General features: G+C 42.3%; 2 protein-coding genes across 2 annotated transcripts; both read right to left on the bottom strand.

Annotated features, from left to right (window-relative positions):
- Window positions 1-50595: 50595 nt before the first annotated feature.
- LOC308586440 (uncharacterized protein) lies at window positions 50596-116493 on the bottom strand. The gene is made up of 5 exons (XM_081193115.1): window positions 116251-116493; window positions 116008-116063; window positions 106531-106598; window positions 85244-85305; window positions 50596-51595 (listed from the first exon to the last, which is right to left on the bottom strand). The coding sequence occupies exons 1-5, from the start codon at window positions 116300-116302 to the stop codon at window positions 51486-51488; spliced, it is 348 nt and encodes a 115-aa protein (XP_081049241.1). The 5' UTR covers window positions 116303-116493; the 3' UTR covers window positions 50596-51485.
- ADRB1 (adrenoceptor beta 1) lies at window positions 68360-72295 on the bottom strand. The gene has a single exon (XM_081192916.1). It carries the CDS (start codon window positions 72193-72195, stop codon window positions 70060-70062), a length of 2136 nt encoding a protein of 711 aa, XP_081049042.1. The 5' UTR covers window positions 72196-72295; the 3' UTR covers window positions 68360-70059.
- Window positions 116494-144179: the final 27686 nt, after the last annotated feature.

The raw sequence follows: 144179 nt of genomic DNA, 5'->3' as shown, positions 1-144179 counted from the left end.
AACAGTAGCGCAGTTTCCACTTTCCACTTGACAGTGTGAAACCTAAAAAACTTGCCTTAAAAAAGGGGGTTCTATGATCCTAGCTGAAAGCTATAATTTACACTTCCCAGCATACCTTTTTAATAGTGTCCTGTTTATTGCCTCATTCTTCCCAAACACAAATTGGCCTGTATGTGAAAACATGTCCTGGATTGTCTGAGTAATCTCAACCTATTTCTCTGAAGAAAGGCTGGAGTACACCAGTTGTGCCTAAACCAAATTCTTAAGCCGGACACAAGGAGTTTCAACAGGATGAATCGTACGCTTGTATTGCCAGAGACACACAGACAGACAGAAAGCGCACAAACAAATACAGTGCCGAACTTGGCTAGCTGAAGCAGACTGGGCAGCCCTGCTGGGGCCGGAATATCAGATTTCTGGGGATTTGTCATAATGGTATCTTCAAGTCCCTTGGTGCATGTGCTGTGTGAAAGAAATGATAAATCGTGTCCTCCCTAAAAGAGGGCACATGTTGGGGTGAGATCTGGAGACTGACCTCCTGTGTTGTGGGTAGGCTGGATCAGTAGGTCCTGATTAGTAGGTCCCTCAATGTTGGGTTCAACCTGGCCAATGGGGCGCAGTCTGAATGGATCGAGGGACCTATTTATATCCATGCGCATGACCCAGAGCTTCTCCTTTTGGCTCGTCCATTCGGCATACTTGCCTACCTCTGCTTAATTTTAGGGCTTTGTGTGATTGACCTTGCTATGCCGTCGTCTGTCGTTGGGACAGGGGCACGGCAGGAATTTCCCCACTTGACTGATTGACTGTTGCCATTTGGGTTTCACCTGCAGTGTAGCAAATCGTCACAACTTGTAAGGTTGCAGATAGGCACTGGTTCAGGTGATAGGGATGGGAGAGTGGTCTCACCATCCCTGTGTGAAGGGTATTCCGTTTAAGGAATCCAGGGACTCAACTGGTTTGGTCAACCCCCGGGAGGGGGTTGTGCCCGTGCCTGAGTCCAGGCGGGCATCTGGGTGGTGAACATGGCCTGTTCCCGGCTTTTCACCTACCCAGGTGTTCACCCTTGGTTGACCTATGCTGGTGTCCTGGGGTCAGCGTTGTCTGCAAGGGTGCAGGGAGCTAGTCGAACCAAAGCCTATGCAACCACTCACCTACTGTAATCAATAAAGTTGTGGCCTAAATTCTGCCAGAAACCAAACTAAAATTTGAGTCAAGTGTGAATTTATTTAGGGGGGAGGTCTCTGGGTCTGAACATGTAACTATTTTGTCTTCTGCCTCCTGTCTAGAGTTCACAGTTGCAAGCTCTCAACTTCTTATAGAACCAGCTTGATCTCGGAGGCAGGTGAGAATGGGACACTCCATTTATATTTCTTTTTGAAATGTTGTATGCAATGCCCTAAAGCAGAAAAACAGGTAATATTAAATTAACCTTGTCAATGTTGAATTAACCTAAGGCAACTGCCAATTGTAGAAAGCTTGGAGCTCAGCTTAAGTCTTAATTCGCTATACAGGCAACAACGGAGATGATGTTTTCAGAGGGGGCGGGGAGGTGCTGGCAGTAAACGACCTCTGGGTTTTTTATCCTTGTAGTTTCTTCTGTAAATTGCATTAACATTTTATTTGCATTTTTAAAAACCTTTCCTTCTTCCAAAGCTCAATACGAAGAATGTGGTCCCTCCTCCATCTTCCTAACAGACTTATCAAGTATCTTAGATTAGCCTATAATCTCTTCAGTGCTGCTAACACAGTGGTTTGACTTCACCCCCAGAGGGACAATCCAGTGTTTCTAGAAACAGATGGATGCCAAGCACATTGCATAACCTTGGTGGCTACAAGTACGTGTTCAAACATTGGTCCCTAAACCTAGGGCACCCCTCTAAGCACTGCACCACAGTGAGGAATAAGGGAGAAATTAATTCAGTTCACATGCTAATCCCAAAACAACTGAATTTGTAGTTTCAGAACTGAAATGCAGATATCACCTTGAAATCCTCACATCTCTGAATTTTGTGTTGCAGTTCTACAACCCAAGAAAATGTACAGTGGTACCTCAGGTTACATACGCTTCAGGTTACAGACTCTGCTAACCCAGAAATAGTACCTTGGGTTAAGAACTTTGCTTCAGGATGAGAACAGAAATTGTGCAGCGCAGCGGCAGCAGGAGGCCTCATTAGCTAAAGTGGTGCTTCAGGTTAAGGACAATTTCAGGTTAAGAACAGACCTCCAGAACGAATTAAGTTCTTAACCTAAGGTACCACTGTATTTAGAAATGTATGTTTTAGAGAAATGTGTAATAGTAAAATAATGTCCATGACACATTTAAGCACAGTTGCTTGTAAAAGTGTGTATATTAGGAGGCATGTGCACAAAACTTCATACCAACTTTAAAAAACCAAAAAACTGATGCGGAAATGGGGCAAAGTAAACAAGACTGGAAAAAAGAGAAACTGAAACTGGCAGATCTGTGCATCCCAACAGCACATCACCTTTATCTTGCCTTTCTCTCGACTACTTAAGTTATTCAAAAATATTTTATTTGCTTAATCTGCTAGGTATTGGAAGGGTGGGCTCTAAATAGCATCTCATTTTAGCACTACTTTGATTAAAAGCCTCTGCTATGACTGAGCATTGCATTGACCATAGTTTTGAAGAGTGCTTGTTATGGGGAATAACTGAAATGCAAATAATGGACAAAAATAAAATCAAAAACAACCGGGAAGCAATTTCTAAACAGAGTTCATATTCTATTCATAAATAAGATGCCAGGCGCTGTATAAGAATAGAAAAATGACTAGTTGCTTACTGAAAGCACACAATCTGAAAACATGACACAAAAGAAAAGACCATTTGGAGAAAGGGGAAGCTGCACAAGCTACTGATCACAGGAATAGGAAGAAACAGAAGTCAGTCCATCAAGAGTGTAATGCAAACGAGAAACAATTAGTTTTTAATAATTTCTTAGCCTACATGTACGAGTTTCCCACTGCTCACACCAAAAGGGCTCGAGCCTACTTAAAGCTTTTTATTTTCACAACTGGAAATTCTCAGTGTTTGCAAAACTCCTCTTCGGCCAGGAGAAGGCGCCAGTGAGTAATCTCCATGACAAAAAATAATGTGCAAAATTCCCACTGAGGATTCTGGGTGAACGAAGATCTGTCGGGGCCTCGGATTGCCTTCGGCACTCTCAAAGCATATCTCTGAGCTTTGAGACGAAACAGAAAAAGAAGCAAAAGGCAGAGGTGGCTCGCAGGATCACAGCAAACAGCTCCTTGTTTGCTTTGGTCCTGCTCTCAAGCACTGGAGCAATGCAGCAGCACTTGCCTGAATGAACCCCCCAGATTGAATGGTCAGGATGCCACCTGAAAGTGAAACCTACAGAGGCAGCCAGCAAAATATTTTAAGGAGCCGTGAGAGAGGAAGCATAGAGATAAGACAGAGCACATGGTGCTCGTGAGAAGTGGAGGTTTGATAAGCTTAATGTTTGGTGAATGGAAGGACTGAAGAGAACAGAAAAGGAAACACAGATAGGCGGGGTCCTGGATCCCTCCACGACTCCTTTTTCCCTTTAACTGATAGGAGAAATGCAATTGCACATAAGTTGGCTCAAAGACAACACCCAAACTGTTGTTGAGAAGGCTGAAGGGTGATGTTACCAGTAGAAAAAGAAGCCAGAATACAGTGCTGCTTCAGGTTACAGACTCCGCTGACCCAGAAATAGTACCTCCGGTTAAGAACTTTGCTTCAGGATGAGAACAGAAATTGCGTGGTGGCAGCGCAGCAGCAGTGGGAGGCCCTATTATCTAAAGTGGTACCTCAGGTTAAGAACAGTTTCAGGTTAAGAACGGGCCTCCAGAACGAATTAAGTTCTTAACCCAAGGTACCACTATATTGGGGGAAGTGGACACAATGCATTCTGCCTTCTGCATATTTCCTTTGAGATACTTACCTGATACTAGGCTTTCAAATAAGTGTAGTAATTACCTGTAGTAATAAGGACAGAGAGAGGGAACAGAAAGTTGGATACTGTCCCTGTGAGAACAGGATGCTGGGTTACATGAACTTAGGTCTGATCAGGCAGGGCTCTTATGTTTCTATCTGCATTTTTGTGAGATAGGAGCAAAACCAAGAAGGGGCACAATTAATCTTGGCAGATGTGTTTCTCTATATGTTGAAATGGATTTCCTTTTGGGGTGATTTCTGTGCAAAAGTACAATATAAACATTCACTGAAACAGAAATGTTTCTTGTTCTGCTTGTTCTCCAGAAGCAGCTCTGTATCTCCAGAGGTGTGGCCTTCCACATCATTCCCAACAACATCAGGACCACCACAGCTTCCATACCCCTGCTGCATCTTATAAACAAACGTGTCAAATAATGGCAGCTCTCATCAGTGAAGGCAGATTTGGTCTCTCTTCTATCTCTTTAAGAGGCCACACTGGAGAGTTCCTATTGGCTTCATACCTACCCTGTTTCGTTGTGTGTTGACAAGGCATGACAATCGCCACCTTCTGCTTCAGATGACAACAACTGATCACAAAAAACCACCAAAGCTTTCGAGAGGAAATATTCATAAAATCAGGATACACCATCTCCAGCTTGGACATTTACAAATGTCTCGGAGGAAGAGGAACATCTTCCTGCAACAAGGAGAGTCAGATGAAGGCGTGGAGGGCAGGGTTCCCCCTCTTTGCCACACATTCATATTCCTGGAGAGCTAGTGTGAGTAGTGGTTACAGTACTGGATTAAAGCCAAGGAGATCCAGGTTTGAGGCCTCACGCAACTGCAAAGCTCACAGGAGATCTTGGAGCAGTTGCTCTCTCTCTAGCCTAACCTTATAGGGTGGTTGTAATGATAAAATCAAGCGGACAGAAAACCCTAACACTACCCTGAACTTTTTGGAAATGTGATAGAATAAACATTTCAGAAAAATACCCACAAATTATGGGTTGTAGGGTTGCCATATTTCAAGAGTTAAAAATCTGCTGAGCTTTTTTAGGGCAATTGCCCCATAGCCCCTCTGCCACCATCAAGCCCATGAACAAGAGCCCAGGTCGCCAGAGCCCAAGCCTGAATCAGAAATGCATGCAGGCATACACTCTACACACAAACCCCAAATCCAGGACATTTGCTTTAAAATGTAAAATTCCCCCCAAATGAGCATGTAGGACTCCCAAAAGAGGACATGTCCGGGAATTCCCAGATGTATGGCAACCCTATGTAGACAAGGCAAAGCAGGATCAGCAGTGTCCTCTGCTTGCTCAGAGTAGTGAGCAAGCCTAACCCACAATCCTTTATAGGCTGGCAGGGAATGTCAATTTATCAGCTCTGCCCTACTGTATTGTGATTAAAAGGCTTACTTTGGCCAGAAGTGAGTGGTGGCACATAAGGCGAGTCTCCCTCAGCTCACAGGTTCCGAACCTGATTCTTGACACAAGTTGACAGGAAAGCCTTTATTGGTCTGAATGGTCATTCAAGAGAGAAATTTAGATTTTTCTGTGGTTTAATTAAAATATATCATATGCCTTTATTTGATCCGTTTCTCTGTTGTTACTTCCTCCAGATCTGATTATCTCTGCCCATGAGAGTGCTAAGTGGCCTGTAAAACAGTTATTGCTATATTGGTTCCTTCTAAAGGCAGTTTATCAAAACAATGGCAATAGTAGTTTATATATAGTATTAGTATCATCCGCCATCACCCGGCCTGGAATTCCAAGCATGTTCTGACCTTCAAATTGATCTCAAAGCAAAGTATGCTCCTTTCCCATGCATGCCACACTTCTTCTGCACTTCAACAATGAGACTGCTTCACCCAAAGCCACATGGTGCTAGAAATTCAGCATCTTGTGACTGAAGTGCCGGTCTCTTTGATTATATCAAGCGACTTAATTCCCCCAATAGGCCAATATAAAAGTAGAAAGGTTTAAGAGAAGGAGAACAATTATTGGGTGTTAGTTCCTTAGCAGAAGAAGCCATACCAAGCAACAACAACACACACACACACACACACACACACACACACACACTGTGCCCCCTTCCTCCATCTTGCCTTTTCAGATGAGACACTGTGTGTACGTGCCAAAACCTGTTCACTTGCTGTAACCGTTTGTGGGCCAGCAAAAGTGGTTTGATAATAGAACCGTGAAAGGCAGCCTTATCTTTTGCACCACAGTTTGTTTTCGGGGAAGAGAAATTAGCTGCGTCACTGCTGGATTCAGCGTGTTGTTATTAGCCTAGATTGTGGGCTTATTTCTGAAGTTTGTAGTCGTGGGGAGAATTCTGATCTGGTCCTGGGTGACGGAGTATGTCTTTACACCTCTGAAATCTAGCTGCGTTGAGATGGCAGATATTCAAGTTGATTTAGAATTTGAGAGAAAGTGGAAGGAAAAATAACTGAAGAGGCATGTTGAGGTGATGGTGGGTTTTCCACAACAGTTACTTTCTTAGACTCTGCCACTCCAATGATCCAATTGGCTCAGCTGGCTGTTGGCATAGCATTCACCAGCATAGCCTGTCTAGCAGGTATGGTGGCACCCAAAGCAAGTCCTCTGGCTCTCTCAGGAAGTGGCCTAATAAGGATCTATCTGGCTGCTGACACACCATACTCACCCACCCGCAGATGATCATGGGAACTGTAATTTGTCAAGGGTGCTGGAAATTGTAGCTGTGTAAAGTAAACTACAGTCTGGTGGGGGTGCTTTAACTACTTTGTGTGTACGCAGCACCAGTGCTTTTTTTCCTGGGGGGAAGCAAGGGTATGCATACCCCTAAACATTTCGTGAATCTAAGTTTGGCCTCATTGAGAGGCAGTATTTCAATATGAGTAGGAAAATGAGAGTAACCCTAAACATATTTTTTTTAAGATAAAAAGCACTGCACAGCCCTATGATTTTGGTTTAACTGCTGAGGCTTTCTCTCAAAGTTATTGGAGATTGTAGTTTGATGAGGGCCATAATTCTCCTCCATTATAGATTCCAGTCCCTCCCTTCAAACTGCAGCTCTTATGAGGTTTATTGGCTGCTAAGACCATTGGTAAGATTTGTATGTATTCTGTGTCGTTTTGTGTCATTTCATTATCAGTTTTAACAGGGAGAGCACCTTACCTAATCTCTATGCTTTTATAAATGTGGCATGCATTCTTCTTATTTGCCTTCCTATCAACCAAAGATATGCTTTTACCATTGTTAAGGAGACAAAGCAACAGTCAGCAAAGGGCAAAAAAGAAATCCCACACGCTCAGAAATAATTCTCTTTTGTGTGAACTAAGCAGAATTACTTCAAATCCATGTTTTACATCAATACAAACATTGCTAAAATACTAAAACGTCTCACAAGCAAAAATTTCCCAATAAATTAAACTATCACTCCTTCTGAGAGCTAACTCAAATGGTGCATGTTGCCAGGATTGTAGCCAAGATGGGGCTACTGAGAAATAAGAAGTTTCAGGATACTTGGGGGAGAATCCCAAGGTTTGCAGAAGTACAAAAAGTATTTTTAAAACCCCTAAACAGTCCAAATAGGATTAAGTGTGCTTTGTAGTAGTCATGGAATGCAGAAGGACAGTATGAAAAGAAATACAGAGGGTTATGCCAATGAAGTGGAATGCCCCATTTGGATGGAATGACTGAACAGGGGCACTCCTTTAAAGAAAGAAGATGCATTGCAACATTGTGTTGTGGATTCTGTTTGTAGGGTTACAGTTTTCACGCTTAGAACTATGGCCAAAGCCGAGTTCAAAGCTCAAATGCAAATTCCTCCTGTAGAAAACTTCCTGAAGAACATCCCTTCTTATTTGCTTTCCTGACTCTAACAGTAAAGGTAAAGTGACCCCTGACCATTAGGTCCAGTAGTGACCGACTCTGGGGTTGCGGCGCTCATCTTGCTTTATTGGCTGAGGGAGCCGGCGTACAGCTTCCGGGTCATGTGGCCAGCATGACTAAGCCACTTCTGGCGAACCAGAGCAGCGCGCGGAAACGCCGTTTACCTTCCCGCCGGAGCGGTATCTATTTATCTACTTGCACTTTGGTGTGCTTTTGAACTGCTAGGTTGGCAGGAGCTGGGACTGAGCAATGGGAGCTCACCCCGTCATGGATATTCAAACCGCCGACCTTCTGATCGGCAAGCCCTAGGCTCAGTACAAAGGTGCTATTACTGTCAGTCTTTTCTATAAGTTTTTGGTGGTAGAAACCAGTGCTGCATTATGTACTTTTTCTGCATATACTTTCCTTCTGACTTCACTGTTTCCTCACCCCGTATGGTGTGTGTGTGTGTGTGTGTGTGTGTGTGTGTGTGTGTGTGTGTGTTCCCCTGCCCCCACCTGCAACTCAGGATAGCACTTCATACATAATCTAATGAAATGAATTTCAGTCCTCAAAAGCTTATTTCTTAATTGTTAAGGTGCCAGATAATGTTTTCCTTGCATTTGTGCATAATATTCTCCACAGCAAGACCAGGACGGCTATTCTCCTGGCTTCAGAAGGTAGGACCCAAACCAATGGATTCAAATTGCAGGAAATGAGATTCCAATCCTGCATTGCAGTGGGTTTGACTAGATGACCCTTGGGTCCCTTTCCAACCCTACAATTCTTTTATTCTGTTCTAAACACTCATATTCTGCCAATTAACCCATCTGCTTTTGCTCATCAAACACTTCATGTTACAGCTTTCTAACAAACAGTTTATCCTACCTTGGGATGGTTATAATAATAATAATAATAATAATAATAATAATAATAATAATAATAATAATAATAATAATAATAATTTATTATTTATACCCCGCCCATCTGGCTGAGTTTCCCCAGCCACTCTGGGTGGCTCCCAATCAATGTTAAAAACAGTACAGCGTTACATATTAAAAACTTCCCTGAACAGGGCTGCCTTAAGATGTCTTCTGAATGTCAGGTAATTATTTATGTCTTTGACATCTGATTTGATGGCAGGTATTGTACTGCCAAGATACAATCAACTCACTCTCTCTCTCTCTCTCTCTCTCTCTCTCTCTCTCTCTCTCTCTCTCTGTGTGTGTGTGTGTGTGTATTTTACTGGAAGTGCTGAATTATGTGTAAACATGCCAGCACATGAGACCACAGCCCATTTTATTGCATGAATCAGATACAAATGAGCTGTCCCAAGGGATGACCTGAAGAACAATATAAAAACGGCAGCAGTGGTATTCACTTCCCCATTAAAAAAGCAACTCGGCAAACATCACAGTGTTGGGATTCCTAATCAAAAGAGATTCCTTGCTCCACTGCCACTGGGGATTTTTATTTTTTATTTTTATGAGATGGGCTGAACTTCCCACCTTCCTGTTCAGGGAAGAAGGGTTCTTCGCACCCACACCTCGCAGGCCACAATCTTGGTAGCTGCTGCACCCAATTTCTTTGGAAACTCTGTCCTCAAAAGTCCCACCCCAGCCTCTCCAACCCTTCTAGAAAGTTCCAGCTGCTTACTGTATCATGTTCACAGAAAAGTATCAGAGGTTCTCAATCTGCTCTTGAAATGTTTAAAAAGCAAGCCAAGGCATGTGATTTACTTAATCATTCATTCATATTTTTTTATCTCACTCTTCCTCCAAAATGAGTTTAGGCAAACACTCCTGTGGCAAAAATAAAATGAAATGAAAAACAAAAGCATTTGAAACAAAAACAATCAGACATCTAAAATAAATTTAAGAACAGGTGTAACCAAATCATATGCCTTGGATAGGCCAGTTGAAACAGAAACGTTTTCAGCAAGTGCCTTAAAAACTACAGTGGTGGTGTGTGTGCCTGATGTCAATCGGCAGGGAGTTCCAAAGAAGAGAGATTTCCATGTTAAAGGAATTTTAAGAACGGCATAATATACTGATGGGAACAGGAATAAACAGCAGAAATTCCTTCTGCCTAGACAAACGCCACTAGCTTTGCCCCACAGGTTGGCTTCCCAGGTAAGTGGCAGCCTTGTTTTAATAGGTTTGTTAAAAATACATGCAAGTTTCCCAAACAGATTGGGAACTGCGAAGTATGGGACACAGATCAGAGAGCCACAATGTTTAGAGCATGGACGGAATCCTCAAATTTGACAGCTTGCCAATACCTGCAAGTAAATTACATAACCATCTACACAACAGGTGCTAGAGAAAAGGGAAGTGTCCTAGGTAAATCCAAGCAATCAGAGGTTAGGGAACTGTAGAACAGAACTTGGAAACAATAGCCTTCCTATCTTCAGTAAGACAATGAGGCTGTTGAGAACATTTGGCTCCCTTTAGCACCCATAAAACCACTTTTTATTTAATTGTTGAATTACGGGTGAAGAAAAAGGAGAAAGGGGATTTTTGAGTGCATCTGCTGCATTATTATATATTTTTTAAATCCAGAAATGGGGCTATCAGACCTGGAGGCCAAATGCAGCCCTCCAGGCCTCTCTATGGGGCCCTCATGAATCTCCTCAGGCAACACCCCCTCCCCAGATGGTCATCAGGAAGAATGACAGGACAATGTGTCTGCCCAAACTGATACAAGAAGGTTTATGCCACTTGAATAAAAGGTAAAGGTAAAGGTACCCCTGCCCGTAAGGGCCAGTCTTGACAGACTCTAGGGTTGTGCACCCATCTCACTTAAGAGGCCGGGGGCCAGCGCTGTCCGCAGACACTTCCGGGTCACGTGGCCAGCGTGACGAAGCTGCTATGGCGAGCCAGTGCCGCACACGGAAACACCGTTTACCTTCCCGCTAGTAAGCGGTCCCTATTTATCTACTTGCACCCGGGGGTGCTTTCGAACTGCTAGGTTGGCAGGCGCTGGGACCGAGCAACGGGAGCACACCCCGCTGCAGGGATTCGAACCGCCGACCATGCGATTGGCAAGTCCTAGGCACTGAGGTTTTACCCACAGCACCACCCGCGTCCCTGCCACTTGAATAAGTAGTGCTAAATAGAAGCTAGAGATAGATAGAAGATAGGAAATTGGGCAGAGGAAGGATTTGGTTTAGTTTACATTTTAAGAACCTACAAAATGCAGCTCCCCTTCAAAATCTGCACACTTCTGAATGCTTATGATGTGTACATTTTAATGTAAATCGGTATGTAAACTGCTTAGGAGCTTTGATGAGTAAGTGGTATACAAACCCCGTGAAATGAATGAAAAAATTAAATTGGGCAAATTAAAGGAAAGTGTTCATAACAATGGCTTTATTACTGAAAATAACATACAAAAATGCATTAGCTTAGAGAAAACTGAATACATGAATGTATGTATTTGGAGAAGTGTGCACTAAAGTGCTGATTAATGTTGAGTACTTTCTTTTTTAAAAAAAATAAGTTTAAGATTGGGAATATGAGAAGTTGGCAGATTTGTTCATCCATAGTGGAGCATTAGAGAAAGCAGTATGGACTGCTTCACCTCAACGTGCACTGTGTAATGGACATTGTCCATAATGTGAAAGCTGCCCAAGTACATGAAGTACAGATAGGAGATCATTTCAACATCTAACCCCCCCACCCCACCCATAAAACTCAGGCAGCTGCTGATCGAGCTAACTCATCTCCAGCAAGCTCCCTGAACACAATGATTTCACCATCTATCAACTCATTTCTGTTTGCACAATAAGAGCAAAAACCTCAAGCTGATGTCAGCAGAACCGAATTACAAGTAACTGTCATGCACGCACAGAAATGTTGTGTTGTTCTTTCCTTAAAATTTTCCTTAAAAGTTTATTGTTCTTTAAGGTCATTGTAGACAAATTCCACTGTTAGGGATAGTGCTCAGGTGTCACTACTTCTGAATAGCAGTAGTTATGATATCACCTCTTTTGACCTTTGAAGCCATCATTTTCAGATGATCCCTTGAAGGGAAGTTTTTAATGTGTGATATTTTAATGTATTTTTAATCTTTGTTGGAAGCCGCCCAGAGTGGCTGGGGAGACCCAGCCAGATGGGCGGGGTACAAATAAATTGTTGTTGTTGTTGTTGTTGTTGTTGTTGTTGTTGTTGTTGTTGTGCTTTCACGTGACACATTTTTACCTTCCGAGTCTCCTGCTCAGCCCAGTGAGGAACTGGAATCTGCCTGAAGCAGCAACTGAAGATACTTCAGGGAGAGCATGCCTGTTTGGTGGAGACTTTCTGTGTGTTTGGATAGATGAGAGAAGAGGGGCGTTTATAAGATAGGGAATTTGCCATGGGCATTGTTTCCTAGATCCTTAATTCATTTACTGATTTGTTTTATAGTGACTAACTTGCACAATTTCATTCGGTTACCTACTTTGCATCAATTTTGAGTTCTTTCATGGATTCGTTTGATTTCAATGTCTGTATCTTGGCTCATTGCATGGGTTTTTAATTCTTTGCCATGGATTCACTGACTGCCTTTCAAAATGCTATTGGCCTCATTGTTCCTCATTTATAAAATGGGTACATGTTTTCTAAGATGTCTCAAATACTTAATTCCTTAATAATATGCTGCAAATACATGTCACTTTGGTTTCACCTGCATGAATTCTTTTCATTCTTCCGTCTTGCTGGTTACACTGTTGGGAGTCTGGATTGTGTAAGAATGACCTCTGTTGGCCTTGCGTCATGTACTGATGTAGGGCTCAGTGGTAAATGCCTAGTAAAGTACAACAGCTGTTGTACTTGGACACCGACTGAAGAAGAAGAAGAAGAAGAAGAAGAAGAAGAAGAAGAAGAAGAAGAAGAGTTTGGATTTGATATCCCGCCTTTCACTCCCTTTAAGGAGTCTCAAAGCGGCTAACATTCTCCTTTCCCTTCCTCCCCCACAACAAACACTCTGTGAGGTGAGTGGGGCTGAGAGACTTCAGAGAAGTGTGACTGGCCCAAGGTCACCCAGCAGCTGCAGGTGGAGGAGCGGAGACGCGAACCCGGTTCCCCAGATTACGAGACTACCGCTCTTAACCACTACACCACACTGGCTCTGAAGATGACTTAAATGCAGAAGACACATATCTGCCATCTACTTCCTCAAAAAAATATCTGGAAGCAGGATCCTACACTAGTTGCATTTCACACAACTGTATCTACCCAGATAAATATAAAATATCATCAGAGCTGCCCTCTAGTCCCTACAGAACTGTAGGATTGCTGAGACGTGTGTACTTTGTACTCAAGTATCTGAACACAGTTCAAAAAAGTATCAGAAGCGGTACCTTTCAGCAGCTTGAGGATTAGACTTCAGTTCAGTGTTGTACATAAGTGATAGATTAAAACTAAATGGAGGACCCTGCACTTCTTGCTTCATTCCTACAAACACGAAAACTCCCCTGAATTACCTTCTATGCCAAATATTTGTGACTGAAAACAAATTTATTTGGAATGTGACACACCCACTAGACATGTCTGAAGAGTAGGCAGAAACCACAGCATTCAGACTTGCCTAAGGGCGGGCCTTCCCTGAAAATGCGATGGGACACAAGTTGACTTCCTTTTATAGCTCTTCTTCCTTGCCCAGACGTCGTGTGAAGCAAGGTGACCAGCAGGTAAACATGGGCAGGATGAGTTGTTTAGAAACAGGAAATGGATCAGGCACAGCTCTGTGTATCTATGCATATAACGGCTGAGATTTCATCACAACTATGGGTAAGCATAGGAACTTTGTATTTATATACAATACATGCAGGGCTGGATTTAGGTTTGATGAGGCCCTAAGCTACCGAAGGTAATGGGGCCCTTTATATGTCCACCTGTCCTTTGTCAATAACAAATTGTCAGTGTTTTTTTGTGTTGAATAAATGCTATATAGTAATTTATGGACCTAATAGGTATCTAAAGCCATTTGCACATAACAAATAGGAGCCTACACAACACAAAACACTGTTGCTGTATGTAGGTTTTATTTTATCTATTTTAGAAATGTACATCCAGGTTTTTTTTCCCTTTGAATTTTTTTGGGGCCCCCAAGAGAGTGGGGCCCTAAGCTATAGCTTGTTTAACTTATATGTAAATCCAGCACTGACATGGTCCCCTTCCTACACTGGAAGCCCATCAGTTTTTTTTTTTTCTCTCTGATGGCCAAACTGGCAGAGGAATACAACCCTCCCTTTGCCCCAGGCTGTGTGTGTTGAATTGGGTGGAGGTTGCCCCTCAGCCCAGCCTCCAACACCCTTGAAGTAACACCAAGAGCGGGAGACTTCCGGTCGGTGCCAGCGCTTAATGGCGGTCCTACCTCCGAGCTCCGGAGAAGGACTGCTTCGCAAGTTCGGGTCTTACCCGCTACGGCAAGCGGGGGACCCCTAAAATCCCAGGCGCTGAAGCCTGAGAACAAGGAGACTCGGTGGGCACCTTCGCGCCCCCCGGTACCGTGAAAGAGCCTTTTTAAAGGCTACGGATCGACATCGGGAGTGAGCGCGGTGCTGAGAGTCGCTACCCAGCCTGCGAAGTGAAGCCGCGTCGCCATAAGCGGAGAGCGCCGATTCCTTCCTGAAAAGAAATTCGGACTGATTCCCCGTGAGTAAGAACTGAAAAATAACTGGGACTTTTCTTTTAATCTTAAAAATTGGGCTAAAAACGGGGGAGATCTAAACAAAGGAAGTCTGCCTCCCCCCGACCGCATGAAAGTGAAAGCAACGGAGCTCTAAACCTGCATCCGTTTAAATTCGTCCTTTGATCAGCTAAACCGGACATTTAAACCTTTGATCTCCCCTCTAGCAAGCAGGGCAGAGGGGAGGCGAATTTGAACATTAACTGCATGACTTATTTGAAGGAAAAAACCTCTGCTATCTTATCTACTTGAAAGTCTGAAACGGTCTGCCTTCTTAGTACACTGAGTTGACTTTTCCCTGTGAAGTGACACCTTGATACAAAGTTTCCACAGTGCCTGATTTTTGTACATTTTAAGAAGAAACAGTATAAACAGTATACTGGGCAACTGTGGCAATTGGAAGCTATAAGACTTTAGTAACATTGATTTTGACTGGATTAATCTCCTTTCTTTCTACATCTTGGATGGTCTCCTTTGTTCATGTATTTTGAAATTTCCTTCTATGGCCATTTTGATTTGCTCCCTCTAGAGGATAAAGTGAAGTCCAGCACGGCCTAAGACAGTGGAATTTTCCAAGGGAGAATAAATCCCGTGGGAATTGACCTTGACATGAGTGGGCCACAAGAAGAGATAACTACAAGAGCCAAGACCAAGCAACAACAACAGCAACAGCTGCAGCTGCAACAAGCAAAGAGAAGAGGTTCGATCTTAGGCGTAACAGCCGGACTAGCTGGAACAACAGGACAGGACAAAGGAGCAGCCGTTTTTATGGATGCTGTGACAGAAGCTTTGCTTAAGATAAACCAGACTCTGGAGTCTTTGACAAAACAGACTTCAGAGAACACACAAAAATTAACAGAAATATCAACAAGATTAAACCAGAATACAGAATCTATAAATAAATTGGTCGAGGAAAATGCCACCACGCGTCAAATTGCCGAAGAGGCCAAAGCCACAGCTGGAGAGACGCAGGAGAAATTAGAGCCACTTGCCAAGAAGGTCTATGAGCATGATGCAACCTTGGCCTTGTGGGAGTTACAGAGGAAAGAGAGAAACTTAAAATTAAGACTGATTCCGGAGAATGAAAATGACAACCTTGTGGAATATTTGACACGGGAGTTTGCGGATTGCTGGGACTTGGAGGAAGACGATTTCAAAATCACAACTGCCTTTAGACTCGGCAAAAAGCAAGATAGAAAGACACCAAGAGATTGTTTGATCACATTCAGATCTAAGGAGGAAAGAGATAAAATTTTAGGACTACACTTTGGAAAAGCCCTCCAAATTGGAAATTCAGCAGTACAGATCTTTAAAGACATACCAAAATATATCTTGGACTTAAGAAACTTCTACAAGGATTTGGTGCTTTTGTTAAAGAAAAATCAGATCCGCTTCAGGTGGGAATTCCCACAAGGACTGTCATTCGACTACAAGGCAAAGAAAGTGAAAATAAAGACAATTCAAGATAAAGACAAATTTCTGGCAAGATATCAGGAGGACCTACAGAAGGGGACTGTGGACGTACTTGCAGAACAGAGGAGAGCACTGGACGTCCTGAGTCTCTCGTTTGGACAAAAACCACCACCGTCAGAAGAAGAGCAACAACTTGGAGCTGTTGGAGGAGCCTTAAGAAAATAACAAGATGGCTCTGCAATTCCTTAGTTGGAATTGTAATGGACTGAATGGGCCTTTGAAGAGAAGACAAGTATTTCATATTTTGAACAGAGAACAATTGGATTTGATTTGTTTACAAGAAACTCACATAACTAGAGCCCACAGGAGATTACTCACAAATAAAAGGTTAGGACAAGAATTTATTTCATCAGACAAAGTTAAGAAGAGAGGAGTGGTAATATATGTGAAGGAGAAATGGGCTCCAAAAATGATATTTAAAGATGAACAAGGGAGATATCTGGCTGTGGAGATACAAGTACAAGGAGAAAAACTTTTAGTTGTTGGAATTTATGCACCAAATGAAGGCAAATCTGACTTCTTTAAGGGACTTCATGAAACTTTGACGGACTATCTGGATTATAATATGATAATCATGGGAGACATGAATGGCGTGGTCTCCACTAATATGGACAAGGCACAAAGACTAACAGTCACTAAAGAAGGGAGACTCCCTAAGACTTTTTTCGAAATGACAGAAAACATGGACTTGATAGACATTTGGAGAACAAGGAACCCTCTGGAGAGAGAGGGAACCTTCTTCTCCCAAGCAATGATGACCTGGACCAGAATTGACCAAATCTGGGTTACTAGTGGATTGGCTCCAAAGATTAAGAAAGTGGAAATCTGCCCAAAAACTTGCTCCGACCATAACGCCGTGAAGATGGAGATGAAACTCACAATAACCGGTCAATTTAGATGGAGAATGAATGACACCCTCTTTCGAGATAAGGAGATTCTCACGAAGGCCCAAAAGACCTTAAAAGATTATTTTGAAATAAATTTGAGGACTGACGTGGAGAAAAGAGTGATCTGGGACGCAAGTAAAGCTGTTATGAGAGGATTTTTGATTCAACAAAATTCAATAAAGAGGAAAAAACAAAATGAGAAAAAAGAGAAGATCTTGGAAATGATAAAGGAAGGAGAGAGGAAACTAAGAACAAAACCAAAGTCTCAGGACATATTAAGAGAGATTAAGTTATATCAAACTCAATATATGGAATTGATGAACCAAGAGATTGAATGGAAGATAAAGCAAATGAAACAAAAGACTTTTGAATCAGCAAATAAATGCGGTAAACTTTTGGCATGGCAATTGAAGAAAAGGCAGAAACTAAATACAGTTACAAGTCTAGAGGTTGATGGAAAGAGCATATCTAAACCTAATGAAATTAGAAATTGCTTTTTAAGTTATTTCAAAAAACTTTACACCCAAGGCCCGCAAAATGAAGAAGATATAGACAAATTCCTTGGAAGATATGGATTACAAAATATCTCTCAGCAAAGTAAGATGGACTTGAACCAGAGAATCTCAGAACAAGAGATAGAGGCTGCCATTCAGAGTATGCAACTGGGCAAATCTCCGGGACCAGATGGACTGACTTCTAGATACTACAAATCGCTGAAGGAATGGTTGATTCAACCACTAAGAGAAGTTTGTAATGAGATCCTTGAGGGAAAAAGGGCACCTGAATCGTGGAAAGAGGCATATATTTCACTCATACCAAAGTCAGAGACTGAAAAGACTCAACTCAAGAACTACCGCCCGATATCACTCCTTAATGTGGATTACAAAATTTTTGCAGACATTTTGGCAAAAAGATTTAAAAGAGTTTTGATGGAGAAGATTCATAAAGACCAAGCAGGCTTTCTCCCTAAAAGACACCTAGCAGACAATGTAAGGAATGTAATAGACATTTTGGAAAAGCTGGAGGTGAATATAAACACTAAAGCAGTATTGATCTTTGTGGACGCGGAGAAAGCCTTTGATAATATCTCTTGGAGTTTTATGAGGAAGAATCTTCATGGGATGGGGGTAGGCCAGGGTTTTGAGAATGGTATGACTGCAATATATTCTGAACAAAAAGCTAAGCTGATTGTAAATAATGTCGTGACTGAGGAACTTAAGATAGAAAAAGGAACTCGGCAGGGGTGCCCAATTTCCCCATTACTTTTTATTTCGGTTCTGGAGGTGTTGTTGAATATGATAAGAAATGACCAGCAGGTCAAAGGTGTGCAGGTCGGAGCTAAACATTACAAGTTAAGAGCGTATGCAGATGACCTAGTATTGACTTTGCAAGAGCCAAACACTAGTACGAAAAGGGTTTTAGAAATAATTCAACAATTTGGCCAGGTGGCTGGATTTAAGTTGAATAAGCAAAAAACTAAAGTCTTAGGGAAAAACCTAACAGATATGGAAAAGGAGAAATTTCAGGAGGAAACAGGTTTGACAGTGGTTAAGAAAGTCAAATACCTAGGGGTTTATTTAACACCTAAGAATGTTAATTTGTATAAGGACAATTATGAAAAATGTTGGTCAGAGATTAAAAAAGATCTAGAAATATGGTCAAATCTGAAACTGTCAATGTTAGGCCGAATTGCAGTAATTAAAATGAATGTATTGCCTAGAATGTTATTTTTGTTTCAGACCTTGCAGATTCTCGACAAGATGGAATGTTTTAAGAGGTGGCACAAAGACATTTCGAAATTTGTCTGGCAGGGCAAAAAGCCCCGAATTAAATTCAAAATACTGACTGACGCTAAAGAAAGAGGGGGTTTCGCCCTGCCGGACCTAAAATTGTACTATGAGGCAGCAGCGTTTTGCTGGCTGAAAGAATGGATGCTCCTCGAGAACACGGACATCTTGGATCTGGAAGGCTTCAATAATGCTTTTGGTTGGCATGCATATCTTTGGTATGATAAGGTTAACAGTATCTTTAAAAATCACATTGTTAGAAAAGCATTATTTAATGTCTGGATAAGATACAAAGACTTATTGGAAAATAAAACCCCTAGATGGGTGTCACCAGTGGAGGCTAAAGCAGTGAAGAAACTCAATATGGAGGTCGGATGGCCGAAATATTGGGAAATTTTAGAACAGGATGGAGACAAGGTTAAACTACAAAGTCAGGAGAAATTGAAGCACAAAGTAGAAAATTGGTTTCAATATCGTCAAATAATGGAAATTTTTAAACAGGATAGGAAAATCGGTTTCCAAGTGGAGAAATCAAAACTAGAGACCGAATTGTTAGAACCCAATACTAAGAATTTATCTAGAATGTATAACTTGCTGTTGAAATGGAACACACAGGATGAAACAGTTAAATCTGCTATGATTAAGTGGGCGCAGGATGTTGGACACAACATTATGTCAGATGACTGGGAATGGTTATGGAACACCGGTATCAAATTTACGGCATGTAATGCCTTAAAGGAAAACATTATGAAAATGGTATACAGGTGGTACATGACCCCAGTCAAGCTGGCAAAAATCTACCATTTGCCCGATAATAAATGTTGGAAATGTAAAGAGACTGAAGGCACTTTTTACCACCTTTGGTGGACATGCCCGAAGATAAAGGTCTTCTGGGAAATGATCTATAATGAAATGAAAAAGGTACTTAAATGTACATTTTCTAAAAAACCAGAGGCCTTTCTCTTGGGCATTGTCGGCCAATTGGTGACAAAGAAAGATAGAAATTTCTTTATGTATGCCACAACAGCAGCAAGAATACTCATCGCAAAGTATTGGAAGACACAAGATTTACCTACTCTGGAAGAATGGCAGATGAAAGTGATGGACTATATGACACTGGCTGAGATGACAGGCAGAATCCGTGACCAACGCAAAGAGATGGTGGAAGAAGAATGGAAAAAATTTAAGAGCTATCTTAAGGACTACTACAAACTTAACGAATGTTAAAATGTTGTGGTTGCTAGAAGTAACAGGGTACAGGGATACAAGGCTAGATAATAAAGGAGGACTAAGATGACAGAGATTAGAAAGTAACAATTGGAAGTTGCTAGTTCAAATATGGACACTGGGATGCAGAGAGGGGGGGTATGGGGAAGTCCAAGAAAAGAGGTTTATGAAAATATCTTTGAAAGTATTTTGTATGTTTGTTTTGTTTTGTGTTTGTTTGTTTGTCTTAAAAATGCTGTAAAACCAATAAAAATTTATTAAAAAAAAAAAAATGAAGTAACACCAAGAGCACCCTGCTGGTGCAGAGCTCCCTCCTCAAATGTGTAGGTGGACACAGGAATCTGCCTGCTCCTCAGCTTCCTCCCTGACCACCATGCCCTCCATGCACCCTTTCTGTAACTTATTTCTTGCATTTATATCCCACCTCCCACCACCACCCAAGGAACTCAAGGCTATGTACATGGTACTCCCCCTCCTTGTCTAATGCCAACAACCTTGTGAGTTAGGCAAGGCTGAGAGGTATTGACTGGCCCAAGATCACCCAGTGAGTTTCATAGCCAAGTGGGGATTCAACACTGGTCTCCCAGGTCCTAGTCTAACACTCTAACCAATACACCACCTCTCTCTACACACAAACACACACCAGCTGTAAGTTCAAGCAGAAGGACAGGGCAGGAAAAAGCTGCTTAACTACTTTTTCTCCTGGATACTCCCCTCCTCCCCGTTACTTTTCCCCAGACCTTGTGGCCAACCAGTTCCCTATGGGATGCCATAAGCAGGACCTGATCACAACAGAACTCTCCCCACTTGCATTTTACAGCGACTGGTATAGCATCCTGCCTCCAGCAGATAATATAGCCATCGTGGTTAGATAAAATGGAGACTATTCTGGCAGCAGAACCCCAACCCGATTTACTGGCCATGGGCTTCTCCAAAGAGCACTGGGAATCAATTTCCTTGGTGGCATTTAGAAATCCCCAGATGAGACGCCTTGAAGTTCTCCTGTAGTCATTGTTGGGAACCAGGGCAATTAAACCAGACTTAAATTAGGGCAGTGGAATATAAAGGAGGACAAAACCACTGGAGGGAGCTTTGTAGAAAATGAATGTTGGCAAGTGCAGCTTGTCATACAGGGGTCAGAAAAGGTGTAACTGTTGAAATGTCCTCTGTCAACTCTCTTTTAATAGCTTGTAGTGAGGACTCTTGCGTTTCTATCTGAATAGCGGGGAAAAGCTTTGCCTGCTAAAGTTCTGCTCCTTAGTTATTTTTATTTGACAAATGTATAAACTGCTTCACAGCCTGGGACCATCAAAGCAGTGTAAGATAATACAATATAGAAGAGTTTGGATTTGATATCCCGCTTTATCACTACCCGAAGGAGTCTCAAAGCGGCTAACATTCTCCTTTCCCTTCCTCCCCCACAACAAACACTCTGTGAGGTGAGTGGGGCTGAGAGACTTCAAAGAAGTGTGACTGGCCCAAGGTCACCCAGCAGCTGCATGTGGAGGAGCGGGGAATCGAACCCGGTTCACCAGATTACGAGTCCACCACTCCTAACCACTACACCACACTGGCTCACTATACAATATACCAAAGAAACCCCACTAAAAACTATTAAAGCCATTTCTACATGGCAGCACCGCCGGGGGGTGGGAGGTAAGCTACCCTGGGAGACTGAGATTCTTCCATCATCATCGTTTACAAAACATTATTTACTCACTCTCATTTTAACACATACATGCATTGAGTGTAGAGCACACTTTGTCTTTATGGAGAAATGTATTCGGATGTATAGAAAATGGCAGCTCATCTTCAGCTATGCCCCAGAATCAGTAGTTCACAACTTATACCTTACCAGTCCATAAAATCGTGGCATTGCAAGGGGCACAAGAAAATTGCAGGCTTTACTCAAACACAATTTCCAAAGGGGGTGGGGGAAATAACTAAAATGATTATAGTGGAAACCATGGATTTCATGGCAGATTGTTTTTAGTTACAAGACCTTGATCAGAATCTCTAGAGCAGGCATAGGCAAACTTGGCCTGCCAGATGTTTTGGGACTACAACTCCGATGATCCCTAGCTAACAGAACCAGTGGGCAGGGATGATGGGAACTGTAGTCCCAACACACCTGGAGGGCTGAGTTTGCCTATGCCTGCTCTAGAGAATATAGAACCCTAGAGATCATCCTGGAGCCTTAATACAAACCAACCAGAAGTTCAGGTAAACAGGAAGGCTAGCATTTGTACTTTGTTTACAATGCCACTGGAGGTGAACTTTGGCCAAATACCAAAGACTATGATGGTTTCATTGTTTTTCAGATTTAATGCTTTCTTATGTTTGAGTCATGCCTACTTGAGGTGCCACATACCGTATTTTTTGCTCTATAAGACTCACTTTTTCCCTCCTAAAAAGTAAGGGGAAATGTGTGTGCGTCTTATGGAGTGAATGCAGGCTGTGCAGCTATCCCAGAAGCCAGAACAGCAAGAGGGATTGCTGCTTTCACTGCACAGCGATCCCTCTTGCTCTTCTGGCTTCTGAGATACAGAATATTTTTTTTCTTGTTTTCCTCCTCCAAAAACTAGGTGCGTCTTGTGGTCTGGTGCGTCTTATAGAGCGAAAAATACGGTACCTTGCCCTGTTGGCAGCACCTGGGTCCCACCTTCACCTTGACGATTCTCTCTTCTCACCGATATCCGTGAGTGAGTGATTCGTCTACTTTAAAACCTCCACAACCGACTAACAGATGAATATCCCCTTAGCAATGTGCCACAAACAGATAGCAGGAAGTATTACAGGCTGGTGCATGATGCGGAAGAGCAAGTTTAATAAAACACACCCAGATGGCTCAGGATTGCCCTGGAGGATGCTCGTGTTATTAGTCAGTGCACCTCTAGGCTAAAGATAGCTGCAGTTCTACAGGTTTATTCTGTAATGGAAAGAAGAAGATTCAGGTACCAGAACGGTCAGAATTTAACCATCAGCACATGGGCTCCATAGGCTGATGGGGAGCTAGAGGACTCACTTGGGTTAATAGCCAAGAGGATGGGGTGTAGGTGGAGAAGGAAAATTACTGGACCAGAATTTTCATCTCTCATGGGGCGTGTGCACAAAAGAAACCAGTATTTTCAGTCCTACTATCATCACACCAGATTTTGGTTTAGCAGTAGTGATATCCAGTGTAAACCAGGATAGGATTCTCATGCCTTTAATAGTTGTGTAGAAGAGCTTTATTAAATGTACCCCCTTTATGACAAACTTCCTTTCCCCACATGCCATTTTTAGCACTCATCTTTAAGGATGGGACACTCATCTGTTTGGTTTTTTTTCTTATTTGTTTAAAAGGCTTAAAAACTGCTTTTCAAAAAAATTGCCTCAAAAAATGGTTTACAGTCACTAAAATACACCAGGGGTATCCTTCTACTACCAGACATTAAAACAAACCTAGACTATATGGAAGTGAGAGCTGGACCCATCAAGAAGGCTGATCGCCGAAGAATAGATGCTTTTGAATTATGGTGCTGGAGGAGACTCTTGAGAGTCCCATGGACTGCAAGAAGATCAAACCTATCCATTCTTAAGGAAATCAGCCCTGAGTGCTCACTGGAAGGACAGATCCTGAAGCTGAGGCTCCAATACTTTGGCCACCTCATGAGAAGAGAAGACTCCCTGGAAAAGACCCTGATGTTGGGAAAGATTGAGGCCACAAGGAGAAGGGGACGACAGAGGACGAGATGGTTGGACAGTGTTCTCAAAGCTACAAACATGAGTCTGACCAAACTGCGGGAGGCAGTGGAAGACAGGAGTGCCTGGCATGCTCTTGTCCATGGGGTCACGAAGAGTCGGACACGACTAAACGACTAAACAACAACAACAACAACAGACTATCATAGCAGTAAACCAGCATCAGACACGGCCCAATCATTCTAATCCAACACCTGACCTCACATTTTAATCCTTTTAAAAAGTAAGTCTTCAAAGCTCATTTAAAAGAGGTTGACAGTGAGGTTTGTCTGATTTTGCCCAGAACTGGGACACCAAAGAAAAGGCCCTGGCACGTATTCCTACTGCCAGTTGAAGAAAATATCCTGGCCCTTTCTCAGAAATCCTGGTGCACAGCAATGTCAGCACCATCTTGCTGAGGCCCATGCGCCTTGGCAAGACCCAATGGAGCTTACACCTTGACTGCCCCACCTCCCGCAATGTTTATTGCCACTTGATCTCCCTGTCAGTGAGACATTGACTTCAGATGATTTTCCCAATACACGGTTACAGATGAAACAAATCAGGTTACAGTATGCAGCAATTTACCAACCAGCCTTTCCGAACACTCTGGGTGAATGTTTCTGTGGAACAGCACTTTTGAAAGAAAGAATCTCCTCAGCAGCTTCTACTTTTAGAACTATGTCAACTAGCATTTTTTATCCCTAAGTAAGGATATTCTTCCCATCACTACTTCATTTTATAGATAGGTAAACCATTCTGAAGGAATTCTCTTGAATGATCCATTCATTCCATATATTGGGGTCGGGGAGAGGCAATTATTCCCAAAAGCTACTAAAGGGGTATCATTTTTACAACCCCTACTGCATTTGCCTGACCTCCTCTAAGGGCTTATCCACCCCCCGATTTTGATCATATTGTTGATGTCAGGGCTGCCACTCAGTCCCAGCTCACATAGGACCACGTTAGCCAGCGTTCAGGTTAAAAGAGTCTTTATTGGATTACAGCTTCCATTTCCAAACTGCAATATGCAGCCCTACTTCTTCTAGGTCAGACCGGCGAAGACCCGTCTGAGTCTCCGCCTCTAGCACACCAGCTTAATACCCTAGCCTTGCTCCACCTCCTGCGCCTTTCCCTCCGTCTCTGGGTCCTTCTGCCCCCCGGGGTCTCCTTTTTCCTACTCTCTTCTGACGCGGACCCCCCTGACCCTTCCGCCTCCTTGCGGCGGGCTTTGGGACCTGGTTCACTCTCTGGGCTGCTTACTGCGCCAGCTTCCGCTACATTTGAACTTGGCGCGCGCGCCCAACTCTCAACCTTCCTCTTGATCGTTTCGTCGCTCCCCGAGGTGGGCGTGACTACTCCTGACTCATGCCCTCCCTCCTTCTGAAAGCCTCCGGAACCCGATATCTGGTCCCCTTTCTCCCCGCTGTTCCCGTCTGGGTACGTGGGTCCCGATCTCCAACTGCTGCTCTCTGATTCCTCTCTGGACCCTTCTTCCTGGGGTGTCCCCCTGCTTTCCCCCCTTGCTCTGACTGCTGGCGCTCCCTTCTGGGAATCCTCGGACTCACTGGATAAGCTCGGCGATCTCGGTTCGTCATCCCCACTCATCTTTCCTTCGTATTCCTCCCCCTCGCTCTCTGTCTCCTCCCTTCTCTGCGTCTCTGCTTCTGAACCCCTGACATCCATCCCCCCCTCGAAGCCCCCCTTCCCCCCTCCCCACTTTCAAGGGTGGTTGCAGGGTGCTCCATCATCACAGGAGTGAATGCCGGATACAGTTCGCTCATCGTTGCTGGCCGCCAACTGAAGACCTCCGAGTCTTCCTCCTCGCGTTCGTCAACGGTGAGCTGCTCCGCCTCCATTTCAGTGCCGCCGTGCTCGAAACCGAGATCCTCCCCGCACACGTCCATGTCAGTCTCTGCGTCGGTCGCTTGACCCGGCATCTCCAGCGCCACTGCTCCTCTGGCCGATCGTCCCACCAATACGAGGTGTCGGACGCCGAACCCTCCGGTGACCCCTCTGGGGAATGTGTGCGCTGTGCGGGCTCCCCGTCCGAGTCGAAGCCATGGAACGTGCTGGAGGAAAGTGTGGGCGTGAACAACCAGTCGTCGAAGAAGCCTGCTGGCATGGGTCTGTGTGGGAAAAGGGCATGAAACTCGTCCTTGAGCAGGGGTTCCTCCAAAGCGTAGTCTGGCACCCAGCTATTAGCACTAGCCCGGGTGCCCTCTCTGGCTAGGAGGTATTCCACTCCGTCTTCCCCCCATCTGGAGTCCAAAATCTCCGTGACTTCGTTGATGGGGTCCTGCTGTGGCAATCTTCCCGCCTCCGACCGCTCCTGAGACGGACTCGGTGCTGTTCCTGGTTCCTGGAACCTGTGAGGTGTCCTGTAGGGAGTGAGCACCGACCTGTGGAACACCGGATGCATCCTGGAACCCTCCGGGAACACCAGCCTGAAAGCTACTGGGTTGATCTGCGCTTCGACTTGGTATGGACCGAGTTGCTTGTGCCCCAACTTCTTTTTGGCTAACGATCTGGTCGGCACTGCGTGGGCTGCCAACCAGACCCAGTCTCCCACTCGGATCTCTTCGCCAACCCGCCTGTGCTTGTCCGCTTGCACCTTGTATGCGTGCTTCGCTAGCTCCAGCTGCCGTCGGAGTTGATCGTGGACCTCCTGCAACTCAGACGCGAAAGCGTCCGCCGTCTGCGGTTCCCCTTCCCCCACTCTGTCCAGTCCCGGGAAGGTTCTGGGATTCCTCCCATTGTTGGCGAAGAACGGTGTCACCCCTGTGGACACGTGCTTCGTGTTGTTGTAGGCGAACTCGGCGAGCGGCAGGTAATCCACCCACGTCGCAGGCTGTTGATTGGCATAGCATCTCAGGTACTGCTGCATGATGGCATTGACCCTCTCCGCTTGCCCGTTGGTCTGCGGGTGTCTCGCTGATGTCAGGTTGATTTTGACGTTCAGGAAGCCCATCAGCTTCTGCCAGAAATTCGAGATGAACTGGCGACCGCGGTCGGACAGTATAGACCGCGGCAGCCCGTGCACTTTGAACACGTGATCTATGAACAGTTTGGCTGTTTGTTCTGCCGTGGCCACCTTCGCACACGGTATGAAGTGTGCCATCTTGGTGAACAAGTCCACCACCACTAGTACAGCCGTCTTGCCTCTCGAGCTGGGTAGATCCGTGACAAAGTCCAGGGCCACCCTCTCCCACGGTTCAAACGGCGTTTGCAGCGGTTCGAGCAGTCCCGCCGGTGGTTTGTGCACCGGCTTGGCCCTCTGGCAGGTGTCGCACCTCGCGACGTAGTCCGCGACTTCCCCTCTCAGTCTGGGCCACCAAAAGTCCCTTGCGACTAATTCCACCGTTTTTTCCGTGCCAAAGTGCCCGGCCGTGGGTGCGTCGTGCAACTGCTGCAGTACCTTGGCGCGAAGTTCATCTCCAGGCACGTAGATGGCCCCTTTACGTAAGAGCAAGCCGTCCCGTATCTGGAACTCGTCGCTCTTTGCCGTGCCCTTGTGCACCTCGGCCATCTTCGCCTGCGCGAATGAGTCGTCCTGCAACGCCCGCCGCACCGCCTCCAGGTCTACTGTGGCTGAAGCGCACGCCCACGCCGTTGGCGCGAAGATGTGCATGGCTGCCGCTGGCGTCGCCTCTTCGAGGTATTGCGGTTTTCGGGACAGTGCATCCGCCATGATGTTGGTGTCGCCTGGGACGTACTCTATTCGGAAATCGAAGTCAGCAAAGAACTCCGCCCAACGTATCTGCCTCTGGTTCAGGAACTTCGCCGTGCGCCAGTGCTCCAGATTCTTGTGGTCCGTGCAGGCCTGCACCGTGTGCTTGGCGCCGATCAGGAAGTGCCTCCATGCTTTGAATGCTGCATGAATGGCAAGCAACTCCCTGTCCCAGATGGTGTAGTTCTGCTCCGACTTGCTGAGCTTTCTGGAGTAGAACGCTCCCGGTCTCCAGACCCCCTGTGGGTCCCTCTGCAGCAGGACAGCTCCCACTGCTCTATCGGACGCGTCTGTCTCTACCCGCATCGGTCTGCTGGGGTCGATATGCAGCAGTTGCTCTTCCGACGCGAAGAGACGCTTGAGTGCCTGAAAGGACTGCTCTGCCTGCTCCGTCCAGATGAATTTCTTTTTCTTGGAGCTTAGCGTGTCCGTAATAGCCGCCGTCTGCATCGCGAACCCTTTGATAAACTTGCGATAGAAGTTGGCGAAGCCGACAAACCGCTGGACCTCCTTCCGGTTGCGCGGGCTCTTCCAATCCAACACCGCTCGCACCTTGGCGCTGTCCATGGCTAGCCCCTTGTCCGACAACTTGTAACCCAAGAAATCCACCTCCGTCGTGTCGAACTGGCACTTCTCCAGTTTGGCGTACAGTCTATGCTGCTGCAACCTGTCCAGCACCTCCCGAACGTCTTGGTCATGCGCTTGCTGCGACTCGGAGAATATCAGGATGTCATCCAGAAAGCAGACGCACTTCTTGTAGAGGAGTCCCGCCAACACATGATGCATGAAAGCTTGAAAACAGTGAGAACCGTTTTGCAATCCAAACGGCATCACTCTGTACTCGTAGGTGCCCAGAGGCGTGAACATGGCTGTCTTCCACTCATCGCCCTCCCTCATGCGGATGAGATTGTACGCCCCTCGCAGGTCCAACTTGGTAAACACGCGTCCCTTGCGCACCGTCGCCAGTAGGTCGTCAATCCTGGGCATGGGGAAATCAGAGGGCTTGGTCATCTTGTTCAAGAGGCGAAAATCCACCACCAGCCTCTTTTGGGGCGTGTCCTTCTTCTTCACAAAGAAAACAGGACTGCCCCCTACTGCCCTGGACTCCCGGATGAAACCGCGCTCCAAATTGTGATCTATGAACTGTTTGAGTTCCTGTAGTTCATCCTCAGACATGGAATACAGCCTCCCCTTCGGTAGCGTCGCCCCTGGTAGGAGGTCAATCTTGCAGTCATATTGCCTGTGCGGTGGTAACTTGTCTGCCTCCTTCTCGCAGAAGACCTCCAGAAAATCTGCGTATTTGTGGGGGACTGCTTGCAACGTTCCCAACTGCAGTTGTGATTCCTCCTCCTCTCCCTCCTGTCCGGGCAGGATGCAGTGTTCTGCGCAGTAAGAGGAGCCGAAGATCAGCTGTCGCTGGTACCAAGCCAGTGTCGGACTGTGCCTGTCCAGCCAACTCATGCCCAACACAATGGGTGTGTCCGACAGTCGTGTGACGTTAAAACTGATGACTTCCCTGTGGTTGCCAAGGCGCATCACCATTGGCGGCGTTTGCTTCACCACCTGCCCCCCCAGCAACTCTCTGCCATCCACTGTGACGACTTGCAGGGGCAGAGTGGCCGGCAATAGCTGTATAGCGTGCTGCTCCACAAAATCCTGTGCTATAAAGTCTGCGTTGCTTCCAGAATCCACAGAAAGCGGGACTTTGATAGTGACGCCATCGGGCAGCTGGAGAGATGCTGTGAGTTGCACTACTGGTTTGGGTGGGAGGGGGTCTGTGGGTTGCAAGATTGCTGGGGACTGCTTCAGTGATGCGTCTGGCTGGGCCCCAGTGCCTCTGTCTCCAGCCAGACATCGTCGTTTCCCTGCTGGTGTTCGCTGTGTTGCGTGGCCGCTTTCACCGTTGCGGAGGCTGCAGTGTGCTTGGAGCTCCTCTGGGGACACTCTTTCGCCAAGTGTTGAGAGCTGTCGCATATATAACACTTCCTGGTCCCTCTAGGAGGTTTAGTCTTGACTGCCGCCGGTGCAGGGGCTCTGGTAGCTGACTGAGCCCTGGCTCCTCCCACCTCCATAGGTTCCACTCCCCCTCCTGGCGGAGGTGTAGATTGCGCATGCGTAGTGTCCCTGGGAACGAAAGAGAAACTTCTCGCTGCTTCGCGCCCTCCACGTCCTTCGTCTCTGCACCACGGACGTTCTTCCAGCCTCACCCCCACAGTCAGCGCCCTTTGGACCACCTCCTGCGTGCTCCGGGGCCTCTCCCCCCTCGCAATTTCGTCTTTAACAGCACTGCTTAAACCCTCCCAGAATAGGTCTCTGACTGGGGGCGAATCCCGGTCCCATTCCAAGGCACTGACCAGCGCAAAAAAGCGGGCGTGATACTGGCGTACGCTCGCCCTCCCTTGTTTCAGTCCATGAATCTCCCGTCGGGCAAGATCCACGTCAATGGTAGATAAAAAGCACGCATCCATCGCTTTGATAAAGACATCTGCATTCTGAAGCGCCGGATCTTTATCCCTCCACAAATTGCGTAGCCACGCTTTAGCATCCCCATGCAAATGGGATAGTATAAACCCCACTTTCTCTTCCTCATCCCTAAAGTCTTTCGCCAGCAGTTGCAGTGCGCACATTACGTCTGCTCGAAAATTGGGGTACTGTTGTAAATTCCCATCGAAGTGAGCCACAAGCCCTCCTGCTCTCCGTGCCAACCCAACCCCCTCCGGTCTGGGTCCTGGCTGCCCATGCTTAGCCAATGCTTCAAACCTGGCGTGGAGATCTCTGTAGGCGGCTGCCGCATCCTCCTCCCTTTTCTTGGATGCCTGTACCTCCGCGTTCAATTGGGTCACTGCCTGTTGCAGCGCTAAAATTTTCTCTGCTTCCGTCATCTCTGCCAACCGTTGTGAGCTCGCTCCCAAACACCAATTTCCTCCTCTCGCTGCTTCTGCCTCCGCTGCGAGGTATCAGGTGTCCGAAGCTTAAAAGAGACGGGTCTTACTGTCAGGGCTGCCACTCAGTCCCAGCTCACATAGGACCACGTTAGCCAGCGTTCAGGTTAAAAGAGTCTTTATTGGATTACAGCTTCCATTTCCAAACTGCAATATGCAGCCCTACTTCTTCTAGGTCAGACCGGCGAAGACCCGTCTGAGTCTCCGCCTCTAGCACACCAGCTTAATACCCTAGCCTTGCTCCACCTCCTGCGCCTTTCCCTCCGTCTCTGGGTCCTTCTGCCCCCCGGGGTCTCCTTTTTCCTACTCTCTTCTGACGCGGACCCCCCTGACCCTTCCGCCTCCTTGCGGCGGGCTTTGGGACCTGGTTCACTCTCTGGGCTGCTTACTGCGCCAGCTTCCGCTACATTTGAACTTGGCGCGCGCGCCCAACTCTCAACCTTCCTCTTGATCGTTTCGTCGCTCCCCGAGGTGGGCGTGACTACTCCTGACTCATGCCCTCCCTCCTTCTGAAAGCCTCCGGAACCCGATATCTGGTCCCCTTTCTCCCCGCTGTTCCCGTCTGGGTACGTGGGTCCCGATCTCCAACTGCTGCTCTCTGATTCCTCTCTGGACCCTTCTTCCTGGGGTGTCCCCCTGCTTTCCCCCCTTGCTCTGACTGCTGGCGCTCCCTTCTGGGAATCCTCGGACTCACTGGATAAGCTCGGCGATCTCGGTTCGTCATCCCCACTCATCTTTCCTTCGTATTCCTCCCCCTCGCTCTCTGTCTCCTCCCTTCTCTGCGTCTCTGCTTCTGAACCCCTGACAGTTGATTTCATTGTTCTGGAGCTGTGCCTTGCAAAAATCCAGTGTTCCTCATTGAGTCAGATCTTATTAGATGTGCGGGAAAATCTGAAGAGAAATTTTGCTAAATGAGCTTCATTTCAGTGGGAAATAATGGAATTTCATAAGGTTCAGAGATGGAAGAATGAGACAAGCTCTGGGCTTGGGAGAATTAATTGGTACACAATACGATAAAAATGCAGATCCAGCAAAAGTGTGAATGAGCCCTAGGCTGCCCATCGCCAGCTTCCTGTAACTGGGAATTATTATCCTAGCAAAGACCCAGGAGAGACATGAAGGTTTATATCCTCTGTGATGGCTCTCCCTTCCTGGCCATTTGTTGGGTCCCAATGCACACCTAGTTCACCTTTGGCATCTCTTTCCTCCCAAAAATTAAATCATCTGGCTACCCCACAGGCACGTCTCTGAACTTCTTGGCAGACCTGACACCACCTCCACTCCTGAGGGGAAAGGAAGTAAAGAGGAAACTATTTTTTTTTACTACCTGTGCATTCTGACGGATGTACAGAAAAGCACATGAATCTGACTTTTGAAGAGTTTGTAAGTAAACCATTTTTAAACTTACCAGACATGTGGTTTTCTCCTATGCTGTGGGAAGAGGGAAACTTCAGAAAAAAATGTTTTAAGGGGCTTTTTGGAACTCACTTTAAAGGGCATATTTTAAAGGTTTTACAGCCTAGATTTCCATGCTTTACGTTGCTGCATATTTTGTGACTTTACATCTTTTCTAAGGTTCTCTCACCAAAGAGTACATGCCCCAAACTTGTATCTTGGCAATATGTTCTTTTCTCCTGAACCAAGAAAGACTTGCTTTGCTTTTTCACTTGTTACATTTCTTAGAAACCTACTCTAAATTCAACAGTAAAAATTGTGTTACAAATCTCAACTCATGCCTCATTCTTTTTAAAAATAGTTCTTTCCCTCATATGGTGTTAGTAAAGTCCCTTACTACACCCCATGCCTAAAAAAAAAGAAAGGAAAAAAGTGAAAAATTAGAGTGAATTTTCACACATCATTACTTTTCCTGGTTTGATCTGGTTAGCTTATTCCAAAACTCTGAGTTCAATAAAGCAGAACTTGGACGGTTGACAGACAACATCTTATTTTAGTTATTTCTCAGCATATGGGTGATGGGGTTTAGTGTGTTGTGCAGAGTCTAGATACAAAAGCAACTTTAGCCACTCAACAATGTTTCTTAAAATGAAGTATTTTTTCCCTATTTACTTTCATTTTTATATATATTTTCCTTTCAAAAGGATTCTGTGTAGTATTTCCCAGCCAGCCCAAGCTGACGTCCAATTTGGACATGAACTGAATTCTTCTAGTTGAGAAACATGCCAAATGCCTACTGAATGCTAATGCCTCCATTATGCCTTGCAGACCTTTTTCTCCCTGGCCAACTGATCTGTTAGCTAGGAAATGGGTGGTCCAAGGTATGGGTAACTGATTTTCAGTACAAACTTTCAGTCGCTAGGTTTTAATCCAGCTTTGGTCAACAATACCCTTCTGCTAAGGTGTGTTGTTGTTGTTGTTGTTGTTGTTGTTGTTGTTGTTGTTGTTGTTGTTGTTGTTGCAATTATATCCCACATTTCCTCCAAGTAGCTCAGGAGGCACACATGGCTCCCCTCCCCCAATTCCTCCTTAAAGGTAAAGGTAAAGGGACCCCTGACCATTAGGACCAGTCGTGGCCGACTCTGGGGTTGCAGCGATCATCTCGCTTTATTGGCCGAGGGAGCCGGCGTACAGCTTCTGGGTCATGTGGCCAGCATGACTAAGCCGCTTCTGGCGAACCAGAGCAGTGCATGGAAACGCTGTTTACCTTCCCGCTGGAGTGGTACCTATTTATCTACTTGCAGTTTGACGTGCTTTCGAACTGCTAGGTCAGCAGGAGCAGGGACTGAGCAACAGGAGCTCACCCCGTCGTAGGGATTCAAACCGCCGACCTTCTGATCAGCAAGTCCTAGACTCTGTGGTTTAACCCACAGTGCCACCTGCGTCCCACAATTCCTCCTTAGGGTGGAATATAAATGGAGTAATTAAATTTATCCTCACATCAGCCCTGTGTGGTAGTCTAGGCCAAAGGTCACCCAGTGAGGTTTGTGGCTGATTGAGGATTTGAAGCTTAGACGCCTTACTCCAACACTGCCCACCACACTACACTGGCACAGGGATAAAGATGTAGCAGAGTAGATGCCTGAGTGTCATTTCAAAATTTCCTTCCTCCGTTCTCAGCTGGCTTTGCTGCAGCTTCCATTCCCCTACTCCCAGTCAATTCTGGTTCAAGATATTTTGCTGCTGGAAGCAGAACCCAAATAGTGCCTCCTCCCAAGACTTCAATGCTGCACCATTCAGATATTAATTTCTGCCTCCATCTATCCCTTGTCATCGTTTTCTCCCTGCTGCATGGGAGGGAATGGCATTCCCAATTATCCATTCATCCTCTCTTAGGTCCCCTGTGTTAAGCTATATAGGCACAAAGCAAGCACTGAGGAGGTAAGGAGGTAGCAACAGTCTGAGAATAGCTCGGACTTCACTCGGGCAGTAAGTTGCACAAATTTAGAAGCGAAGTCACAGGATGAGGCTTTAATGCATGAGGTGGAGCCCATCAAGGCACTGTAGATAGTGACTATTATAACTTTCTTTTTTAAAAAATAAAGGTTTGCTGTCTATGGATGCAAAGTAATCAAGCACGCATTCAGGTTTGCTGAGGTTTTATGCCATTGTGGTTCCCGAGGAGAAGGCTTATATGTTGGCCGCTGCCCCCTCAAACTCCTTTCCAGCTTTATGAAAGAAATGGCATGCTTAGAAACCATAAATTCCAATGGCAAGCAGGTGCCGAGGGGTCCGTGCTAGCGATTCAAATATAGAGATGCGCAAGTGCTTCTTTGCCGCTCCATTGCCAAATCTTTCAACAAAAATTAGAGTCACGTTACAAGTTAATGAACCAACTTATATCCCCTTTGAACGTTACAGGTGGCTGAACACACTTGCCACATAATGCGCGAAGTGATTCTGAGGCAGCAGGGAGAGCTGGCTAGGATTTCAAGTCAAGCTGTTGTCTTTCTGGATTTATCGTTCCGCCATAAATATTTGCTCTGGGTCAAAACTTGGCACTACAAGGGCTCAGCTTCAAAATGAATCTCAACAACAAAAACAAACCAACTTGTTCTGTCATCTTTTAAAGCTGAAGGAATAGAGAAACAAGTTTCCGAGTTTTGGATAGGATGCCTATCGTTTGCATGCCAGAAGCTAAAGAAATAACCTTGTTTATGGGAAAGAGCATTTCTCGAGCCAATAGAATTTTAATAGGAACCAGGCTTTATTGATGGATTTGCTTTTCCTTGCACTTTAAAAAAAAATAATTGCACCAAGTTTTAAAATGCAATGTTTGCACATTAAAAATGTTTTTCCAGAATACCTTTATTGGCCATATACATGATTTGCTTTGCAGCCTCTGTCCATTTCAGGCAATATAAGTTTACACTTGACTAGAGAGAACTGGGCCATTTTCCATTACAGCTGCTTAGATGACATTCTTGGTACAGTATATACATGTGCAGAGGTCAGGGGCGCAGCCAGTGGATGTGATCCTGATCCCTGCATCATATGTTGATTCTATACAGATTTGTTTTATGCGAACAGAGTCACTTGATTTAGTTTAATGTCTGAAGAAGTAGTAAATTTGAAGTGGCAAAGTAAGCGAAAAAAGACCCCCTGGAGATGTATCCAAAATAGTGCTAAGTAACTCATTTCATCAGTGCAAAGATTTATGCTCAAGTCTAACTTGAACTCCCTCCATGCACTCTCTGTTCTGAGCATCTGTTCTGAGGGTTGCCCAGCCTAACCCTCTGGAGGTGATTTGGGGAGGTGTGGGGAGAGGAGAGGAGCGGGGGGCAAGTTCTGTTGTGCAAACATGTGTTTGTGTGGTTGGAATGTGTTTGTTGGATACTGCCCATGCCCCTGGTCTCTCTGAAAAGAGATGCAAAAGGAAATTGGGTGACCACTCACAAATGAGGAAATGCATGACCAGAATAGAGGACAAAAGAGGATACAGCTTTTTATAAAAATTTGCATAAATTTTGCATGCTTCTTAATATCTGTAAATTTAATACTATTTTCATAATAACTTGCAATAATAACTATTGCAATTGCAATAATAATTATTACTATAATTTAAATAGAAATATATATTGACATAGTGGGAATGATTGTGTCCAGGTGGTCTGTTTGTCAGCCCAGTTTGCTCTCCAGATGCTCACTGATAATGGGCAACTTCAAAGCCCCATATGTCCTGTCTTATCATTTTTTATCTTAAAACCGGACTTTGACCAGACAGCCCTTCTAACACAAGACATCTTCAAACAGAAGAATGCCTTCAAGCTGAGGATTGTCCTATGTAAAGTAGGACACACAGACAACCAAAATGGAAACTTAAGTAAACTCTGCAGACTTTAATTTGCAACATTTAGTTTACTGAGATTTGTTGACAGATATGGTTAAAACAACAGTTTGAACTGATGTATGTATGTATGTATATGTATTTTATTATTATTTTTGGGCTACGTATTATTAAATGGATTGAAGTATATAGCTAGTTTTACACCATACACCATACACATTCAATGCATATTCAAGCACATTCAATGCATATAACATCCTCTAAAGAATCATGGGAACTGAAGTTTCTCCCTGACAAAGGTACACTTCTCAGCACCCTTCAGAAACTACACTTCCCAGGATTATTTGCAGGAAGTTGCGTCCTTAAATGCACAGCGTGGAACTGCCCAATGAAGCATAGTTTTAAATGATTCACTGATTACTTAAACTCTGTGTCTGATCTCTCTGTTACAGTGAATCTTTCAAAATTAGCTGTAGGGTAGAACAGCATCTTTTAAAAGGGATTAGCTTGATAATGTTTTATGTTGTGTTAAGGGTTATGCTTATGATTTGCATGTGCTCCTTCATCTTAAAGCAAACAGTTCATAAAGAAACACATTTGGAGTGCTTAATCCTGGCAGAACTTTTGGTCCTTCGTTTGTTTATGTAAAGAGGTGTTACTACGGATCAAATCATTATTGGTGCTTTTCATTCTGTTATAGATCACAATCAGTATGTTGTCAGGAACGCACAAATATTTTTCAATATTAAGTGTTAAAGAAATATTGATGTTACTCAATGTTGGACATCATTTACTCCTCCATGTTCAAGTATTTCTGCCCTCTGTATAACTTGTTTATAATAATGTTGTGCGGCACCCAAGTCTCTGAGCAGTGTTAGATTACAGCAAATTCTGGCCTCCAACTCAGGTTCTCTCCTTCTAACTATCTAAGAACTGGAAGAGAGGCTCCACCCTATTTATTATCTGGCAAGAAGTCCCCTTTCCTTTGTTCTGTTAATGGCCCATCACCCAGGTGATTACCTCATTAGAAAGCCAGCCTGGCTTGATCAGCTTTTAACATTTGCTAGGATTATGGTGGTCTGGCACTCACAAACTCAAAACAAAAACTTCTACAATTCAGTTCTTGTTGCCTGACAATCATAGTCTAAATCTCCATCTCTAAACTGCAGTGATGCAGCTTAGTAACTTTAGGAACAGAGGAAGTTCTCTTATACCGAGTCAGAACATTGGTCCATCTAGCACTACTGAGCTACAGCCCTTCCCTATTAGACCCTGAACTTAATGGAGGTGCGGGGGGAGGCTTTTGATGGCCATATTATCGTCTTCCAAAGCAACTAATCAATTCCCAAATTAAGAATGGAAAGTGAAATACAGGTGGACAACAAAAGAGGTTTAAAGATGCTCTCAAGGCATATATTTAAAAATGTGGTTATAAGCCCCGATAAATGGGAAACACTGGCCTGTGAACACTCCAAATGGAGAACAGCCTTTACCAAGGTGTCATGGACTTTGAAGATGCACAAACTCAGGGTGAAAAGGATAAACAAGCTAAGAGGAAGGCATGTTTGGCAAACCCTCACCGTGATCAACTCCCACCTGGAAACCTATGTCCCCACTGTGGAAGGACGTGTGGATCCAGAATTTGCCTCCACAGTCACTTATGGACTCACTATTAAGACCGTGTTCATGGAAGACAATCTTACACAGCTACGAGTGATCGCTAAAGAAGAGGCTTCAGCTGTGAAGCGCATAATCACCATCTCTTTTCTTTCCATTCCCTCCTCCATCAAATGCTTTTGCAACTGCTTCTGTTTCAATATGTTAGAGCAAAAAACCCCCACAACCAACCAGTTTACCATCTCTGATTAGAAGAACTACTTTGAACATGTGCAGTTTCACATTTAAAACTCACTTAAATCACAGCAGTACCATGACTCCAGGAAAAAATAAGTTTAATTCTGCTGCTCCAATCACCTTTTCCTTTCTGGGTTGTCATTGGACGGCACCTGGAAGTCATGAAGCCTTGGACACCCAGCCCTAGCTGCGCCATTGGCGCTAGGCAATTGCCACTAGGCGTTGGCCCACTTTACTTTCTCCTAGTCTCCCATGGACGGAAAATACCACAGGGTTAGGTTCTCTCTCAACTCACATTCACTTCCCCAGCCTTCTAATGGAACAAGTGGTGGTTGGCCAATGCAGGGGAGAAATCTCAGTTCCAGCCTGACAAATGACCTCAGGAACGAGGCAACAAGCTGCCTTTTCCAGGTGGCCAGAACAGACAAAGGCAGAAAATGTACTACAAAGTGTGTTCCACAATAAAAAAGATTAGGAGTACCTTAAACAACCACAGGAGATGCCTGTAATAATTCAGAACTCTCAATGGGAAAGTTTACTGCAGGATATAGGCAGTTAAAATAAACGTAGGAGCACTTTCCAAGTAAAACCTGCAGTAAATAGCAATATAAACAGATCCATAAACAGCATCATCATATTTATTATTAATACAGAATTATATAGTTATATCCTGCACATAGATAAATTACCCTCACTTTTTTCAATGCAAGGGGTCCCCACAGGTTCAGAATGCAATTGTTCTTCACGAGACTTGACTTTGTTACTCTCTTGCGTATATTACAATATCAGTGAATGATAGCCTGGGAGGCCTTTTAAAGAAGAGTATAAACTTACAGCAGAGGTCCAACAGCTCCCTCCTTGCTCCTGCTCACAGCAGCCCACAGGAAGAAGATGACTTCTCCACACCCAAGTAAAGATAGACACAAGCTTCATAGGCCCAGGCAAGCTATGTCACATGGGAACACAGGTGGTTGGTATTAACCATTGTCTGGGAACACAGGAGACTGGTATTAACCATTAACTCTCCCTCTAGCTATGCATGGGGCCTGTGGATACTTCAAAGTGTGTGAAACACATATGAGTTCAGTGCTACTGCTGCTACCAGTTAGGTGGGGGGCATCTTGACCATCAATATGCTGCAAGTAGGGCTTCCATGCCAGCTCACCTTTTTGGGTCAACACACATGGGTAGTAGCCACTGATAGCTTTCTCCTCCGTGAGGAGGAGTGTTCAAATGTTAGAGACGGATTGTAGCTTAGAGGCAAGCCATGCACTTTGCATACTCCAGGCTCCATATCTCATAAAACAGGTTTTCAGTTAGGAGGGCTGCGTAAGTAAGCTCTCCATTCCTGAGGCCTTTGAGAGTTGCTGTCAGTCAGAATAGACATCGCAGGCCAGAAGGACCAATAGTCTGCTGCAGTGGCATATAGTGTGGGGGGCCCAGGGGGGCCATGGTCCCAGATGCAAAATTCTAAAGGGGCACCTCCATGCAGTTTATCCATAGCTGGGATTTCTAATGGCAGGAAGTGCTGGCAAAGAACTATGTAGGCTCACCACCTGGAAGGCGGAAACTGAGAAAAGCATTGAGAAAAAATTGTTTTATCTAATGTAATCCATTCACTTGTGAGTTAGCTTTTGTTTCCTAATGACACCATCTTGCAGGTGAAAAAGAGTTGATACAACAGACCATGGCAGTGTTTTCACAGTCTCCAAGTCTGCAGTGTCAACAGCTACATTTATTTTTTAAACCTGCTTGCATCCAGTTTTATCAACGAAGTATTGTTTAATTAAGTTCCAAAACATAAGATGCTTACCTCACTGGCCTGCTAATTTATCTTTTCCATTCAACCTGCTTTTGTAACTACCAGTGGTGCAGTGGAATAGGGGTGGGTTTGGACAAAGTTCTGCCCCTTCTTTCAAAGCAGGGATAATGATGTCATCTCCGGGGGCACTATTTGCCAATCTTCTGCATGCCAAATAAATAGATTTTTCTCAGAGAGAAACTCACCAAATACAGCAGACAAGGGAAACTAAAGCTGTTTGCAATTTAGGCAGGCCTCACTTCCTTTGTGAGGATATTACAGTAGTTGGATGCAGGGCAGCCCATGTTGCGAGTTAGCAGGTTCATCAAGGGACCTGGTATTAGACACTTGGTGCTGTTATTACATTTAAAGCTCCATACAGCTTGGGATACAAATAGCCGAAGGAACATATTTTCCTGTATCGTATCAGACTACCCATGTCTCAGGTTCTATGGTTGGGGCCCTTCTCTGGTGGTCTTTCTGAGCAGAGGTATGCTCTATAGGTACAGAGGAAAGGACCTTTTCTGGAATGTTCTCCTCAAAGAGGTGCAACTGGGACTAACATTACCATCTCCTAGTCTGAACCCCTCCCTTTGCTGCCACAGACATTTCTAACCATCTGAGGATGTTCTGCCTTAGATTTATAGGAAAGGCTTCTCCTCCAGACAAAATTATATAAACAGTATATATGTTTACAATCTCCATAATTTTCATTACATAAACAGGGCGCATTTTCCTTTGTTATAGAATGGTCTGCAACAGAGACATGGGTCCATCCATGCACTGGGAAAGGACAAAAAATTCTTCCGATGATAGCCCCTCATGTCTCATGAGGTGCTGCACCTTATGAGTGGAGATAAAGAGGAGGAAGCTGCTGCTTGGATGCTTGAGCTTGCAAAAACCCTCCCTTGTATATAAGCAAACATCTACTTGCACCAGTCTGGATCCTGACCACTGAAAAATTTGCAATAAAAAGTGACTTTTAAACACAGGATTACAATGATTTGGATAATTATAAACTGTGGATGAGAACTATTTGAATTATGGGATGGTTCTTTGCTATCATTAGGCTGAGTTCAGTACAGGTTGTTCCAATGCAGGGAACTATCTAAGAACGAGATCGGCAAGAGGGTAGAGGGCACTTTTTTGTCTTGAGGGTCACAATGCCGGTTTTAAACATAAAAGCAGGCTGTGTCTGTGAATCCATATTCTCTCTTTCCAAAACACACTTTTATGTGCGTAATATATGTACCCGTTGCCTTCCTAGCACCAGTTTGTTTAAAATATGTGCCCAGGAACTACAAATGGAATCCTATTACAGGAATGGGTGTGGGCACTCTTGGGAAACATCTCAGAACATCCTTCACTGGTTGTCATAACTTCATAGCTGGACTATAGCTAAACAAAAGCACACCAGGGTAAACTTGTTAACAGTCTGTTCAAGAGTTGTAAGAGCCCAGTTGTCAAATTCCAGCTATTGATTGATTGAGAATAAATAAATAAAACACTATTTCATCATGAGAAAATCGTTTGCAAAATGTACCTGATTTGCAGATAAAAAAGATAGAAGGGAATTGAATGAAGTAGACATGAAATGCCAAGATCTTTCCTGCAACCAGGTTGCAGATCACTTCAAAATCAGCCTCTGATATGGGCTGCTGTCCTGACTGGGTCAGGGGTGCAGAACCTGTGACCCTCAACAAGTTGTTGTTGGACCACAACGCTCATCATCCCTGTCTATCAGCCATGCTGGCTGGGACTGATGGGAGCAGGAGCCCAATAGCATCCATTGGACCACAGGCAGGAGCAGCCAGTGCCAAGCTACCCTCCTGACACTGGTGTCCCTGCTGCATACCAGGATGGTGCAAGGACAGGGCAGCTACAAAATCAGGGCTGGTAGAGCCAATCCCATGCTCCTGTTGGTGCCCTTTCACATACCTGATCTTGCCACCAACCTGCTCTCACACTGTCCAGATACATAGCAGTGCCTTTGATACCTGGCCACAGGTTGCCCATCCCTGGACTTGTGCTTCACTAGCCTGGAATGGCACTAGTCAAGGAATTCTTGCAGTGCTAATCCTTCTGGGGCTGCCCCAGTATACATAAACAGTAAGCCCTCAACTTATGTGGGGGTTACGTTCCAGGGATTGTGCCTAAAGCCAAAATTGTGTGTGGTCAAAACATATTGGGTTCAATAGCAGGTGGGATTGCCGGTCATTTTCCCCAGAAACCTGCTCCCTTTAAAAAAAAATTGCCGTGTGCATAAAGCTGAATGTGCACAAGTTAAATGTGCGTAAGTTGCCGGCTTACTTTATGTGACCATCAAACTCTGAAAAGTGGTGATGGTGCTCTGGAATGATAATGTGAACCTGTCCAATTGCTGGTCTTTGCTGTGAGTAGGACTGTGCGTGGCTTGAATGCCCACTCTGTTTAGATAGTTTGCCCTGACATGAACTGAGCTAGAAACAAAAGCCCAGCAGTGAAAGGACTCATTGCTATGTATATGAAAGCATTAACATCACCACAAATACTCTCAGGTCACATGGCTGAAAACTCTTAACACAAGTAGTTCTGAGCCACATGAAGGGGAGTGTTCCTCCCAATGCAGGATTAGATTTCATCAGAGTTACAAAATACACTTGAAAAACACAGGTGTGTTTATGTTTGCTTTGCAAAAAGAAAGAAAAATGACTTCTTAGAATCTTAAGTCAGTCTCTGAAATCCTTTGCTTTTCTTATATGAAGCTACTTGCAGTTAGATTCAGGGTTTCAAAACTTTGGGCTTGTCCACATTTGAGCATTGTTTTGAGCTACTTAATATATACTACTTGAATTAGACTTCAGAAATTCTAATACATGCATGGAAGTCTGGAACAAATTGCTGTACTCTCAGTGCCACAAACGGTTGCTGGAAATGGGGGTGTGTTTAATCCAAACACCTTTTACCTATTATTAATTTTAGAGCAAAAGTCTGCTGTGAAATTTGATGAGGATATTAGAATTTTCCAGCAACAATCCCATGAGGTAGGGAGAAGAGATATTGCCCACTGACTTTCCCAAATAATATTCCAGTTGGGAGTTCTCATGTGGTCATTAGAGAAGAATTCTAGAAGCAAATTGCCACATCCTCAAAGAAAGGGGAAAAGAAGTTCCCGTGGGAGTTCAAAATCAAATAAGATTCTGAAACTCACTTTATAAAGAATGTTAGATAAAAGGAACAGGGAGAGAATCCATAAGATGTCCCTTTATTTAATTGTTTCTAACCAGTCTTAGCTCAATAAATGACTAACTTGTCCTATATGATGACTCCCATCAGTATGTTATTCTCCATATACTCTATTGAAATGTTGCAGGATGGAGATGTAAATTGGAGGACCCTGGGTTTTTTTAAGTACCTCCAGCCCTTTGGCATTATTGCCATTCTAGATGGTTATTGGCGGTCAGCTTTGTCTCTGTTCAGGGCTGCAGAACGACAGAAGCACCAGCAACCAAAATCCAGAAATTTGGCTGGGGTAGTTGAGACTGGCTCACATGTAATTTTATATGGGTGGTTCTACTTAGTTATGGGGGAGGCCTTTTTATTTTCATATGCTGTATGAAATTTTAATGTTTTATATTTATTTTTATCTGTTCCCTCCTCGTGGTAATAATAATTCTGTTAATCTACTTTCCCCATGCACATATTTATATTTATATATTAAGAGCAACTGCGGTCTTTCCCATGCATATCAATAGGCATTACTTTCTGTGTTTGCCCCCACTTTCTTATTTGTTTATTCTATTATGCTGATTAAATACTGATAGGACATGTGCACAGATAGCCTGAGTGCACACTTTGCTATTTATTTATTTCACCACCCAGTAAGTTCCCCAAAGCACAAAGACAGTTTTGCAATTTTCTGGTTTTGTGCAAATCTGAAGAATCAAAATATATAATAATATATATAAATATATAAGACTATACTCTGCTTTTCAGGAGCACACCAGCTGGAAAAGAAATGAAAATGAAACTGTAAATTTTCAGCATACACTTTTCAGATTGCTTTGCAGTATTTGGTGAAGACATTTTTAATGTGGCTTCCTTGTGCAATTTTCTGGTTTTGAGGGATCCAGATGACATGATTGGCCAAGAAGAGCTAGGAGGGATGAAAAAGAATATTATCATCACTGTCAGTAATGAAAGCACTGGACATGGAAAGAGGAGTAGCAGGGAAAGACAACTGATCCACCAACCCAAAAACACAGAAGCAAATGGTCTGCAACTCCAAGTGGAGCAATTTGGAGGCCAGTTCCTTCTACCTTGTTGGATTATCCTATATCAAACTAAGTAACAGGGGCAAGGCATCGATATTGTTGTTGCTTGAGGGTATTCTCATGCAGACTACACAAATTAAATGAAAATGCAAACAGCTGCAAACACATAGTAAACTCTGGTGTGGACAAGCACCAAATCTGTGTTTTGGGCAACAGGATAGTGGGTGACAAACCATATATCTGGTGAATGCCCCCCCACAGTAATGAACAGAGCATGTGCTGTTGGGACAATTTAAAGACCAGGCTGTCAATTAAGGTTGTTGACCTCTGAAAAAGGCAATTCTGCTGGCTCAGTATTGGGAAGGTTTCTAGGAAATGCTTTATCAGCTAGTGCACAAGAAGCCTAAAGGGAAGAGAACAAGCTCTCCTGGACAATGCCCTTTCCTTCTCCCCTCCCATTCTAGGCTGCCAATTTTGCAATCATGTGAAAACAAATTAGCCGTGTCCAGGAAGCTTCACTTCTATACCCCACCTCCCTGCTACTTCCCGATTGTCTCCCGCAATTAGGGAGAATTAGCAGCCGTATAATCATTCTGTGCCTAATTTCTCTAGTAAATAATCTGGATTGTGAAACAATACAGAAGCTCTTCACGCAAGTCTGTTACTTCCAGTGTAAGCAGGTGATGTTACTCTCCAACTTTACGCTTCTTCCGTTGTCTCTTGGGACAGACAGGTGCCAACAACTAGTTGGTAAAAAGTCAGGATTGGCTTAAGAAGGCCTCTGTGCAAGTCCTATGTTTCTCATGGGATTATTCTATAGTCTTTGGCAAATTTTTCTGTTGCAAAACGAGAATCAGGACCGACCCAAGACATTTTGCTGCCTGAGGTGGAGGAACACACAGCTCCCCTCCCCCTTCCCAAGCCAAGGCATATAATTTATTTTGGCAGAAAATTCCCCAGCGTTTCCCCCTCTCACTGGCAGTAAAAATACAATGGTTATAAATGAAATATCAATTGTTGCCCTTTCATGAATCCCCAAACCAGCCACCTCACTCTGCCTACTGGAAATAATGGTAACTGAAGTATATTGTGAGGGGAAATATCACAACAACAATCGGAAAACATGTTGTATATTAAAACTAGTATAGAACCGAAGCATTTATTTTATTTTATTTTATTGTTTGTTTGTTTGTTTGTTTGTTTGTTTGTTTGGAGGTTTGTACCCCATTCTTCAGCCAAAACGGCTCAGAGAGTGGCTTACATACAAGCAATTAAAACAACAACAACAACAACAACAATCTTTATTACGGTCCAAAGACCCAACAAATCGTTACAAAGCAATACACAATTCATACAGCCTACCTCCAGGTTAAACAAGAATTTTGTTCAGAATATAAGGATCATTGGTTCTTGCAACCACAGATAAAAACTTTGCCACTGCTAATGTTCTAGCATTTGTCCGGTCTTCCAATAGGAATCTGACATAGTGAGCCTCTGATTTTCCTGGGAAGGGTACCAGCAAGGGTAGTATCAGTTCAGCCCTGGCTTGCTCATATTTTGCACAGTGTAACAAAATATGTTTTATGGAATCGATGTCTTGAGCACACGAGCAAAGTCTGTCCTGGTAGGGAACTCCTCTCAACCTGCCATCCAACACTGCAGAAGGAAAACAAGACAGCCCCTGCCCGCAGGCTTACAATATAAAGAAACATGGCACACAAGGGGAAAGAGACATTGTTGAAATGTATTGTTTGGGAAAATTGCTTGCAAAAGGGGGAAATTATGGCCAAAATAGACAACCAACTCATCTAGTAGAAAGGCTGTATTTCTACCATGAATTTGCTCAGGGGTCTATACTGATGCAAATGTTGTTTGAGGTTTGCCTGCCATAGATTTATCACGTATCCTAAACGTTTTTTGGGGGGAAGGGGCCATGAAGCTCACTGGGTGACCTTGGGCCAGTCACGTACCTCACAGGGTAGTTGTGAGGATAAAATGGGGAGAGCTATGTAAGCCACCTTCAGTTCTATGAAGGAAAGGTGTACATTTGGTATTGTTTTCCAAGGTATCCAAGTTGGGAATGATTTATAAAGTTATTCTGCAGATTACAGTATGGGTAGACTATTTAACCACTTAGACTTCAGCAAATTTTGGAATAAAAGCATTTCTGTTTGGTCTGTGTACTTCATTTTTCTAATCTTGTATGCTTCTGCGGTTAGATCTGGGTAGAATATTGTAATAGCTATAGAATCTAATTTCAGTTTGGGAATGTAACATTACTCCAAACAGCAATGTATGCATGACAAGATTTGAGCAAAAGCAAAAAGGGAGGAACTGCATGTGAATATTTCAAAACATTTGCAGAATTTGATTTTACTAGAGCAGAACATATTTTTGTCATGTCTGCCAATATTTATTAATTTGATTCCATCCAGGCATTTGTATCTCTAAATAATGCAAACAGAAGCAGTCCATTTATAATATAGCTATACCGGTTTTCTTTTTTCTAGTTTACCCCTCACAGATCTACAGATCCCAGCAACTCTTAACAAACCACAGTGCCTAGAATTCTTTGAGGGAAATAATGTGATTTAAAGGTATAGTGCCTACAATTTGCTAGCTTTGTTCACATATGGTCTTCCTTAGCTTCTTCTGTTTATATTTTAAGAGAATCCTTTGGAGGAGTCTTTATTTGAGGACAAGCGCCACTGGTTGAATCTGGCATGGCTGAATCATTTTTCCTCTCTGCTTAGAATGTTATTTATTGATTTTCTTATATATATCGTGCTCCAAATAGGTATTTCGAAGGCAGTGTTCATATAAAATAATAAATACTTAAGAAAACGGCAAAGAATCCTGGAAGCTAGTTCTCCACCGCCAACCTACAATTTCCTGCACTCTTAACAAACTACAGTTCTTGGGATCCTTTGGGGCAAGTCGGGTGCTTTGAATGTAGGGTTGCCATATTCCAAAGAGCAAAAAACAGGGCACATTTGTAGGTGGGCCAGGGAGAGGTGGGGAGGAAGTAATAGTGTGTATGCAGGTGTATTGAAATATTTAATAATGGTAATGAAAAATGAAAATGACATACCCCCTAACTTGTGAGGAAAATTCAGGGCTTCCATCGCTCGCCCCTTCCCTGGCGCTGAGCCCTTCCTCGCCTGCCAGCCTGTCCCCTCCTTCCCTCCCCTCTCTTACCTTTGCTGTCTTCGGCCTCCTGCTCACAAGATACTGAATCTCCAGACGATGCCAGGCTGAGCAGTCCCAGAAATGCCGTGCCAGGCCTGGTGGCTGCTGGAAATAACACAAAGCCTAGAGCGGCCCCAGGAAGGTTGTGCCAGGTCTGACAGCCGCCAGAAATCACACAAAGCCTGGCACAGCCTCCAGAACCAACACAAGGCCTAGAGTGGCCCCCAGAAGGCCACATGAGGCCTCACCACCACGAGTCCTAGAGTGGCCCTAGTAATAATGGTTAATATAATTGCAAAATATTAAACATCTGCCCAGATGGTGATTTTACCTTTGGAAAAGAGGGCATGTTCAGGGAAATCTGGACGTATGTGAGTTGGTTATGCTTTCAATGTATGGGGTGGATTTGCCCTTTAAAAATAGAAAAAAATGCATCCAGTTTGGAGCCTGCTAGATGCAGTGTTCAGTTGCTATCACACCTAAACTACAACCCCCAGTGGCTGTGTTTCTATGCTTAGCTACTCAAGGAGGCCAGCAAGGCTATTGTGCAACTCTAATATCCTAACAGGAGAACCTTTGCGTGCTGTAAATCATGTTGCAAGCCAGACCCTCTGATCGCCTGTACGTTCAGAAGCTGTCACTAAGGTGGCAGGAGACCAAGCAGATGACCTTGAATTAATGAATCTAGACAGAGTGAGATGGATGGAGGAACACAGCTAGTTGCTTAGATGGTCCCAGTTGCACACGTACTATCACATGTGGGATAGATTAAGCCTGCAGTGGCGAAGAGTCTTTTGGTAACTTGCTTGAGATAAGGCGAGTGATGGATGAACTTCAAGAATGTTTGAAGATTATGTGTATGTTATGTGTACACACACACAATCTTCACTAGCTAGGCAAATTTAGAAACGCCACTGAGGTTTATCCCAGTGGTCTGATGCTCTTGGATGTGGAAATGTGAAACATAACTTGTGCAAGAACATGGATTGTTCTGTGTCTGCTGCCCATTGGGACAAAGACAAAACACATGAGTCTTATCCAGGCAATCAGTGACACATTTTATCCTTGCCGGGAAAGTCTACAAGTCCCATTTCAAAGGCAATAGCGCAACATCCGGTGTATGTTAAGGATGCGCAGAATTGCAACATAGTGAAAACAACAAAGCACCTTAATTTATTATAAGCTTTCCTGACATATCATCCACGTCAACAGATACATGGAAATGCCTTGTGCTGAGTCAGATGGTCATTGGTTTATCTAGCTCAGCTTTATCTAAATTCTTTCCTAGCCGTATTGAGAGATGTCATGAATTGAAATCGGGGCCTTCTTTGCATTTACCCTGACTTTGCAGATATATTTCAGCTTGCACACACACACACACACACACACACACACACACACACACGAAAATGTTATAAACAGTGGGATAAAATAGAAAGAGTGCAACAAATACAATCTGAATTAATTAAATTAAAATATGAAAAATAAGCCTTGTGACCATTCACAACATCAGCCATGATACTTCTTGTTAATGATTGGACCACAGACTTTTTTTTAAAAAGGTTGTGGATTATCCTTCCTTGGAGGTTTTAAAGCAGAGGTTGGATGGCCATCTGTCATGAATGTTTAGTTGAGATCCCTGCATTGCAGGGGGCTGGACTAGATGAACCTCAGGGACCCTTCCAATTCTACAATTCTATCATTCTTCCTAGCGCGTAGTATGAGGAGCGTGCAAGCTCCAATGGCAAGAATGACAAGAGATGTGCAACAGGGCCACAACACCAATGGGCAATGAGAGAGTAGTGAGTAGTTGTTTTTATATGCAATGTTTTTATATGCAATGGCAGCAGCAAGAATATTATTGGCACAAAAATGGAAGCAAGAAGAATTACCGACGAAAGAAGAATGGCAAATGAAATTAATGGACTATGCAGAATTAGATAAATTAACAGGAAGGATTCGAAACCTACAGGATCAGAGATTCTTAGAAGACTGGAGTAAATATTTGAACTATTTGAAAAGCAACTGTAATAAACAGATTATGCTAGTAGGATTGCAAGAAGTTCTGTAAGGAGGACTATTTGAAACACTGCAAGAGAGACTGTGATGAGAATTATTAGTTAAGGACAATTAAAAGTAATAGAGAAATTAAGAAATGCAGAACAAGCGATAAAGAACGGGAAATCTTCAGATGTCTAAAATATTGTATAAGATAAGAATTTATCATTTCCAACAATCATTTAACATATGTTAAAAAAACCAATAAAAATGTATTAAAAAGAGAGAGAGTAGTGAGTAGGGTTGAGGTAAATGGGTTGAGAGGCAAAGCTCCTCTCTATGTAAGCTATTTCTGGGGCCCTCGTTTGAGTAGCACAGCACAAGGGAATCAAAATAAGTGGATACTGTTCTCCAGAGCAAAATAGGGCTTCATGTGGAGCAGGTCCAGGCAGAGTGATAGTGGAATGACTCCAGAGTAGTGTAGTAGGACTGAGGATAGGATGGAATAGGATGACAGGTCAAGACAAATCCCTCCTTTTATGTGTTATTCCAATTGGTTTTTCAGCCTGGGGATGGGGGATCAGGCAAAGGAGGTTTTGTTCAGCTGTTACTTCCTTCTGGCAGGAGGGGGTGGCTATCAGTTATTTATTTATTTATTTGTTTGTTTATTCATTCATACACACACACTTACAAATATATATACATTTAAAATACAAAATGCCTTAAAATATGTATTTCAGTTTACTTGGGTGCTTTGTTTCATTTGGGGATAAAGTAGCAAGCCTTCTTTTTACATAAAAAAGTATCTTATTAAGTAACAATTGAATAGAGATCCTGCGTGGTACAAGTTAATCATATTTTGCTACTTTTGTAGAAAATGCTAAAGAAAATACCATCAACACATGACAGCAAAGGTTGTGTGAACTTTTGAAATTTCATTTAGGTTTTGTGAACAGGATCAGGACAGAAGTTAATTACTCATTTAATACACCTTTGTGCGATGTGGAGAAGTTAAATAGACATTTGTGTGCGGGTAAACAAACCACCATTTATTTTCTGTCCTTTGCAGAACAAAGGCAGCTGATTTGTGCCAAGTCAGACCTTTGGTCCATGTTACTTTGTGCTCTGCAGAAAGGCGGGTCTCAGCTCTACAGAGTGTTAGACAGGGACCTTTCTCCGTCATACCTGGAGATGGCAGGACCTGAGCCTAGGAGGAGACCTTCTGTATGCAAAACATGGGTTCTCCTACTGAACTATTGCCCTGCTATGCCACATGTTGTTGTGATCTTGTGTGTTCCCACCACAAAAGCAGAAACAGAGATATAGGTGCAGAAGCAAGAACTAAGGCAGCAGCAGAAACAGTGTCCCTGGAAACTCGATTGCTACCTTCCAATCCTGACAATACCCTCACATTGCATGAAAGGCACCAGAAGGAGATCAGCTCATGGGGACCGCAACACCCACAGTCACCTTCCTGCCTCATTCTGTCATGCAGCCCCGAAAATGTACAATTGTTCTGCTCTCCATACATCTACAAATTTTGAATCTTAAACTGGTTCAGAAAAAGTCGCTGGTTATTTTTTCCTCTACTTTTTAAATCAGAGTTATATAATTAGCAATGAGCAGCATGTTAGTTGCTCCTTGGTCTTGAGCGTGCAATGTCACTTTCCCTTTTTGCAATGAGGTGGTAGTGGTGAGAGATTCCTTTACTTAAATTTCCTTCTACAGTGGTACCTCGGGTTAAGTACTTAATTCGTTCCGGAGGGCCGTACTTAACCTGAAACTGTTCTTAACCTGAAGCACCACTTTAGCTAATGGGGCCTCCTGCTGCTGCCACGCTGCCGGAGCACAATTTCTGTTCTCATCCTGAAGCAAAGTTCTTAACCTGAAGCACTATTTCTGGGTTAGCGGAGTCTGTAACCTGAAGCGTATGTAACCTGAAGCGTATGTAACCCAAGGTACCACTGTCTTATATTCTGTTTTCAGTTTTGAATAGCAAAATGACACTTTTTTATTAGGAAAAGAAATGAATGGAAAATCAGTAACTTAAATCCTTACAGTAATAGGGACACTGGAGACATTAAAAGTGGCTATTCAAGTGGCATTCATCACACATCACCTTAGCCAAGACCAACAGGAAGAAATAAAATGAGCTGAAATGTGTATATTAGGAAATATGTTCTCTAACATTGAGGTGAATTTTCATAAGGCTTTTTTTTATTGCACTTCACTGCAAAAATGTGGAGAACTGAATTTAAGATTGGAAAAAGGAGAAACACAGAGAAACCTAAACTGTCAGTTTCCTCCCTAGGTTAGGGTAAGATTCCCCCCCCCCAAAGCTGCCCCTGGAGTGCCACACTTCATTATCACAACCACCACATGCCAATGGGCCATCTTCACTGGTGGTTCTTTCGTCAGGCATACTGGGAGGTAGGCCACAGTGGCGTACATGTAGCAGAGTGGCATTGTAGCACAATTTTCTATGGCTCCTCAGCCAACCTTCTGCTGACTGTAGTACTGCGCCCTAATAAAGTATTGAATTTTGCTGTCTGATCAAATTGCTTCTTTTGCTGGAGAGAGAGAAAAACATGCCTTTCTTTCCTCAGAGAGTCTTTTCAAAGCCTTGTTTTATGTGAATAAAAATGGCAAAAGTCTGAAATTTAGGAAGAAAAATGGCATCTCAAAATGAGCCAGTACATTAAGAGATAATGGTTGCCTTCCTCCTTCCACATAAAACCTCAAAACTGAAGGAAAGAGGTCATAATAAGTTCAGAGTATCATTGTTCTCCTTCCAGAGGTTTTATCTAAGGAGCCAGGCATTCTGCAGAAGTCACCCGAAAGATTATCGACGATGAGTGTTAATGACATGAATGTGACAGTATCAAACCTTTAATTTATGAGGCGCCTCCTAACATGAAGACAAAGGAATAGCCCGACCTATGACAGTCTGTGCTTTGAAAATGAATCGTGTATTCAGATTTTCAGATATCATAGCTTGCAGAGGAAATTCAGTTTGCACTGTAGCATAAGCGAAAACAAGGGGGGGGGAGTAAATTAATTTCCTTTTCATTACTGTTAAACTTCCACAATATTACACAGAACACAACAGAAAAATCCACAATTATTTTCAAGTTTGTTTTTTAAAAAATCATGGTCTGATCTAGCAAACAGGTTTATGCACGGACATCCCTAGATAAATGGGGAACTGCCTAAACAAAGGGCAGCTGCTTGTACAGTTCCATTGCCTGGTCCATGATTGCAACATACTTGACAGACTCTGGTTGCTTCTGACAGTAGGCATACGTGACTGGGGCCACCAAAATACAACCAGTTGTATTCAAACTTAACTGTGCTTAGAGCAGATCCTTGACCACTTCAAGTCCCATTGAACAGGATCTGTGCTAAGCATAACTAAATAAAATGTGGATCAAACACAACATTTTAATTTGCATCTGATCCAAGCGCAGAAGTGAATTCTGTCAACTTATTTATACCTGGATGCTTTCATAAGCAGAGGAATGCCTCCCCACCCTGATCCAATTTACACTGAAGCCAGGAGTGGCAGCACATTGCTTTTGTCAATGTTTGGAAGCTGCTACAGGCTGGAAAAGGGTAGACATATGGGGTGGAGGGTATTACCTGCTCTTGATTGGGTTACACTCTCTCTGAAGGAGTGGGTATATAGCTTGGGGGTCCTTCTGGTTCCCTTGCTGTCGCTTGAGGTTCAGATGGCCTGAGTTCCCTGAAGTGCCTTTAATCAGCTTCAGTTGGTGACCCAGCTGTGCCCCCTGTCTGATAACCTCTAACTTAGATTACTGCAACACGTTATACATGGAGCTGCCTCTGAAGATGGTTTGGAAACTTCAGTTGATGCAGAATTTGGTGCTCAGGTTTCCTGTGGGCTTTCGTTTTGTTTGCTGGTTTTCACTGTATGCTTTTGATTCTCATATTAGCTGCCTTAGACTGTGCAAAGAAAGGTGGGACAGGAATATTTTATATAAGTAAATAAATAAGTCCTGGTGGCTAGTAGCCCTTCCAATTTTGAGTTGGAATGCTTAGATTACTTGTTTTATATGGGCTCATGCCTCTTTCTCTAAAAGAACAGGAAGACAGTTTAGGAGCTTATCCTTCACATGATGACAAGGAGTGCCATTGCCACTTTCAGCTGCAACGCCATGGCGAGAAAAGTCAACCTGTCAACCATTTAACATAGCTGTTGCTGGCAAATGAAGGCATCAGAGGCCCTTTCCAAGGTATTGGCAATTCTCTGCTGAATTCTGATATGCTACACCTCTTGCTTATTCTTCTCTGCTTTGTACACTTCAAGCATTCTTTCACATTGCCAATTTGCCCTCTTACACACTCATTGTTTTGAATAGTAGGTTCATACCTGGCTGTTGCTATAACATAATTGGTTGGTTTATAGGCATAGCCATGTGCATATTCATGAAGCTAGTTGTGATATTAACCTTCAGCCTATGGACTCTATCTTTCACTCTGTGCATTGATTTTTGCACTGGCTTGCAATGGCTGAGTTTCCCCATTCTTCTTTGAGTTTCTGCATTGCTGCTTCCTTAGAGAATCTGGCTGTGGGCTGGGGATCTTTCATAATGCATGTCCCAAACAGATTATCACTAAAATGCCTTCCCATTCCAACTTTCTCCATCCAATCCCATCTCTAAGAATTGCTTACTAAAGACTGTTTACTAACTCTCTGCTGCATTAGTTCCCAGTTCCCTGGCTGATTGTAATGACTCTTTTAGATTGTGGTAGAAACTGTCTGCTTGCTTGTCTGTCTGTCTGTCTCTGTTTATTGCATAATATACTTACTGTACTTAAACACACTCCCCAACTCTAGACATCCTTTCTCTGTGTGTCCCTAGCTGACACAACTCTGTGACACTGAAATTGCTCAAGCTTATTATCTTCACATTCCTCAGTTGTGAGTGTTAATAGCAGGCAGGGCTTTGTTCTACTATGCAGAAATACACAAATCTTGCAATAACACCTGCCTGTTTTTCAGTTGATTTGACCTCTCCTATTTCATTTTTTTTAAAAAAAAGCTTAGCTCCTTTGCCATACAATTAGCAATTTAAAAAATGCATGAATTAACATGATCAAATACTCAACACCCAAATCTGAATGACTTTTGATTAGATTAGAATCTTGGTCATGTATTCTAGTCTAAAGGAAATATTCAGTGGAAAATAAAATGACAGGAGACAACTCTTCAAACCTATATAGCATTCAGGCTATGAGTGGTAGGATATGGCCAACTAGAAATGCAATTATGAAATGAAAACTGAAAGGCAAAGTGATTATATTATATGAACAAAAGGATGCCTGAAGTGCTCTGAGTTAACTAATCTGTGTTGACTGATCTCAGTGACAGAGCCTAATGTCTGAAGTAGTGGTTCTTATCCGTATTAGAGATTGTAACAAAGGAATGAGAGTACATTTATTAGAGATTAATTAATCTGGAATCACAGAACGTGTCTTTTTGAATGCCTTTGAGCAATTCGCCCAAATTCCCAGAAGAATTGAAGTGAACCTACTCTTCAAGGCATAGCTACACAGTGATTTGGAAAGGGGGTATGAAGTGGCTTTTATCTGAAGAGAGATACTAAGTGGATGTAACTGATTTGGCCACAGCGGCACACACCTCAGTTACATCACATTTGGATCATTGTAACATGCTCTATGGTGGACTGCCTTTGAAAAGTACTCAGAAACTTCAACTGGCTCAAAAAGCTGCAACCTGATTGCTGACCAGGGCTGGTTATAGGGATCAAATGACTCTTTTACTAGAACAGCTCCACGGACTGCTGGTCTGTTTGTGGGCACAATTCAAAATGCTGGTTATGACCTATAAAGCCCCATGTGGCTTCGGTCTAGGCTATCTCAATGACCATATATTTTCTTATGAATCTGCCCAGGTTTTAAGATGTTTTGGGGAGGTCCTTATCTCTGTCCTGCCACCGTCACAGGCACACTTGGTAGGGATGAAGGACAGGGCCTTCTCAATGGCTGCTCCTAGATTTTGGAACTCCCTCTGTAGAGAAGTTAGACCGGCTCCCACCTTGTTATCCTTCTGCTGGCAGGTTTGATCCAACAGGCTTTCGGAAGCTGACTGCTTTTATTGAGGAGGCTGGTGCTGTGCTGTTTTTGTTGTGATTGTCTATGTGTTTTATAGATAGATATAGTTTTAATTCTATAAATGTTTAATTGTTTTTTAATTATTGGGATTTTTTTTCTAGGTTTTTAGTTGTTCTTATTCATGTGACCCAGATCATATTGTTAAAGCTAAGCAACATACTTTTTATGATTTTGGTTAGCCTGGTTGAATAATCATAGTGGGAGAAGGATTGACACGTAAAGATGTTCAAAAGCAAAGGGAGAATTGGGAGGCGGGGTGGACAATGTGATGGTTCTGATTGTTAGGCAGATGCTCTGCAGCCACTCAATTCTGAAATGACTTCCAGATATTGTAGCAGCTGTCAAACTGATCACAGGATCCATTAATCCTGTAATCCTGGTGAATCCTGGAATTTGGCTGCATCAGAAGCAGAAAGCAGAAGAACTGGGATTAAAACGCAGGAGGGGGCTCAATGGCAGAAGATATGCTTTGCATGCAGAAGGTCTCAGATCCAATCCCAAAAATCTTCAGTAGGGCTAGGAGAGACCCATGTCTGAAACCCTGAAGAGCTTGTGTCAGTCAATATAGACAAAACCATGCTAGACAGTCCATGCCAGAAGTCCATCTAACCCTCTCCTTTAGACTTGGGTACCCAAAGATGCAACTGGGATATCTTGTTATGCCTAACACACAACTGCAGCTACATGTTTATTCATGTGGGAAAAATAATGCATTTTTCTTGTGTCCAGGAAAATGACCCCCACCTATTCTGCTGTTGGATGCTCTGGGAAGATCATTTGGGGTTCATGGGGATGATGACTTCTAGCCTGCTCTGGGAATTCAAGTCCTTATTTATAGCTCACTTTTAACAGTAGATTGCATATTCTGTGCTACACACTACATATCAGAGCTAGTGTGGGTGAAGTGTTGAGGTTGTGAGGCCTGTGTGAGCTCATTTAAAGACTGAAATAAGTTGTTAAAGGAAGCTGCATTTTCAGATTCAGCAGAGATGCGCATTAACAAGAAGTAATGGTCATTTCCACATGCTGCTGAGGTTCTTAGCCCAGAGAGCACTATGAGAGAACTTGTAGGGTAGCTTCACATACAACTGTTGAAGTTTGTGTGGGTAAAAACATGACGATCGTCTCCATGGAGGGAGAAAAGTAGCAGGACCCTGACATTTGTGAAGTGGGATGCAAATGTTTATTTTGCAAGAAGTACCTAGGTCAGGAAACTGATTTGCACAATCCAAGTCCTCGTGCTAAAATAAACAGTTGCAGCACACTTTGCAAATGATGGGGTGTGTATTTTTCATGGAGTTATAGCTATGTTGGGGGGGGGATGTGTGTGAAGTAGTCCTTAGGTAAACTGGTTTCTAGAGAATCAAATCAAGAGTGAGAATAGTAAACTTGTTGACTAGCCTTGATCATTTCACAATAAAGATATGGTTCTTTATAAGATTCGTAAAGTACTACACTCTTTTGGTTTTGCTAAATCAGTTGGTGGTCACCTGAACTTTTTCATGGAATAATAAGTCTTGAAAGAAGCCATTTCCATTTACCTTACCGCTGCAGCAGTACCTGTTTATCTACTTGCACTGGTATGCTTTCAAACTGCTGGGTTGGCAGGAGCTGGGACAAAGCAACAGGAGCTTATCCCATCATGTGGACTTGCCAACCTTTTTATTGGCAAGCCCAAGAGGATCCAGTGCTTTATGCCACAGCACCACCCATGTTCCTCCTCTGGAATGAACATCATTGGTTCAGGGGTTTGTGATTATGGAGAATCCAGATGACTGTGCTGACAAACTGTGCATTCCAGTGTTTCCCCGATGTTCTTTTTAGAGATGCAGCATGCCACGAGCTATTTCACTTCAAATGCAATTGTAATACTAGTGTGTCCAGTGTAGACAGGCACAGTACTGATGGGAGACATACCTTTTCAAAAGCAGATCCAGTTTATTCACCCCTCCTCCCAACACACACTGATGTGCTTCCTAAATACTCTCTTCTTTGATCTGTTTATAGAATTTTATTGTAGAAATTTATTTACTTTCAGTATTTATCTATCACCCAGTAACAGAACATTTTCTGGGCATTTATGGGTGATAAAGTTTGCCAAAACAGACGTGACAGAGCTGATTCTATGACTGAATCTCTCTTAGAAGCCTAACAACAACAATAACAACAATAACAACCACCACACCACCTTAAATGCTCTTAAATACAACCAGGGAAAATGGAGGGGGGTGATTAGAGCAGTGACACTCGGGAAGGTGGGGAAAATCCACTCCCCTCTTTGCTGTTTTCTAGAATCCCCACCATTGTGGGGGCGCAGGAGGGGGGAATGCAGGTAACCTGTATTGGCTCTGCATTTTAGCAGCTTCAGGGGGTCTAATAGATTTAGAAGCAGAAAATTGTAAAATGGGGAAAGGTTAGCACCTTTTCGCCAGCACCACTGTTCCAATCACAAACAGAGGCTTGCAGGACTGCCTCTTCTATGAACAGAAACAGACACACACACAAAGAGTGAGAAAGATCCCACATAACATCTGTTTCAGCCCTTAGTGACATTTCATAGATTGGAAGACCAGTTAGGCGGAGGGCAGTCTCATCTCCAGGCTGATAAACAGGTCATTTGTAGTTCTTCTGATGTTGCTCTTTGTTCGCTTGGAGGGATATCCTCCAGCTTTGGCAGTTGCTGTGATCAAAGTCGTGCTCTTTCTCTTTCTCCTTTTCAGTTCAATCTCTGTGGCTTTGTTGGGCACCAAGGGGTTATTGAATTAGGTAACCGACTCTGCTGCTGTTACTGTGGCTGTTTCTTTTGGAGGGATAGGCAGAGGTCATCTGTTTTAACAAAACCATATTGATTTCTTGTGTAAGGCAATCATAACAATCCTGCCGTTAGGTCTTAAAAGAGCCACATGATTATTTACACAAAGGCAAGTGTGCTTACTTCCTCCTTAGCCCTTTAAGATTTGGCAGCTTCTGAATGCAAAGCAGTGAGGCATGCTAACAGTCATTCTATTGGGAGAAAGTGCTTAACACCATTTGGGCAGATCACATTACTATATTTTTTTGACACACTCAAAGAGAGGCATTCACTAACCTATGGCTTTTTCAGAGTGAAACTGAAATAATTCTGTGTGTGTGTGTGTGTGTGTGTGTGTGGTGGGACTGCGTGAATGAATTTCATATCATTTCACTTGCTGATGTGGCTATGGCAGAACTATTTTTAGCTGCCTAATCCTTCCAGCAGAACATGTCTTCTCCTTTCTGATTAGTACAAAGCTGGCTGCTAGTCAAACGACAATTACATCCCAACCCATCACCTACCACAGGCCAACAAACAAGACGCCAAGTTATTTTAACAGTTTCATCCCAGTTCACCTTTTTAATGATTTTGAACTGAACCACAGCAGTGCCCTGAACCTCTTAGAGATGACCAAGAGATGACCAAGTCATCTACAGTCATTCAGGCACTGATCTGGCAAAGGTAGCACCTTCTCCATGAGAAGACAATGGTGGGATGTCTTTTAACCTGCTTAAATGTAAAGATTTTTACACATGAACAATGAGTGGTAAAGGGTGGGTGAGTCTTTGAGATTCAAGAAACAAATAAGAGGGTAATTGTTGAAATTAGAAACAAATTCCTTTCACATTGTATTTGCAAATCTGTGCTGATAAAAGTGTGCTTATTTAGTGCCATTTGGAGGATCTGGTGAAATATTAGAGCCAAATTAAGCCTCCATCAAGATTGTGCAATAAAAACTCAGCAAAGGATTTGTTTGTGTCTGTGTAGCTAGATCAGGGCTCCTATCCATGCAATTTGATATATTACTAGAGAGAGAGAGGAAGTCAACACGTTCAACCAGATAGGAAATTACAATAAATTAGGAAAGGGTGCAGAACAAAGCCACATTGCACACTAGCTCCTTAGAAGTTATTAATAAAAACTGAGCTTCTAATTAGGCAGAGAGAGAGAGAATATAAAGAATTTGGCCTTTGAATCTTAAAACACTGCTGTTCCCGATGAAAGAGAGAGCTAGCAACAAAAATAGCACATGCTGCTGGAAACGAACGGTTGACTGGATTGCATGTCCTGGACAACACAAAGACCAGGTTGGCAGCATTTTCAGATCTATGTGTGTGGCTTGGCTAGTTGAAGTTACCACTCACTGATGACTTTTGCAGGTACTGCCCCCGCACAGTTTATGAATGGCGGCCCACATAGGGGTGCATTTTCCATTCATCTCAGAGGTCTCTGGTCCTGGCATGCTCTGGAAACAAGCCTCTCTGTGCTTCCATCTGGAGCAAAGCGATTCGATATTTTCAAAGCTTCTTATCTAAACAGAAGTGAATTAGCGTGTCTAAAACTCCAGAAATTATCATTCTGAATGGTATAGTTGACATGTGAGAATTATATTTCATTCCTTAGAATGCTTTATATTTCTCATGTGGCTTTGAGTAAGTTAATTAACTTAACCCATGACTTGGTTTTGTCCTTCTGTAAAATGGAAATAGTCAATAGCTACCTCTGTTATGACAATCCATTCCACTGTTATGAAAATCCATTCCACTAATAACTAATGAATGCTTCTATAAATAAGCTCTATGGAAGTACCTAACTAGATCACGTCACTGGAGAACAACTGCATGACTTCTAGTGGCTACTGAAATTCAATCCAATATTATGACATCAAAATCCTAACTTTAGATACCTTAATTTATTGTGTGCATGGATTATCTGTGAGAAGAATATTTTCCTGTGATAAATCTTGCATCAATGCAGTGATTTGGACTAGAACAGTAACTGTCATAAGTTTAAGGCCTTAAAAAACAAGCCCTAATCCAGGAGTAAGTAATGTTGGTATCCTCCACGTGTTATTGGATTACTGAACAACTCTCATAATCCTTGAATGCTAGCTGTGCTGGGTGGGGGGCACTGCATCTCCCCCCCCCCATGCACCAAACATATGAAACAAGAGAAAAGGGTGGTGGGGCAACTAGGTCAGATGGCAACCTTTTTATGAGTCTCTGTCCACCAGTTAAATCAATGCATTAGATGATATCCTTCCAGTATGCAACAGTTCATAAGCTTCAAGCAGGGCATGTCTCATAAATGTAAATAGATTTTAAATCAGGGGTAGGAAACCTAAGGCCCAGGGGCCAGATACGGCCCAATTGCCTTCTTAATCCGGCCCGCGGGCATGTTTTTAAATGAGAAGAATGTGTCCTTTTATTTGAAATGCATCTCTTGGTTATTTGTGGGGCCTGCCTGGTGTTTTTACATAAGTAGAATGTGTGCTTTTATTTAAAATGCATCTCTGGGTTATTTGTGGGGCATAGGTATTCGTTCATTCCCCCCCCCCAAATATAGTCCGGCCCACCACATGGTCTGAGGGACGGTGGACCGGCCCATGGTTAAAAAAGGTTGCTGACCCATTTTAAATGTTTGAAATATAGGATCTTGTGAGGAAGGTTTGAAGGAACTGGACATTGTTCTCACCCAAAAGGGAGAGCACATAATAACAGTGCTTGAATAGATCCCAAGACTGCTATAAATAGGACAACCAATGAGAGTAAGCCAAGAGATAATGAATTTAAACTGGAGGACGGGGGAATAGTCTGAGCATCGGGAGGTGATTTCTAACACTAAACATAGCTGAATAGTAGAATAAACTCATAGTACACAGTGAATCTTGAATATCTGACATTTTTTTCAAAAAAGATTTGATAAATATCTATTAAAGATCCTTTGGGTATTACTTTGGAGGAGAATGGACGGGATGACCTATTAAGGTCAACATGTCTGTGCTGCTGCGATCATAGGCTGTGATTTATTTCTTTGTTCCTTTGCTCCTTTGGTTACCCAAACTGCTCAGCACAAGTGTGTGTGATATTTGTGATCTTTTGACTACAGCTCCCATTCTTAATCCACGTCTGGTTTGCTTCAAATAAATATCCATCATGGATGTTTGGACTCGCTGCCTTGCAATATTTCAGTTGCCCTGTAACTCTTCCCTTTGCATGCTCTTTCGATCCTTAAGAACACACTGTACTGGGAGAATAATCCAGAATAAAGCGCTCGCCAGTACTCTTCCCATTGTTTTCCTGTGCACATGGAGACCACATGTCTGTTGGAATCTATATGTTTGCTTTTTCTAATACTATGTTAAATGAAAACTGTATCAGCAGCACACATCGCACAGTGTATGACTTCTATTAAATAACTGTTGTTAAAAACGTCACCCCCTCTTCTGACTTACCCAAGCATTTATCAGAACAGGAGCAAGGGGCTAATACTATGTATTAGTATCTATTACTATGTAATACTAGTAATACATATTAGTATGTATTATTCTGAGTATACCTGCATAGGGAAGGGCTGCAAACCATCTTAAGTCCAAAAGTGCCAGTTTAAGCAGTTTGTGGATTGCATGGTAGAGGCAACATAGCTGGGTCCAAGTGCAGTACTAGAGCTTTGACTTTAGTAGTGTTGTTGTCCTATAGTAAACTATCCTTGCACCATTTGCCTTGAAGTACCATCATCAAGGGACACGGGTGGCGCTGTGGTCTACACCACAGAGCCTAGGGCTTGCTGATTAGAAGGTCGGCAGTTTGAATCCCCGCGACGGGGTGAGCTCCCGTTGTTTGGTCCCTGCTCCTGCTCCAGCAGTTCGAAAGCACGTCAAAGTACAAGTAGACAAATAGGTACCGCTCCAGTGGGAAGGTAAACGGCGTTTCCGTGCACTGCTCTGGTTCGCCAGAAGCGGCTTAGTCATGCTGGCCACATGACCTGGAAGCTGTACGCCGGCTCCCTCGGCCAATAAAGCGAGATGAGCACCGCAACCCCAGAGTCGTCTGCGACTGGACCTAATGGTCAGGGGTCCCTTTACCTTTACCTTACCATCATCAAAACAAAGATATTAGGGGTGGCTTTCAACTAAATAAATGCACAACTGGAATGACATCTGCTTGTGCAACAGGACTGCTTGCCCTCCTCCTGCCATCCCCAAATCTGCTGTGTGGAGAAGTCAAGAGGGCAAAAAAGTCCCATTGTGCTGTCGGAACTTTTCAGGACCGATCCTAGTAAGAATTTAGCATCTTATGCTAGCACCTTCCATGTGAACTGCACAAGAATCATTCAAAGCCTTCCCGTCAATAAATGCTTTGTCCTTTCTACATCCCTAGTTAGCATATGGTATGCCTTGCACTGATGTGGCTATAGATATGTTTCGGGTTCAAGGTGACATTGTAGGGTGTTCGCCCATTCTCAATCGCAGAATAGTGCTGTACTTCATCTGGCAATGGTTACATCATGATGATGAGTATTTATATAGGCTTGAATCCTGAGTTGTCATTTTATGACTAGAATAGCTCCTTCTGTTCACAGAGGGGGCTCCAATTGGGAGGGGGTCCACTGACATAGGTAGAAGAAGGTGACCTTTGCCAACTCTTTCTTCCCCCTGCAGCCTTCTGTGTCACCTTCTACATTGTTCTGGAGGTCTCCCAACCAGGAAGGAGGGGAATGTTGTTTAAAATAAGTTTATACATTGAAATAGGCAATTCTGACCTGCCCTGTCTGCATTGGACTGCCTCTTACATTGTGTGCTTATCTCCAGACTGCTTGTGTGTTCCTTTTTCTTTTTGTAAAAAAGCCCAACCATATGCAAAAATATGTGTATTAAGCATATAGAAGGGTCAAGCCCTATGTGGGACTATATTTAAGAATTTAAAGAGAGTCCTGCTGGATCAGGCCCATGACCCACATAGCTGAGCATCCTGTTTTCACAGTGGCCAACCAGATGCCTATGGGAAGCCAAAAGTAGGACACATAATTTTATAAATATTCATACCTATGTAAGCATGTTTATATGCTTTGTTGTATGTCTGTGCTTTTGCACTGGTTACTTTAGGGTACCTGGAATGTACCGTAAATGCATGTAATATTTGCACATGCAATATGCATGCAATATGTGAGAATTCCTCATATTTTTAGTAGATCAAGAAAAGAAAAATATGCTTCTTTTTGAGATGAAGGAAAGAGATGGGAATTTGAAAAAATAAATAAAAGTCCATGTGTATGAACTTGCCATTGAGATTTTCAGAAAATTCCATCCTTACCCCCAACCCTCCAGACCAGGATTTCAGGATAAAAGGTGATCAGATACAGGACTTTCCAATGATGCTGGAAAACTGATATCAATGTGGTAAACAAACATTTGGTATTTATTATATAAAGCAATTTGAAGCCAGGCTGGGGCCATATGTTTATAGAAGCAGATTTCCATGCGGGTATTCCTTGCTGGACCGGAAGCTGTGCACACAAACAGGTGCCATGGGTACAATTCTCCAGTCTGATAATCAGAGAAGCACCAATTGGCTGCTCAGTGGGTAGAAGCTTGCCAAACAGCTGCTCAGTGAAACTGCTACTTCGCAAACAGTTCTATGCAGGCACCTAAGTAGACCAGTGGCATTATATTCTTCATCTTTTATTTGATCAGTGGGTTATTCAAGTTTTGTTTGGCTAAAAAAAATGGTCCCCTCAATTAATAGGGTAGCATTTTTCATTTAAAACCGAAATGTAAGTAGGTACAAATCTATGGGTGGCAGCCACCTTCTTAGAGGAAACATTTCCTCCCTTTATTTTATGTGATGGAGGCCACTTGCATGATGCAGCTTCCTGTGGTACGTGAGCATCACCCAGAAAGAAAGAAAGAATGCCTTTCCCCTACTTCTGGACTCTTGTTTTCATAGTTTTTGCAAACTCTGAGTGTAATTGTATACACACGAACCTGAAATCAGCGAGGTTTACTTTTGAGTAGGCACCCATAAGTTGATGCTGTTAACTGATTAGTCAAAACAATTAACAGCCTAAATTGTTTGACTGACAGCCATAACGTTTCTTTGCTTAGTAATCTGAGTGCTAAATTCTACCTCCTTGAAATCTAGATCTACTTGGAGAATTGTAAACACCCCAGTATTTAAACAATTCTCCATCACACTGTAAGACAGCAAGACACATATTTTTATTTCAGTGACAACTGACCTGGCTTCACCTTGGAGGCTGTTTCCTACGGGGATCTTGATCTGCTACTGGTAGGAGGAGAAATATTAACTGCAGACAAATAAATCAGGAGGAGGATGCAAACTGTCACCCTAATTTCAAAGAAATGTTGCAAGACCTTCATACTTTCTGATGCAATTTATAACATGGTCCTGCATGGAAATTAGTTTTCTATTGTTTTATGCTCTACACCCCCACCCAGATAATGTTTGATATCAGAGCTATGAAATCAGGGTTGGAGCTGTAATGCTAGATGGATATTGAAAACTTGTTCCTTGTCAAGACTATTGTTCTGATTAAGCATCCCATCTAGGGTGCTTTAAAAAAGAGAAGACCACAAAGAGATTCACAAAGAATTTGGGCCAATTGGAGAGAACATGAGGCTCAACTATTTCAAGCCTCAATAGGAATCCCCAACCCCTGCTCAATATGCAGCATTTCCATTAACAAGCTGAGAAAGCTCATACCAAGAACTAACTCAGTTGGTCTTTAAGGTGCTACTGGAAGGAATTTTTTTATTCATGTATAAAAGGTCACTATTAGAATGGAGATGGGAAGTTGCTTATTTGAAAAGACTCCCATACCCCACTCAGCCCTTCATGCAGAAAGCTCTTTCATCAAGTAGAAGATTAGGCTATAAACCATCTCCCTGACTTGGATGAAGGTCTGTAACATAATTTTCATGCAGAAATCCTCAGGTTCAATCCCTGGTATCTTTAGGTAGGGCTCATTAAAAACTTTGCCTGAAAGACTGGAGAGTTGCCGCTAGTCCGAGTAGACAACAAGAAGTTAGATGGCATAAGGCAATTCTCTATGTTCCTATTCTCTATACAGAGAAGTTTTGGTGTGCATGTGTGCTTTCCAAGAGACTACATGCGCATCCTGTGTTGGTACCAGAGGGATGTACCTTGCTCCCTCCCCACACATCTGAATTTGCTCTTAAGGAAGGTGCGATTATACAGTGTGGAGCAGTGACATAAAAGAAGAAAAATAAGCAAGGAACCCTATACCAGGTGGAATGACTGTAGGAGAAAAACCATTTTGGTATAAGTAATTGAGTCGGCACGGGAAAGAGAGCAAGCTTGTGTGCAAGGTGAAACACTTCTCACTGTTGCTCATGTGCAGATACATTATCTCAGGAAATTAATTTACCCTGCCCACAAAACTGTTTGTGGATCTTTCTGCGACAGAAAAAGTACAAAAGGTTTTGATTTAGAGAAGTGTAAAGTTACTTTCATTTAAAATCCTAGAATTGTAGAGTTGGTCGGGACCGCAAGTGTCATCGAGTCCAACCCCCTGCAAGGCAGGAATATTTTGTCCAACATGAGGTTCAAACCCACAATCAGCTTCCTGCTTCTGGTGATCTCTCCCCCTTGCATCCACTGAAAAGCCACATCCCATGTGACGTGTGATGCTGCCATGGGATCACAAACCAGATGAGCACATGTGCAGCCACATCAGCATCTTTGAATCAATGCTTCAGCAGAAGATGCGGCCATCAAGAGATGAATCCTTTTCACTGATCAGTGTAATATGAAAAGTTCTGTTATGGTAAGTTCTACCTCATAAACTGCCTACACCTCTCTCAGCATCTCAGCAGCTTTGCTGACTATCTATATACCAATCTACCTACCTATACTGTTGTCAAGCATTTAGTCTGATTAATACTCTTACTCAGTACGAGTATTAGACATACTCAGAAATGAGACAAAAGCACTCTTTGCAACTCAAACACTCTACTTTTTTATTCTATCACATATTCTGTAGGCAGTTATATTTTTAATTTATGCATCAAAGTCTGTTTTATATGCACAGTGCTTCTTGCCATGAATAAAAGCATGTGTGGCAACAGGGTAATTTCACTTATCTCAGATTACGATCTACAGATATCATGGCAGCCAAAAGCACCCTCACATCTGCTTTTAGCTGATGCAGTATCCATAGATACCAAGGTCAATCTGTAAGAGTAGCGGGGAGCATCACAGATTCAAAAAAAAAACCACTTTGGTGCATATCATGAACATGTGATTCCAACCTGACAAGACAAACTCCGGGACAAAACTTTGGTACACATGAAGCTCTGTTCATGGCATTGTGTCAGGAGGGCCAGCTCACACTGAACACTGAAGCACACTATCCGAAGCAACTAACGATCATGGTATTATAACACCGGACCGTGTGGATCGGTGTGCCATCCCTAAATCTGTCAAAATGAATCTTAATGACTTCACTTAAAGATATATTGCTGCATCACCACCGACAAATATTTTGGGGCTTTACTGCTATCAGTAAAATCCACTCAGCTCCCAAAGCCTACTTTTCCTGTATGGTAACATTCCATTATTAAATGGGGGTGGTGGTGGGAAGCGGGAGGGATACACTGCTATAACTGAAAAGAAGCCATACCCATGCCAAAAAGCAGGGCCCATAATATATTGTTGGCCCACATATCCAATGCTACTTAATGCTAAGTACAGTATGTTCCTATTAAAAAGGAATAACTGATGCAGGTAGGGCTCCTAAGAGCAAGAGCAGGACAATGCAATAAATAGAAAACAGAATCTATTGTAAGAGATGGGCAGCACACTTTATGTCCCTCATGGCAATTAGACTAACAACACAATACTGTGTGCGTTGACTCAGAACTAAGAACCATTAACTTCAGTGGGACTTGTGCCTTGGGAAGCAAGCTTTGATTAGCTGTACTTAGTTCCCACTGAAATCAATTGGTCAAGTCATGACTAAGTTACCCTACTGATTTCAATGGGATCTAAGGGACACGGGTGGTGCTGTGGGTTAAACCACAGAGCCTAGGACTTGCCGATCAGAAGGTCGGCGGCTCGAATCCCCGCGATGGGGTGAGCTCCCATTGCTCGGTCCCTGCTCCTGCCAACCTAGCAGTTTGAAAGCACACCAGTGCAAGTAGATAAATAGGTACCACTCCGGCGGGAAGGTAAACAGCATTTCCGTGCGCTGCTCTGGTTCACCAGAAGCGGCTTAGTCATGCTGGCCACATGACCCGGTTCCCTCGGCCAGTAAAGCGAGATGAGCGCCGCAACCCCAGAGTCGGCCACGGCTGGACCTAATAGTCAGGGGTCCCTTTACCTTTAAGCTAGCTTAGTCCAGACCTAAGCCAACATTTTCCTCTAATAAAAGCAGGTTCTCTCTTTAGTAATCTTTTGAATGAAATACACTGCACAAAATGCTTTTTTTAAAAATCTGCAGCTTTGTATCCATAAGGTTTATGATCTCTATCCCAACCTGCACTTTGACACAGAATTCCATCCAAAACCAAATGCAGAGAGCAATTAGTTAAAAGGAGCAACCATTTCCTTTATTTCAACAGGATTGCTTCATCGCCTTGCACTCCGTATTGATCATCAATATCCCAAACCTAATTAGTTCAGATCATGGATATAAGATTGCCTCAAGTAGGGTTGATCAACAGGGTTAATACTGGATTTTGTCTGGTGGGGGTTTTTCTGTGCCCTTAACGGCAGTGTGGCTAGCACATATTGAGTTTGCAGGAAAGCCCCCACTTTTGATTTTCTGCCTGTTGTGCTGTTAACGGCACAGGAGCCCAACTATAAAAAGGTAGCAACTCTAGCTGCTAACATCCCACAAGCTGGGAACTGAACTGACCAAGACTGTTGAATTTCCCAAGAGCAAATCATATAAAACAATTCAAAATGATCATCAAACACAGCAACAACAATCCCGTTAACGACTTCAGCATTCACTGCATGGATGAATGTAGTTTGAAGTTCTGATAAATTTCCTTTTCCTGATTGCTTTGTATCATCAAGAGATCACAGTAAGCAACACTATCTAATTATCACCAGCTTCTCCATTTAAGAAATGACAATGCTGACAAGGTTCCCACAGGAACACATTAAGAATCTACCTACCAGCTAGCGTGGAGTGGTCCATGTAAGCAATCAGAGCGTAGTAAACGGCCTGAAGATTAACACTCGTGTGTTTTTTTAATGGTGTTCTCCCATACATGACTTAAACATCGCTAAAGATAATTGAAGTTAAGTGGATAGAGGAGACTAGCCTTTAATTCTCAGAATCTCTCATCTCAGTAGCCTGAGTAACCTGGTAACTTCAATGAAATTAATCATGTGTAAGAGATTTATGGCTTCTGCATCCCAGCGAACAGTTGGTTTTTCCTTCCTAATTTTCAGTTCTCAAATGAGCCCAGACACAGCCCTGTCACTTTCAATATTAGGTCTCCAGCCACCTGGCCTGGCATTCTTATTATCAGAGCAGATTCAAACAGATGATAAGATCCATCTATCAAAGGAAAGTAGCCAATGTATTTATAGCCAGCCAGGAAACAACTTGCCTTTGGCTCTGGAATTTCAGGGCAAGTCAGCAGCCTTCAGTCTAGCAGGAACGCTACCTTATTTGGTACAGCAAGCACATTTTTTTTTAAAAAAAAATGATTGTTGTGTCAGGAAAAGCCATTAAGTTGAGCAGTATTGGTAATGCAATCCATATTTTCAGCAAAACAGACTCTGCTTTTTTCATCAGAACTGGGTATAGTTTCTGTACCTACAGAGACACACCGTAAATAGGTTTGCTTGTGCTGCAGTGGCATTTATTGCACATAGACCGATGACTTATACAGTAGTAAACTGCACCAGAGTATATAAATACATTATAAAATGCATACACACTCACACATGCACGAGCACACACACACACACACAAAAAAAGGGAAATGACAATGAAGTGTTGAAATCTCAACAGGTTCACATGGGCTCTTGGGAATAAAAAATATAACTTATAAAATCTCTTAGAACAGATTCTTTTATACTATGAATACACTTACAGTACCTCCATTAAATAATATAAAACACTTTTTTTTTAATAAAATGACAACGTATCAGACAACAACAAATATCAAGATGGAATTTGATGCTTTTTAAAAACAACAACACCCTTCTTTGTTTTCCAGGGGGTCTCTCTCTCTCTCTCTCTGTGTGTGTGTGTGTGCACGTGTGTATGAGTGTGTAAGAGACAGAGAGCATGCATCAAACTACAATTGCTAACACTGTGCAAAAGAAAAACCTCTCTCATTCTTTTCAAATGTGCAGTAACATTTCTGGTTCCCCCAGCCAATCCCCCCCCTTAAATTTTCAATGTGAACAAATTGTCTACAGAGGATCAATGCTCCTGCCTCTCTCTCTCTCTATATATATAAAACAAAGACAAAACCCTAACTAATGATACATAAATAAGCTGTTTAATATAAACACATTTGTTTTCTGTACAATATGCACAGCTTGAGGTAGACGTTTTATAGCCTGATTGCTGTTGTCTCATAGGACAAGAAAATTGCACACACACACCCCAGAAAGTCAATGGGATGAAAAAAATAAAAAACAGGAGAGATTTGTTCAGAACACAAACATGACAATGAACAATATTACTGATGTATCTTTACCTTCTAGATGTTAAAGAAGAGTGTGGCCACTAAGTTATTAAGGCTACAAGCTAACACACACTTACTTGCAAGTAAGTTCCATCAAACTCATAGGATCAGACTGCATGGTAAAACTCGCAGGAATAGTTTTTCAATGGCTTATTAAAGAGACTTTTAGCACGGTTTGCAAAGGTGCTGAGTGCCTGAAATTTGCACTGGGTGACCAGCACTTCTTTTTTTAAAAAAATAAATAAATAACCAGGCTACTTTTTCTGCTACTGAATGCCTGGGATTAGTACAAACAACGAAAAAAACGCTCTATGTAGCTCTGCAGTCAAGCCAACAAGGGCTTGATCCTGTTTCCCTCAATACCAGGAGAAGAATCCCCCACCCTTTTCAACGCCTGTCAGGCTAAGTGCCTGCCACGACTTCAGCTCTTCCTGAAACACTTCTTGTGCAAAGTCCTTCCAACTTATTTCTGCCCTCTTCCTGGCTCACCAACAGCCCCTCCATGCAAATATTATTATCCTTAATAATAATAATCCAAATAGCTTGGGGAAATGGGTCGTTTATCTCTTTTGTTCAATGGTCAGTTGCTCTCTGTTTGCTTCGGTTTCTGATGAGTCAGAAGTGGTCCGATGCATACACGTTCACCTGCTTTTCACCTTAAGTAAATAAAATCTCTCCCCCCCCCCCCAACAAGTGAGACAGCTCAGTCTGGTGTTTGTATATTAGCCAGTCCCCTGGTGGGGGTGTTTTCTTCCCTTGCCTGTTTCTTTGGTTCCCCTTCTTGAACTGCAGTGTGCCCACCTAATCCATGGCTTTGATGCTCCCCACCATCTGCCCTTATACCTTGGATTCTGAATAGGAGGTTTTACTGTTCCTGTCCTCTAAGCTGGAGTCACTTCCATCCTGCATCCCACCATTGTAAGCAGACCATGTCCCTCCCAGAGTGCATGGAGGGCTGTTACCCAGAGTACTGATGAAGCCCCCAGGGTAACGAGAGAGCTCCGTAGTGGTAGCATGCAGCCTTCGGTCGGCTTTCCTAGGGCAGCACAGCAGCCTCTTGAAGGCTTTGCGGAAATCAGGGCTCCTGCAATAGATGATGGGATTAAAGGCAGAGTTGGCATAGCCCAGCCAGTTGAAGAAGACAAAGAGCTGGTCGGGTACGAGGCCTCTGTTGAAAACTTTGACCACGTTGACCAAGAAGAAGGGTAACCAGCAGAGAGTAAAGACTCCCATGATGATGCCCAAAGTCTTGAGGGCCTTCTGTTCCCTTACAGCCAAAATGCGGGAGGTTTTCCTTCTATTGGCTTGACCATTGCCCAAAATCGGCAGGTCCTGGTGGACTGGCTGATGTTGCTGCTGGTGATTGTTGTAGAACCTGCCCTCGCACTTGTCGATTTTCTTCATCTGCTCTTTCGCTTCTCTGTAGACCCTCAGGTAGACAAAAATCATAACGAAGAGGGGGATGTAGAAGGAGATGACGGAGGAGGCGATGGCATAGGCCCTGTTGGTGACAAAGTCGCAGCAGCTGGGGTTTTCATAGCACTCCATAGCATCATGGCCCGTGTCTCTCCACCAATGCATCATAATGGGCAAGAAGGACACCAGCGCGGAAATTGCCCAAACGATGCAGACAATGATTTTGGCCCGTCTCTTCGTCATGAGGCTCTGGTAGTGGAAGGGCGAGATAATGGCCAGGTAGCGGTCAATGGCAATGACGCACAGGGTCTCGATGCTGGCCGTCACACACAGGACGTCCACCGACGTCCAGCACTCACACAAGAAGGAGCCCCACAGCCACGAGTCGCGCACCACCAGCGTGGCCCCAAAGGGCACCACCACGGAGCCCATGACCAAGTCGGCGCAAGCCAGGGAGGTGATGAAGACATTGGTGAGGGTCTGCAGCCTCTGCGTCCGCCCGATGGCCGCGATCACCAGCCCGTTGCCCACCACGATGAACGCCACCATCAAGGACATCAGCAGGCTCATGCCCACCACCCACTGCTGGGACAACTCCTGGGGGGCCAGCTGTCTGCTGTCGCCGGAGGCGTCACTCCCGTTGCTATCGCTGGAGGCGTTGGACCTGTTGTGAGCGCTGTTCTCCAGGAAGCCCCATCCATCGCCCATGGCTGTCCAAGTGAGGCTCACGTCAGGGCAGCCCGGCCGGAGGCATGAAGGCGAAAAGAGGATCTGCCCTCTCGCAAGCGCCCGAGGAGCTGCGGCGGCGGCGACGACGATCGACTTCCCGCAGCTGCTGCAAGCGCCGCCACTTGCTCGGGGGCTTTCAGCATGTTTGGGAGCGATCCTCCGGCGGCCCGCGCCCGCGACGCCTCCCCACAGACTCGACGTCAGGCGCCGGGCAGCCAATGGCGAGCCGAGGCGCCTGCGGCCGCTCCTCCGGAGATCAGAAGAGGAGCTCGACAGAGCGCGAGAGGGCAAGAGCCGCCCCGGGTCCCGGCGGAGGGGAAGCCGCGGGCTGGGCTGGGGGTCAGGCGCCGCGCCCCCAGCCGCACCCCCTGCCGAGCTGGTGGGGATTCCCCTCGCCAGGGAAGGCGCCGGAGCCCGCAGAGAACACTTTGCTTCCCCCTTGCGAAGGCGCCCTCCGAAGCTGCGGCTCGAAGGGACGAGCGAGGTCTCGGGGCTGCGGGAGGCGCTTCTCCAGCCGCTGCCGGCCAAGTGTCCTTGCGGCGCCCTTTCCTCCTCCTCGCCGCTCCTCCACCGCGGGGCGGACGACCCTCCTTGGCCAGAACGAGCAAGGGAGGCTGAGGGAAGCCTCGGCACAGCCGCCGCCGGAGCAGAGCGCCGGCGCCGCAAAGAGCAGCTCGGGCCCGTTGCCACCGTCCCGGCTGCGTCTCTCCTAGGAAAAACACCCCCAGAACCGGCCGCGGGGGTCCCTCCTGAGCGCGGCCAGCGGCTGCTCCCGCTCCGTGCAAGGGGCTTGGCGCCCCCTCTCGCCCGGCTGTGGGGCGGCGGCATGAGGGGAAGTGGGCTCAAGCCTGCGCTCGAATTGAGGGCGAGGCCACCTTGCACTTCCTTCACAGAGTGGGCCAACCTGCTATTTCCTCGGGTTCTCAGTATTTAACCTGTTATTTGTATTAAGTTATCAACTCCCCCCCACTTCGATTTACAGAAATATTTGGAAAGTTAACTCACTTTAAAAAAAATATAGACAAACAGACATATACAGAAACACTCACCTAAAATAAAACACACCAGGCTCTGGAACCCCTCAGTTTTTTGGTTTGTGGCTTGGCCTGGTTGCTTCACACTGAATAACAGGCTGTGAGAACCCACAGTTTTGTGCAGTGTGTTGGTTGCCTCATACAGTGTTCTTTTTTCTAAATAAAAATAAAAATGTTTAGGGGCACTCTCATTTTGACTCAAGAAATTTGGGAAAAATAAATACAGTAAATTGACAAAAGATTCACAAAATGTTTAGGAGTATGGTTACCCCTGTGTCCCCCCAGAAAAAAGCACTGGCCTCATATATCTGCCTTGCCTACCTGCAAGAGCAGTCTTCGCCAACCTGGTGCTCTCCAGTTTGTGTTAAGTCTACAAGTCCCATCATCTCAAGTCGTTCTGGCCAGGGCAGATGGGAGTTGTAGTGCAACAACACAGAGAGCGCCGGCAGTGAGTGGTGGAAGCAGTTAATGCTTCCCATCTTTCCTCCCTCTCTGCTACCTAACGACCAGTTCTCTAATGCAGAAGGAGCAGAAAACCCCAGCTGCTTCTTGCAGCCTCTGCTGCTTGCTTTCCCGTCCGAGCATCCCTTCCACTGCAGCTCCATCTGCAAGGAGCACTGTCATCCAGATGGAGATGGTGAACGATCATATGGAAGCAGCAGCTGCTCCTCATCACCATCACTTGCTCGCTGACCCACTAAAGGGCCAATATTCCCTGCCACCCGGTGTGGGAGGGCAGGCTAGTATATACAGAGGTGACTGCTCTTTTGAACCTCCACTTGGTTTTCACGGGAATGAGTGTTGCTGTGTCAGCACAAGAAGTGGGGCCAACCTCTCAAAGGCTCCTGCCTCTGGTAGTTCTGACTGTTGCTCTAACCAGGGATGGCCAGACTTGGCCCTCCAGCAGTTTGGGGACTACAATTCCCATCATCCCTGACCACTGGTCCTGTTAGCTAGGGATGATGGTAGTTGTAGTCCCAAAACAGCTGGAGGGCCAAGTTTGGCCATGCCTGTGTCTAAGCAGTGACTTGTCAGAAGCCCATTCCTTCCTATGGCACTGCATTCTCTAGGGATGCTCGGTGATGCCATCTTCCTGCCATAGGGGGCAGCTGTGTGTTGGGGGCATGAGCAGAGGGAGGTTTGTGGGCTCACCCCTAATTTACTGGGGAGTAACTCCTATGGGACGCGGGTGGCGCTGTGGGTTAAACCACAGAGCCTAGGGCTTGCCGATCGGAAGGTCGGAGGTTCAAATCCCCGCGATGGGGTGAGCACCCGTTGCTCGGTCCCAGGTCCTGCCCACCTAGCAGTTTGAAAGCCCGTCAAAGTGCAAGTAGATAAATAGGTACCGCTCTGGCGGGAAGGTAAACAGCGTTTGCGTGCACTGCTCTGGTTTGCCAGAAGCGGCTTAGTCATGCTGGTCACATGACCCGGAAGCTGTACGCCGGCTCCCTCGGCCAATAAAGCGAGATGAGCGCTGCAACCCCAGAGTCGTCCACGACTGGACTTAATGGTCAGCGGTCCCTTTACCTTTACTAACTCCTATTAATATAAGAAGAGCCCTGAGGGATCCGACCAAAGGCCATCATAACCATGAGCCATAGAACCATAGAATTGTAGAGTTGGAAGGGACCCCGTGAGTTACTCTCCGCAATGCAGGAATCGCAGCTAAAGAAGTCCTGGCAGATGGCTATCCAAACTCTTTAAAAAACTCCAATGAAGGAGAGGTAGCCCATTCTGAGGTAGTCCTTTTCGCTGTTCAACAGCTCTTACCATCAGAAAGTTCTTCCTAATGTTTAGTTGGAGTCTCCTTTCTTGTAAATTAATCCACTGGTTCAGTTCCTACCCTCTGAAACAGCAGGGGGAAAAAGCTTGTGACAGCCCTTCAGATGTTTGAAGATGACTCTTGTATCACCTCTTTGTCTTCTCTATGCTAAACATTTTTTGTTACCCATTCCTCACCTTATTTTTGAATAAACATGCATATGATCAAGCTACCCGATGTATATGAGAAAATCAGTTGTGGGAGTAACTGTAGTGTGCATGTGTGCTTTGAGAGAAAGATGTTTCTGTATGTTTTTGTGTCTCTGCAGTTTTGTTTGCTTGCAAGTTTCTTGCGATGATGTGTTGCAAGGAAGTGGAAGGTTAGTCTTTCTGAGCTTCTTGAATTCTGTGCCAGCCATTGTTACTTCTTATGTCAGTCCAGTGGTTACATAAATGGGTGAATGACATAACTTGCAGATAGTGTTACTCTATGTAAATATGGCAAGCGAAAGAGTGAATCTGTATAGGAAGAATTATGAGCTAATGGTATGTTTAATCAGATCAGGGGGGCTGCAAAGCAAGGGATGGCATTAAGAAAGAAAAAGAGAGAGAGAGAGAGAAAGAAAGAAAGAAAGAAAGAAAGAAAGAAAGAAAGAAGAAATTACATTTAATTGCTGCTTTTATTTACTTCAAATTCAACTGTGTCAATTGCATGAATCAGAGGAATAATATCCGTGTTGTATTTCCCCCTTCTTTGCATGCAACCAAACTAACAGAAATATGGTGGTACTCTTTTCTATATGCTTAACTTAAAGAGGGCAGTTTGTGCTATTGTTTTAATTTTTTTACAGCAATGCGGCTATTCAAAAGTTTACAGGTGCCATATAAAGATTGCTTTCCAAGCTTCAAGAGCTTTCATGTCCTTTTTTATCTTCCAACCCTAGACATGGTCAAGGCAAATAGAACTGGGTGGATGCTGTAATACTGTAATAGATTTCATGCACTAGCAGGAAACTGGATTAGCCAACACTGATCCTGTAACCTCGTGCCTGCAGTTTTACTTCCTAGCCTCATAAAGTGAACCCATACTGGTATTACATATGGACAGGGACGTGTGTGGCACTGTGGTCTAAACCACTGAACCTCTTGGGCTCGAGTCTGTGGGGAGGCGTCGCGGGCGCGGGCCGCCGGAGGATCACTCCCAAACATGCTGAAAGCCCCCGAGCAAGTGGCGGCGCTTGCAGCAGCTGCGGGAAGTCGATCGCCGCCGCCGCCGCCGCTGCTCCTCGGGCGCTTGCGAGAGGGCAGATCCTCTTTTCGCCTTCATGCCTCCGGCCGGGCTGCCCTGACGTGAGCCTCACTTGGACAGCCATGGGCTCCTGCCTCTGGTAGTTCTGACTGTTGCTCTAACCAGGCATGGCCAGACTTGGCCCTCCAGCTGTTTTGGGACTACAACTACCACCATCCCTAGCTAACCTTGCCAACCTAGCTGTTCGAAAGCAAGCACACCAGTGGAAGTAGATAAATAGGTACTGTGGCAGGAAGTTAAATGGCATTTACGTGTGCTCTGGCTTCCGTCACAGTGTTCCGTTGCACCAGTAGCAGTTTAGCCATGCTGACCACATGACCTGGAAAGCTGTCTGTGGACAACTGCCGGCTCCCTCAGCCTGAAATCGAGATGAGCGCCGCAACTCCATAGTCGCCTTTGGCTGGACTTAACTGTCCACGGGTCCTTTACTGTGCATATGAATAAAAAGTGATGGCACCAGGTGAATGCAGATGACTGTGAAGGATAATGGCAGTAGCTCCATCATTCCAGTTCCTGGTGGCCCAGTCCCATACTGTGCACACAATGGTGGTGGTAGTGGGAGAGGAATCTGAAAGGAGAAAATGTGCTGAATGCACATGGTCCTGTCTCCTTTGAGGTGCAACCCTGATGATGCAGTGCTGCAGCTCACAGTGACATCTTACGTGTGTTCACCAGAATAGCTTAATTTAAAATTGTATTTGTTTGAAAAGCAGTATATAAGTAGGTATATTGCATTAAAAATAATACACTTCATGGCTGATAAGGCACTTGGGTTTCCTTAATTCATAACACTAGCTCTCAGTTAGATCACCGTAATGACAAATTAGGCAATTAATATGATACAGCACATATTTGTCGTACGCACATCATACAATATTTGGGTAACAGCTTAGACAGGACTCTGATCTTCTTCCAAGTTAACTCCCAGAAGCTTCTAAAAACTGCAATGCTAGCAGTCATGGAGTATAAGACCCCTGGAGTATAAAAGATCCTCAATGCGTACTACACTGTTTTTGCGGGACATTAATTCAACATTCAGCAAAAGCATCAAAAGAAAGAATTGGTGACTATTTCATCTCTATGGTAGAAAATGGTCTCGTTGCCCAGGAGTGGTATTGAATGTTGCAAATTAGTAGTGAATTATTTCTCTATTTATACTCGCTGTTTGTTTAACCCTGGCTAAAGGCCAGCGACCTCTTGCTGCTTGGCAGTCTTTGTCTCCCAGAAAGCCCATGAACTTTGGCTCCCTGTTCCATCTACCCGCTTGAGATTCTCAGCGGCAAACCTCACAGTGTACAGAAGGGAGCGAAGGAGAATGACGTACTCTGCACCTTTACGGAAGCAGTTGGCATTTATGTTAGGCTCTCTCAAATATAAAGCCGGCACTGACCGATTTGTTCGGGAACAGCTTTCCATATCACTCTTTCTCAATCACCAATATTCTAAATGAACTGTAAAAGTGGTATGCAACTAAACAGTTACATGAGCGCAATAACTTTTAGCTGCCCAATGTAACTTCCTTGCGCTCTCCTCTCTGTGTGCGCCCCCCGCCCCCGATCGGCTGCAGAGGGTTGGGGGAACCCTTGGAGCAGATTTAGAGAGTGCTCAAGCTGTAGAAAGGCGAGCAAACTACATTGCACAACTACAAGTCACTGTTTTGTTGGATCCTGCTAGTCACTGCTAGTCTGTTTTGTTGGATCCCATCCTACGACTCCAGTGTTTTGTTCTCCAAAGGAAAATGACTCTGTTGAAGCCATCTTGGATACAAAACGATAATGCTATCCAGCAGCTAATCAGGAGGCAGCAGGAACTGAGAAATTGTTGTTCCCACATGCAGAAAGAAGACTCAAGACATGTCAATTAGTCAAATAATTAACTGTGGGCAGGAGAATCAATGATTGCAAATGAGGGTAGCCACATCTCGCCCACTGGGCATGTCAGCCAGTGCATTATTTGCTCCCCAGGCAAGGAGTGGGAGACGTATATCCTGCCTTGCTAAGTGGGCCTTGCAGAAGAAAAGCCCATCCTGTATACCTGAGCCCAGTTAGGGTGGCATCAAAATGCATTTTGCTATTTAAAATAAACCACTGCATTTATTTGTTTTTTAAAAGCTAAGCCAACTTGGCTAGGGAAACACCCTGTGCTCTAGTGGGGAGGGGGATTGAGGAGTGGGGGCAAAACTGATACTTTGTTTTGATGGATTTTTAATCACAGTGAATTTGGGTATTGCAATCATAGTGATTCCGGAGAGGGATGTTGAAGTAAATAAAAGTACTTGTTTTTCCCATGGCTATTGTGAGTTTTGCCTAGGAAAGCACAGTGGTTTTCAGAAAAACCCTGGACTTTTGGTATCCTTGCCAATTGTCTTCTCTTTCTTTCTTTCTGTCTGTCTGTCTGTCTGACTGACATAATTTGGGGCTGTGACTTCAGAGACAAAGGTGATCAAGGACTCTGCCTTCAGGGGCTCTTTGCAATATATTTCAATGGAGACATTTTACATAATCATCCATTGCTTAAAGACCAAGTGATGAACATTAGTATGTGAAGTGACCCTTTGAAAACCATCTTAGACCTGGCTCATTTCTGCTAGGAGAAGTTGGCACTATATCCTTCCATCTGACTCCAACACAAAATATACCTACTACAGGAAGGACAATATTTGTGCCTTTGTGAGTAAAGCAGAACTTCCTCTTGAGAACATTAAAATGTTCTCTTAAGAAGTTCTAATTGCTGATTAAAACAGAGTCCTGTGGCGCCTTCAGGACTAACAAATTCATTGCGGCATCGGGTTTCATGAGTTCATTTCATCAGATAACTCCAGTCTACAAAAGGTTATGCCATAATAAATGTAGGGTGTCTCAAGACTCTTTGTTTTTGCTGCAACAGATTAAGACAGCTAACCCTATGGAAATTATGTATAGGAAGTTCATAATGTTTGTCTTTTATGTAGTGCACAGGTTTTGGGGGCCATAAGTTACTCCATGTGTCATAATCTCCAGATAAGTAGCCATGTTAGTCTTTTGCAGAAAAACAAAACAAAAACAAACAAAACAAAAACAGCAAAAGGACTTGCAGCATCTTAAAGACTAAAACAAATTAATCAAGTTATAAACTTTAATAGATGCACCTAGTGAAGTGAACTGTAGTCCACAAAAGCTTACACCATAATAAATGTGTCAGTCGTTAAGGTGCTACAAGACTTTTTGTTCCATATGTAACCTTTAAATAAACAACTTATAGACTCTCTACTTTGGGGCGAATAAGGCAAACAAACATTGCTAATTTCATCAACCATAATTACTTGCTTGTTAGATCCATCTGGAAACCTTTTGTCATCTCAGCTAGACATCAAATGTGCAACATTAACCTGTCACATTGCATAATAAAGAGAAAAACAGATACCACCTTTCGCAAGTGAGGAAGAAAATCATAGTGCTTTGAAGTCATGTCATGAGAGATGTTTCCTTCTGTTAAGGGTGTGAGAAGGAACACAGAGAATTAATCCATCTAGTGTGAATTATAGTAGGCAAAAAAAAAAAAAAAGCAGTAGGAGCATGAGCATTAAAATAAAGGACCACTTTGTTCTCACAGTGGCATTGATATTAATTGATCTAAAATGAAGTTGTTGGGCAGTTCAAACAAGGAGTTTTCTCACCATGAGAATACATGATTAGGCTTGTCACTCAATGGTTTATTTCACTGAAACTTCTGTCTGTGGAAATTGTCTTTGTGCAAAGTACTTTGTGCAAAGTACATTGTTTACAAAGTGGGGAGGTGGGTAGGAATATGTAGTGGCAGAGCAAATTCAGGAAGTGGTGGCATGTGAAAGGGGTTTATATAACCATTTGGTGAAACTACAGGCAAGGGGGTCATGAGAAAAGGGGTCCCTGTGCCAGGCATGCTCAGATGCCATGTTGAGGGTGGACCACACCCCTGCTGGCAATGTGTTTGGTGGCTGTTGTGATTGGCCCAATGTAAATGCCAAGGTGGAGGTCCTCCATGCAAAGAGGAACCAAGATAAATCATGAGAAAGGTTGTTTTTCTGCTGCTCCAGAGAAGCGGACACAGAGCAATGGATCCAAACTACAAGAAAGAAGATTCCACCTAAACATTAGGAAGAACTTCCTGACAATAAGAGCTGTTCGACAGTGGAATTTGCTGCCAAGGAGTGTGGTGGAGTCTCCTTCTTTGGAGGTCTTTAAGCAGAGGCTTGACAAGCATATGTCAGGAGTGCTCTGATGGTGTTTCCTGCTTGGCAGGGGGATGGACTCGATGGCCCTTGTGGTCTCTTCCAACTCTAGGATTCTATGATTCTATGATTCCCACTGCCAAATGTATGGCAGGCGAGACTAGCCAATACAACAATGGTTGCCTCACACCTGCTTTCTATGTGTGAGGGGGTTGTGTGAAACCCCATTTGAGTCCAGTACTAGTCCTACTCAGAGTTAGTCCCACTGAAGTTAATATACATAACTAATGTTGGTTCATTCATTTCACCCGGTCTCCTCTTAGCAGAACTTGGTTTGATACAACCCATTCTTCTTACTAAGAGCTCATTGATTGTGTATATATGCCCAGGTGTCTAAAAATGAGACTTAACTGGGCCTGTTTCAAGTATCAGATGGAGCATTAATGTATAAAATGGGAGATGATGGGGCATAAAGCTCTTAAAGTCATACCTTCTGACTTGGAATAACTTAATCCCTGGTGTGTATGGTGGGCTTGTTGTGGTTAGTCAGTGGTGAGAAAAAAGCACTCTGCTCATGCTCAGAGGTGTTGTGTTAAAATTCCTCAAGGCTCAGAACTGGCACTGAAAATAAACCCTGATGATGATGATGATGATGATGATTAAGTGAATTTATATACCGCCCTATACCCGGAGGTTTCAGGGTGGTTCACAGAACTTGTTCAAATTAAGCCTTGAGACAAATGCTGAATTCTGTAATTGGAGTAGCAGAAGCAAAAGAAAGTAACTCTGAAGATACTTTCCGTTTACTAGTGAGTAACCAGACACCAGAGGTGGAGAACTTGAGAGCTCTCCAGATGCTGAACCTACATTGTTATCAGTCCCAGTCAGCATTGTCAGGGATGAGGAAGTTGGAGTCCAGCAACATCTGGGGGTCTGCTAAACTGGCCATGTGTCCCATAGCCAGGAGGGGACACTCTCCTCATTTTGAGGAGTCCTTTCTATAACAGGCTGTCTAGTCTTTGGTCTGACATGCTGCTCTTGGACTAGGTAGGTCTCGGTTCAGTCCCTTTCCTCCTCCTCCTCAGTTAAGCCACTAGCTCTCAATCTAACCTCCTCACAGAGTTGATGTAAGGGAAGCCTTGTGCATCCCAATCTAAGCTTCTTCAAGGAAAGGTTGGATTAAAATGTGATAAACAAATCAAAAGTTGGTTTAAGAATTCAGAGATAGTTCTGAATGAGAAGACAGTGTGTTACTGACAGGCCCCCTTTGTAACTCACCCATTTTAGAACCACTAGTCTGTTCCTTATAAGCCTGCTTTGAATCTCCTCAAAATGATGACAATCTACAAGTAGATGCTGAAATTCCAAAGAGGAGAGAGAGAGAGAGAGAGAGAGAGAGAGAGAGAGAGAGAGAGAGAACAAGAACACAGGAGGAAACTGAGAGATTTATCACAATTGACTAACAAACTCCCAAACTTAGGAAAAGTGAAATACTCTAGCTTGAGAGAAAAAAGTCCTCTACAGTGACTGATTAACTTATCAAAATTTCACTTGTTTGTCCAAAGCTGAAACCACCTCAGTAACAGAAAGAAAGCTTGAAGAATAGGAGAGGAATAATTGTTACTCAAATTAAGGCAGCTGCTCCGATAAGCCTTTGTTTTTCCGGAGCTTTAAAAAGTCTCCTTTTCCATGTCCATGTTTTGTGTCTTTTCATAGTATTATGACCTTCAGCCACAATCTGTCATGAGGCCACTTGGCATAAACCAATCAGAAATGGCATCAATCCTGCTCAGTCTGTTTATGTATTTATAACCATAATAGTGTCATTCGGAGTATTGCAAAGTTCATGTTGGCAATGCGAATGACAACAATAGTGATCCGATCCCTCGCTTTGCATATTAGATCCATGATCATTCAAGGATCACACACCATTCAAGGTATGGAAGCATCCATTTTCTTTGATGGGACACATTTTCTTTTTAAGAGTTCCTTTACTAGAACCACAGTTTAGAAAAAGAAAAGGAAAAAATAGGTGGGTGGTAGTGCTCAGTGGTAAGGCATATGAAAAAGGTTCTGGGTTCCATCCCTGGTGCAGGAAGGATTAGAAAAGACTTCTGTCTGAAAACCTGGTGAGCCAAGGGCTTGAGTTAGATGGGTAAGTGGTCTAACTGGGAATAACAGCTTACTCTTTAAGCTGCTGCTATTTGTTATAATTAAAATAGAGAGCTGAGGTCTATTTCAGCAACACTGTTTCAGTTAACATTTAACTGGACCTCAGCCTTCCAAAAGACTGAAGCAAAAGTGAGAACAAAATGCAAAGAAACCCCCAAGAGTGTTTAAATGACAGTAGATTGTGAAAGGTGAAGAATAATGATGCAAACTGAATACAGTACAGTGGAACCTCGGGTTGTGAACATGATCCGTGTGGGAGGCACGTTTGCAACCCGCAGTGTTCGCAACCTGCAGCGCCACGCCTGCACACGAGCGGGTCGCGATTCGGCACTTCTGCACATGTGCAATGTGATTTAGCGCTTCTGCGCATGCGTGAGTGCCGAAACCCGGAAGTAACCCGTTCTGGTACTTCCGGGTTTGGCGCGGTGCGCAACCCAAAAATGCATAACCTGAAGTGTCTGTAACCCGAGGTACCACTGTACCAGACAGGACTGGAACACAGAAAAGGCATGCAGTAGAATTGATTCATCTACTGTGCTTTAATTGAAAGCTTAACAAGTGGATTCTCCTTTCAAATCACTCCACTCATAAGCCGCACTTTATGAGGACTAGATACAGTATAGAAATATATATGTACAGTGTGACCCCAGACAGTTTACTCTGGATTGTATTTCCCTTTGTTCAATGGAACTTCTTTCCAGCCCATGCAGTGCTTGTCTGAGGTCCAGGATGGGAGTTTTGCTAGAATAAAGTTATAAACTCAATCAAGACTTAGCCCTCCAAGGCCCAGGTCATCATTCAAAATGCATCCTTCAGATTTTGCAATGTAGTTCTTAAGTAATGCATGCAAAAAATTTATATACAGTGATACCTCTGGTTAAGTACTTAATTCGTTCTGGAGGTCTGTTCTTAACCTGAAACTGTTCTTAACCTGAAGCACCACTTTAGCTAATGGGGCCTCCTGCTGCTGCCGCACCGCCGGAGCACATTTTCTGTTCTCATCCTGAAGCAAAGTTCTTAACTTGAAGCACTATTTCTGGGTTAGCGGAGTCTGTAACCTGAAGCATATGTAACCTGTACTGTGGTGAGGTACCCAAAAATGCATATATTGCTGACAATAACATGCAGAAATATATTATTTTAGGGTGATTCATATTGCAAAAATGTGTATTTTTAAATACATTTTTTTTCTAGTTGTAGAAGGGAAGGGACCTTTTTTTTAAAAAAAAGAAAGAAAGAAAGGCGTTAGTGACTTCTAATATAACACCCTCATTATTTAGGATGCAAAAGATCTCTAAGTGGTTCCTTAAAGGCAATCTAAAATATTCATTAAAAATAATAAAATAAACCTGAAAATAAATATTAAAATAAAACCAGTAACTTTAAAACAATTAAATTTAGTAAAATGGCATGGGAGGTAAGAGAGCAGGAGTGAATCTCTACACTGGAGACTTCAAATAAATATAATTGTTGTTTCTGAATTCGTCCCCAGGTGTTTTACAAAAAGTAATTGACACAGAAATAAAATTCACCTTTGTAATTGGCAAACATCAGAGGACAAGGCAATCGTGATCAGGTTTTTGTTTCATACACACAGATTTCAGCAGTTCATGGCATGAATCTCATATTCCAGAGATTACTATGGCTCACTCTAGAAATTTCACTTACGTTTATTGGGAGTGAACACACAGGCTGAACTGATCAGCTTGTCTCCAAATATGGCAACCATGACAGTCAGCTTGCAGTGTGTGTTGCTTTTAGGCCAGACTTTGGAATGGACAAAGCATCTGTAAACAATACTCACCCAGTGGATAGATTAAGAGCAGGAATAAGAATTTAAGGTTTGGATGTGCACCATGACTGGTCTAGTATAGGATGTCTTCCCCAAAAGCTAATGACTAGACCAATCAAAAGAACATTGATGTAGGGTTGCCATACGTTCAGAATTTCCCAGACATAGCTGGGAGCTGGCGGTCGGGAACAGTGTCTGGGTGGAAATCGCTGAAACATCCAGGAAAATACGGATGTATGGCAACCCATGTCGGCTGTGTCATTTTGGCGATTTCCCCTAAAAATAGCTCCGAAAGCTCAACAGCTTTATCCAAAAAACCCTTTTGTGTCCAGATTTCCCCTTTTTGAAATATGGCAAGCCTAGTTATGACTGATTCAGTTCTGGAGGGCAACAATATCAGTTTGCATCTCTAAAATGGAAACATGAAAATTAGACATTAATACTATGTTTTTAAATACTATTAAAATGAGTTATATTATTCACAAACGCATTGTCAAAAACCACATAAACACCACCACACAGTTCTCTAACGTGGTAGGATGTTTTAAATAGAAAAAGCACTGACCAAAGTTTTTACGGTTACCATTTTGGAGGCTATTCATTCTCCAAGATGGCTCCTTATGAGAAATTTACTGCAAAACTGAAATTTATATTTTGAGTAAAACCCAAGTATGAAAATGCATACATGTAGAAAAATCTATTTTTTGTGATATATTATATGGAAAAGACATTAGCTCAGGTCCAGAGCAAATGTTTTTTCACTGCTGTAGGACATAGGCTTCATTCTCTGGTGTTTTCAGGTCATAGGGTTGGGAATGGTCTCTTCCAGCAGTGTTGGAGAATGATTGAAAAAGTAGTAATTAGTGGGCTCAATGGCTCTGTTTTCTGTATCAGTGCAAAGCAGTATCATATGTTCATGTTTCTAACTGAAAGGGACTCACAGTGGCTTATTCTATTGTAACAAATTGTAAAATGGCACCAGAATCTTTTCCTACAAATGGAGTGTGTAACGGAATGGTAGCTAACATAAATTAACCAGAGGTTCTATGGAAACATAGACAGTAAGACACATTGGGAATTGAGAGCCTCATGTGGGAAGCAGTAGCATCCCAAGAATCTATTTGTACCAGTTTCACAACAATATATTTTATTTTAAAAAGTGATAGTGGTGAGAAAATATCAGAGAAGAAATGACACCTTCATGTTTCATGTTCTTCACCACAATTTCCTCTGTACCCATGGCTTTGTGTACTGTTCAGAACAAGCATGTTTTTCTTTCCCAGTTGTTTCCTCCACCTAGTATCTGAAAAGCCAGCTATGTATTTTCTGCTTCGTAAACCCTTCATTACAGTAAATCTTCCAGAATCACTGAGAGGAGAGCTTTGTGAAGTGATTGTTGCCACAGCAAGAGAAATGCCTGGACTTCATCAGAGCACAACTTGCTATTAAAGCCAAACCTAGTGGTCTTAGTTTGTATTGGCAAAGTGATAAAACCAGATTCAAGGTCTTATCCAAAGTTGGCTTAGATACAATAGAGAGAGCAGATTTAACTCTGTTTGGTGATATTCTGTCATCTAATTACAATGTAAGTAAAGCAGTTGAAATTGTTAAACACTCACATAATGATGAGTAGAATTTCAGTGGAGAGCAGTGGTTTATTATGTCACAAAGAGTCAGGAATCTGAAAGAGAAATTTACATTCCATTTCTAATGGACACTGTATTTTTCTGTTGTGAACTGCCCTAGGACCTCCAGATGAAGGGTGGTATAGAAATGTAATAAATATATATTAGTGAAATTCATGATCACTGTATGGCCAAAGTTAAGCATTTTTATGTGCTTAAAAGCAAAATTCCTATACATACGGGTCCCACTATCCAAACACTCATTATACGAAAATTCACTTATCCAAACTTGGGTAATTAATACCCAAAGTTCCCTGTACTCACCGCAGATTCAGATATCCAAACAGCTGGACCTGTGTGTGGTGCTGTAAACAAATAAGCTGACTTAAACAAGCCTTACTTTTTGTGTTTTGCTAGTCCATGGCAGCTGTTTTGCCAGAATCCATGGTGGGAGGGTCGGAGAAGTAAGGAGGCAGAGATTGGGCAAATAAAATAGCATTTTCCCCTCCCTTGTTTGTCTTTTGCAAGATTTCAGTGGTCAGAAACACATTAAAAAATTCCCCATAGGAATCCATGGAAATTTTCAACTCATTATGCAAACACTCACCTAAGAAACGATTTCCTGAGAAAGCATTGTGTTGGGATAGCAGGAACTGGGTGTACATATCTCAGAGGTAAATTCTATTATGTTAAAAGAGGCTTACTCCCAAGTAAGTGGGTACAGCATTGCAACATATCCTGCTGAAATCAGTTGGACTAAAATGTGCAAGGCTCTCAAGGCTACAGGGAAAAAATTGTCAAGAGTAATGCCTCCATGAGAAGGACTCACAGCTATGCATGCTAGCCTGCCCTCAGTGTTATCAGGTGCACTGGCGCAGCTTAGAACTTTTCCATGTTGAGAGGGAATATCAAGAAGGATTCTAAACAGGTTTGGGTGAACACATTTAGGATTCTTTTTGTGATTGGGAACCCTAAAAATGGCAGGCTTCCTGATCAGAGGGAAGATTTAAGCACATTCTGTTGAATACCCTCAGAATCTCCCTTCAGACCTTCCGTCTCAGTGTGGGAAGGTCTGCAGAGGACAAGCAGGTGTGGGAGGGGGCATGGCCCACAAATGCATCCCTGCCTGCTCCCCACTTTTAGCCCCTTTGCCCTTAGATGAAAGTCCGAATGAGAGTTCGAGCCATTTAGGCAAATGGTACTGTGCTACACTTTATCTCTTCCCAATTCTATTTCAGAGGCTTAGGAAAACAGATTTATTGTATATGAATTCATTTTATCTTAAAAACAACTCTGTAAATTAAGTTGGAGAGAGAGGCTGTGGCATTGTTCCCATTACTCCCCCAGGCAGACTGTAATGACTTGCCATTTTTGTATTTTTGATTTTAATTCTTGAGGAGCCTTATTGGGTCATCTGGAATGAACATTTGTGTGAGGAAACTCTGCGAGGTAGTTAGGATTGATTTTTTTTAAAATCTCATCTCAGTGTAGGGTGGACCAAGCAGATTCTTGAAACCCATTCCTGTTCAGCACATTTATGTATTTGTGCCTGTATTTATATTTTTAGGTCTTGATGGAGGCCTCCCAATTTTCTAAGGCCTAACTCCCACTGTTCTGAAACATCGGTCTTTTAGTATGAAGAGCTAAACTGCTTGCTGTTAACACAGTGGTCTAGCACCATGACAAAACATTGGTATTTTAGTACTAAGAGGCAAGTGGTCTAGTACCATGATAAAACCATTTCCTTTGTATACACTTCTCTGAGTGCTGAAACATTTCCAAGCCTGTGCTACCTCAGTTTCCTTTGAATGCAATAAAGTGCTGGAAACTGAAGGTATAATAACTTTACAAATAAACAAGCAGACCATAAAAGCAGACAAGGAAGCACTCCTACAAGGCAGCAGATTCACTACTCTGCCTCAGAACCCTCTAGACTGGTGGTTCCCAACCTTTTTTTGGCCATGCCCCACCTAAGCATCTCTAAAATCCTGACCCCCCCCCAACGTGGAGGAAGCCTAAAATACCATTCACTGTTAATAAGTCATTCCTGAATTGCCCCTGTTAAAAATCAAATTGCCCCCCTGTGGGGTGTGTACCCCAAGTTGGGAACCACGACCCTAGACAGACAATCAAAGGTGCTTCACTTTCAGCAGTCATTTCCTCTTTGTCCTTCTCTATTTCTCTTTGACTAAAGATACGAAACTGTTGTTTCTCAGATGGTTTCGCAATCTGTCGAACACTCATCACAGACACTACTTCTTCAGGTGAACTGCCCACTCACCATCCACATTAAGAAGTGGGTTGTAAGACTGCAAACCCTGTAGTCCCTGCTGGACTACTTTAACTCATTTCATCCCTATTGACCACGAAGACCAGAGCTGATAGGACCTAAAGTCCAACAACATCTGGAAAGCCACAGGTCCCCCAGTGCTGCATTAAATGAACTACAATCCTTTTTTTAAATCCCAAACTCTAATCAGTTGACACATTAGGACAAACCAAAAGTGACTGATCAAGTCACACACGTGAGAAAGCAAACTCATAGCACTATTTATTTATGGCATTTCCTCCATTCAAAGTTACAGGTGAACCTTTTGTTTCCATTACAAGACATTTTATCTAGATCCGCCAGCCTGACATAGTTTACATCTGCAGGGGTAACACTGATTTGCTATTGTGGTTTACGTCACCTTTCTGTTTTCATGTCCACTTGGATTTTATGCCCTCACTCATTTTCTAGAGCATTAAACATGACCCCATTCTCTGATGCTGACCCTTGCTGTCATGACAACAGAGTCAGGTTTTGTTGCATGCCCACTTTACTAAGCCCTTGAAACGGAGGCAGCTGAACTGTAATTCATGTTATTTCAAATATTATGTGAATGGGAGCATGGTGCTCCTCTGACCTGAGGTATTTGCTGCGATTCAAATGGCTAATTGTCCCATTTCAGTCCATTTCCCAGTTGCTACATTGTGGGAAAGAGGTGAAGTGGCCACATAGTCAAAACACACAACGCTAAGAAAGGCCAAAGAGGGCCCAGAACAAAACAGGAAATAGCAAAGAAGGGACAAAGGTTGGGGTTGCCCTCAGAAACAGGGCAAATCTACCTAACCTTTTTTATTTATCTCAGCTCTCCTCTGCCCTCAATTTCGTGGTATGTTTTGTTGACTCTGCCTTTTAACAATTTTCTTCCAGAGTATTCTGCATATCAATGGTGCCTATTCAAGCAGAGGGTACTAAGAATCCCAGAATCCTTTTCTTTTTATCTTTCATAGATGTAAGGAAAAACTATACAGATTATACAGGTCATGTCCATTTGGAAATCAGAGAAAGAGTGGCTAGTTCTTTCACTGCATTCTACACTGCTCCAGGTGCATTCCCACCAGAGCCCTCAAATCCCATATTTTTTCCATATGCTTTTCTTGGACTGTGGGAGAAATCAGTTCACGAAGTACAAATAGAGGGCTCATCCACACTTCACTTGCCCTGCACCCAGAAAGCATGGGTCCAGTGCAGGCTTCCTCAGACTCGGCCCTCCAGAGGTTTCGAGACTACAATTCCCATCATCTCTGACTACTGGTCCTGCTAGCTAGGGATCATGGGAGTTGTAGGCCAAAAACATCTGGAGGGCCGAGTTTGAGGAAGCCTGGTCCAGTGAATTTCCCCTTGCCCCATTCCATTCCCAGGGAAAACCTACTCATTAGCTTTAAACTGAAACAAATGGCAATATGTGGGAAACCTGATTGCTGTTTGCTTCAATTGAGCACTAAAGAGCAGTTTTCCCCAGGGGAAAGGAGCAGGACAAGAGGAAGTGTGGATAAGGCCGCTATTTGCACTTCTCGGACCAATATGTGAACCAAGACACAATTCTCCAGCTAAACAAAGTGTGTATGAAATGCACATATTAATGAAAATTGCAAAAAGAAACCTGCATTATTCTGGGCGAACTTGCAAAAATGTGTATACTTGGAGAAATTAGCAGTACAATGCTGACATATTTTAATGAGGATTTTTTAAAAAACAAACAGCACATAACAACAACACTAGTTATGAGCAAATGTAGAAAAATGAATTCAAGATTGGAAAAATAAGTAATGGAGAGAGACTGAAATTGACAAAGTTGCTACATTTAATGTATGCTACTTGGTACCACAGAGCCTAGGACTTGCCGATCAGAAGGTCGGTGGTTCAAATCCCAGCAACGGCGTGAGCTCCCGTTGGTCGGTCCCTGCTCCTGCCACCTAGTAGTTCGAAAGCACGTCAAAGTGCAAGTAGATAAATAGGTACTGTTCCGGCGGGAAGGTAAACGGCGTTTCCGTGCGCTGCTCTGGTTCGCCAGAAGCGGCTTAGTCATGCTGGCCGCATGACCCGGAAGTTGTACGCCGGCTCCCTCGTCCAGTAAAGCGAGATGAGCGCCACAACCCCAGAGTCGGTCACGACTGGACCTAATGGTCAGGGGTTCCTTTACCTTTACTTGATATCACAACACTTGATGACTATGGGTGGTAGTCAGCAGAGGTTTACTCAGAGTAGACACTATGAAATTAATAAACATGACTAACGGTGATTAATTTCTTTGGGTCTACTCTCAACATAACTTCGTTGACTATTACCCTTACAGCTGGACTTGTGAACTGTTTCCATGTATTGTGTTCATTGTTATGTTTTGTGTGCTGACTGCTTTGTAGATGGAAGCTGAAGTCATTGAGTGATGGGCATGAATGAGTGAGCTCACCCTGAGCCACATAATCTTCACTGCAGATTAATGGAGTCACTGGTGTGATTGTGGTGTCAGGATCTTCTGTTCTGGGACATACCATGCAATAATGTTCCTGATTTAAGAGTCATAAATCTGGACCTTTTTGCTTCTCCCAAGTATGCCAACATTCTTTTGAGGATATTGCTGTCACATATTTAAGCAGATATACGAAATAGGTATACTCCAGAGAAATAACCATTTTATCTTGCAGTAACACAAAGATTAAATGTGCTACAGCCTATTTAGAGGGTGTTGTGCACAGCTGATATGTCTTGCATAATGTTCTTTTTCTTCTTCTACTAGACAACCTGTTTTTGATTTACAAATCAAGAAAGCTTATTTAGGATAATGTAATAGTTAAGGCAGAACTAATCTCTTTTAAGTGATCCACAGTATACAGTCTTCCTTACAAATAAAAGAAGTGTCTTTCAGGATTATAGAATCATAGAATTGGAGAATTGGAAGGGACCACAAGGGTCATCTAGTCCAACCCCCTTTTCACCCAATGTGGGACTCGAACCTGAGATTGAGAGTCTCATGCTTTACTGAGCTATCCCAGCTCTTGCAAACTAGAATTATTTGAAAAATTCCAAGTAGCCCTCAGGAACTAGTTGGTCCACCTGAAATTGGCCAATAACTCACTCAAATTTGTGTCCACCCCAATTTATGGTCCACAGATATTTTTAAAAATAATAATAATCATTGCTGATATAGCATGAGCAGTGTTGACGCCAGTCAAGAGTGTAAACATGACTATGGCACTGATCATTTTGCCTAGCCATTACATCACTAAAGTTGTAAAAACTAGTCTAACTGGCACTTTTTGTTGTGGAACTTTTCCTAGAGGTATTTGCATGTAGAAACACTTCACACTGATTTCCATGGAACTTCCTCCCACGGAAGTGTGATTAGAGAGAAGCAACAGACTGTTTACATATAATAAACAGGATAAGATGGGATTTGATAGACCAGTGAATTAATAGATTACCGTAACTTCCCTCAGCTATTGTTCCATATTTCCCTGGAGGGCTGAGATTACTAGTTATTAATTTATCAATTGTAAGTGTTTACAGACTTCAAGAAATCAGCCCAAAACAAAACAAAACAAAGTTGAATGCTTAGTATGTCTGAAAATGGCTGGTACTCCCCAACAACTAATGCATTTCACATGTTGGATAATGAGCAGAAAATAGAAAGGCAGATAACACCACAAAGTTCAGATGCAAAAAGCCTGTAACATTGCAAATAGAAAAACAAATTATTCTATGTCTTTAGACTGTCCAAGTAGCAATACATTGTGACCTATGGCCAGTAACAAAAGTAGCAACCCCACCTGCAAAATATTTTTTTAAAGTCACATTTCCTTGGCTTTTGACTCCCACAAGCCCATTATCAGTTTTTTCAACCTAAAACATACTGCACTACTAAGTAAACAGATGCATTTAATTTCACTTAATTAAAATTAATCCTATATTTCTTTTATAATGAGAGTGAAAACTGTCCAGATTTAATTTGAACCCCATTAAGGTCAAACTATGCTTTCCAGTCTGTGATTGGCTGTTTTCCATCAGTTTTGACATGTTTTATTCAGTGTTCCTTCTCTGTCAGATCAGACATATTTGCAATATAACCTTTGTCCGCAGAATGACCAGCTTCACAACCATCCGTGATGGTGGTGGGGAGAGAATGAAACAGATCACATATAATAGCTTATGTTTTTTTTCCTTCCAACTAAACATAACTGTATAATTCTCAGGTATTTTAAAGAGGAACACCACTAAGGACTGTAGAGCACTAAAGTACACATTTTGTATCCATTCTTCTACAAAAATACATGTTTTGCATGCATTTTCACCTGAAATATGCATTGTTCTGCATATTTTGTGAACTGAAATTTGGAGGCTTGCCTAATCCAGTTGCATTCTGGTCCATATATAGATACAGGTGAAAGTGCATGCTAAAATATGTATTTTAGTGGAATAGATACAAAATGTGTACTTTAGGGGAAAGTGCATACCATTTAAAAACAAAGTTTTCACAGAAAATGTGATAGAACAAACCTATGATTTAGCACAGGTGTGTGGAACCTTTGGACCTCCAGATGTTGCTGAACTATAGCATCCACCATCTCTGGCCATTGGCCATGCTGGCTGGAGCTCATGGGAGTTGTAGTTCAGCAACATCTGGAGGGCCAAACTTTGCAAAACTGACATACAATAAAAACAGATTGATCCATCCATGTATCCCTCCTTCATACATGACTCTGACTTTCTTCCATTCCAAACCGAGTGATGTGAACATCACACTACACTGGCTGTCAGTATGCATGCTCCAAAAATTCAACTGATAGCTTTGTAGTATTGCATATATGTAGCAAAAATTAAAACAAGGTCCTATTTGAGATAAGAATACAGTGGTACCTCGGTTTAAGTACTTAATTCGTTCCGGAGGTCCGTACTTAACCTGAAACTGTTCTTAACCTGAATTACCACTTTAGCTAATGGGGCCTCCTGCTGCTGCTGCGCTGCCAGAGCATAATTTCCTTTCTCATCCTGAAGCAAAGTTCTTAACCTGAAGCACTATTTCTGGGTTAGTGGAGTCTGTAACCTGAAGCATATGTAACCTGGAGCGTATGTAACCCGAGGTACTGTATGGAGAGAATGGTCTCCAAAGTCTGGAAACTATTAAATTTTCACCTTTGAGGCATTACCTTTGATCCCCCATTGTAGGAAATTCACAACACAAATTTCTGCATGTTGCTCATGAATAAGTCTCCCATATAAGTGGGTCTGGAACTGCAGTTACAGTTCTACTTGCTCCACTGAAATCAGTGAGCTAGTTTACTTCCAAGCAGCTCAAGTCCTACTGATCTTAATGGATTAAGAATGATGAAATACGAATCTATGCATTGGGCTCATGAAGTCTAAGACTTTACTAAATTAATCCTTGAACAATTCAGGACCCATCTCAGTGCAAAACATCAGAATCCCTCAATCAAGGTACTGAAATTTCTGTCTTAGGCAAAAGCCTCTGATACTGGCAAATATTTTCCTTTCCTTCATAACCAGAACAACCAGGTAAGCTTGCTATCTGGTGCATGGTGAGTCAAGCCTCACAGAGCAGGAATCCAATCATCAGTTTTGAATGCCAAGGCTGGGAAATATAAATTAAGAAGGGTGTGCCTATAATAATACACAAAAAGTATTTATTTCACAACAGTAATCTATAAACCTATCAATATGCTTGTTTGGAGATCTTCTTTGAAGAAACTGCTTTCTACCAGCTAGCTTGTTGTATAACCTTTGGCAGTAAGAGCAAAGACACGGAATAATTAGTGAAGCAATGTGCAGATTAATTTCCACATCACTGCTGAAATGTAAGACATTACTCAGTGTTAGACCATATGTGTTGTATACAGAAAGTACTTAACAATGCACCTTGGAAAGCTGGGTTAGAAAGACCTCTGACTTAATCTTGGAAAAGCAGCTGCCACACACCTTTTGACTTTGTAATACAAGGAAACATCTGTGGAGACCCTTACACAAGTGCCTCCTCTGAACAGGTTTGGCAGATGACTTTAGGAGAGAGGGCTTTTTCAGTGATGGCACCCTGGATATGGAAAACCTCCCCCAGTGAGGCTTGCCTGGTGCATTCCTTGATGTCAGTTCAGCACCAGGCAAATATATGTTTTATTTCCCCAAGGCTTTTGATTGGCTATAGGCAGGACTGGCTTTAGATGAAGAGAGGCCCTAGGCTACTCCACTTGTGAGGCCCCTCTCCATCACCCACCCTCACAACTAGAAGAAAATGGAAGAGTGTTATAAACAAAATTGAGTGAAGCCAAAGATGAGATGGGTATTTAAAATTCTACAATTCACAATTTCTGCTCTAAAGGACACAAGATATTATTGTTAAAGGCCAGGGCGAAGGCATCTTGTATACCTTTCCTCTGGAACTATTATAATGCAGTATTTATACTTTTATTGTTATTGTTTTATTGATAAATTGTCTTCTGTCTTAATGACAACTGCCTTGAGAACTCTGGTACAGGGTGGCCTATAAAATACTGCAAACATAAGCAGACAAACCAATGCTCTGACTTTAGAATACAGCACATTCCTAACTCCCTACAATAGCAGCTAGTGTGATTGGGCAGAGCCACAGAGATGCTTTCCCAACACTGGCATCATTACAGCTCACCTGGATGGAGTCAGGGCCTCAGTACCGCCAGCCTGGCGCTTGTGCTGGTGTCAGTCGCAGAGCTTATCTGTAGCATCTGGAGGGCAGCTCTGTGACTGGCCCAACACATTGTCCAATACTGACTGTCAGTTCTGCTTCACATACCATGAAACACCATTTGCTTTTATGTTCTTATCATGCAATTCAAAAAAGTTCCTCCTTGCCATTTTTTTGTTTGCAGGGAACTGTATTTCTTTCCAAAGTGCAAGTATTTCATGGATGTTTTGATTAAGCCAGGGTACATGAGTGTCAGAAATTTATGGCCCGAACAGATGGGATGTTAAATTGGTGAATGTGTCACCTCCCCGTGCACTTTTAACAATAGCAGGGTTGGAGGAGGAAATGATTCCATCAGGCTTCTACAAAATGTTCCCTGGAATTAAGTGCCACTGAAATCAGTGCAACTTCTCAGTCAACATGCATAAGGCTCTTAATCAATATTATGGTGATAAATTCCTCCGGAAAAGGAAGCTTAATCCTAGGTTTCACTTTTTCCAAAGAATCTGTGATCCTGTAATGGGGTCACTGGTGTGCTGCTACATTGCAGGATATGATCTCTGAGGTGGAAAAGTGGAGATGGAAGTGTAGAATGGAATAGACAGTCTTCAAAATCAGAAGTGTGAAATTGAACCTGAAGAGAGATAACAAGGGCACTAGAAAAGAAGGAATTCTAGTATTTATGGTGTTGGAAGTAGAAGGTTAGGATAACAAGCCCATGTTATTTTGTTCAGTGCCCTGATATTCAGGTAATGTGAAACAGTCCCCATAATAAAGCACTCAAGATTGTGGACATTCAAGAAAGTGAAATTGACGTTTTGAAACTTCATACTCTGAAATTCTAGGTATGACGCTTGGGTCTGTCTTCTCTGCTTTTTCAAGGCACAATTATGACATCAATGGACCACATTGTCCAGAGCTTGTGGAATCTAAAGGGGGTGGACTAGCTTCATCAACATTCAGGACTGACATCAATAAATATAGACAATAGTGGTGTGTCATAAGTCAAGCAGACATGAACCTTGCACTTTTCCAATCTGTTTGAAAAGATTCTCCAAGCCAGTAACAGACTCAGCTGGGAGTAGTCAATGTGGTGCCCTCCAGATTATGTTGGACTCTTAGCACATCTCAGATCTAGTCAGGAAGGCCAATGGTCAGAACTACGACAATGATGATAGAACTATGACAACAATCTAGATGGTGACACCGGCAACCCTGTAAGCAACAGAACTCAATGGCCAAGGAATACTGCTCCCACAGCCTCACATGCCATAACGTTTTGGGTACTATGGTAGTAAATAGTTTCTCAAATACGTTATAAATAACAACAGGAATAATTATAATAATTGATAATAAAAGTCACATCTTTATAGGAATTTACATGAAGCCCCTGCATGGATTATGAGATGAACACATGTAGGATTTATATATAGATATAGATATATTTCCAGCATATATAGCATGTTCCAGATATTAAAATCAACAAACACATTTCATGTTTATTCCTACATAGAAGTACTATCAATGGGGGGATTTTATAGCATGTGAAGTGGCCAGGTGGATTTGCTCATCTTCTTGTAACACCTATTCCAGAACTTCAGCTATGTGGCTCACTCAATTAGGCCTGAGAGGCCATTAACCTCAAAATCTGCCCACATTTCAACTGGATCTGTCAATTATTTAATCTCTGTGGTTATACTTTCATGTTTCCTTTGGAGCTGTGGCGTCTGAGTCCTTGCCCTGACTAAGCTCCCATGAACCTTCTGAGAAGCACTTTTAATTTGGGCATCTATTTCTCTGCCCTGCTGCTTTTAGTGGGAATTGGAGGCATTCGTAGCTGTTACCATGGTGGTTGCTACCGGTGCTCTGCTGGATTCCTTGGTTACCAGGCACCCTGGAAACATCCTAACTTGTGCATCCTATGTAGCACCACCCACCTTCCACTTTCGGAGGAAGTGGGTCGTCATGGTGTCACATTGTATGTATTATATTTTAATCACGATAGTTACCTGTTTTGTTCACCTGATTCTCCCACCCACCCCTGCCCCATTTGACACTAAAGGCAGAGTGCTTCTGAGATTGGGCAGAGTCCAGTCTGCAGTAAAACCTGCTGTGAGGTGGTCAGGCATCCTTTTCCACATTCCAACCATTAAGCCATTGGTGGGGGACCTGTAGTGTACTATGCTGAAGGGAAACTTATTTTTACTTTAATTTAAATTTTTCCTTTGTGTTTTGAACTACCCACTTTTTCTGTGCCCGGGTAAAGAAGCAATGCTGGCATCTGTAAGGACTAGGGCCTTTTTAGTGGTGATGCCCTTTTTTGCAGAATGCTGTTGGCCTTGTGCTGAGACCCTCATTCATTGATGGATCCCTTCTGGCCTTTAGGAAGCCTATAAAGACTGTTTTCCTTCTTCAGCCTCAGATTCAGGTTTTAATTCTTCTGTTATGCTGGCTGGTTTCAAATTATGCATGCTGGGGAGGACCTAGAATTGGATGGAAAGGCAGGAAAGAAATGTTGATGCTGTGCTGGACTGATTCACAAGCAGCTCCCTCTCCAATGCCCTGTACACTCCAAAACATCAAAGGCATTGTCAATACCTCATAGTCACAGTGCAGATTTATGGAGGAGGAAGGATCAAATTTAAATAATCCCCCTGGGAATCTTCCAGTTTTGTGGATGACTTCACAGACTGTGAACTCATGGAGTCTAAAATCGAGTGCACAGGTTGGCTGAGGAGCTGTGAGAAATTAGATCTCTTGTGTAACCAACATGTTACCTTTGGAAACCACTTAATGCTCATTTAACTAAACATTTTCTTTGGAGGTTTTTAAACAGACGGTTGCAAATTGGTGTGGTTTGACAGCTACTTAAATGACACCAGGCCATTTCCTCATACAGACCATAGCTGGGGGTGGGGGGAGGGAATCTTAATGCTATAAACAACATTGTGTAAGACAGGCACTGCCTGGAGACAGAATCCAACTTTCCTGGGAGTTGCTTTTGTATCCAGGCAGTCCACTTTTTAAACCCAGTGGCAAGAGACAGTGTTTATAGGTAGGGGCTGCACACAAATGTCACTAAGCTCTGCATGCTTAATAGCTCTGAATGGGAACATTTTGCCAGATGTTCATTATTTACAGGAAGACGTAATCATCCTTTGCTGAGTTATTCATTCTGGGTCAAATTAGCTGCCGGTGTCACAGTAAAGAAATTGCTTGAGAGCGATGGGGCCACGTGTCCTTTACACCCATGCAGGATTTGACCCTCCATGTTTGTTTCCTTGCAGCTTGGTAAACATCGCAAAGGTAGGAGCTAATGAAGCCGAATGACTTGGAACAACCACCAGGAAGCGTAACTGCAGCATATAAAATTTGCACCGTCTTGGAATGATACTTGAGAGGAGACGCCGATGAACGTTCCAAATGCTTTTGTCTAGTGGAATGACAGCATTGTGTATATCTAGGCTCCAAAACTCTGGCATCCTGGTTTTTGTGTCATGAAGGTCATTATAAAGCTATGAAGCAAACACAAGTCTTAATCTCTTTGTTTGGAGAAAGCTGAAAGTCAAGGAAGGAAAAAACCAGACATTGTTCTTGAGTTTGTGCACTGTAGATTTTTGTACAACCCTCACCACCTCAAGTTAGATATAAACTCATAATGCTGGTCAGGGTGTCCATTACCAATTATGGGGAAAAGAGTTTTCTTCCTGATGCTGCTCCCACTGCAGCCCCTTCTCTGATGTTGCTTTTCAGAAGCACACAACAGAGTGTGTTTTATCATTTGTGATGCGTTAAATGAATGAGGGATTTTGCTATTGCAGAAAGAGATACTCGAGATGTAACATTTTTTGGATTTTGATGGGGGGCTTTATGTCATATGTACCTGAATAGGTTTAAGGTCTGTAAGAGCTGTGTCAGCAAAGACATACTGGGTTTAAAAAATATCACTTATTTCACAGATTAAACTAATTGGGGATTAGGCCTCAGGTAAGGCTGGGCTGGATGAATCCCTAGCTGGAATTAAGATTGCCAGAAGAAATATCAACAACCTCAGATATGCAGATGACACAACCTTGATGGCAGAAAGTGAGGAGGAATTAAAGAACCTTTTAATGAGGGTGAAAGAGGAGAGCGCAAAATATGGTCTGAAGCGCAACATCAAAAAAACCAAGATCATGGCCACTGGACCCATCACCTCCTGGCAAATAGAAGGGAAAGAAATGGAGGCAGTGAGAGATTTTACTTTCTTGGGCTCCATGATCACTGCAGATGGTGACAGCAGCCACAAAATTAAAAGATGCCTGCTTCTCGGGAGAAAAGCAATGACAAACCTAGACAGCATCTCAAAAAGCAGAGACATCACCTTGCCAACAAAGGTCCATATGGTTTTTCCAGTAGTGATGTATGGAAGTGAGAGCTTGGACCATCAAGAAGGCTGATCGCCGGAGAATTGATGCTTTTGAATTATGGTGCTGGAGGAGACTCTTGAGAGTCCCATGGACTGCAAGAAGATCAAACCTATCCATTCTGAAGGAAATCAGGCCTGAGTTCTCACTGGAAGGACAGATCATGAAGCTGAGGCTCCAATACTTTGGCCACCTCATGAGAAGAGAAGACTCCCTGGAAAAGACCCTGATGTTGGGAAAGATGGAGGGCACAAGGAGAAGGGGACGACAGAGGACGAGATGGTTGGATAGTGTTCTCGAAGCTACCAGCATGAGTTTGACCAAACTGGGGGAGGCAGTGGAAGACAGGAGTGCCTGGCGTGCTCTGGTCCATGGGGTCACGAAGAGTCGGACACGACTAAACGACTAAACAACAACAACAACAACAACAACAACAACAACAACAACAACAACAGGAACTTCTGTATAGACCAGCAAACAATGGAAGGAGATGGTCTTGCCCTAAATACCTAACAGACTAGGTGATACAACTGATAGCTGAATTGAGATAATGGGGGTTAATAGATGGAGTTGAGAGGATGAGGCCTTAAGAAAAGAAAGAGATTACCATGGTGTTTGCTGCAAAAACTGCAGAAGTCTCAGCTTTTGCTCATTAACCAACATTAGATCAGAACATTTTAAAGGCATCATTACAGATAATTAAGAAGAAGATGTGTAGGAGTTAAGAAGGTGAGATGGTGTCCTTGTTTCAAGTAAATGTAGAAATAAGTTTGATTCTCTTTTCAAAATATGAGGTTATTTAAAAAAGCCAAAAACCCAAATCCCTCTTAACTAGGATTTGAAATCAGAGTAAGAAGCTGGTGAACAGAAAACCTTGGTTAAGAGGGAACCTGGACAGCCATGTGGGAAGGAAAAGGAGCACAGTAAAATTTGTATGTAAAAGAGATGGGGCTATGGGTAGATTGTAGAGTGCCCTCTGCCTTGTGTCACCCTTCACGTAGGATGAGTTCCTTTGTGCTTTTCTCTTATAAACTTGCCTGACGAAGGAATGATAGTACATAAGGAAGAAAAATCACATGAACAACTGGGAAAGCACCAGTGAATAGAGTTGGGGCAAAAGTTTTAAAACAGAGTCAAGCTAAATGTTCTAAATTTCAAGGCCCTTTTCAAAAGTTGCACAGGTTGTGTAAGTGAGAGTCCTTGCAAATCATGCTGTATTTCCCTTCATGGTGAAGCTGGAGGGGAAAAAAATATCTTTAAAAATAGATATTTGACTTCCTGCTTTCTTTGAGTTTCTTTACAGTTTCTGGCCCCATGCCCCCAAACACCTTTATCTTCTTTGACAAGTAAGGGGATTAAAGATGTTTGGCACATGCTGGAGCATTTTCTAATCTCTTTGTCAACTGACCTGTGATTTATAAAAGAAGATGTTAGTATCAGCGCAGAATAGCACAACCAAAATATTAGCCCATCACCAGGCTGTTGGTGATCAGGGACAATGATATTTTAAATATGCAGTCCTTGAAAATTACAGTTTGTTCCCAGCAGTAATCAAGCTCTTCCGTTCTCCCCATTAATCTTTATACTTTTTAAAAATAAAAATAAAGGGAGGCTCTTTAATCTCCAACACACTATTCTTAAATGGAAATAAAAGTAAGGCAGGGTAACATCAAGATGAAAGTGAGGGCGAGGCTGCAACATCAAGTCATGACTTGCAGGCATGAAAGAAACATCACAGGCATCATGTTCACCACATTGCCTGATATATATATTTTTTAAAAAATCTCTACAGTTTCGTGAGAGATCATGACTTGCCCCAAACCACCAGGTAAATACTATATATGAGATCAGAATGTTTGAAGCCACATTTTCCCATATCCATATCAACTATTCTATTCACTGCACCACACTGTCACCCCAATGCTATGTCCATTGCTATATTGCTGTTATATATCATTGCATGTTTGTGGGTAACATATATTTAATCCAATAACTTTTTAAAACTTCTCTGAAATGTTTTCTGTTTTCTGATACTTAATGTTTAGACACAGGTTTAAAATACCTCCCATACTGAATTTAGAAATTTATTCTTCCCCTCTACACAGACAGGGGGAGAAAGAGATTTTTATGGATTGATCCTCAATATTGCAATTTTTGGATTTCTCCCCCTGAGTTGGCAGCTTGATAATAGCTGAAGAGACAATGGTGGTGTATCTGGCTGAATATTTTTAGAGATAGAATAACATCTGATTTTCTATCAAAAAGCTTATTATTAGTAAGAAAGATGGCAAGGGTCTGTAAAAACTGATCCAGGAAACTAGATCAAGTTCTTTTTAAGATATGACATAGGAGATCAGTTGTGTAGCTGAACAGTTGCTTTTGAAACCTGTCGCACTACAGTTTAGAACTGCCAGGATTTATTTATTTTTGAAAAACATATTATTGCAATTAACTTTCAATCAGGAAAGTCACATGAGAAAACCTCACTGCTGATTCCTGCAGACTTAAAATAATCTAGCCTGGGTTTAATTCTGTAGGAACTGAATTGAACAAACTGCATGGTACTCTTTCAAAATCCCCTTGTTACACAAGTTGTTACACCAGGGAACCTAGAAGATAAGGGGCAGAGGAGGCTAGACCTTTCTAAAATAAGCCAATTATGCTAAGCCCACCCTGCTTCAGGTGTCAGGCATAAAATACTGATGGTGTAGCCAAGGTTAATTGATTAACAAGAGGAAGAGATACACCCTGCTTTATGTAGTAGATAATTGCACTGGTATGTTTGCTGCTACTTGAGTAGAACTTGATGTGGAGGGAACAGCAGAACTGAGCTAAGATGATACCCAATAGCCCAGTTTGCATGTAACTCTAAGCTAAACTTTGGGTTAATGCAAACAAGTGAATGTGCAGGTTGCAGAAAGAATTGCAGCTGCAGTATGCCTCCCTCGGCCCTCTTGCTGCTGCCCTATGGGGGCAGAGCAATGGCCTGCCTTGGCATTACGTTCAAACCCAGGTTCATTGTTTGTGTCACTCAATCAAGCAATGTTCTTGGTTTGTCTGGGACAGACAAACCACAAGACTGGGTTCAGACGTAATGCCAAGCCAAACCATAATTTAGCCCTGAGTAGGTCAGCAGCAGAAGGATCAAGGAAAGAGTGCTGCAACTGCAATCTCTGGGAACCTGCGTGTTTGGCTGTTTAGTTGTTCTTTTTCAAACATTTGCATCTTTTTTTAAAGATTAAAAAGAAAGAGGAAAGAAACACCGCAGGCATGTGGTTTTTGGTTTATTTACAAATGCAGAAGTTGAGCTGATCTTAGTAGAGTGCAGAAATAAACATGCATGCAAGCAGTGCTAAATCCTTCTGCCACATCAGTCCTTTCTTTCAAAATCCAAATAGCTTGCCATTCAACTTAAGACTTATAGCCCAACCTTATGGACGTTTGCTCAGAGTTCTGCATGACTCATTTCCAATAAGTGGGCAAGTCGAATGTTGACCCCTACAGCAGAAGGATGTGATTCGCGTTCAAGAGACTTACCAGAACTAACTGCCTTTTGTTGCACATAGTTGCACATCATAATCACCAACAATAAATTTCCCAGCTCAGAAGAAAGCCATTTCCCCCACTGCTTTGTTCAACCCAGTAGCATTATTCACAACAGGTAGTGTGTGCATATTAAAAGCAAAGTGAAGCACAGCACACTTTTGCGAGTTCGCCTTCAAACTGAACTGACGGAATCACATGATGGTATAATACATAGATTGGGGATGGACAAGATCTGTTTTGGACTACAACTCTCATCAACCCCATGATGATGGGAATTGTAATCCATAACATCTGGAGGATACCTGATAGACACACTATATAGCTTGGGTGAGGGATCTCAGGCTTGGGATGAAATGTGGTCCTCCAGTTCTCTCTACCTGTCCCTAGGGTACTCTCCCAAGGCTATACCCACATCTCTACATGCCCCATTGTCCCTGCTGAGCCTGGCGCCAGGATGTGTCATTGAACTCAGATAATGCCTCTTGCTTGGCTGGCGATAAGATAGAGCAGGCTGTGGGAGTGTGTGTAGAAAGTGTCCTAGTGTGCAAAGGGACCATTTACGTTTTGCCACCCAATCTTTGTCTCTGGCCCTGCCCATGACATGACTCTGGAGAGGCTGCAAAGAACAGAATGCAGACCTCAAGAGCTGAGAAATGTCCCCCACCTCTGCTATATAGGGTTGCCAAAACAATAGCAACAAATAAAAGCAAAATCCAGAGCTGAATCTTTGATTGGAACAGGCCAGGGGGTGATGTGTGAAATGGTATTTGTGGTACCATTACACACACACACACATACCTGGAGAGCATACCTTTCCATCCTTTTAGAATCTTTTCCCTTTCCTTCCCAGACTCAGCTACCCTTAGTACCAGTCTGGAAAGTTGAACAATACTTTCATTCACGCTGTGCCGGATGCCAAATGTTTAAGAAAAATGTGGTGGCAAAGCTGGAGAGGCAGACAGCCTTCAATGCTCTTTTTCCTTTTCCTTTTGGCATCCCGTTTTCAACAGCTTCTCCTTTGTTTACAGAAGGCATGCTGAAACAAGTTTGGCTTTGTTTCTGTTGGCTATCGTTGTAAAATAAACCTTTGCATTAAAACTGAAACAAAGGGAAAGAAATGCACTTTCCTAATAGGTGGATGACAATAAACTTATCCCGAGAGGAGAAAGGAAGGAAGGGAGCTGTTATTTCTTTTCTGAGGCATGAAATTCCTTGCTGTTTGATTGAAGAGCTAATTTAATATCAGCACAATCCCATCGTTTGCAGGCACCAAGGTGCAGATTGCTGTGAAATCCACTTGCGCTGTAGGAAACCAGAGATGTGCTGGTGTGAAGGATCCTCGTTAGTTTTAGCTCAGAGTTGCACTGGCATCACCATGGCATTAGCAGAACTCTGTTGGTACAAAGATTAAAGCTAGGCAGTGGCTGGAGTGTGGAGGTGGAAGATCTGGGTGTATACAGACCAAATATTTAAAGCACACACTCCTCAATAATCTTGGGAACTGTAGTTTACCCCAGCACCCTTACACTACAATTCTCAGGATTCTTTGAGGCAAAAAGGTGCTTTAAATGTATGGTTCATATGCCGCCTGCTTTGGGCAGCTCTCTCGCCCTTTGCCTCTACAGTGGGATAGATTCTGACTAACTCTGAAACCAACTGGGGCTCTCTGTGCCCTGGCTTACTTAGCAAAATGGTAACCCGGCCCTGCAGTTTAATTTGAGTTAATTCCTTCTTCCATGAGTAGGCTTACTTAAAAAAATTAATAAATCCAGTTACATATTATTTCTATTTTAAAAGCAAAAGTGCTAGGAAGAAACACTGGTTCTTCTTGCATGGGTGTGGCACCACAGCCTTCAAATTCTCCCTCTTGCTAACTATGCCCTAGTGAATATCTTCAAAACAAAGGGTAGCAGTAGTTCCCAAAGAGATGAAGATCAGAGAGAACTGGCTTTTGTTTATGGAAAGTCTGCTTATGGTGCTGGATATAAAAGCGCATTGTATCCAGCCAATTACTCCCAAGAATTGCCAAAAATCTAGCTATTAATTTTTGTATTGCGTCCAAAAACAGAATGTGTGAACCCCACTCCCCCAGCTATAACACAGTTGACAGGGCTGACCCAGGACATTTTGCTACCTGAGTCAAGGGATGAGATGTGTCAATCATTTTATGTACAAAACCCAACTGGCCCGACTGTTAAATCTTACTTAACACTGATGTTCACCTCTGCAGCTAAGGGCATCTGGCTAAGGGCATCTGGCTAGATGGAGGGTTGACAGGTCAGCCTTCCACTGTCTTGGTGCTGCTTGCCCAGCAACTGCCTCTTGAGGCAGCCAATTCACTGTGCCTAATGGTAGGACTGGCCATGATTGCGGATTCCAAAATTGTTGTAGCCATTTCAAATCATATTCCAGATTTGGATTGGGGAAAGTGGATTTCATGATGGGATACTGGGTGGACATTTACGTGTGCAAAGAAGCATGGTCAGGCTGCAGGCTTATACACATTTAACCTGTGGAGCAAGGCCCATTGAACTTAATGGCCTTACTTCTGTGTAGGATTGTGCTGTCAGTATCAAAGTATTAATCTGCCACCAGATTTTGAAAAAATCATCTGAATACTGCCATAATCTTACCAGATGGTGTTAGGGATTTGATTCCAAAGCCATTTTACAAACTCTCACTCACTCACACCCCTTCATCATTATTTCCTTTTTATCGTGTGCATTTTGTCCCTGCTTGAGAAACAGTGGGTTTGTTCTTCTTATGCCGAGAGCCAGAGTATCAAAACAAAAAGTACTGCAGTGATTTTTATATTTAGAAATGTGCTAAGCATCAACAGTTATTTTTCACAATTGAAATCCTCACATCCAAAACAATGCAAAACTGCCCTGTTCTTTGATTCTAATTAATGCCTTTGTTCATGGCTTTTTATAAATCTATTGAACAAGGATTAAAGACATTGCTGAAATATGTCTGTACGTCATTTACATTCAATTCACAAATACCATCTTCTCTCCTCCTTGATTACCTCCATGCAGAGTTGTTTATCGTTTGTGCCAGCAAGCGGGAGCAGGGCAAGGACAGAGGAAAACAACATACACATGACACAAGTGAAGATCACGTCCCAGGTGCTGTGAGAAAAAAGTTTGAACGGGTCTATCTGCTGGGTTGTGCTGGAAAGGTGAACAGGAGGCCACCTTTCTGAAAGTGGATGGCACTCTCAGGCCTGTTGTCCCTGAGGCCTCTCACAATGTGAGGGATTATGAAGCCCATCCCTACTCCTTCTTTACTAAAGATTCTGCCTGCATCTGAGTGGGATAGTTATAGAAGAATCCACCACCCTGCAGGGGCAACAGACTAACTATATATGCCCACAAAAATACTATAAGGAAGGCAACCTCGCCTCTGCAAATCCCAGCCACCAGTTGTGATCTCAGGTAACATCCTTTCCTGACCCTGAGAAGTGGGGGCCATCTCTGCATTCATAGCAACCACACCATAACAAGGCAATCTGAGTAACACATTGTGGCAAAAAGGGCGATCAGGGTTGAACCAAACGCTGGAAAACATTGGTCTGGTCCATGTTGGACAGGCCCCTAGATTTCTATAGGTTGCAGCAGAAGAAAGAGGATTTCCCACCATTCAACCCAGTTCAAAACCCACCCCTACTCCCCAGCTGCTTCTTGATGGGGCAGGTGGGACTAGCCAGATACATCCTGTAACTTGTAGATATGATGAACATTATAGGTTTCCTTTCTTCCCCCTCCCACATTTGCCAATGCATCTATTAAGGGAGAACCCAGGACCTTTGGACCTTTGGAACTGCAACTAAACAACTAAAAATTAGATTAAGATGTTTAATTTTAAGGACAAATTTATTAAGGAGGATCACCCAAACAAATACTGCTAACTGTTGCAGGAACAGAGTTCTCTTTCCCAAAGGTGGTCTTGCTAACCAACCCAGTGCTGTTGGATGAACTGAACCCTACTCAAAACATTTCCCTGGAAATATTTCAATCAATATTGGACTCAGAAGCTCAAGATCTCACTCCAAAAGATCTCATTACTCATCTTATGACAGCAACAAGACTAACTATAGCTAAGGTTTGGAGATAGTTAAATACCAACTTGATGGAAACATGGTTTCAACAATTGTGGGATTTAATTCTTATGGGAAAACTGACAATGAAAATATGAAAATAAAAAAACCCAGTAAGAGATCAGACAAATTTCATGCAGTTTTGACAAAAGAAGAGTTCCAGCATCTCAAAGTGACTTGTGGAAATAAACTTTTATTTGTTGGGCAATAGGACTTGACAAGCTTTTAACTCACCCCTTTTCAAGTACAGAGTCCTGTACTCTTCTGTCGGCAGGGAGAGGGGATTCCTGGGTTGTGTTTGTCTGAAAATCAATATAAAAATAAAAAGGAAATTGAGAAGTTAAAAAAGGACAAATCTGGGTCTTAGACTGTCCAAGACAACTGAAACTAGAGGTTTTGTGCTTCCTGTGCTTTGAAAACCCCACATTTTGCAAACAGGATGTGTGCTAAGCCAGCCTAGCTCTGATGTTGTTTTCTGGTTTGCCATGCCAAAGTACCAACAAAACTTGTTGAGAGCTTTCAGAAAATCATGAAAATAATCTCCTCCTCCCCTGCGCCCAGTTTCTCATTTTCTATAAACAGGAAGCAGACAATATTGCTTCTTCCATATGTAGGCACAAGAAACTGGTACCATTTTGAGATCTGCCTCTCCATTGCTTCACATTGCTTCATGGTAAGTGTGGCGGCTGCAGCCTAGAAGCAGAGCAGATGAATCCCACTAGAATTCAGGAGCACAGAGCTCCCTCTGCTTCCCTCTCTTTGGGTGGTCTGTAGAATCATAGCTGCTCCTGCGCCATACTTCTTGGTACTCATAGTATTTAGCCTAGGCACTTGCTCTTTCTTCTGTTCTAAGTATCCTTACTAGTATCCACTGACACTCTCCTTCCTGTGCTGCAAGGTGATGTACCTGGATCTTTCACAGTTCTTCTTAAATATTATTTTCTCTTAAGCCAGATGTATGCATGCATATAGGCACCTAAGGTCACACACATGCATATTCTTGACAACTTTGATGATGTGTTTTGAGGATATCTAACACTCCAAGAGGAAAGCGACAAATAACATTAAGCACACTTCTTAAAAAGCATGGTTAATGCTACAACTTTTATTTTGAAGGAGAAGTAGCCCCACGGGGACCTGATCCAGATCGGGAGCATGATGCATGGGTGCCAGTTTCCTGCTGAAAATCACCTCTTCTTCAAGGGTTTTTTTGAAGGAGACCAGTAACTACACGCCATACTCTGAATCTGGACCGCGGCCTAATTTTAAATCTGATTAATATCAACTGGTTTTGGCCCCTGACATAAGACTGAAAGCGATTAAACACCCCCCCCCGAAATGCATCCGATTGTGTCCAGCAAATCAGATATTGCAAATAATGAAACTGCATCAATACTGCCTTCCTTTCCTCCTGGTATAATGGAGGCCTGCAATAAAGTCCTGCAATAAAGGAAGCAATCTGCTTTTACCACATAAGAGAACCAACTGCAGTTTGCGGCTTGCAGAAAATCAATCTTGATACAGCCACTTATTAATTGCAAAAAATAAAAAAATAAAATTAAAAAGCAAATGCCAAAAGGACAAAAGTTAGCAACTTGCAGAAAATTAAGGTAATTGCTAATTGTCTTTTCTTCTTCCAGAAAGTTGCTTAGGATTTGGGGTGCTTTATGAAAGAGTTTGAGATGCTACAAATGGTCAGTGAACCATACATCAAACATTGTTTAAACTGGACGTTGCATCTGGATACTGTATGAACATAAAAGCAGAACTATTGTTTACAGAAACCTGCAGACTCCTGCTAAGAATCTTCTTGGAGGAACTGAGTTTCAAATGCACACAGTGCAAAATGGTTCATTTTATACTAGGCTGTAAGATCCCAACCCTGTTGTAGGTACAATAGATGCTTGGTTTCAGAAACAATCAAAGATATGCACATTGAACTTTAATAGTGATTAGAGCAAAGGATGGTAATGTATTTATGACAAAAAGGATAAAATGCATTACCAAGAGGACAAAAGAGGCTGCAAATTGAGATGCAAATTTAGAAATTTAGAAATAGAAATATATCTCACCTGTGTGGAACTATGTGACCAGACTATGTGCCTGCTCAGTCTGTTGTCTGAGTGCCAGCTGTGAAAGGTACTCCTAGCCACAGATCACCTGAGCTTCTAGTGCCAGTGATGGATCCAGTAGCACTCCCAGACTATGAACCCACTCCTTCAAGGAAGGGTAACTCCTCAAAGCAGGCAACTGATCACTCAGGAACTGCCCATCTACAACACTTCCATCTGGACAGGATTCAGGGTCAGTTTATTGGCTGTCATCCAACCCACCACCAAGTCAAGGCAGTGGCCTTGCTTGAGTCATATATTACAGAGTGTACTAATGACACCTCACCCCACGTTTCCTAATAATTACTCCCAACAGCTTCATACAGAAGTTAAATAGCATTGGGGACTAGATAGTCCCTGCAGCACACAACAGCTGAATCTATAGATGGCCAACAGATCATCATCCAATGCTATTATCTGAAACCAATCCTCAAATTGGGATCAAAATCACCCTAAAATAGGGCCTCCAATGCCCATCTCTTCAAGCTGATTCTTGCTAGCCAATTCCAAGCGTTTTACCTTTGGTTTATTTTATTAGAGAGAGAACAATATTTTCAACAGTACTTTCAAGATCTAACTTCCCTAACTTTTGTTGCCCTTAGAAAAGCTTTTACTGCCCTTTGTTTCCAAACAATGCCTCAACCTACCGTATTTGGAGGAAAAAGTATAAAAGGATCCTCTATACTCAGCAGACATGTGTTTGTGGTACTGGGGAGGTGAAAGACATAATGCATTATATTTGGCATTGTCCTTTGTATAGAGATCTCAGAGCTCTTTTGGGTTAGACCTTTTGAGAGCAAGAGCTGGCTGGACCCTGACTGGTATTATTTGTGATCTGTTGACAGACCACAATAAAACCATTACAAACGAGGTTGCCACCTTTGCAGTAGCAGCTCGAAACATTCACTGCGATTTTCTAAAGATGTCTGCAAAGAGGACCATCTGCAATAGTATTTTGATATTGTTGATAATCTTTCTCACACATGTATGTACCTATTGCTCATTGATTTTACCGGATGACCCTCATATCAAGTGTTTTTATCTCACTCTCACACATTATCTTTTTAGTATCTTTACACCATTTTTTTCCTCTTTCAAATGCCATAGTTTTCTTCATTACAGCCTAACTTCCTGCAATGACTGGAAGCTGGGCTGTTGTCATTTTTGAATGTTCATTCTCATGAGGGTTACGAAATCATAGTCAAAACCACAAGTGATTACTCACCGTAAGCACTAGAAACATACTTTGTTAAGTAAAAGAAAGGTTGCATTGGTAGAACATTTCTCAGGACTTCTAGGGACACGAAGCACTGCCTTCATATTGGCTGTATGTTTGCAAGAATGGAATTTATACTATAGTGAAGATATAAGCCATTGGCATGCTATGATTAAGAAATACAGCCTAGGTTTTATAATGGCTGAGATTTGCAGTACAAAGAACAGAACTTGCCCTGACTCTCAGATAGCTTGTTAACATAAAAAACAGATAGCTTGTTAACATGTTTTATTCTACGTCAGCAAGCAAGATATTCTGTGTCTAAAGTGTTTAAGGGACCTGAGCATGAACCAAACTCTGTCCTAGATTGTGCCCCAAGATTAGGCAATGTTTTGAAACAGAGTTTAACGTAAGTCTTCCATCCTCTGAGGAGTAAGATATCATTAGCTTTACAAACAGAAAAGAAGATCATGAATTTCCCAGAGAAAAAAAGGTCCCCAAGTTAAAAAAAAATCTTAGCAATGTCGCACTATATCTTGTTTATTTTTATTGCAAATCTCAGGCTGCTGCATTCTACAAAAAGTCAGTATTAATGTCCAGACCACTAAGTGGCAGTTGATGCTACTTGCTAGGGATGGAGGAGAAGTTTGAATTGATTCACATTGCAATGCAGATTTACCTAATGTGCTGTTCCCCAAACCAATATCTGAAACATACATCACTACTCTCTGAAATTTGCACATCTCTGAATTTTGTCATGCAGCTTTCCAACCAAAAAAATGTGCACAAAATGCATATATTAGTGAAAATAATATACAAAAATGCAAAAATAACATACAAAACTTTGGATATGAGGAGAAATGGGCACTAAAATGCTGATAAAATTTCATGGGGACTTAAAAAAATTACAAACTGATGTAGGAGTGTGGTGAACTGAATTTAAGATTGGAAAAACATGAAGCTGAGAGAAACTGAAATTAACAGATTTGTCCATCCCTGAACTTGCTATACATATCACAGATATCCAACTTGGATTATCCAGTTGTCAGGGTTTCACCTAGAGAGTTACAGTTTTGCCATCCTGATTGTCAATGTCATGAACCGGCAAAGATGGCTATTCAAGTTTGCTTCTCAACTTTTGAAAAGCTGAAGTTACATCTGCTGAAGCTAAAAATGGCTGCATCTTCTCAGCATCCTTCCTAGTATTTTTCATTCCATTTTCCTCCATGTTTTGAACTTCGAAATACTGTACTCGGATATGGCACAGTCATCACACCTGTCACCATATTGTAATAATAATGTGGATTTGAATGGCTCTGTTGGACCATGTGAGTTTATCCAATTTAATTTCCCTGTGGGAGAAAAAACTGTAAAAAGAAAACGAACTGGAAAAGGACAGAGGGTTGTTCTTGTCCTGTTCCACCTGCAGTGCCAGCAAGATCCCAGCAAGGTGCTGGATATGCCAGATGTACTACAACTTGGTTGCTGCCCTGCCACATCCCCTGCCGCCTTCAGATTGCTTAGTTAATAACCTTCAAAGTTTTCCAGTAATGATGGCTCAGTAACTGTGAAAATGCCAGAAGCAACCTGATCCGCTTTGCTGACAAAGTAAAACAGGACAGGACAGGTGCTGTGTATGACATTGGCAGCTTTGTACCAGTCAATGGAGAAACTGCTAGCCGGATGGTCTGAGAGGGAACTCAGGAAATATTTCCACCTGATAAGTGTGCCACAGAGGTTGTTTCTACTCTCATATGTCCGTATAAGATTATATCACAGATACAAGCGAAGAGATATGAGATGAATTGATGAATTGATTGTTGCATCAATTAAGTGTTTTAAATTTGTTGTTAGCCGCCCTGAGCCCAGTTTTCTGAACCGGGAAGGAAGGGGTATAAATAAAAAAATATTTATTTTATTTATTTATCTTTGGCAGATCTGTGTACTTGTCTCTAGCAGCTTGGATTACAAATTACTTCATACTGACAGCAAGGCAAAAGGAAGTTAATATATAACCTATGGGTATATTCAGGGCTGGATACCACAAGATTTCTGGAGAAAAGAAACTTTTTGAAGGTAGTTGTAAATGCTATATGTGCCCCTTGAATGTAGCCTGTGAATTCTGCACTGGGTGCTTCACAGAAGATGCTCACAATATGCGCAACATGTAAGTGTCAAAATGCACATTTTATTTACAAAGTTTATGGATATCGCCTTTGAATATATATTTTTATCTTTTAATGTATAAAATAAAAAGATATATAAAAGTTCTTCTAGATAGCCATGCAGCTACAAAGATACCAGGCCAGAATACAAAGTTAAAGAGAAATAAAACAAATATATCAAATATAATGCAGTGTGTTTCTGCCGTGGATGACTAATTTGTACTGTTATAAAATTAAAAAATCTGCTGGGTTTTGTAGAAAGTGATTAGTACTAATAATCAAACAACATAATCATAAATAACAACACTAGAGTCAGTTAAAACTAACTATAATTCATGTTCAAACTGAAAAACTGAAGTTATGCACCCCCTCCATAAAAACCCACAAATCCCACATGGACAGCTGTTTGATATAGCAAGTTTTCTCGCCATTTTTTTTTATAAACCCTGTGAAGTACATCTAGAAAGTGATTTTTTAAAAACTATGAAGAAAATATGTCTCTGCATTTGATTTTTAAATAACTCTGTTGAGATGCGTAGAAGGTGTCACAGTATAGATTTTGCATGCAGTAAGTCATAGGCTAAACCTGCAGCTCATGTTTCTCCTGCTGCTGCTGCGCTTTAGAGTAAGTGTTAGGAACTTCTGGTTCTTCAGATGTTGCTGGACTTCAGCTCCCACTGGTTTGGCCAATGGTCAAGGGTGATGGAAGTGCTAGTCCAGCAACATCTGGAGGGGCACAGGTTCCCTACCTCTGATTTAGTGCAAAGGAAGTTGTGCAGGAAGGCTTTACCCTGTCACTGTTGGGACCATGTGCAGAGCTGGTGGGAACCTCATCATCTTTGGAATGGGTCCAGAGCTAATCCTGATAGCAGCGCCATTGAGGTTGGGTGGGGTGCAAGACTCACAGCAAAGAGGAATATTCTGATCTTGGCCATATTTAAGATTAGATTGCAAAATATTAAAATACCGTAATGCATCAAACATTAAAAGCTTCCCTAAACAGGGCTGCCTTCAGATGTCTTCTAAAAGTCTGGTAGTTGTTGTTCTCTTTGACATCTGGCGGGAGGGTGATCCACAGGGTGGGCGCCACTACCGAGAAGACCCTATGCCTGATTCCCTGTAACTTGGCTTTTCGCAGTGAGGGAACTGCCATATGTAGGTGTTCTTGAGGAATCAGAAATTATAATGCACTGCAGATTCCTTATGGTTGTTGGAAACCACAGGCTTGCAGGATATTGCACATAATGTATGAAGATTCATCTTGCAGAGATTTGATAGAAAGCAATGGGATCTAAGTGTGAACCACTTAACACATAATTTGAAAGGTGGCAACTGCTCATTTGCCAGGTTTTCTTCACTGCTTCCAGAAAACTTCCATTTCAGAGTCATTCATAAACAGAGAAATGACAAACGTCTGAGAAGCTGACTTTTGAAATTCATTTTTAGATCTGCCAGGGAAGATCCAATCTCTGCCCCTTATTATGCTATTATATCACTATTAGTCATTGGCATAGGCAGAACTCCCAGGTGTGAGGCTGACAGACAAAGCATATTGTCAATATCAAAGAATGGCAATAACAAAAGGCATTCAAATGCTGATTGTTACCCTGCTCTTGCCTCCCACTTTTGGGCATATCAAGCACTTTGAAAAGGTCACTCCATGCAGTCAGGTATATGCAAAGACTGGTTGGTTAATACTGGAAAGAAGCTTTCTATTGAAAGGTGTCTCAACTGTTATTGTGATATCTTGAAAGGCAATGAATGGAAAAGCCACCTATTGTTATTAACGTAGCCAAATTTTTAAACAACCCGTTTCCCCCCCCTACTCCATCCCCAAAGGGTCATGTATCCTACTTTACAGTAGGCAATCTTCTATTTGAAGGAGTCCTCTGTGAAGGACTGGCCCAATACATTTTGCTGCCTGAGGCAAATGACAAAATGGCCTCCTCCCTGCATTTCATGTACAGAAACTGAACAGTTTGGCAGCTGAGTTTACTTCAACACTGGCAATAGCACAGGATTCTTCATGGAACCCGAGCACAGCAGGAAAGCTTAGCGGACACAGGGCAGGCGCCATCCTCTAGGGTCTGCCTCCTGTAGGTGTCACACTCTGGTACAGCTGGTTTTGCTGCCTTGTTTGAAGATAAAGAACCCTAAGAAAGGAGAGCAGGGTTCCTTGAAGTTGCTTATTGTGGGAATGTTCAGGGAGGCAGGAGAGGATATATTGTTTGATTATATCCTTTCCAACTTGGGTTAACAAGTTCTACAATTTAGCAGAGTAACATTCCCCTTTTTAAACTTGCACAGCGGATGTGTTTGCTCAGGCTCGCTAAAGCCTCTAAAATAAGTTACCTGGTAAATTCCCCTTTAGTCCCTCATAAAAGAAATAGACACGACACAATCTTCTATAAAAGTATAAAAAGAGTTTACTTGCTCACTCATTCTGTTCACAGATGGATCCCAGAAGGCAGACTTAAGTTACAAAAGTAATATACCTGGAATCTATCCCATAAAGAGATAGTCCCTTTGTCCCCTCTTAGCTGGAAGCCAAGAGAGCATCTTAGGCTAAGCAGATGTTGCTTCTTCGATGAATGTAGTCAGAGAGAGAGAGAGAGATGGTGGCCAGTCCTATGATTTTGTTACCTGCACAGGTGAGGCCACACCCACCTCCGGTCACATGTAGAGGAAGTCTGTCCCAGCCTAGGAGGAAACAGGAAATTCCAACTGGCTGGTCCAGACACCCCCTTTTTATGCCCCCTCTTGGGATGTTGTACTTGACTGCTCTGTGTTTCACATCCCACACCTATCAACGGTTAGCACTTAGACACAAACATCAGACCGAGCAGGTACAAGGTAACAGTCTTCCGTGCTATGGTGAGATGTATTTCTGTGTAAATGATATACATTATTTCCAAATCTGTACCTATGCATGCGTTAGCATATGGAGGTTTTATGCAAATCAGTGTCATTTTTGGGTGATGCATGAAGTGGCCACCCTATGGGGCCACTGAAATTTATTTGCTCATCTTGGCTCCCAGCATTGGCTCCCAGCTATGGTCCCTGGTGGGCCAGTCACATGCATTCATGCTGGCACACAAAGGACACGGTACATGCCATTGCAAACTGCGTCTGTGCTTCATAGTGCCTCAGGAACTGAGGAAATTGCTTTGCTGAACTGCAGCCATTGCTATCTGCTGTAAATATTATATTAGCACAAATAATACTTTCTCAAAACCAATCATAGTGAATCTTCCCAAGAGTTAACGATGCTGCAATGCAATAGATAATATATTAAGTAATAATATGAGGCACACTTACTAGGAAGTGGAGTTTTGTTCTGAGCAAACATGCATAGCATTGGGTTGCATGATAGCAAATATTAAAGAAAGTCAGTCTTTTTATTATTACATTGGGGGTGAGGAGGCACTCATAGCTACAGATAACCTATATGAAGATATATCCAAGAATTATGTATGCCTGTTTTTCAGAACTCGCTCCCCAAAGGGTTTGATGGTACCCTCGATGTGATTCTCAATATAGAGAAAAATTCCCTCTGGCAATTTAAAGCGATATTCCTGTGCTTTCAAAAAGATTCCCTTTCATGAAGTGATTTATACCTGCCATAATTAATCTAATAGCTTGGATTTATCTTCTTGGATGATGCTGATTTTAATTGATATACTGTATTTTCTTAACATACTATTTTTATGTGCTTCAGCTTTATTTGTTTATGTCTAAGAATGATAGATAGCTTCTCCCCCCCCCCCCCCGGTTTGTTTGTTTGCTTGCTTTTTAGCTATATATATATCTTTCCTGGTTCTTTAATCAAGTGAAAATAAAGTAAAAGAAACATTATTTTTGTCTTTGTAGGCTTGCTTCCCTTTTAATTTTTTGCTCTCTCTTTTCCAGGTGTGTTTTCTGTATCTGCTCATATTTCCTTTGCATGCATCTTGAACCAACATCATGCTTTGTGAATCATGGGATTAAGGGTAAATTTAAATTAGCTAGATTCCCTCCCAAATTCTTGGTTGCTTGAGTAAAATTCCAGACATAATCAGCATACTTTCTTAAAGGTTACACTACATTCATGTTTTAGGTTTGATTCAGGAAATGTAGCCCTCTCCTTTAAAAAAAAGTAAAAAAAAAAAAAGTTTTAGAGTTTATTGTCTGTAATCATGCCATCACAACAAAATCAAATAATTTGGTTGCACTGACTTACTTTGAAGATATCACACAGATCCTTCCAGAATGTTCCTGCAGGAAGAAGCAACACACCTGGAGACAAGGCAAGATAATTTAAAAAAAGTAAAATCCTGCCACATAGAATTTTCTTAGACAATAAATAAAATGTATGAGGCTAATTTTTATGCACCACAGGGAAACAAACAAACAAACAAGCAGGAATGTGTGATGTGTCAACAGATGGATCCCTCTGTACTGTGTTTTGGTTTCATACTCTTACCTGCAGCCTGAGGGAGTTTAAACTGTCCAGGTTTTCTAAACAATGGCACCATTTCTCAGCAAAACTCTGTGATGAATTTTGGCCTGTGTTTTATAGTCCCAGGGTACATTTTTGGTCTGCCTTCAAAACTCTCTTTGCTTCACAAGCCTCAGCCCTTTAGGCCTCAGTACTGTCTATTGTTCAGAGACGACAACAAAATATTGTCATCTACCAGCCTGTTGTGGAACTTGTGGTTTTATAACTTAGCAACCTTGGACAAAGAGAAGTGCACCAGCACTCACTGCTTCAACCAAAGTCAATAACTGCTGTGGTGTGACTCATGTGCTGTGACTCTAGTGACACAAACAGGTGTTGTGGAAAAGAAAAGAAAAGGAAAACATGTCTTGTATCAGCTCATCACAGAACAATTAACAAAGCCATCCCAGCTGCAGACAAGAAAATGTTCTGGTCATTTGATTTCCTTTTGTAATGTTTCTTTTTAAAAACAAAAAAGGTCACTTTACAGGAAATATTGTGGACAACAAGCTATCTACTGCATTAGATGCTAGGTGGAGTTGTCATGTGCTGTCTTCTCCTGCATAGTTGTTAAATTGTACAGTCTACTATGTCACCGTGAGGCACCACCTTCCAAACTTTCCTACCTGTGAGGGCACAAGCAAGCGAAAGGCAAACTGCACAGGATGCTAAAATATGTCTTTGCATTTAATGTTCAGGTCTTTAAAATTGCAAATAGCATCAGCTATGGAAGGAAGGGCTGCTGATACTGGTTATGAATGCATCATACATGAAGGAAGAATTCAACCATTTCCTCCCCTGCTGTGGTTGTGAGGAAACCCCTCATCTGAAGGTGTGGGTTGGCTCCAATTTCCCCAGTGGAAAACAAATCTGACCTTCAGAGTTGACTCAGGACTGTACCAGAGAAGAAAAGGTTAACCTTCCCACCACCACTCAGGTCTGCTGCAGTTCTACTAGCTATCAGCGCTAACCATTGGTCCTGCTATAGCTAGGGATGATGGGAATTGTAGTCCAACAACAGCTAGAGACCCAAGTTTGAGAAACACTGGTCTAAAACATCTGGCAGGCACAAGGTTGGTGAAGGCTGATATATTGGATAACTTGCTCCATTACTGTAGCGCCCGAGTAGTTCTTGAAAGAGTTAAAGTACTAACTGGTTATCCTCTATTGCCCACAGAGAATGTCAGGAGGCCTGTGATTCTGTGATGAAGTTCTAGTCTCACAAATGTTTGCAGTGGTCATTAAGTATTAACTATCTGTTACTTAAATCTTAGCTGAAATTGACTGAAAAAAACATGTCTTAGAAAAAAGTGAACAGGACAGTCCTTTTATTTCCTTTTCTAACAGCAACCACTTAGGATTTCCAATGAGTGGGTGCTGTTAGTACGGTGAGAACTTGCCAATATCTCATCCAGCAACCAACGATGGTGATGTGGCAGCTCTGCTCCAAGATCGTTCCTAGAACTATTCCCTATCACAAATATTTGCTGTCATATCAGAAGGCTGACTTCATTTGTAGCATTTGTAATTCCCATTTTATTAAAAGGTTGTGAATGAATTAATTGCACATAAAACCAAAGGGAGCTGTCCTTATCTTAATTTAGGTGGGCAGGTGCAGTTGAGCAGGCAAAAAAGGTTCCTCGCCCTTTGCACTAAAGCAAAGTCAAACATTAGATATGATACATTTTTAATAAAGAATGATAAAGTGGTTGATGTAATCTGAAAAAAACAAAACTTTTAAGAAAGCACACCAATATTGTTTTGAATTTTGATTCTGGAAAACCTTTGCATCTTTACTCAACAAATAAGAGTTTAATTGTGTGGTTCTTTAAATCAGCTTGTGTGATTATGTAGAGTAGACATACCTGTAAGCACTCAATTCTAAGTATGTTCAGGATCGTGCTGTTAAAATACTTTGAAGAGACACTCTTAGGTATCTTCCTTCTCACCAATAATACATTGAGCAATGTGACGCTACCCTTTTATTTCCATGCTACCCTTTTATTTCCAGTTTCCTCCCTTTTTTTAGTCAACTTTTATGAAAAACGCACATTTTCAATTTGGTGTTGTTGAGTGTTTTCTGTGCTGCTCTCCCATCTCTCCCTCCCTGCCTTCATACCTGATTTGTGCTTATTTTGGGTGTGTAATAAAATAAAGTTGCAACACCCACATTTTCATTTTGGACAGGCAGAGAACAACTGAAGCTTAAAGCTTCAGATTGCAGACAGAGAGGGGTTGTGATGAATAACCTCTGCATTGTCCCTTAAACAGTCTCAGTTGATCCGGTGCCATTTTCTGTTCTTATCGTGACAGAGAGGGCTATAATTGTTAGTTTCCTTGCATTAATTTTAAGCATTATATCACTATTGCATTATAAAAACAGCAAAATGAAAAACTAAGGAAACAAGTAATTATAACCCGCCTCTTCTCATGGAACAGAAACTGACATTGGGGCAATTAAGAGTGAAGAAATGGAGGCAGTGAGAGATTTTACTTTCTTGGGCTCCATGATCACTGCAGATGGTGACAACAGTCACGAAATTAAAAGATGCCTGCTCCTTGGGAGAAAGGCGATGGCAAACCTAGACAGCGTCTTAAAAAGCAGAGACACCACCTTGCCAACAAAGGTCCATATAGTTAAAGCCATGGTTTTCCCAGTAGTGATGTATGGAAGTGAGAGCTGGACCATAAAGAAGGCTGATCGCCGAAGAATTGATGCTTTTGAATTATGGTGCTGGAGGAGACTCTTGAGAGTCCCATGGACTGCAAGACGATCAAACCTATCCATTCTTAAGGAAATCAGCCCTGAGTGCTCACTGGAAGGACATATCGTGAAGCTGAGGCTCCAATACTTTGGCCACCTCATGAGAAGAGAAGGCTCCCTAGAAAAGACCCTGATGTTGGGAAAGATTGAGGGCACAAGAAGAGGGGGACGACAGAGGACGAGATGGTTGGACAGTGTTCTCGAAACTACAAACATGAGTCTGACCAAACTGCGGGAGGCAGTGGAAGACAGGAGTACCTGGCGTGCTCTTGTCCATGGGGTCACGAAGAGTCGGACACGACTAAACAACAAAATTCAAGAGGCTATGAATATCTAATCCTTCAAGCACAATTAAAAGGAAGCCATAAAGAGGCAGGGCCTGCAAACAGAAATCTTAACAATTTGAAAGGGTCTTTGCTAAATAGAATTACTTGTACATAAACATTACAGGAAGATGTGGAAGTCGAACCATTGAAAACACCTCAGTTGATGTTTTCTCCAATTAGATATGAAATGTACATTTGTATCAAATATGTATGTAAAAAAAGAGGACATGGAACTTCTTCAAGGGCCTTTTAGTTTTATTGCTGCAGGAGATAAAAAACCAGAACTAGAAATCCACAAGGCAATAAATGTTCTTCATTAATGATGCCCTCATTATTTAACAGACTTCTTGGTTTTCAGGCACTAAATCCCCAAGCCACTCTCCCTCAGTTTAAACAACAAGCTCCCTCTTTGGGCACAGAATAATACTTTTACTCAATATGACCCTGCCTGCAATGGGGAAAAAACACAAGCCTCTCCTGGTGCAATGACATTTTAAAATGATCATCTTCCCTTTTACACAAACACAATGGGTTTCCATTAGCACTTTCCACAGCAGTGCTAATGCAAAAGATATTTTCCTGGCTCTCCAAACAAGCTGAGAAAATGGAATACGGCCCAATTCATGACAAATTTGAATAAGTTGCTTTCCCTATGTATGCAGCTGGGGATGCTTTCAGATTCCCGAAGCTGTATTAGTTTGGCTACGGTTGTACATACTGCAGAACCAATGAAATGCAATTAGTAGGGACAGTTTTATGCAGTTGACAGAGGTTGGGAAGAGACAAGCTGGTTATCTGTTCACTCTGAAGAAGGCAAGATATTAAATGGAAATGGTCAGAAGTGATTCTGACCCACTTTTTGAAGATGCTGCAATCTTAGCCTTTTTACTAAACCATAGAATTAGTGGTAGTTTTCTAGAAAAAGAGGTGCCAGAACTCACCAAGAACACCGCCCCTGTTCTCTTATAATGGCAATGGCGCCCACCTGAGAGGTACCAGAATTGAGTTCCGGTAATTTCTTGCACAGTAGGAAATCATCTTAATTTACCAGTAATTCTCAACTGCACAAGCAACGTCTGAGGCTGAGGACCTTATGGATATGTGAGGCAGTTCTTTCGTTACTCACCTACCCACGTGTAATTTTTAGACAAACCAGGGACTCAGCTGTACAGCTGCAAATAAAACGTCTTAAGTGTGTTTTAAGTGCTATATACAATGTGACACTAGAAAAGGAATTTCAGAAAAGTTTTTATATGTGTGTAGATTCCACCCAGAACTATATATTTGCCTGTTAATTATTTCCAAGTAGAAGCCCTCTGGCGGTCAATTGGGAAAACATGATCTGAGCTCAATGATATCACACTATAATCAGTATACACTTTAGAAAGATGCGTACGGTATTTCACATTTTAGATAAGTATGAATGGACCCTCTAACACTATGCCAGTCACATTCTATGAGTGTAATAATTCTTGAATTCAATCTCAGACTTCACAATAGTAAAAGGAGCCACAACAACTCACATCTTTTATAGATGATAAACTATGCCAGGCAGCAGCAGCTATTTTTCAAGGCATACCTCACAGAAGCCACTGAGAACCGGCTGTTATCTTCAGGCCATTAGTGTTTGACTGTCAGGCTTTGTTGTAAGAAATTTTGAAGAGGTAGTACCTTCTTGGAAGTATGCTTTGTGATGTGTGCCAAATTGTTATGTCTCCTTCCAGTAACTTTATTCATGAATAAAGCAGCACTTCATGTACTGCACTGCTGTGCTTGTTTCTGAATACATTTGGTCCAGAGAAGACAAGGGCATTATGTCACTTGACTCACCAGCTGATAGCAATTTTATAATTCAAGCAACACACTGCTGCTTCTACTGTCTTGACTATCGCCATACATCCAGACCATACATTTAAAGCACTGCAATACCACTTTAAACAGTCATGGCTTCTGCCAAAGTATTCTGCGCATTGAAGTTTGTTAAGGGCGCTGAAAGTTGTTAGGAGACCCCTATTCGCCACAAAGAGCCACAATTTCTAGAGGGAAGAGGGATATTAGTCAGTCTTCTGATATTGTTGATATTGTTGATGTTACCAATATGGTGTGTCACTCCCAAGGTATTCCAGGGTGTCCAGGAAGCAATAGCCTTGTGGCCACTTCATCTACATAACCAAGCAAAGTAGCAACTCCCCAAAATTTCAGAGAAATCGGGGAGGGTTTCATTTAACTTGCACCTACCCAATTAATAGGAAAAAAGAGTTTCTAGCACACATACATGGAACTAAAGGGGAAAATGCTAAGTTGCAGTTAGCAGTGTACTTTTCTAAAAAATGAAAACACACACAAAGAGAACATTCAGTTGTAGCATGGTAATTCATTTCATTGTCATAGCTCAGAATCCATTTGTGTGTGTGTGTTTATCTGTCATTTAAACAAACTACCAAGGCAAGACCTATTGCCCAAATTATTTTTAGAATTCGTTATTTGCTTGACATGCTACTTATTTTTCAGTTATTATGTTCTCTCAAGTAATTGGCTCTTTGATAGGTCAGACTTGAAAGAGACAGAAACAGCCTTGTTACAGATTGTACGGCTGGGAATTTCTGGTGTGATTGTGGAAAATAAAGAACTGCTAAAAGGCTGTCAAGTGCCCAAGCTACCATCCCATATGGCTTATTTTTGTTCTTCAGACTATGTGAATGGGGAATAACTGGGACTTTATAAAAGGGTTTGAAAAATCCTCCTCACCTGTAAATTGAGGGAGAATACTCTGCAAGGCTAGATGGGGAACTGAGTAACCATTTTCTATCCCTCCCAAGATTACTAACATATATTAATTCTGAATAAATTGAGTGCACATGGAAGCTGAGAGAAAAAAGCTCCAGAGATTTGAAAGCCTGTTTATTGTCAAACAGCACATATTTTTTAATTATCTGTGTGCTCTCTCAGCTGTAACATACAGATACTACTAGGGTGAATAAAATTCTCACCTTGTTCACACCTCAGCTAAGATGGGAAATAGGTGTTGCCTATTCCATGATGATGGACTTTAAAAAAATGAAAAGACACTAGACCAGGAAAAAAGCTTTTTCAACATGTGGCAAATAACGTAGACACTCCCAGGTTTGTGCTCCACCCACTGTTTTCCAGGTACAGTGGTACCTCGGGTTACAGATGCTTCAGGTTACAGATTCCGCTAACTCAGAAATAGTACCTCAGGTTAAGAACTTTGCTTCAGGATGAGAACAGAAATCGTGCGGCGGCAGCAGGAGGCCCCATTAGCTAAAGTGGTACCTCAGGTTAAGAACAGTATCAGTTAAGAACGGACCTCCAGAACGAATTAAGTTCTTAACCTGAGGTACCACTGTAATTGAATATGACTATAACGAGGTTCTGCTTTTCTATGGAACTTTCCCCTGCCCTCCTCTTCCCAGTAGCTGCCTGTGCACTCTCAATGTACAAAGATGGATACCATTCAAAGTCTTGAGGATTTGTGGTTGAGCACCGAGCCACCCACATTCTGTAATGGATCAGCCTAGAAGTGGCTTAAGTCTGAGGAACACAAACAGATGGGGCAGCTAATTTACTAAGTGGTTTAGTATGGCAGCCCTCCAGATGGACTTTGGTCATTCTTCCTTATAATAGCAATGCTCCTGCAAGGAGGTTGACAACATAAATCCCCTATTTCCCCAAAGAGCTACTATTTCCAGAGCTCTGGGAAGAGGGCTTGACTGTTAAACCATTCTGGAAAAGGTAGCCCTGGAAATAGGGGTCTCCTAAGAACTCTCAGCACTCTTAACAAACTACGGTTCCTGGTATTTTTTGGTATTCTTTGGGGAACACCATGACTGTTTAAAGTGGTATAAAGGTAAAGTTAAAGGGACCCCTGACCATTAGGTCCAGTTGTGACTGACTCTGGGGTTGCGGCGCTCATCTCGCTTTATTGGCCGAGGGAGCCGGCGTTTGTCCGCAGACAGCTTCCGGGTCATGTGGCCAGCATGACTAAGCCACTTCTGGCGAACCAGAGCAGCACACGGAAATGCCGTTTACCTTCCCGCTGCAGCGGTACCTATTTATCTACTTGCACTTTGACGTGCTTTCGAACTGCTAGGTTGGCAGGAGCTGGGACCAAACAACGGGAGCTCACCCCGTCGCAGGAATTCGAACCACCAACCTTCTGATCGGCAATTCCTAGGCTCTGTGGTTTAACCCACAGCGCCACCCGTGTCCCCTTAAAGTGGTATACTACTACTTTAAACATATAGTGCAGATGGGGCCTTTGTTTTGGGTCTTAAATTTACCTCACAATGCTGGCAACCTAAAGGCACACTGTACAAAAAGTAGCATGTTTTGTCCACTTTGCTGGGCCTCAAAGCAGCATTTGGTAATCAGAATTAGAATGCTAGAACACCTCTGGAACATTTCAATCTGTGAAGCAGAAAACTAGATAGGGAATATATATCTAAAGCTTTCATAATGCTTGCTGATCCTGAAGGAAGCTAATAAAGTTTTGTTTTATTATAGCAGCGATTGTCAGAGTCTTCTTACTCCTAAGACACAATTCACCATTAGTATTCTGTGCAGGATGCCTCCTACACATTTGGCTAATGAACAAAGTTCAGATTTAACATCCAGTTCTTAAAAAAAACACCCAAAAACTTTTTTGCATGGTTTTCTAGTTACATAATTTCCCCCCAAGTATCTCTGCTGTGTTTTATCAACTCAGATTGTACCATAAGAAACTGTGTTTGAGACTTTGTGTACAGGCCAAAGGAGATGAGATGTAGCCATTTGTTTGTGTAGGACACGAAGTCAGGCAGCACCTCATTATTTCCCCTATTATATTACTTCCTAATAAAGATTAAAGGACAGCAGCACGCCCTCAGCCAATTTCTAGCTTTAGAAGAGATAGTAAACGCAATAGTAAAGGGGGCTATGTGAGATGGTATGATTAAGATTATTGTAGCACCGAAAAAGGTTATGTGTCTTAAGTGTTTCTTCCTCTTGGTAGTAATGAGCACTTTCACTTTACAAAAGTTTAACTGCAGCCATGGGAGCACTAAGAAGGGATATTGAAAAGAGAATGCTTGGGTTTCACCACAACTGACATACTACACTTGATGGATTATTTGCTAAAAGGAAAACTGTAGCGAAAGAGTTCTAAACTCTCTCGGCACTGTACTCCAGACTCTCTGTGTGAACCTATTCCAGGTTGCAAATGTACTACAACTGACCAGGAGGACAAGGGAAATCAGAAGCAGATGTGCCTGATGTTCACTGCTCTGCAGCTGTGTCAGCAAAAATGTGCCCTATCAACAGTTCTCCTGACTCCTGGCCCTACAGAGATGTTGTTGGACTTGAACTTCCATCAGCCCCAACCACATGGCCAATTGTCAGGGTGATGGGAATTATAGTCCAGCAACATCCGAATGGCATTTTCCCATACAGTCACTGCCAGTCACAGTAGACAGTTATAGGCTAGGAGGGCTAATGGTGTGACCAGGTCATGCTCCTGTCTAAAGTCAAGCATTTGACATTTTTTCACATTTGAAGGATAACAATTTTAGAATGCATAAGTGCAATGGCATGGATCCCAACCAGCTCTTTGTGAACACAAGACCACCATCATCTTGCTGAGGGAACTGGGATCTAGTGGAGACCGGACTATGGAGGGCCTGGGAAGCATTTTCTGCTCTGCTCTTTGTTGCTCCCTGGACCATGCTGCTCCAGAGAGCAACTTTCTGAACAATAAAGGGTCTGCAGAGGGGAAAGGAGACCTGTGAAAGTCACTTCCCTTTTCCACTGATGGGAAAGTTTTATGAGCAGAGCACCTAAGTCAATGCGTCCATCAAATGCAACCTGACACCTGCCAAATCCACAGAAATGTTAAGAAAATGATGAGCAGCTAAAATATATGACTTTTCCGGTATAGAAAGTCCTTCAGAGTGGATTAAGCATGCAAAATTAAAGCACAGACAAGTATGTGTGAGTGGAGGGCCTGTTTCCATTTTTACAGTTCTCCTAGTGCAAGGACTTATAGCTGCACAATGAAACTTCCCTGCCCTTCCTCTCTCCATGTGATACCTAAATCTGCTTTGGGAGTTTGGGGAAACCCCACAGAACATATTTAGGGGCTGCAGGGTGGTACATGCGGGCAGGGAATTTCCATAGTGCAGCCTTTGTGCTAGTGGACCTGCTTAATTGCATAACGCCCAAAGTCAGTAACCTTTCTAATTTTCTGACAGAATTGGATGCAAATTGCCAGCATGATCCCTACTTGTGAGAAGATTAAATTATGTGCTTCTGAAATGTGCAATTTAGAGGTGGTCCTCTGACTCACAGAAGTTCTAATAAAGCCTATGAAGTACTAGGGAATGATCCATCCCTGGACAAGAGGTCACTTTTTTCTGTGTTGGACAGATTGTGCAAAAGAACTCTCCATTTGATTCTAATTTTTGTAGGGGCTTTCTTATAATTTGGCTCTGACAACTTTGCTTAACTTGGAAGTTTTGCATTCAAGTGCAAAGGAAACTGAATATAAACTGAAGTGGAGGGAAATAAAGATGTTTGGAAATAAAAGGGTTTGCTTTATTTATTCTCCAAATCAAAGTACATTTAGCCTAAGTGTCACCATTCTATTTAAAGTCTTGAGTGTCAAAGGCACAGAACAGCTAGCAGGAAGGAGTGTAGTTGATACAATGGGCTGGCTTTTGTTCTCTATTGACTGTATTGTCTCATTTACTCATGTAGGTGTACTTGTAAAATATTAAAGTGGCCTGAGAGAATATCAAGCATAAATAACTTCCATTGTAAGTAAACAACGGAGCTCCAGGCACCCAAATGCTGTAAAACGAGTTATTGCTCTCTTAACATGGAAGCGAGTGTAATTATTATTATTAATTTTCAAATCCACGACACAAAGGTTAATCAAAAGGGGTAACTTTTAATTTCCATTTTAAAAGTCTGCATGCTTGTGGGTTGACACTTTGTCTGAATTATGCGTCAGGTGGGGATGCTTAAAGAAGAAAAAGGGGAGGCAGCAGGAAGATAGGGCTTAATACTAATTTCACCCACGTCAGACTACGAAATGACAAAAAGGAACTTTCCCCAGAACCTTCGTGGATAAAGTGATGATGTAAGCTGCTGGAATCAAAAGGATGTCAAAATGTGAGGCTGTGGGAAGTTGTGGGGAATTATGGGGAAACCAGTATGGAAAGCAGAAGATGGTAGGGAGAAAATCACATAGCAAACTAAGAAGAGGACAGGGGCAGCAGGAGCAAAGGCATTTGGAGTGTGGTTCCACTTCCTTCCTTGTGTCTAACACGGGCATAGGCAAACTTGGCCCTCCAGATGTTTTGGGACTACAACTCCCATGATCCCTAGCTAACAGGACCAGTGGTCAGGGCTGATGGGAATTGTAGTTCCAAAACATCTAGAGGGCTGAGTTTGCCTACACCTGGTCTAATGTGTGTGTGTGTTGTATAGAAAGAGGAGGATACCCGGATAGCCAGCGACTGTGTTTCTGTTTTGCTTGCATCGCTTCCCACAGCCAGAATTGGCTTCCCTAGTGAGGTAGAAGTCTCAGCATTAGCCTCCTGGCATGACATTACTGATGCTTATTAAAAGGGGGAGGGACAAGGCTGTGGTGCACTAGTGGAACCAATCTGGTACTTCTGCCATTGTGCCCAAATAGCCCTGACTTTGCTCTAATCTCTCCCTTCCCGGTAAGCAACCAGCAGTGCTATTGCCTGGAGGCTAGTGCTGTGGCTTTGCCCCACTGGGCAGGTCACTTCTGCCTACAGCACTACATTGAAACCCTATTTGGGGGATGCCTGAATGTGATTTGCTTGGACTTATATATGCCTAGGTCTAGGAATGGAAGGATCTGACAGTTTTGCTTCTCTCCGTTTTTCATTTCCCCAACCTTAAATTCAATTCTCCACATTTTTTAAAAAAAAACCCTCAGGGGAAATTAGTACGAAAATGCTGAAGTATTCTTTTCTCATAATATTAAAGTCTTTTCATGATACAGTAAGAGAAAATAAACTAATCTAGATAAAAACGCTTTCGTTTTTATCTAGATTAGTTTATTTTATCCTATTGTATCACGAAAAAGAAAGGAAGGGGGGGAATGCAGTTCTCTCTTAAAGTTAGCTCTTAACCCTTGTCTCACACAGGAATTGGTGGACCCTCCTAGTTCTCACCTGGGAGATTTCTAAGAAGAAGGAACATATATAAGAAAGAACGAACGAAAGAGAAATGCTGAAGAATTTTTCATACAAAAATGTGAAGAACTGACTTTAATATGCATGTTTCTGCATGCAGTTTAGATCAATATACACATTTTTGCAAGCCATTTTTCCTAATATAATGCATTTTTGTATGTTATTTACACTAATATATTTATTTTTCACTTACCTAATATATGCATTTTTCTAAATTTTGTGTACTTGGAGAACTGCATTACAACATTCAGATAAGTGTAAAGTTTGAAGTATGGCTATTTTTTGTATCATGTTGTTTAGGAAAGTGAAAATTTGATAAATTTGGCCTTCAATGCAAACTGAATTGAATTTCATCACTAGGACTAACTACCTTCCCTTCTGACAAAGAAACTTAGTATTTCATTTTGCATTGCCCCCAAACACACAAGAATGGTAGCCTTGGCATTTGTTATTTTGGAATCAAGCAGGTCTTTTAGGATTGTTTGGCATGATAACATCTGTTCCTGTTCGGTTAACTTTAGCCTGCAATACATATGTTTTGCAGATTCTCTGCCCACCTACCACACAATGTGTTACAAGAAATGTGTTTGCTTTGTCAAATGCAAACACTGGCCGCTAAATGGAAAACTTATAGGTTGGAAATATGTAGGAAATGTGAGTGCTTGCAAGAAGCTGTTAATAAGGTGTGCCAGATTTTTTTTTAAAGAACATGCCTTCAAAGCATTAAGGGTTTGGGTTTTGTTTTTGTACCTCATTTCAGAGAGGACTCATTGGGTCAAAGAGCTTCCCTGAAGCCACATAAAGGAATGGGCAGTCAGTCATTACTGAACTTCAGATGACAGCTTCATCTAATTTACTGCATTGTTTTCAATGTCAGGGTGAAGAAGAATAAAAACAGCCAGGCTCAGTGGTTCCTTAGCATAATGAATTCAGACTGGAAATGGATACAGCATTTGACCCCATTATGCAATGCTCACTTAAAAAACCACTGTATCAACAGAGCATCTTTCCAGTACTTACATTTCAGTGAGGTAACGTGTTTTTGAAGAAAAACCATTTGAAATACAGCAGGCGGACAGATCGATGGATGAAGCGCTAGTTTTGCATTCATGAGACATCAATTGACCAAATGCATTCTTCAGGGTAAAGAGAGGGGAGTGTGTTGCTAAACCAGGGACTTAATTGTTCCAGTTATTCAGCTGGGAGTAATCCTTTTTAGGTCAGGCCCATTAAACACATATTAGAAGGTGATCGATAATATTACCGTAGAAAAATTGACCTTCGACTCTTAAGTGCGTTCTTTGCACTTTTACCAGGAAAATAAGCGAATGCAGGGCTGGCACTATCAGCAGATGCTAGGATATGGGGAGCAGCAACAACGCGTTGGATGACAGAGTTGTATGTGTCAGACCGCAAACCTGCAGCATACATTTAAAGAGATGTCACAGAGCTACAGTTCTCTTAGTGGTTTATCTATCAATCCCTGTTCCCAGAAAACTCTGAGGGGAACAGGGGTCTCCTAACAACTTCTCTGGGGGAAGCCATGACTGTTAAAGTAGTATTGGAGTGCTTTAAATGTAAGGTGTGGATGTGGCCTTAAAGGTAAAGGTAAAGGGACCGACTCCGGGGTTGCGAGCTCATCTCGCTCTATAGGCCAAGGGAGCCGGCGTTTGTCCGCAGACAGCTTCCGGGTCATGTGGCCAGCATGACTAAGCCGCTTCTGGCGAACCAGAGCAGCACACGGAAACGCCGTTTACCTTCCCGCCGGAGCGATACCTATTTATCTACTTGCACTTTGACGTGCTTTCGAACTGCTAGGTTGGCAGGAGCAGGGACCAAGCAACAGGAGCTCACCCCACTGCAGGGATTCGAACTGCCGACCTTCTGATCGGCAAGTCCTAGGCTCTGTGGTTTAACCTACAGTGCCACCCCCCGTAATGAGCCTGCTGCCCTCAGGTGTGCTATCCCATCACCAGTGTTGGAGTAAGTTTCAGCTACTAGACAAATCAGCTTCTTTCTATGGAATTAGGGAAGCACCATCTTGTTCATTGCCTCAGACAGCACAATGATAAATAGGTCTTGGGTACTTTATATGACTGGTACACCAAGACTGCATTCACATGGCAGCTTATTCAATTTCCATGTTTCCATGTTATTTTGCACATTATTTTTGAACTTTCACACAATGCAAAATCCACTTCTGGAACTCTGGTAGAAAATAGCACAAGTTTAGCACTCATTCTGAGATTGTTTGGAGGTGGATTTTTTTTTTTGGAAGCAAATAATGCAGAAATTAGTTCCAAAATTACATTATATTCTACTATAGTTAGATTTTCTCTTTGGGGCACTGAAGACAGACTATTTTAGAAATGCTTTGCTTTCTCTGAGAGCCCAAAGGTGTAGTTTGACCTTTAAGAAATGGACGAAGCTTCTGAGATAAGAGCTAATGTCATCTCTTGCTTTTAAGCTTACTTATTTGAGGCTTTGTTATATATTGTTAGCCTCTTTGGGGACTTGGAGAATGAGAAGCAGAATGTACTAACAGGAACACTGGCTATTTCCTTATGCCAGATCAGATGATTTGTTCATTTTCATATACTACTGTTCAAGGTTTCAGGCATTTACCACCATGGTTTTTCCCTCAAGGGATCCTGGGAACTGTAGTTTGGTGAAGTAGCTAACAATTCTGTCAGAAAGCCTTAGGCTCCCTCACAGAATGACACTTCCCAGAGATCCTAGGGGTTTTTGAGTCTATTTCCACAAGTTGGGAGCAATCCACATGGCAAGCTCCTCCATTCAGTAGGGCCAGAAAATTGAGTAATTGTCACACACAGGCTGTTTCAAGTGGCTTTTATCCTGCGGTTCTACACTGCTTAGTGCTTGCCCAGTTCTGCAGGCATGACAATATGATTCTGAATGTTTGGCCAGATAGATCACATTCAACATCTTGCTGAAACAATCCATTAGTGCTATCTGGGAGTGAACCCAGTGCTGATCTTACTGTATGTCTGATAAAGATATTGAATCAGCAGCCAGCAAGGGCCATAAATAACACTCTGTTCTGATTTATAGGTGCTTTATCAGGCAGTCATGCTTCTAGTAAGTTGTGATTTCTGCCAGGTTATTAGAGTCTTTGACGCTGCCAACAAAGGGTGGAGGGAACATCACCTGTGATAAGTGCATATTGCTAAATGAATTGGTTAGATGCGTTTTGATAGAATTCCATGGAAAAAAACATGTTTGGTGACTAAAATGTGCTCAGCACACTGTTCTGAAGTTAGAAGTAGCATGGGCTTAACTGCCAGTGCTATAATGTAAAGATGAAGTCTTGAGACAACATGTACGAAGGAAAAAACAACGAGTAAAAGGGGGGAAGAATAGGATGGGGGGAAGTAATGGTAAATAATTGTCAAATCAGGCCAGAAAAAAAGGGTTTCTTTTTGTTGTCGCATGCAGGCCAGTTGGCTGCTACCTGAGTCCTAGAGGAAGAATCTTCCCTTTCATTGCCTGGCAAGGACATTAAGATCAAGAAAAGCAACCTGCTTAGTTTTCCATGGAACTAATGATACCAGCCTGTGGTATCATGGAGGCTTTTTCACTTGTGCAACCAGTGTTGTGGAATGCCCTTCTGCTGGTTCTTGAAGATACAGTAGATCTGTTCAAATTGCAATCCTGTAATCTACTGACCTGAACTTCCTATTTGTTTCAATTGCTGTTTTAACTGTTTTTATGGGATTGTTGTGTTGCACATTTTAATTGTGGGTGTTTATTTTATTGTTTTGATAGTATTATCTTATTGGGTATTTTAATTCTATGTTTTTAATTTTTTTCATAATTGGTTTTATATTTCTAAACAGTTTAACAGCCACTTTGGCAATTAAGTGATATGTAAATGAATATAATGACAGTCATAATAGTAATAAACAATCACCACCACCACACTGGCACCATCCTGCAGGCTAATGGAAAATGCTCTGCTCTCTCACCTGCAAAGCTGCAGAATTGTTGGCTGCTGCTGGAGACACACTTTATTTGCTTTCTCAACTTCCTTCATTATTTATATGTATTCTGTTTGGTTGTACAGCTCTGTTTACTTAGCATCAGTACTTTATCCATATTGTTCACCAGCTGAGGAATTAAGGGACTCTTAGGCTGTAGTTCTATATAAACAATAACTCCCATTAAACTCAGAAGGTTGTATCCACTGAAGTCCTGGAACAACTTCCCTCATGAAATAGAACTATCTGGTACACACACCCAAACCTCTTCTGAGGGTTCCACAACCCTCTGGAGCAGATTTGAAGGGCTGCAATAGGGTGAGAGGGAGAAGAGGTTCCGTTACATAAGTGTGAGCACAATGACTTCATTGGATGCAACCCAGTGGCTTACTTCTGAGAAATCATGTGTAGGATAGAACCACATGTGGTCTAACGTTTTGTGTAACAACTCTGCAAATCTGCAATAATTGGCAAGGAATACAACAAGAAGCAATGTGAAAATTTACCACTGCCTTCCTCAATGTGGTGCCCTCAAGATGTTTTGGACTTCACTTTGCTGGCTGAGGTTCATGGGAGTTGTACTCCAAAACGTCTCAAGGGCACCAGGTTGGAGAAGGCTAACTTGGTGTTTGGTGGAACCTTTTTTTGTCAGCCAACTTGAATCTCTGTTTCTATGTTCAAGTATTCTGGTTTAGTGTATATTATGGACTTTTGGGTTCTATAATGTACCAGCAGCTCTCATTCTTTCCCTTCCGCAACCAGTTTTTTGGGTCTTGGTTTTCCATAATCTCTCATTTAGCTACTTCAATAACCTGCGCTTTCTGGTTGCCCCCCTGGTCCTTTAGTGTTTGCACGTGATCTTACAGACTGACACACAGAGAGAATCTTTAAAGGCATCCTACACAACCAACCAGCCTATGGCTGTTTTCTATAAAACACTACATTTTCTGACATACCGTATTTTTCGCTCTATAACACGCACCCGACCATAACACGCATGTAGTTTTTAGAGGAGGAAAATCCGTAGGCATGCCACCCGTAGGCATTCCCTCCATAACACGCACAGACATTTTCCCTTACTTTTTAGGAGGAAAAAAGTGAGTGTTATGGTGCAAAAAATACGGTAGCTTATCTGTTGTCTTGTTTCTTAGCAGCCAGCTGCTCCCTCTCAATGGCATGCCAAGGTGAACATCCGAGTTTCTTTTGTTGTTTTTACAGAAAATAGCAACATGGCTGGACACATTTGCATACCAATTTTACAGTATGCTGATTCAGACAATTTGGTCTACAGTTTCATAATGAATATTCTGGGGAGGGCAAAGAGAACTGGAATCCTTTTTGGTGTGATGTTTACATTTATCCAAAATTAGTAAAATGTTCCTTTAAATATTGATATTTACCTTCTGCTGGGAAAGGCATATGGGGTGGGGTGGGGAGAAGCTGGGCTTGAGGAGGAGCAGACAGGGTGAGGAGGAGTAGCCAGGGGCCGGTGGTTTCCACACCCCTCTTTTAATACTCTTTTTTCCAACTCTTTACTTCCAGAGACCAAGTCTATGTATGTTTATGTATGGTGTTCTCCCTTGCTGCAAAGGACTAGGTAGTGAGCTCTGTACATTAATGGATTTATCTGAGATGTCCACTTCTAGAAACTGCAATCCTGGCCACTGGCCAAGCAACCTCCCAAATTTGAAAACAAACACAAACAGCTTGCCCCAGCATCATGAGCTGCTCAACGGGAGAAGGGAGGTGGGAATATTTCAATGCCTAGGAATCCCAGCTACCAATCTGTAGACCAGGTGCCTGGGATTAAGTCAGCAACTGACAAAAAGGGGAATAAAGGACAAATGTTTACATTTGCAATTACTTATATTGTTAGTCTTGCTCCGGGCTGAATGTGCCTGAGACAGTTTTAAGCCAACCACTGTGTAAAAGGATAAGGCTAACAAAAACTACCATCCATACTGCCACAGTGCTAGAAAGGGAGAGGGCAGGTCTCTAGCTCACCACAGCTTTGAAAATAGCTAGTGGGGGGCAGCTGTATGCATAAACCTCTGCCATTCTGTAACAATTTTTTACCTCAGCCCTAAAGCTTAAATAGCCAACTAGTACATAAGCCAATTTCCACAACCTCTCTCCCATTTTTCCACCAGGGAAGAAAATTACAGCACAACCCTATACATTATCTCCTCAGAGGTAAGTCCAGCTGAGCAGAATAAGACTTACTATTCAGTAGGTACGTATAGGATGCTGCTGTTAACTTGCCTTTATACAACAGGAGCAGAGTGGCATAAAACAGAGCACATGTGAAGGGTAAATCCTGAATATTTTTTCCCATACTTTAGGTGACAGATATTTTTTGGACAGGGCTATTTAAATATAATCATATATCTGTCAACAAATTTGACTGCTTAGAAAGAGTTCTCCCCTCATTTTGGAGAAGTGGTGGTCTGTAGCCAAGACTTTTCTAAAGCAATAGCTTTAAATAGAAACTACTTGTCTTTTTGTACAAAGTAGCTCCTTATTATTGACATTTATTATTATCACTATTGGCTTAGTAGCTTGAAAGTACCAGTTAAGAGCTCAGACCCATCGGGTGAGTGCTGAGTTACACGCTGTATGCTCACGTTAAGTCCAGAAACAACACTTCACTACTTCCCACAAAGCCCCTAAATGCTTTGTAGGGCTGTTCTACTGCCAAGCTGTTCAAAGCAGCACAGGATACCCACAAGAGAATAGGGCTATCGGGATGCCAAAGCCAAATGAAACAAGCGGGACAAACAAAACCATTAGCGGTGTTATGCCAATGCAATACAGTGGTACCTCTGGTTAAGAACTTAATTCGTTCCGGAGGTCCATTCCATAGCTGTCAACTTTTCCCTTTTCTTGCGAGGAATCCTATTTGGAATAAGGGAATTTCTCTTTAAAAAAGGGAAATGTGGAGAGCTATGGTCCATTCTTAACCTGAAACTGTTCTTAACCTGAGGTACCACTTTAGCTAATGGGGCCTCCCACTGCCGCTGCGCAGCTGCCATGCGATTTCTGTTTTTATCCTGAGGTAAACTTCTTAACCTGAGGTACTACTTGCGGGTTAGCAGAGACTGTAACCTGAAGCGTTTGTAACCCGAGGTACATAGGCACGAAACGCAAGACAGGAAGGTGAGGTAAACATTTAAGGCAGGAGTTCCAAAACAGTGGCCTGTGAGCCACCATTGGTCTGCAAACTTCATTCAGGGGTCTACGACTTACTGATTTTTAATTATAGATCATTTGTTTAGAGCATGGTGCTGATAATGCCAAGGTTGCAGGTTTAATACCTGTAAAGGACAGGTGCATATTCCTGCACTGAAGGGGATTGGGCGAGATGATCCTCAGGGTCCCTTCCAACTCTTATGATTTTATGAATTGTATTTTGATTGCTTCTTTAATTTCTAATACTGTAACTTATTATAGTAATGTTGTTTGATAATGTCCTGGGGACTGTTTTGATGTGTAATTGCTTTTAATTCTACCTTTACCTTACTACGACTAAAGACTTCTAAATTATGTATATGGAAAATGTGCATCGTAATAGCAACTGGAATATTTGAATGCCAGAAATAGCTAGCAATTTATAAACTCCAAGCTGTAGGACACAGAAGGATTTGATGCACCTGTGTTATTAACTCTGCTTTCACTATGGTTCGTGCCAATCCTGTGTAATTACAGTAAAGGCTTTATTCCTGCTGAGGGCATTACCACTGTGGAGGAATAATCACAATTATTTACAGGGTGGCATTTTTGCCAAATAACAGCATTCAAAGATCTTATGCCTCAAAGAGTAAAACTCTGGCTGTGTGACTCTTTCAGGTCAATGAGAAGATATCCCTTGCTGTACCAAACATCCATCCATCTGTAAACCAAATTATGCCGTTCAGACAATACTCGAGTTTCCATCCCAGCATGGGGTGCCTATCATCCTGAGGGAATTCTGGGATGAGGTTATTATTTTATTGTAACAACAGTGTTTTCTCTGGAATGCAGAATGCCATTTGGAGCCAGAGACATAAGATTTTTGGTAAGGTTATTCCAGAGCACAATTCTGAATGAGTCAAGATAAAAAAGCACAAAAAGCTATTTAAAGGCTTTCCCATTGTACCACAGGTTTATTTCTTGTTGTATAGAGATGGTCATTGCTTAATTTTCAGGGACGTAACAAATTAAGAATTGAGACTGTGAAGCTCTTGTTTCTCCCTAATGGGTTATTGTCTGCCTCTGGCTCCCGTCTCCTCTGCCTTTCATTTCCACCCCTTTAAAATATTCTAGTTGACGGATTTGCTGAGGTCAAAAGACACAGGATAAAAATGAAATAATTTTGTAGTAAATTGGATTCTGTCCTGAGTACTGACAAAAGAACTTTGTTCTCCCAAACATACAGTATGGTTTTGAGATGTTTTGAATTTTGTAAAGAACCAATTATATTTTGTTTCTCTTTTTCTTTACCAGTCTGTGTGGTTCACTTTATAGGTTTTTTGTTTGATGAATACTGTAAGCTTTTCTTCTTTTTCCTAATTGTACAGTGGTGCCCCGCAAGACGAATGCCTCGCAAGACGAAAAACTCGCTAGACGAAAGGGTTTTGCGTTTTTTGAGTCGCTTCGCAAGACGAATTTCCCTATGGGCTTGCTTCGCAAGACGAAACGTCTTGCGAGTTCTTGCGAGTTTGTTTCCTTTTTCTTAAAGCCGCTAAGCCGTTAATAGCCGCTAATAGCTGCTAAGCCGCTAATAGCCGTGCTTCGCAAGACGAAAAAACCGCAAGACGAAGAGACTCGCGGAAAGGATTTTGTCTTGCGAGGCACCACTGTAATTGTTTTATCCCCATCTCTAAATGTTGCGTGATGCTCTTCCATTGTTTATTTTTTTTGTTATCGAGTCCTGTATATTTTTTTATAGGGATGAAGTTAGCGCTGTGATCTAAACCACTGAGCCTGGGGCTTGCCAATCAGAAGGTTGGCGGTTCAAAACACGCCCCAGCGGGAAGGTAAACGGCATTTCCCTGCGCTGCTCTGGTTCACCAGAAGCGGCTTAGTCATGCTGGCTACATGGCCTGGAAAAACTGTCTGCGGACAAACGTTGGCTCCCTCAGCCAGTAAAGCGAGAGGAGTGCCGCAACCCCCGAGTCATTTGCGACTGGAATTAACTGTCAGGGGTCCTTTACTTTTACCTGTATATTTGCCACTTTATACTTCTTGTAAAACGGCATGTATTTTAGGTTTCATGTCACTGAAAAGTACAAGGTGGCATCTAAAGTTTATATGTAGCTCTCCATGAATGAGCTGCAAACCTTATCACCAAATGGCCCACAGTAGTAGCGAATCAGACCTTGCATGGATTCTTTGTGTGTAGACTCAGCCTCTAGGCAGCTCTTTAGCATTTCAAACTAAATATTGCTAGTAGTTCTGCATTCCTCAACAATCTTGACAAGCGAAAGATTAAGCAACTGGTTTTAAAAAATCTAACTGTAGAGAGAAACATCGATAGATGCTTGAGGGGCCAAAACCTGGAAAGTTACTCTTTCAATTGAACTCTGTATTGCTTATGAAATTGCTAAACTGGTGACTTAATCCCACCCCTTTGGGATGCATCAACTTGTTTACTTTTGAACACTCAACAGAGAGAGAGAAATGGCAGATTTCTCCTCCCATTTGGGACCCTCAATCCCCTTAATTTGTTTGCCTAAATTTTAGATGGCCAAGGAGCTGCGATAAACATAAGGATCTCCTAATCTCCTGGCCCAGTATTTACCTACAAAGATAAGAGGAAAGACCCTATAAACATCAAACCTGAACAGTGACTGAAAGCGGCATGTGCTTTAAAAAATATTCAGAAAATCTTTCTGGTATTTTGTTGGATAGAAGTTAGCTTTGCTCAGGAAGGAACCATGAAGAAGCTGCGGAATTTTAATAGGTTAGAGGTTTAGGAAAAATCCCAGTTTTACCTAATTTAATGCCTTCCACAGTAAAGTTGTATCTCCCTCCCCAAAAAATGGACTTCAAATCTAAGTGTTTATTGTAGCATGCCATTCTGGCATTTGTGAAATGTTTTCAAATACTGTGGTACATTTTTTTCATATATTGGATACGGGGACAGATCTAAATTAAGCAGCACAAAATAGTATTGCAATTAGTCTTGGGAGTGTATATATCATGAAGCGTTTCTGTTTGGTAATGACAGAGGAATCTAGAGACTGGTGTATATTACATTTCCTGGGCAGATAATCAATTTTTCTCTTGCATCACAGTTTGAAATTGTGATTTGCATGTAAAACGATTTACTTGGCAGATTGCTGACTAACCACAAGTTTTATAAATGTTTTTAATTCTGATAATCCTTCACTTTAAGATTGCTGCATCTTACATGAAACACAGAATCCAAGTATTGCAATGCCTTGCCCCTACTTTCAGTCCACTCATGCCATTTTGAATTGTGCTCAAAATCTGCCTTACAGGCAATATTCTGCTGTTCTAGTTCTGCTAAATTTTCCTCATGAGTGCAACAAGAGGATTTAAAAGGAGTAAGGATATTGATAAGCACTCATTTCATAATGGGGAAGCTGTCCTTGATAGAAAATGGACATTCAGATAAGATGACGGATGGATCTGTACTGTGGAGTTCAAAATCAATGCAATTTAAAATAAAATAAAATACATTCACCTCATCACTATTATAAGGAGTGTCCTTCATGTTTACCTTTGTATGTATAGTTAACACAGCTGAGTCTACCTTTCTCTGTTTTTTTCGGTGTTATCTAATTTGCTTTAGATTTTTACGATTATCTGTACTAGTTTTAGAAAATAATTAGTAAATGTATTACTGGTGGGTTGTAGAAACATGAGAGGCTCCAAGCTGCCTGATTAATGCAAGTATTTACAAATGCTCAATTATTTTACATGTTTAAAGTGTCCCACAGATATCGTGATAACAATCCAAGTAGGAGAGTAAGAGGCACCCCATATGGGCTAAGACTGAGAGAGGCTGGTTTGCCCAAGGGGATGTGCTGAGATTTGATTAAGGGATTTTCAGTGTACAACTAAAAATAAATAGACTCACACCTTCAACACTGGACAACTTTCTAGGATTCTCTTGCATTTAAGGCTGTAATTCTGTATCTAGCCGTGAATCTCACTGGACTCAGTCAGCCTTACTTCTGAGAAAATATGCATAGGAATTGCACTGTAAGTGAACATATAGGGAGTACTGTTGATAGCAGGACATTTCCACTAGGTTTGATAAGATGCATCTAGAAGTTATACATATGTATGTTTACAGGGTATCATTCCCTGAATGCAAAAAAGGTGAATTCTAGTATATTTGAAGAGAACAGTAAACCCAAGCATCTATGGAAAATGAACAATTTTGTACCAACCAAAAACAGATGACCAGTAAGCTCCAGCCCCCAATGGCAAGAACCACCAAGAAACCTGCTGTACCTGTAACTGGGTGTGGAGTGCAGCTGAATGGAACACAGCTGTGGGCAGCCTAAGGGAGGACCACTCACCTTGGTGCTTGCCCATAAAGATGCAAGCCCTGCCAGAAGACAGGAAAGCAGCTGTAGGTGAAGAGGACAGAAGGAGTTCCTCTTCCCATCTTTTGGAACTCCCCCCCCCCCCGGTCCACACACCATGTTATTGTTGCTGTTGCATGTGTAAGCTGCCCCATGATATTCGGATGATGGGCGGTATAGAAATTTAATAAGACATTTTAGAATGATTAACCATAAAAACAACACCTACATACAAATTGTGCTTCTAGGTATTTATCCCCCCCCCACTCTCATTTATTTTTTTAAAAAAGTTCTTTACATAGCTTTTCCATTTCTCCTTGATTTATACATTTTCAAGTAATGATGCTCATACATTAATAGGCTGCATGGATCAGAAACTATATTTGTGAAAATGGGTGCCATGTGTGCAGCCCTTGTGGTGGGCTGAGAAAGTAAACAGTTCCCATTACCAAACTATTATATGTAAACACAGCACCAGTCAAATGCACTCAATACACTTTTGTGGTACTGATAAGTTCTTTGGGACTTAGCAAACTGAACCAAGGCTCCCTGTACCTCAAACAGGTGGTCTAATTGTTGCTGAGGGGACATGAGAATGTCTGCAATTGGAAAATCCACCGCCATGTACATATTTCTCTGGATTGGGCCCATTTAATACATTTTTCAAATGTTTGTTATTTATTTTTTAACTTTTTTTTATTTACATACAAAAGAGAAATATAATAACAGAACAAAAAAATTGGAATTATAATAAAACACTCAAACAGTTTTAGTTCTTAGTTTTATTATATAGTTTAATATAGCTTTTCTATTATTAACTATCTTTGTTGTAAAATAATTACCAAATATTTCAAACATATTACTTTGACTCTGTTCTTTTTATATAAATTTAAAAGATCGCAACCCTTATTGCAGAGATTACATTTCCAAAGGCACATTCGACAGTTCACTTAAATATATTCTGGGATTAACTCTGAACCATAGAATCATAAAGTTGTAGTGCTAGAAGGTACACCAAGAGTGATCTAGTCCAACCCTCTGCAATGAGGAATTTCAACTGGAATGTTCCATGTTAGTGAAAGATGATCTGTTGCTCTGTGTGCATCTCCTCAGTACAATTCAAACCTGACTCTGACAAAAGCTGAAAGAATTTTGCACTCCTTTGAGAAATTTATCAGATGTATTTGAGTATTCGAGGAAGAGGAAGTAATAAAGAATCTTGAAGTGAGGCAAATTAAAATCTAGAAATATCGGGAAAGTAGGTTCTCTATACCCTAGCAGCGCTAGCTGTAGGAAGCTTGATTTGTTTCAGGTAGTAGAAAATATAACTCCTACAACTGAAACCAACAGGACCTGTTAACGTTCACAACTTACTAAAGTACCAGCAACAGTGGGCAGCTTTTAAATCTGAATATAATTTAAATCTAAAAATAAAACATTCTAAATTTAAAATAAAATCACTATACATAAGTTATCTGTGCCCCATTGTCCCCAAAGTTCTTAGTATCAAAGCTTCAATTTTTTTGTTAATATTCATATTTTATTGAAAATATTTAAACAGGATAAAGTGAAGAAATAAAAAAGGAAACAAAAACTGCATATGAAGTACAAAAAGTGAAAAGTTGAAAATGTGATGGGATGTTAAAAGCCCTTTAATTGCAATATATCACATATAGAATTAAACTGCATTAGCTCAAACACACATTATGCTTGTGATTAAGTCACTATAAGAAGAGAATATCTTCTTGTGCATCAGAATAATCATGAAAAAGCAGGAGCATGACAAACAAATCAATTACAGTAAAACAACAGTTCAAGATGTTCACTGTGAGGTTAAATCATATTTTCCCCCTTCATCTTACATAATTTTCTGCCTTCTGGAATATGACTTTCAATTTGAGATTTTCTGCTAATGCATATGCTAGTAAAACACAAAAACAAAATCAGTTCCAGACCTATCTTAATTAAGGACCTCAGCCAGTTTATTTTGATTCAGCTTACTCTAGTTTAATGGAAAGTTAAGTAAGTTAAAGGAAAGCTATCAATTTTACTTCCTCTTCTGTAGCAACAAAACTATATTTTCATTTTATGTCATTTATCTGACAAAGTCTAGGTGCCTTGAAAGAGTTTAAATGTCTTAATAAAACAAACCCACATAAAACTGGACTAGACCTTCAAACTATATTTCTAGTCAACTCTGTTAACAAATGAAAATTATAGCGAGATAAACAGAAAACACACACAAATAGGATGTCCCAAAGTGAAAAACAGCTTAAGTGATGAGTGGCATTTTTTAAGCACCTGCATAGTTGCTTATTGATTTAGCATAAGTTTAGCATAAGGTGAACAACCTGCAGTGAGCCTCAGGTTCATGTGCTCCCCCCATGATCTCCAGGACGATCATGAGATCAAAAGCTTCTATTTCCAATTTCAATCAGATAGTGTAGCAGGTTGTCCAAACCATAAATCTGCTTAATGTAAACTACTGTTTGCTTAAGCCAGCCAGCTTCATAAACTATGGTTTTAAAACAAGTTGCGGTTAATCTAAGCCAAAAGCAAAAGCTTCTGAATTCCTGCTCATGGCCACTGCAGAAGAGGAGGGGAATATGTGATCCTGAGGCTCACTGTGGTTCATTCTCATCACATTAAGCTATGGTATGCCATGATGTCGGAACCAGGCCAACATGAACCTGTTTATTCAGTTTTATGTCAAGGAGAAGCTAAAATAGGAGGGTGGGGAATAACAGCTCAGCAACACACATTTTATTGATTTTGTTTCAGTGTAATGTTCCGAGGCTGACAGAGTATTTGTACAAGTGTACTGCCATTTTTTTAGTGTGGCAGGTAGATACAATTCGGGAAATCAAGCCCTTTTGCTCTAGGGCTTTTCGCTGGACAATCATTCTGACATGTTTAAAATCGGTATGCCATCAAAGAGGTAAATGAAATAATCAATAAACTACACTTACACAAACATTCCAAGCTGGAGTCCTTACTTTTCTAAGATTTGACAAGTGACTGCCAGCCTTTGAAAATGTTTAGACCACAACAACTGCAAGGTCAATGTTGAAAGCTACTTGATCAGAAAGAAAGTGGTTGAAAAATATAGCTGGTTTTGCAATGTGGGGGAATGGTATGAAGGCTGAAATCCTATATTTACTTACCTTGGAATATCTCCGTTGAACTTACTTCTGAAAAGACCTGTATAGCATAATACCCTGGTGTCTGGTTTAGGAATAGCCAATGTACTGCCTTCCAGCTGCTGTTGGACTTCCAACTCCCATCAGCCCCAGCCAACACTGATGAAGGTCAGAAATGATTTGAGTTGTAATCAAATCCAGAAGGAATCACTTTAGTGACTACTTAAAGTGGCCTACTTAAACTGGTTTTTCAAAAGGTTAGCGATGCAGCCACCTTGCTGCAACTGAACAAGTCCGGAATGCTTATGTAAAGGTCACCTGGAAACCACATGTATCCCATCTTGAGTTCTATGATGGAAGCAAGGCTAGATATAAATGTATTAACTTAATATTAATAACTACTAAATTATACTCTGAATCCATTCTATACCACTAATTTAAAATTATTTTCCACACTCTAAACTAAGTCTCCAATCAAATGCAGTAAAATAAATATAAGTAAACTTAAGAAGATAATGCAACATTTGGCCTTTTTGTAGAAAGCAAATGGCAAATTATCACTTACCCTTAATGGCTTTTATACAAAAGCAATAAATTCACCTTTACTCATAAAAAAGAGGCAAACTAACATTGAGTCCAGAAGAAAGTTATTTTTAGATTCTACTAATAACTTTTTTTTAAAAGGTTTGAATAAGAAGATTTGGATTCTATGAGCATGTACTCACAATCATATACAAGGACATCTGGCTGTTAACCTATATTAGCCTCTCGGTTTGAAAAAGTTTATAAAACAGCAGACATTTAAAAAGCTCCAGTGCAGCTTGTTAGTCCCTAAACATAGATGTATATAAAATAGATACTGAGAGATTAAACACAAAATTCAAGTCTAGATTTTAAATACTGCAGTGCACATATGTTGCATTTCAATAATCCTAATTCTACTGATAGCCAACAAAAACTTTGTTGCAGATACACAGAATTGCTTAAATCAATATTTTTAGTATCCTGTCCACTGGGAATGGACAGAGCCCATTAATTTCCTGAGCTAAGAGAACAGTTTGACTTAGTGGAGAGTTCTTTGAAAAACAGAAATCTTTTTTAAACCTAGTGATTGAAAACGTGTGAACTGGTTCCTGGATTTTAGCCAACAAAGAATTAAAAAGAGCATTGTAAAAAGGCAGAAAAAATTACATTATTAAAAAAATGAATTACTAATCACTTGCCCTTGTCTTGTCACTCTGGAATAGAGCATTTTTCTCTCTGTATTAAAAAAGCTTTCAAAAAGCAAAGAAAATTCTGTATCTATTATTTTTTTGTCACATGCATGAACTTACTTAAGAGTTCCGAAACCTGGCCTGAATGATAGGCCAGGAAGGCTGCTGAACTATTCAATTTTTAGACAGTGCTGGAAGGAATACTGTTATTTTTGGTATTAGAGTGACCTTTTAACTCTCTGCTATGCTGGCAAGTGATTGTGAAGAGGAAAAAAAGCCATACCGCACCATATGGTTTCTCCTTCAAACACAAACATTACACAATTCTTCAGCAACATCTTAAGATAGTTTTAGAGCAGGAAAAGTCTCAGACCAGTATTCTAGCAATTTAACTTCCGAGTGTTAGTGAAGCTGTGAAGTAGTTCAGAAGAATGGTCATTACAATTAACATGCTGCTCCAAGTATATTAAATATGATTTTTCATAGCTTTTGCACAGGAAGATATGCCACTTCGGTGCACATCATTGTGCATATGTGTATCCAGATCTGTCTCTTCAAACATATATAAGATGCTTATTTTGAAAAGCCTTTTACAATTGTGTTTATTCGGGTTTAACATTTTTGCTTTTCTTTATGTAAGGCTGGTGGAAACCAAATGCAAAGATTATTGATTTACTTCCACTGAGCTTTGTGTTAAATCCATCATAGA

The sequence above is a fragment of the Podarcis bocagei genome (assembly GCF_964188305.1).
Source record: "Podarcis bocagei genome assembly, chromosome: 4".
In the NCBI taxonomy this organism is placed as follows: Eukaryota; Metazoa; Chordata; class Lepidosauria; order Squamata; family Lacertidae; genus Podarcis; species Podarcis bocagei.
The sequence above is the reverse complement of the archived record's forward strand: the minus strand, read 5'-3'. Positions and strand labels throughout refer to the sequence as shown.

Coding starts and splice junctions, on each gene's coding strand:
- ADRB1 (XM_081192916.1), bottom strand. CDS start 72,195: ATGCCGCCGCCCCACAGCCGGGCGAGAGGGGGCGCCAAGCCCCTTGCA.
- LOC308586440 (XM_081193115.1), bottom strand. CDS start 116,302: ATGGTGCCATTGTTTAGAAAACCTGGACAGTTTAAACTCCCTCAGGCT. Junction 106,599..116,007: donor ATCTGTGTGATATCTTCAAA/GTAAGTCAGTGC, acceptor ATTGATTTTCAG/ACAAACACAACCCAGGAATC. Junction 85,306..106,530: donor GACTCTGTACTTGAAAAGGG/GTGAGTTAAAAG, acceptor TTTCTCTTTCAG/ATTCCTGACTCTTTGTGACA.